The following is a 138991-nucleotide window of genomic DNA, read 5'->3' as shown; positions in this document are numbered from 1 at the left end:
TAGAGGACCCTACCCGAAGTTCAATTGATCGACCACTCTTCCCTCCTCTCCGGTGCTTCCATCGCCGGTATTTTGAACTTCAACTCCACTCGGTTCTTCACAGAACCCACAGAAACCCCGACAGATGGAACGCTGCCAAGGCGCACTAGCAAGTAAGAAGCAGTAACGCTCCGAAGCTTGGCGTCGACATCCAGCGATCAAGCAAACCCCTCCCCAAAAGCCCAAGGGGGCCGGTCACGCCGGAGATCTTTTGAGAGCGTACTTCGACCAGGGCACTTATGAAGCCTCGATGTCACTGTCTTTGCGGAAGGGGAGTCACGGAAGCCGAAAAGGCAGCTCACTGCCGGTTGGTACTTCTGTCAATTGAACCCTTTGGTCTCATCATTTGACGCCCAAGATCTAAGACGCGGATGACGAGACAATCAAGACGTATTCAATGATCATGTTGTATGTGCCAGCTTAAGCTTTCAACAGCGAAGGGTCTCCTCGCGACGCCGTCCAGGTACTGTAGTCCTGTCCCCTCGTCCCTGGAGAAAGAGACCAAGGGATGCGACCCTCGAAACAAGGACCGCCCTCGTCGTGGAAAGCAAACAGATCATTTCAGAATGGCTGGACCTCGCCCTTTGCCGTGATTGCAAAACGACGGGGCCCGGGACTTGCTTCCTGGGCTCTGGCAGGCAAAGACAACGGGGAATACCACCCACAGGCCCGACCAGCTGTAGCCCCGAGTAGCATTCCGAGGAGCCAAAACATCATGACTGGCGACAATTGAGTCCCGGTCGTTCTTTGGAAACTATCTGATGCTGCTGCTATGCCCCTCTTCCATGTCTCGCGACCTTCACTGTCTGCCAAGAAGCTGCGGATGGGTTCAACGACTCCCAAGCCTTGTTGCCAGCCAGGCAGAGATCCCAATATGATACTCCACCATCCGACGCACATTGCGAGCACAGCCCGACATTCGGGATTTCCCTTCGAGAATGGACTCGGGTGGTGGCTCAACTTAGATTATGGAGCGTGTCTCACCTCAAAAACCTCCCCAAATTCATCCACAGTACTCCATCTAACATACTCAGTGCCCAGCGCGACAAGCCGCACCAGCCTCACGTAACTACAGGCAATCATGCTCGCAAACACCCCCCAAGTTCAGCTTGAGCACTGTGCCAGGATTGCCTATCAAGACTCGGGTCCCTCCAAGATTACAAAGGCACACTAACGTCACGCGAGCGTCGCCAGCTAGCCATTTGGTCAGGGCCACCGCGTGAGCCCGCGCCCCTCTTAGGTCCAGCAAACGCCCGAGGCGATCTTCGGCTCCGGGGCCGCGAATATGAGCAAGATCGTTGGGTCTTTTCCATCTCAAGTGTTGCGCGGGAACCCTACATGAACCAGCCCCTGCATACAAGTTCGCAACCATCCCTGACCCAGTCGGCACCCGACACGAGCTCAGACAGTGACTCCAGCCAGAAGGAAGTCGCGTATCGTTTGAAGACTGCTACGCTGGCTGGATATGACCTTGCTGATGGATAGATCCGTTTCCAATCATGCGTCAGCGCTAGAGATAAGCTGGGTGCGCTACAGGAGATTGTGTTATTGGCACTTTGTTCCGTGCGAGTATGAGGATCAACCGCGTACGGAGATTGGCAGGGTAGAGCGAGCAAACCAAACAGTCCCTCTGCCCCTGTCTGATGTTAGCAGTTGGACGAGGCCGCGTCGGGCACCGCAGCCAGCCGCATGGGATCGCATCACCAGGGTCTCACTTTTGATCCAAGAGGTATCAGCGGTGATTGGGGATCTCAAGAGAGTTCGAATGCCGCACACATGGCTGTATCCAACCAGCCAGAAGCCAAGAGGCCAAGCGCCACTATCCATCGACACATCGAGCTATTGATACTTTTGGACGGACGTAAGTTGCTCTCCAACCCGCAAGCCCGATTCACGAGCGAGCTTGTCTGACCTTCAGTTGCAGTTGCCCCCTCACTGACCATGGCAGACTCTGATCTCGGACAATGATCCTCGTTATCATCCTTGTTCGCGACTCGGGCTTTCGACATCCGACTTGACTTCTCTTCAAACAGCTGAGACGTTTTCCACTTCCCTCTGCCACCAAAATATCCCTACCCCAAACCCAAATACAGAGGAGACATGACGGACACTGCGAACAACACTCCACATAGCATCCTGCTGGTTTAGTCCGCCTTCTGCTCAACCTTCGACCAACACGCCCAAGCACTAGAGAGGATGGAGGCGATGGGTATGTGACAGCCCAACAAGGATCCTGCCAGCTGGCTCGGCAGCTACGCCCAGCACACAACATCCCAGGGATCAGGGAGCAAGCCCATCCAGATCGAAACGGCACTCCATTCTCCGCAAAACCTACGGAAAAAGAGAAGAACTCCGCGTTGGCAAGACGTGCGAGCTGTTTCTGATGATACTTTGACTTCCGGCATCATCAGCCAGCGGCTCATCATGCCCAACGCACCCAGCATCTCTCCTCAGACAGAACACCGCACAAAACATCACACAAGACTTCAATATCAAGACAGCGCTGTTGGAGTTACAAGTAGCAGTCCCCAGAACTCCCAAATCGCCTCCGCAAGCGCAAAAGGCCTTAGCAACCGGACGTAGGTCGACTTGGAGCCTATCAACCCGGTATTCATGAAGCCTTCGGAGACAAGGAGTTCGCCCTCAGCCATTCCCGCCAGCCTGCGCTGCAGGCAAGCGTTTCCACGTATCGTATTTCTTCGTCTCTCGTCCCCCAAATCAAGGGTATGTAGACCACCCGAATACCTATAGTTGTACAGCACCTGCAGGCAGTTCAAAGATGGGTTTTCAAGGAAACCGATGTCAGATAATTGGACTGAGTAGTAGCCTGTATAGTTACGCGTTTGAGCCTACAGCAGGATTGCATCTAATAAGACTTCTTATGATGCCACCAAAGAAGACACATATCGTCATTAGACAAGCTCTTTCTAAACCTCTTCTTATTTGTATTAGATGTACCGTAACCGCCATGCCATTCGGTAAGTCAAATGGACTGACGCCATTCGCAAGCGCATCATCCTTAACTCATCAGACCATTACCTCCTCACTCCAACTATCGCCACCACTGCTAAGCATTTTTATAAGAAACCTGTCTGCAGCATCGATCAATAAACCATGCCCTGCAGACTGTATTCTCCTTCAACCTCCATTGCCGAGCCTTCTGTCTCCAGTCCAACACTCATTCTGAGTCGCCAGACTCGCCGAACTCAATCTGACGTCAATACAGCAAGACGAGATCTTGGCTGTTTAGTTGGAATGATGATCCTATCCTCGCACAATTACAATTCGTGTCTGACTACTTAGTGCTTGTTAATTGAGTAACTGCTTCTCTCACAGCCTTAAAAGATAAGTTCCCATCATTGTCCTCCGAACGGTCGTTGTAGTTATATCTTTTCTTAGTGACGCTGCTCTCCTTTTGAAACTAGATGCTGATATGAAGGGCTCTAGAAGCTGCATGCTTGATGCAAACATGGTTGTGGACTCTGAATAGAGCTATTATACCTAGAGAAGTGTCTAGAGTCAAATGAGCCATCTGGTCGGCATACTTGTGTGCATCTTTCAGCTTATTAAGCTCCTGAGTTCGTTCCGACAATGTCTTATGTTACGACCATAAGGGAGGCAAGCGAGCCTAGTGGGTGAAACGGCTCTGCTTCGTAGATTCCATGCTTGTCTGAGAACAAACATTGCCAACAGCTGAACCTACTGTCGGCTGAGTCTGCTATTGATGCAACGTCAGTCTGCGCGATGCTTGGATGGTTTATTAGCCATATGGGTGCTTACTCCTTGTGTATTTGTTTTGCAAAGATGAATATGGCATAAGACAAAAGTTTCCCTCTAGTGTGCAGGCGGCGAATCAGGAATCCAAGATAATGCCTGCAAAATATTTTATATGCACACTGAAGTAGCGCATCTCTTTTGACATCTTAGAGACTGACTGACTTCCGCAGAATAACGCGTTTTAGGCTGTGAACCGAGAAGCGCTGTTTCTAACGGCATGAAATTGCCTCAGTCTAGAAAAGGAGGCGGCTGCCCGGCTCCTGATACTCCGTCACTGTGAAGAATGCAAGGTTGCTCTGACAGCTTGAGGAAAACGAGAGATGAGTTTGGTCATTTTCTAATTGGATAAATGGTCAAGAAATAGAAAGATTCACGAGAATAGCGGGGAACATCTGGTATGTTTACATGAGTGACATTGAGAAAGATAAGCCTTCCCCTGCTCTCGGCACCAGTGTCGCATACCCCTGCCCATGCCCCAAGTTCTCAACATGAATGCAGTTTGCCTCACACCTGCCATGATGATATAATTTGCTGGGCCTCGTCATCAAGGCATTGGCCTCAGTGGCCCAGTTCTGAATCTTCGGGGCGGTCTCCGAGGTCCGTCCAAGATGCCCGGCCGATATGGGGCCGGTGCGGGGCCGAGGGCCTGATCGGCTTTGCGTCTGTGCGTAGTCAGCAGAAATCGCCAGATGTCACGTACCACCCCCTGGCAAGGGCCAGCCAAGGGAGCAACCTCGCAAAAAGGCCACATTTGCGTCTATTCAAGTGTCTGAATAGCTTCAATTAAATAATGAAGACGACGGGATGCCGCTAAAAAGGCCGCCTAATACCTCTGCGGCTGCGGCTAGCGACGGAGAGGGACTGTAGGCTTTTTTCAGCGTTAATTCTTATCAGCAAAGATCCCTCTAGGATAAAGTCAACATTAAACTAACTTAGCTATATACCTTATATAAAATCGACGTTCTGCTAAGTTAGATACAGCTAAAATCCCTCTTTTCATTTATAAATACTTAATGGTACTTGCGAGTAGTATTGAAGATATCTAAGCTAGATATTACAACAGCATAACAGCGCAATAGCAGCAACAGTAGGAACAGTGTAATATTATCCTATTAACTGCAGTAGGGCTCCACGTGCAGAGTAGCAGCTAATTAGAAACTAACCTGCAATAAACTCTATATAATACCTTAGGCTTTAGCAGATTTGTCTGCGCTAAAGGTAGAAGTAGTGTTGCTCTACATGCAAAGATGGACCGGCCCGGCGATGAGGTGCATGAATGGTGGGCCACAGTGTGGCAGACCGCCAATGCCGTTGTTTCGGCCGCTGACTTCGCTAATGACTCAGCCCATCCCGGAGTCTCTGGGTGCGTCTTAGTAATCACAAGTACCACAAGTAATCAACCACCTTTAATTTAACAGCCGACGTCGACAGCCACCCAACTTGCCGATAGTGTGCGCGTCCTAGATCATGGTTCTCACTTTCAGCACCCTCGGCCATGGTCAATTGTGGTCTCTTCACGCGGGACACGTCTCTTAGACCCTGAGCACGCGCGAAAAGACGTCTTCGCCGCCCTGACGGCTCTCGAGATATTCGACGACCTCCGGATCGCCTGAGAATCTGGTTGCTGAAAGGACTCGAAGTATTACAAGGCGGGACTGGGCATGTTCCGCAGTCAGACCCAAGGAGACGTTCTGACATCGAAGCTGGGCGACCTGGGTGTCACTGGTGTCTCGCACTACGGTTCGTTGTCGTCAGCAACAACACAAGTCTTTGACCATAACACAGCATGTGCACCCCACTGCCGGCATCTACCTCTTCATATCGATACCTCACGGAGTTTCTTTACAACTTCAGTCGCAAGACTGGCTCGCCGACCGCAGCCGGCTGATAATCAGCCACGCAAAGAATACTGCAGGCCAATGCCAACGAAAGAGACAACAATGCCGAGATGGACGAAAACTTCGAGGTACATCAGCGACAGATGTCGATTGTGATCCAACAACGCCTCCTTCGTTGCCCTCTGGCCCGACGATGCAAAAAGGGTGCTGGAGCGAATCTGACAATGCCCATTGCGGTCGGGCGTCCATCAAGTCTTCATTGCAGTGCCTGTATCCCATCGTCGTTGGCAGCCCTCAATGTCCTTTGGGGACCCGAATCATGTCTATTCTTCTGCTTGGTGATGTCCCTGATACGTTTTAAACCGTCTCGGCATCTAGTTCCTAGATTGCTTAAAGAACATGCCAACCCGTTCGACCCGAGCGTTGGTTCGTTGGTTGGCTAGGCTGCACATTGAAACGTTGATATTTAACACCTCCAGGGCGGCAGGTTAAGCCTGTAGATGCCCCTATTTCCTGGGTCCAATGGTGTAGAGGTACGTCACTTCCAGGTCCTTCGTGCATGCCCAGAAGTACCTCCCAGATAGCTGGTTTGCCTACTTCGGGATGCATGGATGAGTGCGGATGGACAGGATTGCTGACGGCCTCATGGGTGTGCGAGGCGGATTCGGTCATTTCGCCAATTCAACAGTGCATCGCGAGGCGAGGTCGCCGCCGCTCGACTTGGGCTGCCATGCGTATTCTGTGCCTTGACTCTCTGTCGCCGCACATCTATCAGCCCGCAACTGCGTTGGACATGTCAGTTGATCTCGTACAGTTAGTTCCTCGATGCCGCTCCAGAATTTCTGCTCTTCTCTTCTGCCGGAATCCCAACCACGCTCTTTCTGCACATGCATGTGCTTCGTCCGAGTCTCGCTCGCATCGTCTTCGAACCCTTGAGATCTCCTCTTCGGCGGATTCGATGTGCACCGTCCCCACCTCCCTCCGCCATTCCATCCTGCGCTTCCAACCCTGACGTCCTCTACAAGGCGCCTGGCTTCCTCCACCATCAATTGATATAGTGGCCAACTCAGCACGCTTCTCATCTCGTCACCGGAAGCCTCTCCCTCTGAGTCCCCGTGCTATCAACGTGGCTTCGCTATAGACACGATCGTTGCGACAAAAACCACGCGCACGGCCCTGCTCCCGCGTCGGAGACATACGGGGGGAAGCTGCACATCCTACGGAAGTGCTTTGAGAAAATAGCCCCGTTGAGTGCTCTCGCAGGGAGATGTTGTCATTAATAGGGTATAGGAGTTGGTGTTTTGATATTATTACTGTGTGGTACATAATTTGCTTATGGAATGTGGCTTGAAGTGGTGTGTTGAACTGGTACACAATGCGAATGCGCCACCAACTGAAAAATCAACGTCTGTCTGACGTAGATGACATCGTGAAGCGCTGAAATCTGCATCATGTGACCGGGATTCGAGCACTTGTCAAGAAAGGGTTGGATGTAGCATTTCGGGGAGTTTTAGGGTTAGACATCCTGGGCCACCACTGAAAGCTTCAGTGGCATCTGCCCTGTACATCGTAAATCAGTACCAAGCCACTGTACAGAACAAGGACACCGGCCCAGCACAACCACCACCACCACTTCACATGTCCTTTTGTCTTTCCTTCTTCCTCCTGCCAGAATCTCCTACCGCTTGAAGAAAACAGTGAAATCTATCAAACTTCGTCCATCCATCCTAACTATAACCAAACGACATCCTCCCAGTCCCCTCGACCACTACGCACCGTCGATCTCGTCAATATCTAGAGAGAACCAACGGCATGGCGGGTATTGTGCAATGATGCCTGATACGGTCCAACAAAGGGAGGTGAGACGAGAATGCTGCTTTTCAGCCCTACCGAAGCCACCCCGGTGCATAAGCTGCAGGTGCATCGTGCGAGTCAACTTCCCCCGACAACGAGCTTCGGCAAGGTCACAGGGAGAAAGTAGGTAGGTAGCTTACATAAGACGCACCCAGAGATTCTGGGTGCGTCTTACTAAGTAGGGTTTTTTGACACCATCAGGGGAAGTAAGTGTTGCAAAACGAAATACTTTCGCCCCGAACGATCATTTTCAACGCCCCACCCCATGCATGGCCTGATCCCCTCTTCTCTCCACCCAAGCACCAATTTCAACTCCAGTGCATCATTTTGCCTCTAAGCTGGTCATTCAACGCTGCCCCTTGCATTGAGTCTACTCCTTACCGAATTCTCCATCCTTCTGAATACCGCTGTCGAAGAGTTGGAACGAACCCTGTCTGACTTCTGTCTTGCTATGCCTCAAAACACAGAAGGATGACAGCGACAAACTGCTACGTAGGCCAGCGCCATCAAGATAACGCAGCATGAAAGGTCTCTGAGACAGCAAATGTGGTTGCTGCCGCCATCATTGCGACGCTAATGCAATCTATTCGCATACAAAACTACACCTCACAAGTTACCTACTGTCAATCCCATCCAGGCCACCATCCACAGACGGCGCTCATTAGGCACGCAGTCGAGATCACTTTGCAACAACACCCAATAATCACATGGAACAGAGCGACATCGAAGTCTCAACCGATATCTCCAAGACTGGTGTTTTCTAACCTTTCTAGAAGTTGATTTCGCCCTACCCAAGATCAGTCCTCTCCGCCTACACGTCGTGCTGTATCTAAGTGCGTCCGCTCCCTTCACTTATTGGAAACTTGCTGACCTCAATGTACGGAGGACAGCCTTGTTTTCACGCTGCGAGCTGGTGCTGAGTTTTGTCCTAGCCCTTTAACATCGATCTGGAAATTTGGGATTCAACCATCGCATCCCTAAAATGCGTGGATCATCATGGAGTAACACTTTTACACTTGAGTATTGAGTTCTTAGGTAATAGGCGATCTACGATGCACGCACCGCTCTGGAGAATCGGCTGAGGATGTACGTGTCGAACGAACCACGAACGTTCTTCAAGGCTATCAGACTAACGATATTCGAGATCATCCGTGACTGCATCACATTTGTCAAAGGATTTTGATGGCCAGGCAGTGTCAGTTGGCTAGCACAACTCATCTCAAATACCGCGGTGCGAAGAACATTACCATTCAGGACATGAGTTTCTCCCACCTTTGGCCTTTGCCTGGGTTTGAAGCCAGATGGTCATCTACTCTCTTCGCAGCCTTGGAGCGCCCATCTACGGTTTTGATCCTGAGACCTATACCCCTGCCAAGAAGCCTCTGTTGAACTCTCTAGCCCACTGCGTCTCTCAGCACGCCGGCGCAGTTTGTCGAGCTCCTGGCATACGGATGAGGGCTGCACACCGCAAGGTGCACTGTAGAATAAGAGTAAGAGGGCATCGCTAATATATCAAGATGGGTTAGTATCAGGAAGTTTGTAGCCAAGCAACATACACATGGATCACCAATGCTTTATTCACTAGTGACTTCTGTGCCTAACGCCTTGCAGCCGCCGCTCTGGCAAGTCCTCAGATGCCGGCTCATAGAGTTGAAGCCATCGATAAGCAGCAGCACCTCGTTGGTGTCAGTTGCGTGGTATCGGCGCACGTCTCTGTTAGGGTGTGAGAGACAGGGCGGTGCGTGCATGGTCAGCCGCAAACCCATCGGCCCCGCGATGCGACGTGAAGCCGACTGTCCCTTGATCTGTTCCGTCCATGCTGTCTGCACGCGGAGTGTTTCCGCTGACACCGACCTAAAATACCACCGAAATGAATGGAAGCATGTCTGCGAGGAACGATCACAGAAGTGACTGAATATTTAGCGTGCTGCATCTTTATCAATGACGATCTGCACGCTCTAGGCCTTGGCAACACAGCGTGAAGTCTGTCTTGGCTCAATCGGCCCGTCCGCCCAGCCGAAGGAATCGGAGATCACACAGCATTAGCAAGTAAGTAAATAATAGTACTTAGTGTTTAATATTATACAGGATACATACTTACCCACTGACCTATCCATACTCTCGCAGCTTTATGCGCGGGTTACTCTCGCAATCCATCTTCCTGCGTGGGGCTATTCGCGCCTGTAGGGGTTTTCGACCACGGGTTAGTCTAGCTTTTGGTGGATTCGAGCAGAAGCATCACCATTGATGATGCCGTTATCTGTATCGGGAAAGCCCTCTCGCGGGGCCTGTGCTAAGCTTGGTTTAAAAGTACTTTTGCCACTGAGCTTTAGTCTGAGTACAAGAGACGGACGCCTATCTTAGCATAGAACAGCGCATGCTAGTATTTACCTTGGTCTCGTTTGATGCAGGGATATAGGCAAGCGATTAGATGCAAGGAAGGTGCAGCATAGTCTTCTTCAACTGGGATATGTTGCTGTGAACTGGCGGGGTCCTGGCGTCTCTGTGCCTGTGGATGGACCTCCAGCACCGAGGCGCATTGGAGAGAAGCTTGAAGATCGCGAGGTGAGGAAGCTGGGAAAGAGATTTTGGAATAGTGCAGGGAAAGATGATAGTAGTGAGCTGTAGGCAGCTGATGCTGTCCCTTATTTATGACAGTAAGCTTTAACTAAGAGTTTGTTAATGACGACTGAGAATAAACAGCTTGGAATTTTTTTAATCTAAACTAGGGGTAATGTTAAGGCTGATTTTGACCTGTCTTCGCACAACTTTACTAACCTTGTCGTTAAGATTGAGAATGAAGACTAAGCGCTTAAGACAATGATGTCGACTAGGCATGAGGCTTAGAGATACAGAAGCTTCAGCTGTAGCTTTTGCTCTTGTGCTTAGTGCATACATAAACTGTCTGCCCTTTGTCATTCTGTTTCTAAATAGTTGCAAATAAGGGAGGCTATTTTGCTTCTTAGAGACAAGCAAGCTGCAGTGATGCAGTACGGTGCGCAGTATTGCGCATAAAGCGAATTAACTCAGCCAAGCTTTGCCTGCAATGTATCTAGTATTACTAGCAATTGACTTCTTTGCTCCCTGTAGTGTATTGGTGCTATGAAGTGCATGCTACGCGACAAAACTGCGGATTGACGCAGTGCGGCGCATGAAGTTGCTGAAACAAATGTCATGACTGTCCGTTCATCCATCCGCAAATCTCTATAGCTAGTATTACAATTAATACAGGGGCTGAGTACAGACGGCTTATAGACTACTTTTAGAGTATTCAAGAAAATGCCATCAATAATAGCAAACTAATTATCCGTTAATATGCAAATGCATATGGCTAGTATTGCAACTTACACAGTAGCTAAGGTTAGGCTGTTTGCAAACCCCTTTTCAGAATATTTAAGGAGAATTCTTTTAATAAGAACTGCAGTCTAAGCAACTAGGATGCTGAAAGTAATATGCTAAAAGGAGAAGACTCTTTTGTATTAGAGCCTTGTTAACTCATTATATTATCCAGGCCATCTTAAAAGAAGTTAAAAAAAAGGCATCCGTTATAAGAGCTCGTTTCTTATCCATTGTTAAATCAATAGGGACTGCTGCGCCAGTTGATCGATTAGACTAACGAAGCAGAGAAAGACATTAGCAGTACAGCGGTCACTGCCTTCCAAGATGAAGTGGCGAGTTTCCTACTGGCCCACGCGTAGCCTGCTTGTGACGGTGATTATACTCAAGTAGCTCGAACGCATGGTCCAAATTATTTCGCCGGCCTCTACAGGTTCTGCTTCTGCTAGCAATTAACGGGTTTGACGCGCATCTTCTCGTTTTTCGTCATGGGAATAATTCCGCGATCCCGCCGAACGTCGAATTCCTGCAGGAGCATTTTGATCACATTGAACTTTGCGTGAGCTTCTGCGGCAAGATTGACGATTTTGGTGATTTAGACCTAATGTGGCAACAGGAAGATGAGATGAACAGCGAGACTACATTTCCAACGTCCGCAACGACGTACCGTGGAATGAAATTTTACAAGTTCAGCGAGTAGCCATTCCAGTCGCGTCTTCTCAAGCAGTGTCTTATCCCCCTTGGTCGTAGGAGCGCTGTGACTATTGAACAGACTGGCTGAAACAATACGATCTGATTGCTCGCCGGACGGCTGAAGTTGTAAGTTGCTTTAGCGCAGATGGATTTGACTGCATATAAGACTGGCCAGTCTCTGGTAATCCTTTTGGAAGGACTCTGTCTATTACGCTGGGATGAGGCGGACCGTTGGTCTCGGTCTTGTCCGCATTCCCATAAAGTCGCTCACGCTGCTCTGCATCAAGAATCGACACGAGTCTGATACATCTGATTGTGCATGGCGTGTTGCGCTTGAGCTTCACAGCGGAGCCAGTCTCATTTGACAGAGAACAATGAATGCCGCCGCTCGAGTCATCTTTTCAATAGTGGAATAGACGTGTGAGTTCTGAAATTCCGACGGTGATGCGAGATGTGTAAATAATGAAGTTCTAAGCTGAGGGTAGTTTAAGGTGGCGGAGCTGCTCTTTGCTGATGTTAGGAGGTGCAAGAAGCCCTAGATCTTCAGATTGTTCCTATAAAGTGAATTTCATTAGGACTATAGGTATAGTGCTGGCAGACGCAGGGTTTATTTTAAGACTATATAAGATTGCACTTCTACACTTGCTACCACTTGTAGCCTTCTAATGCAAACATCGTCCTCTGCTCCCTCGTCTGCATTACTAATGCCTTTTGGGCGGAGTAATAGTTCTAATGCTAGCTATTTTTGTATGGTTCAAGCGCGGAAAATACTGAACTAGTAGGTTTCTTAGATAGATACCCTCCCAATCAAGATATATCACCATAGACTCCAGCCTCTCAGGTTATTTGCCATCTAGATACCCATCTACTTCTTCATTATCATCTAGCCCATTCATTCAGAACTGCAAAGGGGTTCCTTACTTCTTCACCCTCTTAACACGCTATTAGGCAGCTTTACTATTCCTTACAGATTAATTCAACAGTCTTAAATAGACTCCCTCTCTCCTCATTATCAACTACTCCTTAGGTCAAATGTTTCAAACATGGCTATTAGCATCGCCAAGTCTCGACCTTGTAGCCTAATGGCACAGCGCCGCCCTGCTTCTGACCGTGAATCTGCGTGGCATTACAACCTGCCTTAGTAATGACAAATCAGTTGTCCTCCAACTGCAAAGGGCTTCCGAGAGATTCAAACATGCACCTCTGAGCTCTCATATACTTTGATACGTTGGCTTGGATCCAAACTATCGCACCAAATGTGATTCACATCCCCCCTTCTGCATCTAGACGACATTTAAAATGAAAACCTTGAAAGTTAAACTATTGAAGACTCGGGATTATTAGTTCAGCATTGCCTGGATTACAAAACACAAAGGCAGCATTAACGCTTGGGACAGTCTATGCATAACTTATGGCGTGTACGTCTCTCCTAGTCTTTAAGTACAGCGCCAACCTGATTCCATTGCCAACTTGCGCAAACCTACTCGTGGGCATCGAAAACACCGGTTGTAAGAATCACTGTCCGCAGATGTGGCAGAGATCGTCGATAAACCAGGTCCTCGAGTACCTAAACCTCGGCTATTGCCCAATCACACCACCAGTCATACAGGAGATCAACGCGGCTGTCTTATGGAGTTTTCTGCTACTCTAAAGGACTAGATAGAAAGAAATTAGTTTTGAAACCATGCGGGGTTCACTGAAAATCATCCTTGCAAGCTTAATCTTTTCAAACTGTTTCTGGCCGCGCCACTAGCTGCGGCTCTGTCGGCATCGGCGCCCTCCTTCTCCCCGGAATCCTCGTCCGTTTTAAGAACCGGGGGCCCGGCGCAGCGGCAAGCGGCTCACCAGCCCAACCTCCTGTGCAAGTCCGAGATCCCTGGTATTGACTAATCAAGCCATCGCCATGTTGGTTCAGGGCCGGGAGGGTAGTTGGGACCAGGGCCGCGAGAAGGGCCGTAAAGGCTGGGATGATGGGAAAGTGGCCGATTACCTATATACTCTGAGGAGGTGACAGGTCCCCTTCCCCCCATTCACGAACAATAGATAGCAAAGCGCCCAAGAGGACCGGGATGTCTAGTGGCGCAACACCTGCGGGCGATCAGCCACGAGAAGGAACTCAAGCTGGGACCGTCGGCCTCAAACGGCATTGGTATGGTAATGTTGAAGATTTACGAGCAGCCTGCAGGCAAGAGGGAAAGAAGAAAAGAAAACTGATTGAACAACTGAAACTGAGGGTGTTGGGCTTTTCTTGGCTTGCTGTCTTCTAGGCTTGGTTGGGAGAACACGAACTTCTTGCTGCCGATGCGCCTGCCCTAGGCCAGGAATTCACGCCGTGCTGACTCGAATCTGTGGGTACACACCCTTCGAAAGAACGTAGAGAATACGCATTTTACGAAGCAGTAGGCTTCTGAGGTAAGCTAGCTTATGAAATAGGTTCCGAGCAGTTTGTTTGCAAAGGAGAAGCGGCGCATTCTATTACGGTATAATAAGAGTCCTAGACTAGAGTACTTCTTTTCTAAAGTGCAGAGAATACAAGGCGGCGAACATCACAACGATTTCTATATTTGTACCTTGGACATCTTATTGTGTAGTACTTAGTCTCTTAATTAATGTTTGCTAGTATTCTTATTATATGTATACTACCCCTGTATATTGTGTGCTGAGATTCCTACTCCTTCCCCTCTTATTGCTCGCTACGCAATGCAACAAGTTACGTTCCATACCTTACTAGAGATGAACGAACTGTCCGACATGTCTGAAAATTTCAGTAGTGATGCTGCTTTCTATATGAAAGCTGGTTGCAAAGATTTAATGTTTGGCTTGAGAGGGTGGAGCCTGGATCTCTGAGGAATAAGTTAAAACATTAAGATAGTAATATTCGTTTTAGTAGGGATAAGATGTCTAGGTTAATAGAGATAGATGACTGTCACTATTTGCTGAGGATTTTGATGCTTCTGCGGCGATGATACCTCATTCGGCGTTTATTTGGATCTCAGCGCTACTCACTCGCAATGCTTCTATGCATGGTCAGACAGCAGCGCAATGGAAATGGGACCAAGGCAGACTTTTATCCACAATTACCTGGTCTTAATGATCACCGCAAACCGTTGTAATGCAATAGCTTACTCCGCACTGAACTTTGACATGCTACTGCTCCAAGACTGAAGTTGCCTGTTGGGTGTGATATGCATCTACGTAGCCCAAGAAGAGCTTATTTGATTGCATTGTGGGCTGAGTGTGGTAATGACCGCCGTCGTTGCGATTCTCCTGAAAAGCTTTTTTTCGCCTCAACCAGCGATATCTCCAGTGTTACGTCAATCTTGCATCTGAACGCTTCATTACTGTGATGTTGATTATCTTATTTGATGCTGGCGTGTGCGAGAGACGGTGAGCCCGGGGGCGTACTTGATCTCAGTCGGGTTCGCGAACAAAAGCGATGCGACGTACTCGGACGCTGACACGATCGTGAGGGGGGGGATGAGCCCAGAAGAGCTCGCGTCCTACTGCCACTTAGGAATCGCGACTAAGAACGGAATCCTCCGCCTGAAACACAATTAGGACCAGGCTGACGAACAGCTTCAGGCTCGTGGCGTCTCCGTCGCTGGGGGTAACGTTCGGCAAGAAGTCGAAGTACGAGACGGTGGAGCTCTGCTAGTTTGAGATCCCAAGGAAGAATTACAGGAGGGCGAGATTCGTGCAACTATTCAAAGACGGCTACTGCTCCATGAAGAACAGGAAATTCGGGACATGATCGTCGTTGGGATGTTTCTGTTGTAAAGGGACCGGCTGCATGATTCCGCTCAAGCGTTAAGCTGGCACTAAAGGGCGTGGACTCGATCGCCCATACCTTTTGGTTGTGCTCGTTGACCAACGTGGACTTCGACGGCGATGAGATTTAGGTGCTTGCTTACATGCGAAGCGAGAGGTCTAGTGAGGTGTCCGAGAGGAAGAAGACGTTCTAGACAACAGAGAGGCCCACGTCCGTCTTCAGGGTGGTTTACAGATGCGCAGTGGAGACCTCTATTGACTTGGACATCAAACCCGCGATCCTGACTATGATAAAGTTCGAGGAAATATCAACGCAAAACGTCGGAAAGATGTGCGGCGGCATGTTCCCTAAGTCGAGCTCGTAGTCGCACATGTACAGCGACATGGACTCCTATGAGTACTGGATCTCGCCTATCTACAGGGGCGGGGAGTGTTTCGTCAACGCTTACATGAGCAGAACAGTCTGGCAAAGCCTTACCGGTACATAAGGTCGGGCACGTCCATCACCACTTCCAAGGGCAGGATGGTGATCGATTGAACGTACACGTCAAGGACCCCCGCTGCGCCTACGTATGGATGAAGTTAACCAAGGCCGCCTACCGGATGAGGATTGACAGGCAAAAGTACTGGGTGAGGTCGGCCACCATTCCCTCAATCTGCTTAATTAAGAGCTTGATGGACTAGTTTCGTAGCATCGAGGAGAGGGTGGGTGGAAGGATCCGCATCGTCACAGTCAAGATGCTCACGGACAAAAGCTTTGTGCTTGGCAACATGTTCCTCGGCGATATAAACTTCTCGCATGTCATGAATGACAAGTAGGTCAACCACTTCAACGCAGATGTACTCGGCCATGGCGATGCAATTGATAGCGAGACGAAAGCTCTCGGTCCTGAGCATCAACAACAAAATGACGAATATGAACGACTCGACGACCCCGGCGACTACGACATCAGGATGGAGGCCATGTCCTGCGACTACCGCTGCGAGATATACCTTAGTACAGCTCGATCATTTGGAATGGAAATAAGAAGGAGGCCATTTTCATGATAGACAGCTTGTCCAAGCTGGTCTCAACCCATTAAAGGTCCATTACGAACTAATACACCGAGAGGTGCTGCATCGTTATAACGACGGGCTATTTCCCCTCGCCACGCATCTATCAAAGTTTCAGCCAATCACACAGACATGAAGTCCCTGCTTTGATGGTCCGGAGATGAAGAGAACCGGGACAGGAAGCAACATTCTTCCCTCAACTTCAATAGACACCTCACAGTCAGCACTGCGAAGGTTTCCCCAGGGCTCAGCAATACCAAAAATGTCTCTAGAAAGTGGACGCCCGACTAGAACACTCTTGCTTTAGTGAACTAGCTCGATAGTTTGACAAGATTTAGTCAATTGACCTTAGTTAATTACAACAGCCTGTAGTTGTTGTTGTCGACAGCCAAAAGAAAAAGTAGGAAAAAGAAAAAGCACACACGCCTTCCTCTAAAACGACAAATTAGATTCAACCTCGCGCTTTACAACGGCGTAACTTACCAAGGAGCTCGAGGGGCTCGTTGGCGCGTATGCCGCCTATCAATCGCCGTCTAAAAGCGATGTGGATGTCCGGGAGTAAGTCAGACTACCCACTTTTCGGCACCCCCCCCATTTCGGCACCCCAAAAATGAAGCTATTCCCATCATACTCGTCGACTTCAATTAATCATTGACTTCTTCTAGATGCAACAACAATACAGCTTTCAGCTTCACTAGGGTATTCAGAGTCGCTGGATTCGGCTGCATCATCCTCTTTTTCCCCAGCCTTAAGTTGCGCCTGCTGGATGTCTTTGATGTTGGCGAACTTAGTGTTAGGATCCAGCTGGACTGCCCTTCTTTTCCTTACTGCAGTATTGGTGACTTGGGCCTGCAGAAGCTCCAGTTTCTGCTGGGTATTTGCCAGCTCATATGCCTGCTCGCTGAAGCCTTTTTTTACCTTCCTGAATAGAAGGCGTTGAGTAAAGGCATCATTCTCCAGCTCTGTGAATAGCTTCAACTGCCCAGCTAGATCCTTCATCTTCCTTGGCGTCGACCATGCCACTGCAGATGACGCAGATACCCATCCTTCAGCTTCCTTGCCTCCAGACTGCCCTTTGCTGACCTGATCAGATGATCCTGATGCTGCTGGTGTTGATGGGAGCAGTAGGGAGCTCATCAGAGGCTTCGCCATAGAGACAGGCCATAACCCTGTCCATTTCCAACCACTTCTAATGTTCTGCATCGTCATACCTGCAGTACGAGCCTTCTGATAACAGCCTATAAAGTTCCTCTTGCCTACAACAGTTGAATCATTCCACTGACCAAGGTATCCAAGCTCCTTCCTATAGGCTGCCTTGACAGGGCTGAAGACTGACTGATCAAGTGGCTGGAGGACATGGGAGGTATGTGGCGGTAAGAACAATAGATGGATGTTGTTTATATAGCATAACCACATAAAGTCAGTCGTTGTATGACTCCCATGTCCATCCATGATCAGCAGCCTGACCTCCTTGCCCTGAGGAAGAGTCTGAGGGATGAAGACCTTCTGCAGCCATTCAACTGCAGTGGCATCTGAAGTCCATCCATTCTCCGTTGCAGTGAATTGCCATCCTTCATAAGGGCCAAGGTCTAGAGGAAACCACTGCTGCTGGACTGCCTTGCCCTTATAGATAACGAGGGGATTCAGAACATGGCCCAGGGCAGAGATGCATTCGATGATGGATACCCATGCCCTTGATCCAGGCTGTTTCTTACGTACAGACTTCGTCTCAGACATGCCCAGCACCAGCCCATTAGATCCCTGGCCCTCAAGGATACCAGTCTCATCCATGTTGTATCTATTAGCTGGTTTGATGCTGGTGATCTCTGGTATGGCGAGTAGTTTGAACCAGTCCCTGATGACCTCAGTAGATGCCCCATTAACACGCCTAGAATCGATAGGGCGACTTCTCTGGACCTTGACTGATGGATTCCTCTTCAAGAAGGCTTGGATCCAGCCTTTTCCTATAGGCTCTGTATCCCCCATGGCATGGAGGATCCTTTCTGCGAATAGCCTCACTTGCAGATGGGTTGGGGCAACACCAAGGGCATGCTGAATGCGAACCCATTCAGCCAGTTTAGCCTCCTGACTAACAGAAAGTCTCTGCAGGTCAGAAAAGGCAATTGACCTTGGTTGAGTGCCCTTAATCCGATACTGAAGTGTTGATCTTGGGATGCCATACACCTGACCAGCCCTCTTAATGGGCATGCCGTTGGTTATTGCGTCAAGGGCCTGATTGACTTCATCTTCGGTATACTGGCCCATAAGGTCGAAAAGAAGCTCTGAGGAAAAAATGAGGTTATTCGCATAAGTATAGAAAATGTTGTTGATGTTGAAAGTTGAGGGGTATGTTCTGGTGATGAGGCATTTGAGGCATTTTTGGGGTGCCGAAATGGGGGGGGTGCCGAAAAGTGGGTAGTCTGACTTACATATGGATGCAATGGGGACGCCGGACGGCCTAACCGAAACTAACGGAGCGGCTGTGGCAGTCAATTGGGACCCCGAATGGCTATGATTTCAGCGTCCTCCTTGGTGCAGAGGCCCTTGACGACTATTACATATTCACAAATGATGAACCAAGTCACAAGAAACTAACTTGTGGGCGTCGCTACCGCTTTAGTACACATCGCCGGCATCATCGCCGGCAAGTCTTCCGGGTTGACAGACTTCTCCGGTTGCTAGGTATTGTGCTGCGATACCGTATGCCCCAAAAACTGTAGGGCTTGAGGAAATACTTGCTACATCCTCCTCCAGTCCCTCAAGAGCGCCCTCCTACCTCGCCTCCAAGGGCTCCACGACAAAAGCGTGAAGCTGCGGAACCCCGCTTGAACCTCCTCGACCAGTTGCTAAGTCTACGCAACGCAGGACTACGAGCTTGTACAGAGCTCCGCTTTTCTACCCCAGCGCCTGGAGTTCCGGAACAGAAAACTCTCTCCAGAAAAGCCTACTTGACACCAGGAGCCTTCGCATGCTTCTCGACTCAAGGCAAAGAAACGCTAGAGCAAGGAATTTTATTAGCCAGTACCAATTGTATCTTGTTAATTAATGCCTGGCTATTAGAAATCTAAGAAAACTATAACAAACAGCAGTAGGTCACAACAGTGTCGGTCTGAATAGAGTGTAAGACTAGAGGGTTTGAGCACAAGCTAAGGAAGGAGGAGTCATGCAACAAGATATTGAAACAGATAGTGTAGAAGTGTACGAAGAGAAAAAATAAGGCAAACTGCTTGAAAGGTAAGTATAACTATGTATTCGTTAACGTAATACAAAATTAAACGGAAAATTAGACTTAACACCAGGCTAGATGTAGAACAAACCTAGGATAATGTTTAAGGGCACTACATTACTACTACAAGGGGAGCACTGAGAACTTACTGTTGTCGACATTACGGCTTTCTCTCTGTGCGGGATCTTGGATAGCTGGGTTGCGTCGCTTTTCAAGAATGAGAAGTAAACGTTCTTAAAGCTGATGGCGCCTATCTAAAACGAGGCGTTCTCTATCCGTCTCTTAGTTTTGATGAAGGATAGCATCTCGCTCTCTATTTCCATCTTAATGATTTCCAATACTACTAGATAGAGTACAGAAAACTCCTTTAGCAACCTGTTAAACTGCTTGCAGCTGTTGCTGTACAGCGTGAGGTAGATAGACCTTGCCCTCTCTGAGCCGTAGTGAATCTTTAACTTGGTGGATAACAATATGATGACATGCGACGCTATGGCAGATTCGGCTTTCGACCTCTTGCTGTAGGTTCTGAGGATGTGGATGCTCGCAGGCGTTATGACGAACTGCATCACCTTGAGCCCGGGCGAGTTGATTGCGAACATGATGGAGGTGTTGCAGAGCGGCAATAAAAGGGCCTTGTCTAGTAGAAGCAAGGCTAGGAAAGTCCGGTAGGGAGACTAATGTACTTGTATTTGCCAACGCCGTAAGCCACTAGGGATCGCTACAAGCTCATCTATTAGAAGCTAATGTGCAGCTACGAAACTTAAGGAGAAGATATAACCTTAATAGAGAGAGACTTATTTAGCTTGAGGATCAAGGCATAGTAGCAGTTCGGAATCTCACCCACTAGCCTACTACCAATTCCTGTCTTTCAGTATCTAAGCCGCTAGTATGCACTAGCAAAGACATAGATGCAGTTACCAGCCCCCTGCATGTTTGGATGACGATCAAGACCAGCAGGTCTTGGTTGGCGGAAGCAAACACGACGGTCTCAACCACCGGGCAGGAAAGCTTCTAAAAAGGATAAAACCCAAGGATCGTTCCAACTAGCACTCCTTATCCACACCTCTATGTTCCTTCTACTCAACTGCTGGCGACCTATCTAAAGCAACCTTAGAGACTAAAGTAAGAAAAGCTGGGAGGCAAAAGCCCGGGTCCACTAGCTCGACCATCTTGGCAGCCTCTTAGGCGTTCTTATCGTCCTTCTACTCCTTGAGATAGTTGTAGAAGTATTTCAGCTGCTGCGCCTAGTGTTGTATATTAAAACAGCCGTCGGGGGGCGCCGTCGCTGTTTTTCTCTTGACGGATTCAGCGTGGCGTGTCGCCATTGTTGTGACCGAGCCTAGCATTCTTCATCAGTCGCGCATTTCCATCAGGGTAAGGGGGGCACATAGGACCAAGGGGGACCTACTGAATTCGCCTTCAACTAGGCTCATATTCAGTTGAATGTCATTGTTTTGGGACGCATACCAAGCCTTTAGTTGTACTTATCTTCTTCAAGGTAGACAGTGTGTAGTTTTTAGGGGCAGAGATAGGAGAGCTTGCGCCTGCCCTAATATGCCTGTCCTACTCTCTTAAATGTTCAGCTCTGAAGAACAGAAGATAGGAGCAATCCCTCTTAAGGCAGTTAGACTAGTTAGTTACAACTCTAAGGTCTTTAGGCTGAGTAAGCTTTAAGGGGATTATGCAGTATACAAACAAATAAAGACACTAAACTGTCTTCTAGCAGGGCAAAGAGCAGCACCAGAGGATCTTGGCCGAGGAGCTCAGAGAGGGACGGGGCAGCATCCAGGACTACAGGGCTGATTTGTCTCAGGGAGAAACACGCAGTAATGGCAGCGTCAAGCTATTCCTTTTTTAATTGCAGAAGTGAATGCTACTGCAAAAGGGTCTTGTATAGTCTGGATGCAAGAGGGAGAGGCGCGCGGGGCTGTGTATGAGGGTGATGACTGCTATTGTCAGGTGTGCAGGTGCTAAGAGACCCTGAGATCAAGAGCTGGAGTGTGTAGTTGGCGTCGTTTGTTATTTCGAGGCAAATCAGCTTGTTTCTAAGATGCGTGAAGATAGTGGTTGGTGTATTGTCTGCGGATGCTTCAGGAGTAGGCAGAGCCGTGCCGGATGTCTTACACTACAATACGCGGATCCACAAGGCCAACTCGACGAATCTTTGGCTTTATAGGGAATAATCATAGCGAAGTCACCGTAGAATACTCCAAGACAGGTGATCCTATTAGATAGTTACACCAGCGTGTGGAATATAACACGGCAGGCACTTTTTGACGGACGAGATGCGGTATGTGCTGTGTTGTATGCGATACTAGATGGGAATATAGGCATGTAACAGGCATGATTTCAGGAAACGACTCAATGGATTTGGAAATGCATGGAAAGGAAAGGATACACGGACAGGTATCATCTAATATTGCTCGATCTCTTCTTGTTCTATTTCATGCCTCGCTAGGACACAGTTAAACCTATAGCCACATACACACACACACACACACACACACTCCCAGGTCATTATTTAAGAATACTTAGTCTCTAGCTTTTAGCCTTCAAAAAGTTGAAAACTAAGTAGAAGGCTACTAAAAAGAAGGCTAACTAAAACATTGCATTACCCTTTCTAGAAACTATCATATTCCAACTTAAATCTAGTTATTTAATTTCTAATTCCTACCTAAGGGCATCGCACTATCTTCCGCAATGGCTTACAATAGCAACCAAAAGGAGATCATCGACCTCAAGGCTGCTAGCACAGCAGCACGCATTCACAAGAGTCGACAGTTCAGACAAAGGGAGGCGCAGTAGAGGAGTCACAAGATTAGAGGGCAGCAACAGCAGCAGCAGAAGGAGCGACATCCACGCCATCTTCTTCAAGCAAGACCAAACGTCGCACAGAGTGATAACACAGAGTCCCATCAGCCACCAGAAGTCAACCATGCTGCGCCTTGCTCCGACCGACCAGGCGAGTCCAAGGTTAGACCAGTGCAATTGGCCTTTGTCTAGGCCGTGACCAAGGTTTATCAGCTGTTGGGGCTAGTCTAATTGATCGGCAGACGCGTGCTTTCGTTCTCGGAAGCAACGATTGCCCTATTGTAATGGCCCAACTGGTTCTTATGGGCATCAGTCGTCTGGTCCGTATTTGTAGTTGCAGGCGTCATCTTGACGGATGTAGGGCGTTCTCTGCCGTCTGCGGTGCCTCCGGTTCTTGCTCAGCGGCCTGTTCAGCTACGTTGTACCGTCGACCAGGACCACGACGGCCGGAAATCTGGAAACTACTGTCGAAACGGCAGCATCGACGGCAATAGCCACTGCCGGAGGGACGCAAGTCGTGGTCCTCTAGCTGTTGCTTTGGGCACGGGACTTCCACAGCGAAGTGAGCTCCATTGCCGCCGTGGTAAGGGGGCCAGAGGCCGAGGGCGGGGAAGGGGCGCGTTTGGTAGATGAGGTGTTCCGTAGGTGGCAAATGTCCCAGCCAGGGTCGGCCAACGAAACTTGGAGCGGATTCTTGTCCAAGATGATTGACGATGCATCCGAGATGGCCAACAACCGCACGCAGCATCTCGAAGAAGCCTTGGACCGGCTGCTTCGGGACTTTGGCAAGGGTGAGCAGCTGCTGAAGGTCATCGTCCGGGACGCCGAGGCGCGTTGAACGGCGCTGGCGTTGCAATCTTAGCCTAAGAATTGGTAGGCGAGAAGGCTGGAGTCGTTACTTGCCACGGTATTCGCGGGAGAGTGGGATTTCTTTCGCAGGCGTCGGATGTTGAAGAGGACGAGAAAGAGCTCGAGCGGACGGAGAGTTTGTTTATCGACAGGTTAGTTGAGAAATATTGGCCAAGCCCTGATGGCAGTGTGGCCAAATGTTGCCTCTTGATGGTTTGGTACTTGTTTTACGACAGATGCGGTTATCAATGTACGTTACACTCAATCCATTGCGTGCTGAATGATGAGCCTGGCTGACTTGGAACGAAGAAGACGTTGGCAATAGGGAAGAACGACAAACGAGGAATTCTTGTGGACATTGACTGGGCGTTGTATGCCCTCGGCCGGACAACGTTGATTGGCCAAGGCTCTGTACAGGAGTCGTCGTGGCCTGTCTTTGCGACTGATACTGGACTGCATCTGTCGTGTATGATGCGATTGGAAGATTGGAGGCAGCAAGCGCGGCGCGGGGGTGTGGCGGGCCTGGGGTGGGAAGGAAGCCGGTTATTTGTTTGTAATGATAGGAGAGGAAAGCAAGAGAGCAGTAGAAGAAGAGCCTTTAAGAAGTAAGTTGTTGGCGGGATTACATATGTACGCTGCTAAAGCGAAAGGGCAGAGTTGAACGAGATGGGCCAGATGTGCGACATAGCCCAGATGGGAGAGACACATGGTGATATGGATAAGATGATTAAATTGATTGAAGTGGTTGAGAGAGTTGAGATGGGTAGCATGGGCGAAATGGATCAGATGTGGATTAGATAAACGAGGCAGGGGTAAGATGGGCGAGGTGAATGAGATAGACGAGCTAGACACAAAGCTGGACTGGACGAACTAGATAAGCTAAACGAACTGGCTGGATGAGATGGATAAGCTGAAGGGAAGTGTTCACCGTCGTGCAACAGAGCAGGTCAGTCATGTCTGAAGTAGGTCCTTTGTTACTACTGTTTAGTTCCGTTTTGTTTCCCAACGGTCATCCTCAGTTACGGGCTCGGCGCCTACACACACAGGCACAAAGTCCGTTTCCCAGACGACGGCATCGAGGTCCTCGGCCGTGAAGGATACAGTCACTGCTGCATCCGTTACTATTTCCACTGCCTGTTGGCCTGCTGATTTCGCCAACTCTACTTCTGCCAGCAACACGTAAGCAAAACGTGTCTTTCTCAAGACCACTTACTTGCTCGGCGTGCCATGTGCAGTGCGTCGGTAATATCTACTCGGATCGCAAGGTTAAGTACGTCGTAGACGCAGGTAGACGAAGGTTGTCATCAGTGTAAACTCGAGCGCTCAAATTTCCTGCTGCAATTAGCACTGCGAGACTGTACCCTACTACGGTTATGAGGTCATTCGTACATGGTCTCTTCTGTTGTATCTAAAAGCAGCAAGTGTGCTCGTTCCCTCCCTCCCTTGGATATAGCTTACGCGACGTCTTCGCTTGTAAGTTTCAAGAGGATCTGCAATAGAATGCCCTTGTTGGAATCCACAAGTATGTGCTCTTTGAGTTGCCCTGGAACAGCATAATGACCAAGAGCCATTGCATTCTTTGCTAGACTGACGTTAGTTAGTGTACTGTCCTGTCCTAAAACACCATTGTAATACCGTGACGCTAGTAGCAACATTAGCACTAAACTTATGACTGTCTATTGTTGTTGACTACAGCTTGCTGCTGTCCTTGAAGGTTGCTGCTACTCCCTGTGCAGAAGGTGCCGACTAAGCTGTAACCTGTGTTAGTCTATAGACTGAAGGACTGAAGGGCGAAAGACACAAGAAGAAAACTACCTGTTCGTGCGATGCTTTCTGAGGGCTGCAATAGGACAGAAGAAGACTAGTAGTCTAGCTAGTACAGAGGGGGGGGATTGTTGTTATTTTAAGGTTAGGCGCAGCCCCCGGCCTGCGATGCGCGGGGTGGGGCTGATCCGGCCATCGCTCAACAGCCCCACCAGACCGTCCGAGTTAGAAAGTGGGGCCGCTTCTGCCTGCCTGTAAATAGCTTCCTTCCTTCAAGCCATCATCACTGAGATACACACCAAGCAATTAGATCACCAGATCCGTAAGTATTGCACCGTACTTGTACTACAACTCTACCGCTTGTGATAATTCATACCCACACTAATCCGTAGTGACTTTTACTAGTTATTGCAGCCGGCGAGGCTTGCTGCTTTCTCTAATTATTAACAGAAGAGGCAATTAATACGGATTTATTCCCTTAACATCTGATGCATTTCTTACATTGTTCTTGGCAGCTGCAGAGACTTAAGTAGTTGGGCATAATGCAACTGCTGTGGAGAAGACGCCTTTCTGCTGACGACATCTCTTTCTTTTAACCCTTCTCCTTTGCGAAACCTGTGCGCTGATGGATTAAATACGTTAACTTCCTACCTATTGCGTGGAATAACCTCCTCTATTATTCGAATCGACTAACTGTGCATGTATTGGCCCGCGGCCTCTATTAATTACACGGCCTGGGGTAACCTCAGCGGTGACCTAATTGCCTTGTCCATTGAAACTAAGCGCGATGGTGAGGGATTGGAATAGACCCTCTCCTAGATTGGGACCTGGCACGCCTGCTAGTGGTGCAGCCTTTTGCATGAGAAGCAGTACGCCCCTTCTAGCATTGAATTCTTGCTAGCTCTCATTGCATAGGGCTACACGTAGTACTTTATTGCTACAATACATTAGGATTCTAGTTAGGCACAGCTCTATACTGAGATGGAGCTGGGGACTACTGAGACTCTTTTCGGGATGTACTAGATCCTTGCAGCGTTGCAGTATTTGAAATGCTGGATTAAGGATGTTTATTAGCCTGCAGTTTGAGCATTTATGCTGGCCCTGCTATGAATACGTGAACCTTGCAGTGGGCTTGCAGCTGGTGAACGTAGCTATGATGCAGTGCGTATATTACAGGGGACCTACACTGTACACGCATAATTGACCTATTATACCTTACAAAATATCTTTCCCCTTAAGCGTATGGCAGTTGGGCCTGTCTCTAAGCTTGCAGATGGTTGTTCTATAGCAGCGCCACAAGCTATTGGTTTGGCCCTGGTTCTCTTGCCAAAAGCTGCTGCAAGAACGCGGAACGTGCCAGGTTCTGACGTCGCTGCTGTAAGGTGTTAGTTTTTTGCTGCCGCGATCTCCTGCTAAGCCAGCCCCTGATTCTGGCACTTTCACCTGTCATTTGATCATATAGCAATTGTGCTTGGATGGAGACAGTCAAGATCCTAGATGGTGATAAATTGGGGATACAAATAAAACGATTAAGCGGCTGGTTGCATGGGATAGGCCTTATGAAGGCAAATAGAGCCAAGCATTAATATGTTAATTAAACATAGGGCTAGAATTGAACCCGGGCTAGCTTGATTAAGTTATACGCATCTATTACGGAGCGTTTCTCAAATGCAACTGTAAACTGGCGAACTCATTACTTAAAAAGGGACATTAAGTAATGCACTAATATCTACTCGTACGGGTGTTTTCTGACTGTATTCTGCACAAATACGACGGATGAGTCTTATTCCAATAGAATTAGTAGAATGCGCGGTACTCATCTGGGCTCTATAGCGGCTGCATGCTCCCACTTAGCGCTCTCCTAAACTAATGGGCTCCTTTTTTTGCTGCGCAAGCGAGTTCTTGACATTGTTTTGTTAATTGTTTGCTTATATTATCTGTTTAAAGCTTAGGCTAGTATGGGAAAATGACAAAAGTATTGCGAAGCCCTGCTAGTCAGCTGAAAGGCATGTATATTTGTTAGCACTTTTTGACGGCTCAATGCAGCCTATTAAGTCACTAATGTACTAACCCCCTAGATACTAATAATTCTAACGCTGGTATACTTTAGGCCCTTGTATACACGTTTGGTGCAATAAGCTATGCAGGATAGTAAGATTTGTAAATCCTTTATGTACTACGCAGTTCTAAAACTGCTCGGCCTACTTGTTAGAGGCTGGGTTCGCAAAGAGGAAAAGAGTCGACGGTGATGCCCTCAACGGACTGAAAGGTAGGTATGGGCAAGGATGACCATTCGAATCTAACCTCCTGCAGCCCCTGGCTTGCTGGAGGCCCTTAAATGCCTCGCTGGACTATGGGTATGCCGGCCGATTCCCCCCCGTGTGCCCCTTGGTCATCGGTCCCTGAGACTACTGCTGTTAAGCTGTAACATTACAAAAACTGCCGCTAAAGACCTCCGGCTCCAAGTGTTATTGCTACATCCAGACAGCTCATAAGCCCAGAATAAAAGTAAGACTTATATTTACAGTCAGTTATAATTGTTGTAAACTGCTGTTTACCTAACCCCTAGAAGTTCTTCCTAGTGTAGTGTGTAGATAAATGTTGCTGTAAGGTGACAGCCTGTAGAGTGCAGTTGATGGATGGATGTTTAGTACTGTGCATAGCATCTGAACTTAGTTGGACTAAATATGCAGTGTGCTGGGAGCAATCCATTTAGTTAGAATGCAGAAGATGCAATTCAGTGTAATCTACTACTTAGTAGTGCAAATCAATTAGGTAGAGGGATCTATTAGACTCAACTAGACTATTTTCTGCATACTCTAGGTCTTAGATAACAAGAATTTCAGTTGTAATATGACTTAACTGAGTTACTGCAGAGACTGCAGACTAAGCAAATAATATAAGATTTCGTCTCACTTAATAACTAGCTAATAGGTCTGCAAGATATGTGCATATGCGTATGTAACTGCTTATTCCCCCTAGTCCTATTATGCAGTTTGCTGCATTATGACGAGACAGTTAACTGCCTAATTCAAAATAGTAGGGCTACAAACATAGATTTTTAATCTTCTATAATTAACTTTTATATTACTAAGTAGGTATTACTGTACTTAAAGAGATATTTTCAGCTGCTGTTTACAGCAATTATTTAGGGAAGATTATCTACTACTGTTTCTCTCTCTCTCTATCCCTCTATCTCTCTCTCTCTCTCTTCCTATTTTTCTCTAAGCTCAGCTATAGATGCTCTGCGCAATAATAATGCTTTTTCCTAGAACTAGTACAACTAAGCTACCGTCAAGGTTGTTAGTTGGCTGCGCACTGCAGCACGCTCCCTAGTGACCCCCTGCAATATTAATTAGATACACACCTCAGTTGAAGATGTACTCTGCGTTTTGCGCTATTGTTCGCTGGTGGGTACATCAGTGCCCTGTGACATCCAGCTTGCGCTCACGGATGCGATCCGCATACCTGAACGGTTCTCCAACTGGGTGTGCTCCTAACGTTGTAACTACAGGCCCCCCTGATCGAAAGTGCTCTTTGCCTGCGCCAGACGTTGGATGCAGAAGACTTGAAGCAAATAAGGCGCTATTTCAAACTAACTGTTAGTACTACCTAGCAGTAGCTCCAATTATTATTACCTCCTAATTAATACACTTAAGCCTCCAATAGGAATAAAGCCTTCCCTACTGAGTTTAGTAATATAGCTAATAAGTACACTGTTGTTTTTAATGTCCTCTTTAGCACCTTTTGCTTAATGGTGGATACTAATATACTTAGATAATAGTTGCGCTGCGTGTGGGATAAATACTAATGCTGAGAGATCCCCTTGGAGGCTGCTGCTAGGGTTTCTTACACAGCATTTAAGATTATTAACATTCAGGAGTCGGATTTCGTCAGCTAAGCTGAAATGTATTCCCTACTATTACTGACCTTAATATTTAGTTCTCAACTTAGTCTACTCTTAACCTACCTTATAAGTAATACCTATACTGCTAGCCCTTAATCTTAAGACTGCCTTAAAATAATTAACAACTGCATCTTTAATTACCCTTACAGGGCTAGAATCTTAAAATAGGCTATGAGAGATATTAGTAGGATGCTGCTGGATGCTGCACAAGTGCCGACTTAGGAAGAGAACCTAGACTGCTATCTCCACTATAAGCTCTAGGACTGCAGTCATTAAGGCGACTTCTGCATTCTTTTTTACCTTATTAAGAAGGCTAAGCTTAGCTAGTTAAGTATAAATGCAGATTAATATATGCATAAGGTAACAAAAAGTCTTAGCCTCCTAATAGGAATACAAGTAGTACTAACAAGTACTATTACTATATGTACTATTGTACCTAACATTTACAATATTACAGGTAGTTACACAGATGCTCTAAGTATATAGGCTAGGTAGTTATATAGGGAATATATAGTGTGAAAAGAGGGATCTAGACAGTTTGAAAAAAGGGCATATTATAGGAGGAGTAAGGGAAGGGGGATTGTAGTTGACCTTTTAGAGGTATCTCTTTACCTAGCCCCTTATACATAATGTAATTAGATAGGCTTCTTAGCCTCTTTATAATTATAATTTCTCTTTTGTTTCTTTACTTAATGGAATGCAATACATCCTGTTTTTAATGTAAGCTGCCTTTCTCTACTCTAGATAGGCTAAGGTGTTCTTCCTATTTGCAGTCTCTATAATAGTACATGCGCTTGTCTGTAAGGCGACAGGGGTAGTACTTATAAGAGAGCTCTTAGTAGAGGCAGCAAGGGCAGACTGGCTTACAATAGACGGAATTACAATTTGAGATGCTGGCGTACTAATCTACCCTCCTCCTCCTCATTCTTCCCCTCTGCTGTCTTTTCAGCACAATCCCTCCCTTAATGAGCGGCAGCGCAGCAGGGGAAAATACTAGCATTTTCTTCATTGTCATTATTGTCAACAATACTGCCACCGCCCGCAACAATGTTTTAAAGGAGGTTCGGGCCGGGCCGTCCTTAAGGAGCAAAGAAACGTTATTACAACCCCCTAAGTCCTCTGCAGCCTTTGTAGGTATATAAATTAAGTACATAGCATAGTATCTAAGGAAATATTAGGTACAAAAAAGTTTACTAGCTGCAAGTATAATATTTATTCTCTAGCTGTAAAGTAAGACATAAGGAATACAATTATAGCTAGCTACTTAATTATTAGTATCTAAGGTAGTTTGCACTTATACTACTAAAAGGTCTTAGTCCTTCTCTATCTATAAATCCTCTTCCACTATAAAAGAAGATTAGTAATAAATAAGTATAAAGTCTAGTCTTAGCTCTAGATCCTAAGGATGCTTATTCTAATTACAATCTACTATTATCCCTCTCTATTTATCTATAACTATAAAGTCTAAGATTTTATACTACATTACATTAAGAGGGAAATCTTAGCTTATCTATTGTATTAGTAAATATAACATTTATATATAGCTAAATGAATAAGAAGCTTACTTTATCTAAATATTAATTCTACTATACTTACTACTAAGCTAATTAGTATAGTTGCTTCTAAGTCTTTCTAAGTAAATCTTATTGTAAAATCTTTTCTCTTTACTTCTAGTATATACATATAAGTCAGACTACCCACTTTTCGGCACCCCCCCCATTTCGGCACCCCAAAAATGCCTCAAATGCCTCATCACCAGAACATACCCCTCAACTTTCAACATCAACAACATTTTCTATACTTATGCGAATAACCTCATTTTTTCCTCAGAGCTTCTTTTCGACCTTATGGGCCAGTATACCGAAGATGAAGTCAATCAGGCCCTTGACGCAATAACCAACGGCATGCCCATTAAGAGGGCTGGTCAGGTGTATGGCATCCCAAGATCAACACTTCAGTATCGGATTAAGGGCACTCAACCAAGGTCAATTGCCTTTTCTGACCTGCAGAGACTTTCTGTTAGTCAGGAGGCTAAACTGGCTGAATGGGTTCGCATTCAGCATGCCCTTGGTGTTGCCCCAACCCATCTGCAAGTGAGGCTATTCGCAGAAAGGATCCTCCATGCCATGGGGGATACAGAGCCTATAGGAAAAGGCTGGATCCAAGCCTTCTTGAAGAGGAATCCATCAGTCAAGGTCCAGAGAAGTCGCCCTATCGATTCTAGGCGTGTTAATGGGGCATCTACTGAGGTCATCAGGGACTGGTTCAAACTACTCGCCATACCAGAGATCACCAGCATCAAACCAGCTAATAGATACAACATGGATGAGACTGGTATCCTTGAGGGCCAGGGATCTAATGGGCTGGTGCTGGGCATGTCTGAGACGAAGTCTGTACGTAAGAAACAGCCTGGATCAAGGGCATGGGTATCCATCATCGAATGCATCTCTGCCCTGGGCCATGTTCTGAATCCCCTCGTTATCTATAAGGGCAAGGCAGTCCAGCAGCAGTGGTTTCCTCTAGACCTTGGCCCTTATGAAGGATGGCAATTCACTGCAACGGAGAATGGATGGACTTCAGATGCCACTGCAGTTGAATGGCTGCAGAAGGTCTTCATCCCTCAGACTCTTCCTCAGGGCAAGGAGGTCAGGCTGCTGATCATGGATGGACATGGGAGTCATACAACGACTGACTTTATGTGGTTATGCTATATAAACAACATCCATCTATTGTTCTTACCGCCACATACCTCCCATGTCCTCCAGCCACTTGATCAGTCAGTCTTCAGCCCTGTCAAGGCAGCCTATAGGAAGGAGCTTGGATACCTTGGTCAGTGGAATGATTCAACTGTTGTAGGCAAGAGGAACTTTATAGGCTGTTATCAGAAGGCTCGTACTGCAGGTATGACGATGCAGAACATTAGAAGTGGTTGGAAATGGACAGGGTTATGGCCTGTCTCTATGGCGAAGCCTCTGATGAGCTCCCTACTGCTCCCATCAACACCAGCAGCATCAGGATCATCTGATCAGGTCAGCAAAGGGCAGTCTGGAGGCAAGGAAGCTGAAGGATGGGTATCTGCGTCATCTGCAGTGGCATGGTCGACGCCAAGGAAGATGAAGGATCTAGCTGGGCAGTTGAAGCTATTCACAGAGCTGGAGAATGATGCCTTTACTCAACGCCTTCTATTCAGGAAGGTAAAAAAAGGCTTCAGCGAGCAGGCATATGAGCTGGCAAATACCCAGCAGAAACTGGAGCTTCTGCAGGCCCAAGTCACCAATACTGCAGTAAGGAAAAGAAGGGCAGTCCAGCTGGATCCTAACACTAAGTTCGCCAACATCAAAGACATCCAGCAGGCGCAACTTAAGGCTGGGGAAAAAGAGGATGATGCAGCCGAATCCAGCGACTCTGAATACCCTAGTGAAGCTGAAAGCTGTATTGTTGTTGCATCTAGAAGAAGTCAATGATTAATTGAAGTCGACGAGTATGATGGGAATAGCTTCATTTTTGGGGTGCCGAAATGGGGGGGGTGCCGAAAAGTGGGTAGTCTGACTTAAAGTATAACTTAACTTAATTGCATCTATATAGTTTTTACCTATAAGAAGAATATAAAAAGGAGTAACGAACTATATAAATAAGGAAAGTAAAGCTAAGAGTAAGGTAGTAAAAATACTTAATATAAGTAAAGTAAGAAAAGATAGCTAAAGAATTTCTAGATAGGTGTAGTAGTACTCTTTAAGTAGTTAATAGAATTACCTTTCTAGTGCATTGCTAGGGCAAAAAGTCTCTAGGTATAAAATAGTTTAATAGTTAGGATATCTTGTATCAAGGTTTAGGTTAGGGGTGAACTCTTTATAGCACCAGATGCATCTTGTCTTTATCATTATCGTTAATCATCAGCATTTTATGCCATTATAGTGCTCTAGGAAGTGGTAGAAGCACTAGAAACTCCCCTTCCCATGACTCACAGGCCATAAAACAAAGTCTGCCGTTGCCAGAGTCTCCTCCTTTCTCCCAAACAAAGTAAGAACACACCCCTAGAAACACCAATTTAAACCATAATAGCCCAAGCTCTCAACAACAAAACACAGAAGAAAAAAAACCACAACCCAAACACATCGCCCGCTCACTGCTCGCCCATGGCGTCTTCATCCAGCACCAGCTCACACCAGGCAGCCACAGACTCGGCGGCCTGACGGAGGGTGTAGATGGCGCAGCGCCAGAGGATGCTGCCCCGGGGCTCCGGCATGTCGCGGATCTGTCGCACGATGTCCAGGTAGCGGTGGGCGACACCGACGGGGTCCTCCTCCAAGTCGAAGGGACTGGCGGCAGGGGCGGCGCCGGCCGGAGCAGCGCGGGCAGGAGGGGGCGTGTCAGCAAGGGGGAGGATATCGCGGGGGCTTGGAGGGCGGGATTGGCTGACGGCGAGCGGGGTGTGGAATACGTCTCCGTTAGGAGAGGAGGCCGGAGGCGGGGGAGGCGTCCGGGGGCGGTGGTCCGGGCTGCGGATGCCGAGGACGGGGCTCCGAAGTGGGGCCGGAGAGCTCAGGCGCGGGGAGGGGTCGCGGTGGCGGGGGCCCTCACGGCCAGGGGTCTCGGGGCGCAGCAGAGGGAGAGAAAGCAAGAGTGGGTGTGGGAGCGGGAAAAGGCCACCGGCTCCGTCATCCCCGCGCTGGTCCTTGGACTCGCCCTCGGGCTCTTCCTCATTCTCGGCCTCATGCTTCTCGGCCTCGTTCTCCTCTTCGTCCTCGTTCTCCTCTTCGTCCTCGTTCGCCTCTTCGTCCTCGTTCTCCTCTTCCTCATCAAGGAGATGAAGACAGGGGCGTCGGGCGGGGGGGCCGGCCAAAGGCGAGGCGGGTCTCTTGGAGGCGGTGGGGCCGGAGGCGTCTTGCTGGGCGGGAGCGGGTGTCGGCCGGGCGGAGCTGAGGGCGCTGGTGGCGCGGCGGACGCGGAGAACTGTGTGAAGCGTATGTCAGCATGTGCTGGGACTGTGTTTGGGATGAATGAACAGATAGATGTGTAAAGAAGAGTGAGGGTGTTATGCTTTGTGTAGGGATTCTGTGTATTTATACTAGACTGAGGTGAAAAGCAAGACAAGAGGCTAATGAAGCATAGTGTAGGCTCTACTGTGAAAGCCAGAGAGAACATGAGGGTAGCAAGAGAGCAAGATGGAAAGATATACATACCACTGGCGGCGGTGGCGACATCGGCGGGGGTCGGTTCGGGCATCTCGTCGACGTCTTGGTTGCGCAACAGCATCTGTCTGCGGACCTCGAGGAAGACATCGGCGGGGGAGAAGGAGGCGCCGGCGCGGGGGTTCAGGAGCGAGTTGAGGGTCTTGAGGGCGGTGACAGAGCGGAGGACGGTGGTGCCCAACTTAAAGGCGCAGTCGTCCTCGGACTTGGCGGCGGCGGCGGCGTTGCCCTTGAAGGCGTTGTAGCGGCGCCTGAGCTCGGCGCCGACGGCGTTGCTGCGCATGTGCGAGCGGTGGTCGCGGAAGACGACGAAGAGGGAGAACTCTATCTCCGGGAGGGAGAGCTGGTGGCGCAGGAAGGGGGCGAAGTCGCGGACGTCGTCCTGGAGGGGCACGAGGCCGGCAGCAAGGTGGCGGCGGACGGCGTGGCGCCAGAACTGGCGGCGGAGGGCGGACCAGATGGCAGGGACGGCGTCGGGTCCGAGCTGCTGCTGGGCGTGGAGGGCCTGGGCCTGGCGGAGCTGGGCGAGGGAGCTGGCCACGTCATTCTCGGCCTCGACACGGACGCGGTTGTTGGCAGACATGGTGACGGTAGTAAGGTAGGTAGGTAGTAGGTAGGTAGGTAGTTGGAGACGTTCTTGATTAGAGCAAGACAAAAACAACAGCAAACAGACAACAACAAGAACACACAAAGAAGAAAACCAGGGGAGGGAGCGAGAGACTATTGGTGTGTTGGTGCTGGTGCTGGTGCTGGTGCTGGTGCTGGTGTTGATCTTGATGATGGGAATGTCGTCAGGCAGAACGTGGATGGATGTTTGAGCTGGGGCGGCGTCATGTTTGCAAAGTTGCAGGCAGGTGCAATTCATTCAGTCTATATCAGATTCTGCCCTGACGCAGGTGGCATGCACGAATGAAGCCTTAGTCCTTTGGGTCGTGATACTGGGCAGGTCGACCCAGAGATGTGTGTTTTGGGGCGGGCGCGGCCTGTGCTCGGCACCGCCGCGGCAGGAACGGAGGTGTGTGTGGAACAGCCGTCCGGCCGATTTGTGGGTCATATGCGGCTCCGGGACGGGCCGGGCTTTCTGCAGGCGGGATAGGATGTGGATATCATGTATCTGTCTGTACCAAGGTACACAGCAAGCTCCCACCTGCTCCTTCTTCTTTCTAGTGTACAACCACAACCACGGCCACTCCAGCATCATCACCTCCTGGTCTTTCCACTCCAACAGCCAAGGTCAACCGACGTAGCAGCAGTCACAATCACACTCACCTCCAGGCAGTCATTTTCTCTTCTGCAACAATAAAGGTCCCTCACTCACTAATTTCCATACCTACCCGGCGTCACCACCGACCCTCTTCCTTCTTCACCACTGAAACCGGGGCTGCCACACACGCAGACACACACTCTCTCTTCCTCCCCCCCTTTCTCTCACAACCAACAATCCGTTTCATATCGACAACCTGCTCGACTAATTCATCTCCTTGCCGCACTTTGCAGCTAGCTGGTCGCCACAGCCCTACCACACGACACCCATCGCCACACAGCACCGCCAACTTCCTCCACCCATCCACCCATCCACCCATCCATCCACTCTCTTTCCCATCGAACGAGAAGCAGCAGAAGCTGCCACAGCCATGGACAACGGTACCAATCTAACCTGACCCCTCTCCTATTTGTGTTGTGTCCCCCGGACTGACGCCAGACTCAAGCAGCCGCGACTCCGCCGACGCCACCGTCGGTGCATGACCTGAGCAACCTGCCTCGACCGCTCAAAGACCTTGTTAATGCTGCCGTCAACGCCGGCGACGACGACGCGCTTCTCGACATCTGGGTGCACCTCTGCCGCGCCACTGCCTTCCTGGGCCCGTCGGCCCAGCGCTTCGACTTCCCCGTGGCGCATACCCTGGCCACTGCAGCCCGCGCCGCCGAGGCGGTCGTGTGTATCTCCGACTTCCCCCACGAACCCCAGGATACTGCAAAGAAGCCACAGTAGTTTTTGGTAACGACGCGCGCCACAAGCAGTACGTAGGGCACACGCACACGTTACAAGGGGGGTGAGGATGATGAATGCATAGCAGAAGAACTGTTGTGCATTGTGGTCTTCATCGGACAGCTACCTCGTCAGGATCAAAAGTGCAAGGCTTAGCAACTCCGTCCATCATTCTCTAGGGAAGAATAGGAGTTTCATTGTGGAGGTGCAGGCATCGTGGCAGGACACAATTCGTTTGCAACAAGGGTCAGGGAGGTCGCAACTTAACACTGCGGACTTGCATAGTTGCATCATGCATGTCACGAGGTGCCCTATTCATGGTCTCGATGAATCGGGAAACACAGAGTACAGTGCAGTACAGATGTAAACAACCATTAGATTCAGCAAAACATTTCTGCCAACTGAAAACGACTTCTCTTCAGTTATGACTTATGTGTAGTGGTGTGCTATTTACAGTGCTGTCTCCTCTGTAGGCCGGCAGCCGGCTAGTTGGGTTGTGGGCCAGATCGTGGGCCGGATCGTGGGTTGCCTGCTTAGTCACGGGCAACCGGCATCTGGGTCTGGGCCAATGACTAAGCGACCCGGCCAGCCACCCATGGTCGACATAAAATGGGGGCATAATTATGTCAGCAAATCCATTCCCTCGTCTGCAATTCGTTTCCCTTGTCAGCAATTCGATTCCCGTACTAGCAATTCGATTCATTTACAAGCAATGCAATGCCTCTTCTCAACAATTTAATTTAACATACGTAAGTTATCATTGTACCAAAGGTCCTCTACAATCAAGAGGTAAGATGCAAATATATACATCAATCTAGAAATAGCTCCGAATGCGGCCAATGCAACGGACTCTAAGTGGCGAAGTCCTGTAGCAATTTTGTTCCCGATCGATCCCGGGAATTTCCATTTATACTTCAGCGCCAAATAGTCCATTCCAGCAGGGTCAACTTCATGTCGTTTTAAAGGCTGCGTCCGCTATGCAGGAGTCGTAACAAAGTCGCTGAAGCTGAAAAGTGTGACGCAAATCTCGCCGGCGTAGTGGTCTGCGTCCTGCGAATCAAAGCTGAAGTCGCCAAAAGCTGAAAAGCGTGATTCCAACAGTTTCTTAACAATAAATTGAATTGCTCGGTGGGAAAACTCTACAGTATTCAGTTCTTCGTCGATACTCACGAGGTTTTTGCACCGTGAAGATTGTTATTTGATGCCGTTCATTATCCGTCCAGGTCTTGAGCACGACTGGCCAATCTCTGTAGACATGACTTCACGGAGCTCATCTAATCCCACATGGCATTTTGAGACGGCGATCCATTGAAAGGTTCTTTTTGCAACTAAAGAACGTCCTCGATCAATGGTGCGCTGAAGGGCTCGGGCGAATGCCTCACTTAAATCCTTTGGCCCTGCGGATGTTGTTGTTACAGCATTAGGCACGTATTTCGTCTATTAAGAAGGTTACCTAGAGGAACCTTAATTATATTGTTTGCAGATAAATTATACCACTAAGTTTAAACTTGAACTTACATTATCAACAGTCAATTGCTCTCCAACCATGAAATCCTCGTTCTGTTGTCTTTCTTCAAATGTCTCTTCCACAAAGGTGGCAATGTCGGCTTAGCCTTAGCAGATACCATTGATACCATTCTTATTGCTGGAAACCTGTATCCAAGTTCGTCTAACAAGCTTTTGCGATATGGGAAGAAAACTCGCAAGCGCAATCCAGAAATAAGGGACATTAAAGAGCCAAGAGGGGCCTTTCGTTCTGCGCATTCGAATTCATCCAGACCATCAACGAAGATATAGAAGACTCCAGACTAGTCGATTCTCTCACGGAGAAGGGCAGTCAGCTGGTCTAGTTCAGTTGATAGGTTCCACTCCAGCTTTTCTAGGTTGGTTTCCTACTGGCTGGAAAGTATTATTGGGTCTCGTAATTGTCGGATTATTGACTGCAGTGCAGTTTCTACAGACAAGGACGTCGGATTCTTGAACTGAGAAAGTAAGAAGGTGTAGGTTTTGTCTGCCCCACGCTTGGCGTTCGATTGCGTTGGCTCTTAGGGCGAAGTCAGGACATGTAGGTATGATGTGTTAAAGGCTATCTGCTACAGGCGGCTTACTTGCGTGAGCATTGTCTTGATAGACATAACTGTAGATAGTTGTCAACTTAGTATAGCTTGAGTAATAGTTCTCTTTAAGCAAAATAAGATAAAGTCTTACCTGAATAGAAGTAAGTGCTTAAACTTAGTTTTTTAGATAGTGTTACTGCTAGACTTCCTTATGGTTTTTATAAATAAGAGGGTCTTAGCTCAACTAGCAGTCCTACTAATCTATACAGAAGTACAATATAGCATCTGTATCTCTATTAGGAAGCTATTAAACTATATTCTTCTATTGCTATAAAGGACCCCTACTTTTTATTTGCTTAACATTAGGGTACATCTCTTGAATAAAGGATTCAAGACTAAGATAGGCGGTAGGGAGCTCTTTTCTACTAGTTAAATAAACGCCTATATATATTTCCTAGTTCTTGACAAGAGATAATCCCTGTCTTTTAAAAGTAGGTGAACGCCTAGAATATTTAATGTTGCTGGCTGGTATAAACTGTTATAGGAAGTTATATTATAAAAGCTCGTACTAAGCAGACAAGTGTATACAAAAACATGATTGAAAGTTTCCTAATTGCTTGACGGTCTGTAGGAATACATACTTAGCCTGGTGTTGCGTTTTATCAAGTGCACATTATTGTTTTACCTGCACTTCAAACAACGTAAACAATGGGCAAATGTTGTACCTACCTGCTCCACCATTTAACATACAATATAGATTACAATCTTCTCAAACGACATCAGCCAAGGGCTTGACCTATTCCTCATCTCAAAACTCGTCTAGTGCCTCAACTCATGCATCAAAGCTCTAGCATCGAGGGACAGATACATCCTAGGTCTGCCTCTTGGTCTTTCTTCCATCGAAAGATCGAGGAGGACGAAGACTTAGGCGTTAGCAAGGGAAACACATACTCGACGTCTTCTGCGCGGAAACGTCTGTTCAGAAGAACTTCAGTCACCGAATGCACCAGTACAATCTCGTCCTTCCGCCTGGCTTCATCAGGCCAGGCATTGCCATCGTTGTTGTCATCGTCGCGGCCGGACTGGGTGGCAGATTAGCAAGGCGCGTCGAAAAAGCGCCCAGAACGGCCCTGTCACAGGCCTCGTGAGTGGGCGATCCAAAGAACCCAGACTTTGGAGATGACTCAAGGTCGAGGCGAAGGAAGGCAAATAGCTCCAAATGTGTCTAAGTTGTTGTAGTCCTTGTCGCTTTCGTTGATGCGGCCGGAGGATAGAGGAGGTCCTATTGCCGTTTCCAAGATGCAAGCCTGTTGGTTGAAAGACAGATGTGGCGGCGCGTCATGTCGTCCTCCAAGCCTGAGTAGGCGTCACGCCCGCCAGGCATTGCAGTAGCCGGCGGTGCAGCCAGGTAACGAGAGAGCACGAGGGAAAAGATCAAGGCCAGTGTAAAAGCAGAGAAGACGCTACAGATGCTGTGTTGGCGAGTTTGGCGAGCTTGGCGAGGTTGATGAGGCTGTTGAGGTTGATGGGGACGTTGAGTTGGCGAGGTTGATAATGTGCCTGGTACATTGTGGGGTGGGTTCTGGCGATATAGGCTTGATTAAGTGATGCAATGTTGAGGAGATTGTGACGTGAGAGTAAGTGAAGATTGAAAAAGTGAGGGGTCAGCGTGATTGAAAAGAAGGGTGACTAAGAGAACTGTGAATGAGAGAAGGCGGTGTGAAAGTTGCGTTACGGCGTGATGACTGAGTAAAGAAACTGTGAGAGGAGTGTGACCGAAAGAGGCGTTACTGAGAGGAACGTGACTGAGAAAAGCGCGATTGAGGTCAGTGCGAGTGCAAGTGAGAGCAGTGTGCGTATGTTGCAGCGTCACAGGAAAGTAAAGAGACTGTGAGAGAAGCGTGTGACTGAGGGAAGCGTTGCTGAGAGCGTTGTGTGTATAGCGCAGTGGTGATTACGTGAAAGCGTGTCCGAGAAAAGCGTAGTCAAGGGAAGCATGCCCGAAGAAGCGTGACTAACTGAGTTGTGGCGAGAGCGGTATGTATGTTGCGGCTCCAGTCTGCAGTAGGTAAGTGCCTGCAGCCTACTGTGTATATCAAGACAGCAGAGTAAGAGCGGCAAGTGTAAAACTAAAGCAGTTGTTGTAAGTGAAGACACTGTAGAAGCGTGTAAGTGTGTAGAGATATAAGAGTAAAAGTAAGAAGAACAAGACAACTCAGAAGCAAGATGGGATAGGGCAATGTATATCAGAATGCTTTGTAGCATTCATCGTCCAGAATTCCAAAAACCAAGCAGTAACTAAAGAAACACGCTGTCTTTCTCGCAAATGGCGCTTGAAATGAATAATCAAACCGCAAACGCGGCTTTGGGGTTCAAAGTGTCCGCAATATAGCTTGAAATTGTCCGTCATAAATTTCCCGCTAAAGAGAACACCAAGGGGGCACGTCCAGGCTCCTGGAACAGGAGACAATGTTGCGAGATGTGGCGTGGTCGGGGCCGAATTGCGCAGGCATGGCTGAGACGGGCCGCCTGAAGCGCCTGAGATGGCGGCGGAGTTGGCAGAAGAAGGTGGATGAAGGAAGTAGCCGAGACGGAAAAGGCCACACGCATGATGGCTGTTCGAGTGGAACCGGAATAGTCAATTCAAAGTGACGGCAAGCCTCAGTGCAGCTAGGGGCTGGTCAAGTATTAGAGTGTGAAGGTGGGACACGACGTAAGGCCGGAAACGAGGCCGAAATCAATAAACCGAGTGGCCGAAACAGGGAATATCACAGCATGTGGCTGTTTAAGCGGGAGCCGAGCGGGACACGGAGTTGGTACAGATCCGAATAGAAGGTAGCCGGTGGACGGAGGCAGCAAGGGCGACCAGGCCGAGGTCGGGGCCGGGGCCGGGGGGGCCGAGGCCAGGATGAAGGAATCGAAACTGAATGAAAACAGATTCCGAGCGCTCTCCAGGCCTTAGCCACCTGAGTAGCTCCAAGTACGAGTCTATTTCGCATCAGTCACAAGTCGTTATCAAAGGAAGACGACCAACAGATGACCCATGAATGTGAAAGCAACTCAGGTTCACTACCACTAGCAGCACATCAAGTCCAACATAGAAATCTATCCCACCACCGCCGGAGTCCTCCATCTAAGGCGCCGTCACTCCATCTTTCAACTAATTCAAAAGTCGAAAAACTAGACTGAACCGAGACGTGCGCAAAGTCTTAACTAGAACATGTCTATTATTCATTAAACCAACCCATCGCCTCACCTTCCCACTATCTCATTGTACCTCTTTATTACACCAAACTCTTGCGACCATGGACTCAGGAAACAGTCGTGAACCGAAGAGGAGGGAGAGAGAATACCAGAAAAAGCTCGAAGAGATGCTCCAGAAACAGCAGGAAGAAGAAGCAGAGGAGGAGAGACAGAGACAGCAGCAAGGTTCCATCACTTTCTCCAGTAGCTCTTCCAGTGGGTTATCCGGTCGTTACCTGGTCGTCCTTCTGGCGGCGCTTCAAGTGACTCCTCCGACGGTCCTCCCGGCAGCCCTCCCAACAACCCCTCCGGCACCGTTTCTGACAAGGCGGCAACCAGTCAGGCAAAGGGTATTGAGGGCGATTATCAATCTGGCTCCTCGGACAACAGCCTCCCCCCCAAGAAGAAGGAGAAGAAGGAGAAGAAGAAATTGGTCCGGTTCACAGATGGCCACGACGTAATGAACGCTTCGAATGCCGACGACAGAGACAACAAGGGCGGCAAGGACGGCAAGGACGGCAAGGACAGTAAATATTAAGGCTAAGACATCAAGATCAGGGACAAATTCTGGTTTAGCAGCAGTAACAACTACAGTAGAAACTCCGAGGGCAAACAAACGCCCACGCTAACAACCCCAGTCTTGTTGATGGCATATTCATCGTAACCGAAGCCTTTGTCAAATCCCTCTACTAGTCCAAGAAGGAGACGCATGACTACTACTACTACTGCAACGACAGTCAACAATAGCATAAGCTAAGTGCAAAAGAAGGCTGTTGGTACTCAAAGGTTGGCAACGGAAGAGTGGATAGGGTGCTCCGGCTGGTGTTCCGTCTCCCAATACTCAGGCGACCCTTTGTGCATACATGCATTATCCTCTTTGGAATCTGGCTTGTTGGCGCTGTGGTCACATTCATTGCAACCAAAAGCCTGTCAACCACGGCCTCACTCGCAAGTTATGTGTTTGTCGTCCCGACAAGTTGGGCCAGTTCCTCTTCCAAGCGTCTCCCAATGGCGACGACGATGTGTTGACAGGGTTGTAGACCAGGCCCAACGGCGTCAACCGGGACAGTTCAACGGCTGCTGCCGCCGCTGCCAATTTGACCGCCGCTCTCGTCATCTCGCCCCTCATGCCCCGTCTTCCGGACATGGCAGGTGTCATCAAGCAAGCAGACCAGATTGTCCAGGACATTACGGAATTTCTCCTGGGCGGCGGCAGCAGCAGCAGTTCTCTTTTGGTGCCGCAGATCCCGTCAGCCCTTGTGACCTTGCAGACTATCCGCAAGAATACAGAGACGGCATAGGAGAAGCAGCTGCAGGAGCACTTTAGAGCTACGCGCCGCCTTATCAGTCAGTTTCAAGACCTCAAGGTGGAAGCCAGGGAGACTAGTAAGAAGGGATGGGGGCGCCGGATGCTCTGCAAGGTTGATTTTGGCGCCTGGTGTAAGTCAAGCTTTTTACAGCTTAAGGCGCGTCTTCAAGACTCGGTCGAGCTGGTGGAGGGAATCAGGAGGGTAGCACTCGAGGTGAAGGAGATGGTGTTCCGGTTGCAATAGGACAACGTCCTGAGCAGTCTACCTGAAGAGGTTCGTCTGCAGGTTTCCCAGCAAGGAGAGGTGGAGCATGCTGGCAACAAGAACGTCAAGGGCAGGGACAAGGACTGAAACAGAAGCGGCGCAAAGAAGGCATTAGCAGCCGAAAAGAACAAGAAAAGCAGGGGCCTTCTTCGTGCGCAGGCAAGTATCGAGGACCAGAAGAGCGGGTTCCGTATTAACTGCGCAGCAGCAAAACTGACCGAGGCAGAGGTGGCGCAGGTTCACAGCACCATCTTTGAGGACATGGACAGCCTGGGGAGTCTTGTTGACTTGCTGAAGGCTGTGAGACAGAACATCGGGGATGCTGGTCTCGGTGTAGAGGGTACTGCAACAAGGGCTTTCAGGCTGCCTAAGGATGCTAAGGCAATGGTTGTCAAGTTGGGAAGAGTGGCAGCAAGCTTGTAAGCGTCGGTAGGAGGATGGAGACAATTGGGAGAAGATTGGATTGAGACTAGGGTACAGGTCTTGCTGGATGATGGCAAAATTGAATAAGGGGCGGTTGAGATGGATGTTGGGGTGGTGATGAATGTCGCTTAGGTGCTTCAGTACAGTAGAGGCTGGATGATTGGTTGTGTTGTTTGGTTGCTTGGTTGCAAGAGACAGGCATTCCCTCCATTAGCCGTGAAGTGTATTCCCAAGGGCGTTAATTAGTTCTAACTTATCGTGAAAGAATATTGAACCGTCATAAGAGAGAGAGAGGTCAGCCATCATCCTAGCAATGAGCCAATCTACAACACAAGTCCCAAGGGGAGCAACCCAGCAGCGCAGACCAGACCAGTCTTGCCTGAAGCAGATTGTTTTCGTGCGAGTAGGGTGCTGAGAAAGAGAAAGAATGCCGCCGACGCTGCAGCAAGGAAAAGTCCCTGGGCGAGCATGGTCGATCGTTGTGTTTCGTGAGTGGCGGCGCACAGTTGGTCATACGGTGAACGTTCTTATACAGCATGTCCCATGGCCTTGAAGGTTAGCACAGGCAAGTGCCCACTGCCTATTCCTTACCCCGTCTTCTATATTGATACTAGAAACGCTAGGTTGTTGTTCGCACAAACCTTCAATCCCGTTGGTTACCATTAGGTGCCGAGACTCTCTGGGGTAGCATATTAATGCTTGCCAAAGATCAAATTTTACCGCTTTTTCTGCGCTGAACCGTATTGTGAGACTGATTCACCGTGAAATACGCTGTATCTTCGAGTCTGCTCATAATCCGCTTTCGCATATTGCCGCTTGAGCTCAGCTATTGCAGTGCATGTTAACGGGGCCCTACACCATTATACGCAATGTAGCGATAAAATGGCTTTTAGTGTTAGGCTAATGTAATATAAGCCGTACTTACGCATCACTTAAAATATATAAAAATACAATTTTGGATAGTTAGGGATTTTATTTAAAGTCTTATAGTTATACTAAAACTGGGGTTGACTATAAAAGCCTGTCTTATTACTATTAACTTAGATTGAAGTAGACTGTAACTTTCCTTTGCATTGTCCGCTGTTTAAGTAACGCGGCAGATTCCTGACTATAAAATGTTTCTGTAGATTTCTTGTCTCATTCCTCTCCTAACATAATGGATCCAGTGTACGTTGTTTTCATCACTACTGGTCTCAATTACTTACCTTCTGCCTCTATAGACTTCCACACTAAATAACTCCGTCTCACGACCTTGATCCAAGCCATCAACGCAACTCGAAATGCAGAACGCCTATGCTTGGGCCATTTTGGTGGTCTTTGCCTCAAACTTCATCCCAGTTACAGCTGATCCAGTGCCTATCGACATTGGGAAGTGCAGGAACATCAAAGTTAGCGGATGCTGTGCGCGTTTTACTGACAGCCAAAGATGCTGCAATAATCCTTGGCCTTTCGGTTGTAATTAGCCAAAGGATCTTAATCGAAAATTAGATTGCTACTCAGGTCCTAGTTGCCCAGGGGAGTAGTAATGTAACCTGTTAGGACTACCACTGGAAGAAATCATGGCAACTATGAGGGCAAGGTACCTCCTTATTCTAGCTATAGTTTTAATTTATTCATTTATTTATTCATCGAAGCGCTATTGCAGGTGGAATTCTGTCCGATTAAAATACTACGGTTGGCTTTCCGTGGTAGTGTCTATTAGCAGAAGCTGAGGCTGCGAAGCTGGTAACAGTACTGTAAGTTGTTCTGAAGGGATCAGGTCTTCAGAGGATACGGTGATCAGTCGTATACTCAACAAGGGGATTGTAACGTTGGTCACTAGTGAAGGGTGCCGATAGTATCCGAGGGGATAATTACAAAGTTGATTGCTGAAGAGCTATGGAAGGTAATCTGTCTATGCTTAGGACGGGCCAAACGTCTGTGTAAATTCTACTTCTTTTCGTCGACGACTTCGGAGAAGGGCAGCGTGCAGACAATGGCGCAATCCCCATCGAAGCCGTGTTGATGCATCCCAAATCAAAAACAAACCCCGGCGGTTTTCCTCATCGCACAGTCATGATCAGCCCCCCCCCCCTTGTTCTCGCCGCTTCGCGCCGTGGGATTTGTTCACATACCATCCAACCTATTGGACGGGGCCCGTGTATGACCGCTAGTCTCCAGCTCATTGTCTTCCTCCAGGGTGTCGTTCTCGGGGATGTCTCGGTCTCGAATGGCGTTCTGGACGGCGACTCGAAGAAACTCTCGAAGGTCGCTGAAAGGAATACGGGTGTTGGCAAGTTCGTCGAGGCCGGAATTATCTTTGGAATTGTGGAGATGGGAAGTCAGCGAGCTTCATCCTACTTAGTACAGTAATATTCCGTAGCAGAGCAGAGGGCAGCGAGGAGAAGAATGGGTTAGGTGGGGGCTTGGACCTCATTTGTGAAGTCTAGCGAACCTAATCATAAGGAAGATTTGCCACGTCCAGGACCATGTCCGAGGCCACCCTGCTCACCAAACAAAAACCCCTTTGTGATGACAACGCTAAAGTGGACCCACAACTGCCGTGCAGCAGTTGTAGCTTATACAGGCATCATGGCACCTCTCAGTTTCAGAAAGTCTAATACAAGAATCTAAATAGACAAACAAGGTTTAATTAACCCAATATGAACCATAAAGAAGAACATTGCCTTAGCTTCCTAAGCCGATCTGGGGACCAAAGACGCCTGCGCAATCGCAGAAGACGGCGTCTTAACAACTGACTCCATCACAGTTCGACCAAAACATCATTAGAGTTTTCACTCGAGACAGTGCAATAACCCAAAAGGAACTACGCAAGTAAACCTCCCCCACCCCTTAAGAAAAAGATTGAACCTAAGCACTAGCTCGTAACACTATTACTAAGTTTTCTCCTTCCTCAGCGTTTGTATTTTCTTGGGATAGTTTACCATGATATGCGATAAGTTTTGCTTCTAGGTCCGGTGTTGCGCAGGGTTAGACTGAGTAGTTTCGCTCTTGTCAAATCGTTGACTGCTGCCGGGACAAGTGTAGCTGCACCTTTACATTCTACCTGGCATGAGGGTTAAATCTGTGCCCCTTGCTACAGTAAGACATGTAACATTAGCACAGCATGGCCGCTATGGAGTATGTCAAGGATGAGGAACCTCGCTGGCTGTCGTTGTCATCGTTGGCGTCGCAAGATTCTTTGGCGGGCGGAGCACGAGATGCATAATCTGCTCGAGCACAAGGCGGGATCAGACATAAGCAGATGGTCTCTGAGATCGTCCATCGAACTTTTCTTGTCCGTCTTGATAAACGCCGTGCTCATCGTCGCTCTCACAACCCTTCTGCGGGGACGCCATGAACTGAGCCGGCCGCAGTGGGTGCCGTCAGAGAGGGGGGTTAGAGACTTAAGCCTGCCGTTATTGGCTACTACCCCGCGCTATAACCTTCTCGCAGTCGATGGAGTAGTCCTGTGCAGTGGGTTCTACTATTCCACCTATAGAATCAAAAAAGTAAGTAATGCTGACATATTAATTATGCTAAGGTTTTACAAGACTACAAAGGTATTACACCTGCAGGTTCCATTCGCTTTGAGTCATTTTAAACTTCTCAGTTATGCAGCTAAGTAACTCTATTAGAATAAACTCCGCCAGTTTTCTGCTGTAGCGCTCCTTGCCCCATTCTGTACTAACTAAGAAAAGTTAAGTACTAAATACTAAGGTTTTTTTTCACTTTCAACAGCTGCAATATCGAAGTAGGACGCAAAGCAGTAGTTTACATAGACAAGACTACAGACCTCTTAATACAACTGAGTGTAAAAATAAGTATAAGAATAGACAGCTACACCCTTCGCTTTCTATCTTAAATTCGTTCTAAATCATCTTCTACAGACATTTTTATTACTTTACTAAAGCAGCTATGTACTACAAATTACTTAGTCTACAAATACTCCTTATTGCACTTATAAGTTGCAATTTTGTCCTTAAAGCATTTGCTGAAGACCCTCAGTTTTGTAATAATGCAGCTGTGTGTACACCTTGTGAGTGTAATGGTTTTGGTAATTGTGTATGTTATCAATTCAAAATACGAGTGTTTTGCTACTAACACTTGTCTAGAAAGGATTTTGCCACCATAACAGCGGGGGTATAGGCCCCAAACACTGCGATATGAACGCAATGGGATGCACTTGTCCCCCTGGTAACAAGGCCCTAGTGGGAGTCTCATTTGTAGAGCGCCGAGGTGGATGTATGAGTGTAGGCGGAAGAGGGGGAGGAAAAGGAAAAATAGGGCCTGAGCCTCATGGGGCATGCGCTCAAGTAAGTTGCTTATACCTATATTGACTTAACAATACGGAACCTTCGGACTAAAAGCTTTAGTACAATAATTACACACAATGCACCGTCTACGCACCAGCCTATTGCGATTGGGACGCCGATCTTGGGATATGCTGGGATACTCGCGGTACTAGAGCAAAGGATACTAACAAGGCTCCAGCTAAAAAGGCTCCAACTAAAAAGGCTCCAACTAAAAAGGCTCCAACTAAAAAGGATCCGGTTAAAAACATTCCGACCTGACTTCATCGGACGCTGGAGGGCTATCACAGGATACTACCTGACAAAGTCGTATAGCTCGTCTGTCAGGATCAACTAGAACATTAGTTATATCCGATCTACAAAACTAGAATGTACACTTTTATTACGTTTGACTAGAGTTATGTTAAGTTAATGTCGTAACATAGGTTATCCGGCCGCGGGCCGGATGACTCGTGTGCCCAGGAGGTTGTATAACGATCTTCAATGGCCGTGGCGACAACCTCCCTTTCGCTTCCCTGAAGCAAGCGATATCATAAGTAGACCAATATAACGAGTCTTCATTACTTCACCTCGCCGTATATACGGATACCTACATATTTACCAACACTATGCAAGTTCCATTCTTCAGCAAGCCAGCATAGCAGCGAATCCAATCCACATACAAGAAAGTCACACTCAATGCCTTCTCAACTGACGTCCTTCAGAAGATTGACTCTCTTATTGACGGTACTGCTTAATTCCTTGGGCTTCAATTGATTCCTTCAACGTCAATTCTTTCATCCTCAACTCCTTCGACCTCACCTCATTCGTCCTCGAATCATTTCATGCTCAGCATCAGCAATCAACAATGATTGGCACACGAGCTATCGTCGCCTTCGGTTTTGTCGCAGCCTTAATCGGCTTCTTCAGAACATTTCTCACCACCATGCTCCCAAGCCAGAATAATCCGTCTGCAAGATTCACCGTCATCAAGACCTTAAAGCAACAAGGTCTACTCTCTCCCTTAGGCTGCTCTCCGCCTCTGCTTTTCTTTCCCCACACGCGCGCGATAGATGCAGTTTCTTTGCCATCCCATCAATGTGCTCGCTCAATTTCACCAATGCTGACACAGAAACATGGAAGCAGATGTCGCAGCTCAGATCTGCTCTCTCCAATATTAAATCCAGGCATAAACCATGTCCCCTGAGGTCCTTACCCTATATGAATTCCTTGACGTGGTAAATACAGGATCCTCTACATCTCAGAAAGTGACAGACCTAAGGCTGTGGGCATCCTGGCAAGCACACATGGATGAAAAGATGGGTGGCAAGCGCCCTGGCCTGGTCAACGCAGATGAGACATTCTTCCTGCACTGGAATAGCGAGGCAGATGAGAACAGCGTCCTGTTCCTTACCGTTATGGAACTGCTTCTTTACAGGCCACAAGTGCAAGCCAATTACGATACAATGTTTCTTCTGCCTCTTACTCAGACATCTAACAGGGCTGTCATAATCAAGTCTCTGTGCGGTCGTCATTAGGACAAGATGAGGGCTAATGACGATAGAAAACACTAAGTGATGAGGACAATGATCCAGCACTGACCCCAAACTAGGGGAAAGACGAGGGTGTGCAAAGAAAGCCCAGCATCAGCTAAGCTGCAGCACTAAGTAGAATAGAAGGGGACTAACGGAAATTCTACTTATTGAGAGCTAGATAACAGAGAGCAGGAGGTTACTTACTAATCAGTTACATCTGTTCTGGTCTATGTACTACAATAGAAAAGGTGAAGGGATCTATAAGAGAAACAAATGACATGCTAGAGTGGTGCCGCTATGTCGCACTGACGAGAAGGAGGAGGAAGAAGAGCTCAAGAGACAGAATAGAAAGAAGACCAGCTACACACGCAGACGGGACATCTCCACTAAACCCCCACGTCATCTATCACAAGGGCGAATTAGTAAATAATGATGGCTTCAGTTTCAGGTTACCCACCACAAGGCTAAGACATTGCAGGCTAAAGGGGAATCAAACGCAGAACCCAGTCCACAGCAACCCCTACGTCCAAGTCTCAGATGTCAGGTGCGTTCCCTCTCTCTCACTCTCTTACTTGCTTACTCTCTCACTGTTGCTCTTTCTCCCTTCATCTCTCTAAATGTCTCTGGATGTCTCTCTCCGAGTGCTGCTCTGGCCACGCATATTGAGCACTACATGATCTTGCGCACTTGTGCTTGACCAACATCATCACTATCATCAACGGCGACGATGACGACAACAACAAAAACACGTTGGCCCTGACGGCGTCACACACCGATCGTCATAATGGCTCCGAATAAAGACATGTGGCGGCTCCGCGCCCGGCAGTTGCGCCGCTTCTATGACCAAAAGCCTGAACACGAATTCAGGCGTCTTATTACTGGAAGCCACTTGCGCCGTGCCAAGTTGCTCTCACCCTGCTCGGAAAAGGTGACAGACGACTAAGAGGGCTGTCCGCCAAAGTAGGCACCGACGGAGAGGTCGCTGAGATCGCTGCTGAGCAAAACAAAGTGGCTTAAATTCCCCGGCCTGACCCTATAAGTTTGTTTGGATTGATCTTTATTGCCGCCCTCGCCCTCATCGTAATGCCCATCTCTTTCTCAGCCCCCAAGTTCCCCGTCAATGTACCCTCTTGCTCTTTGGATGTGCCGGCGTAAAACAATTTCATCATCATCATCATCATCATGTACCCCCCGCTTGAACAATTTTCTGCTCAAGTTTAGCTGATGACGCGTGTATGTTGCTTCTTAGGCTAAGATTCCCTCCCGGCTGACGAGGAAGTTGACGAATCCGCTGCTGCTAACAATACTGCCCCTGCTGTTGCTACTGGTAATACTGACGCCCTAGATGAGCATTCCAAGCGAAACGAGAAGCGGTATGGAACGACCGATGGCCAGCGGCACATGTGCGGCGTGGAAACGGGCAAAAAGAAGAATGAACTAAACAGTGGTGGCATCAGCACTGTTGAGAGAGCAAATGTTGCTTCTGCTACTGCCAAAGCCTTCAACACAACCGTTCCTGGACGTAGTCGGGATTTTCATGATGGGAACCGAGGCAACGACAATGTTTTCGATGAGCGGGCTAGAGCCACTACTCAGGCTGGGTTCACTTATCCCGGCTTCACCTTTCCCGGCTTCACTCGTCCCAGATTCACTCAGCCTGGCCTTACTTATCCCAGACCCTTCACTGATACAACCAGAACCACCACCTAGCCTGGAATCTTCTCTGGGATGACGACGAACGCTGGGCCCTACATCCATGCTGACCACACCACTGGCTTTAATCAACGCCACGCCCCTCAACAGACTGATGCTTTCACCAGCGCAGGACAGTCGCAGCAGCATGGGTCTCGCCCGCAGGTACAAGGAACTTGGCATCGGCGTGGCGACGCTTGGTTCGCAAGAACCAGAACGAACAACGTCCAGTATCCAGCACTAGACTGGCTTTCAGGTCACACCCAATCACAGCCCTGGTTGGATGGATCGGGATATGAAAAGCAATTCACACAGGAAGGACGGCCAGGACATGGGGAGCTGGTTCCAAACGCCGAGAACCATCTGGATGGAAAGCGGAACGTCAGGTCGACATCCATTGCATCGCTACTTTCTCAAGGCAATAACACTGATGTTGCCCAGTTAGGAAAGACGAAGACCGCATGTAATGCAGGGGATCAGGACGCATTCACTATAGGGGAGATGAAGCAATGCTTGGAGTACATAAAGAAAGAGAAGCAGAAGAAGCAGAGCAAGAAAAAGAGGCAGCAGGCCTGAGCCGTCCGTCGTCCATAGGAATGAAGGGTGTTATTTCGTTCACAAGACATGTTTATCTTGCGGTGTTGTGTGTATGAAGTTGACGGACGTCCAAGCCCCCTGTTTGACTCGAAGATGACGCCAGGCCTGATTCTTGATACCTGCAACATGCTGTGATGTGATCTTGTTCTGATTTTCTTTGCTTGCTACTCAGAACATCGATAGGCGGTAAGATTGAAAGTTTCAAGGCAGATAGGCACGATCCAGAGAGTATTGGTCTTTGCTGTTAGCCCATTCTCACTCTACGTTCACTTCCACTCCTAGATACAGCACCTTCAACAAACCCAGCGCGCATCACCAAAGCCTCTTGGCGTCATCAACGAATCCCGTCCATGTCGCCGATGCGCGTCACCATGATCTCCACGTCCAGCTCTCCGGCATCCATGGCCTGATCAACAACGAAACGCTCCTCGTTACCCACGAGGAAATGCAGCCAGAGCCCGCCAACGAGCGCTCGGGGAACCTCGTCATGGTACACCCCCACAGCAGCAGCAGGACCGTCTCCGGCCGAACCTAGGAGAGCATGGCGCCGGGCCGCGTTGAGATTCTTTTCGAGGCCGACGAGCTCGCGCACCAGCCGCCAGCGGCGACGTCGCGCCCCATTTAGCTCCATCTCTATGCGGCCGCTATCCTCCTGCCCACGCTGCCTGTAGCGCAAGCCGTCCATGTAGGCGGTTGACCTGAAAAGGAAATGGGCCCCAACGATCAGGTCGTTCTCGATCTGCTGGATCACTCGGTGCCGCCGTGGATGCTGAGACCGGGACCGAGACTGATCCGTAGAACGATGACGACGACGGCCGCCTGCTGCTACGGAGACGGAGTCGTCAGGGCCGACAATGACGGAGGGTTCGACGATGGCAGACTGCGGCGGAGTCTTTGTACGCCGGACGGCATTGCCGTCATAATCATTGTCGCCGCCGTTTTCTTGATGAACCCCTCCTCCTTCCTGTCCGTTCTTCTCTTGCTGTGGCTGTCGAACACCATCTCCTTGCCGGTCCTTCTCCTGATCCTGCTCCAGGTCGTTGAGCAAGGCCTGACCGACGACTTTGCTGATCTTTGACGCGTTACCCGACCAGTCTTCATGTAGGAAACCGTTGACCCAGGCAACCCATTCGAGGGAATCGACGTCAAAGGCGCCCGCTTGGACGACGGCTCTGAAGGGCGTTTGTAAGTCGCGATAGGGCAACCTGGTCAAATTCGGCGCCCCAGGATGAACCGTCGGGACGCACAAGCCTCATATTCTTCTTGATGCCGTCAATATGCTTCCACCAGCACTCGCTTGCTGTAAGCCGGTAATGGATGACGTGCTGATACATGGCCTTGTTGCACGATGCGCCAAAGACCATCCGTGAGTCTGGTGACTTGAGGAGATATGACACAGCCTGGTCGCAGATGCGACCCTCGTTGTTGGAGGGACACAGGGGGGCGGGCGAGCAAGGTCGAGCAGAGCGAACCGAAATGCAAATGAGCAAACAAGAAGATTAGAGCGTACTAAAATGATCTGCAAGAATTAGACAGTGAGATATAGGGAGCAAGATTGCCGCGGAAAGATGGCCCAGACAAGACGGATGAGACGGACAAGATGAAATTAAATGGCCACAGCAAGATGGCCGTCCGTGATGTCTTACGTATTAGGAGTGTTATTATGTGGGAGCAGCACTGGGGTGTCCTCCTCCCCTTGTCTGGAGTCTGGAATCTGAAATCCGACCTATCCGTTTTGTCAGGCAACCCGACAGGATGAGATTCTGGGTGATGGGAAGCTTGTCTTACCCAGACAGACTGGCGGCGGGTGTCCCTGTCATTGGAGTCTCGACAAGTTCAAACAAACACGCAAAGAACACATGCATACACCACTGCCTTCTTGCTTTCCTTCCTCTATCTTTTTCTCTCACTCTTTCTCTCATTCTCCCACTCACTCTCCCACTCACTCTCCCACTCTCCCACTCACATCTCTCTCCATATGTATTTATGTGCCTTCCATTCTACTTTTCCATCTCTATCTCTCTTCCTCTTTCCAATTGCCATCTGTTTGTCGTACTCACTCACTTCACACTCCTATTTTCACTCTCACTTCCATCCATCCATCTTCACTTCCATCCTTTCAACCTTTTACCCCTACACCCGCTATTAGGACGTTAGTTAGGCTTCCATCACATGGAAAACATTCAGGGCGTGCCTGGCGGCTTTCCGCCCTCAAGGCCTTCCAGGTTCACAATCAGGGACAGCGAAGCTGCGTATATCCGTGGCCCGCTCGACAAGGCGTCCCATGCCCCAAGCGCGGAGAACACCGAGATCTGTGAGGAGTGGCGGGGTCTCTAACGCCACTGGGAATACTATCGACAGAGCTCCCGGAGCGGTGTTGGCGTTAATGACGCCAACAACAACAACAAGACCGATGGGCAAGGTGGATACAGTAAGTAGTAGAGTAGTCAATCCATTTTTCTTTCCCCCCTCATGAAATAAACGCATTCTGATGAAATCGCCTTGATAAGGAGCTGCAGACATCGCCTCGGTTCTCTCTGCCCGCCGATTCGACTGCTCCATCCTCTATGAAGGCGGCCTCCCGTGTCGACCTCGCCACGATCAGCCCCTCCATGTGCCAACGGATCTCTGCTACTGTCAACGGCAACCCTGAGCACTTTTGCGCCGAGCTCGAGCGCCGCAGGCAACAGTCCCAGCGTGACCAAGAGAAAAACAATGCTTTGGCTATGAACGGCACAGCCCGCAGCCGCCAGCAAGAGAGGGAATCCGACAGACTCGGTGGCAACGGCGGCGGTGGTGGCGGTGATGTCATTGGTGGTGGCATCAAGGGTGGCGGCGGTGGCGGCGGCGGTGGCAATGCTGTGTCCGAGTTTGCTTCGGTGCAGGAAATCGACCGCAAGATGGACATTCTTCTGGGAGCCCAGGAAGACGCTCTGCAAACAGTCCTTCACCACGAGCTGGAGATCAAACGTCTCTACTGGCTTAAGCAGAGGACGACAAGTTAAGGGTCAAGGACCACGGGACGCAAGAATACATACCTACTATATAGAGAGTGGTGAGTTTAGTTGTAGTTCGTTGTTCTTTATCTGTTTGCACATACTGAGAGGGAAATAGATAGAGACAGAGAGAGATAGAAAGGTTCAACGCCAGGATATCCAGAGAGAAAAACACACGTTGTCATGAAGATCGACCATGTATTGTTAATTTGCAGGCATTAGAATGTGTGAGCCACCACAATCACCACCACAAACCTTGGAAACAACCTATCTTGAGACGTCTCTGTCTCTTTGTTGTCCAATATGGCTGTTTGCAATACAAACCTCTTTTAGAATTTCACTTTGCAGACTTGGTGTCTTTATTTACAAACTCTGTATTGGCAACTTGTCTACAGCTAGCTGATTAATATTTGCCCTACTTAAATTATCTAACTACTTAAGTCTAATGTTTATGCAAGGGTACACGTTTCATAAGAACGCTGGAGTAATTGACTTTATATTGTATTGCTAACTACAGTATTATTGGTTTACACCGGCGAGCCCTCAATTTGTCGGCTGCCTGTAAGTCTGTGGTTGTCATCTTGGCCAGCAAGGCCGTGGACGAGTCGGCAGATATTCTCGAGCCATTGAAGAATTTCGTCCTCTAATTCCTCAGGCTTGCTCTACAATGATGAGGGAAAACACCGACAAGAGAAGTCTCTCCCAAAGAAAATACGGTGCTAAAGATGTTAATGGTGATGTTGGGGCAAAGACAACGTCCGTATCATCACCCGAAGAGAAGGCGCTGCTGCACACCAGATCGACGCCAAGCTTGTCCCGCAGGATCGTAAGATTCTTTACAATCTCAGGAAGATCTTCCACATCTTCTACAAGACCTGCAAAGAAGTCTGCGGCGGTGAAGAGCTGTTCGCCACATGTCCGCCTGCTGGGAACTAAACACAATACAGGGCCAGCAGGGGGGTAGCTGTTCATAAGGACAAGACATTTACAGTAAGTAAGTGCATGTATGCAGCGTAAGGAGGTGAGAGGCTGGTTTTTGAGGGCAACATGATGTGTTTAGGACAGCAGTTCTAGATGCACTAAAGATACAGCAGCACCCACTCAAACTTACACTTACGTTTACATTCACACTCACACTTGCATAGGAAAGTAAGAACTGTCATGCAGTGTCAAGAAACCTAACATTCTATTACTATAACAAGCTTAGCAATGCAACTAACTTAATGTAACTTCTCTGTAGATAGAACTCAGCTCACTTTCCTCGTCGCAGTTGCATTAACATTAGATTACATTACATTACATCTATCATCAACTCTTACTTATCCGAACCATCCTCATCTTATAGCAATGCACTACATATTAACACTGTAGCTACGTACGTCTAGCTATATCTAATGCGTCCCCCTCCCTCCCTAAACTCACTAGTGTTAACAACTACTTAAACTTAATCCTAAACCCCTTAAAACTTAGCCTCAACCCTGAACTCCTGGATTTTAAGCTCCTCAACCTTAAGCCTTAACCTTAAACTACTTAACATTAAACTCCTTAACTGCAATCTTAACCCTGACATCAATACTAATCTGCTCCTAGTCACGAGTATGGTTGCAAACTTGATATTGATTCTGATAATTGGAGCTGCTAGTATCTCCACCAAACTATCTGCATGTAGACTCTTCTGCTGCCCTCTTGTTCTCGACAACAACAATAATTAGTTTTTTGTAATTCTGATCAATCTCTTCGCTTTAAGTACAACTGCCTGCTTATAAGCGAAGACGATACTGGACGGCATATAGGCGGTAGCAGGAGACTTATGATCTCCTACTTGCACTAAATGCTCCTACTACAAGTAGCAGTAAGTCTAGAAAACAGCTTCCTAAGCGCATAGTGCGCCCCTTACTGCGAATCTTCGAGCCCTTTACTGCTGTGGACCGTGAGGAGGCGCAGTATACACTATAGAAACGAGGCTTTCACGCATGACGTGGAGTGGTTGCTCTGCGGATGTGAAAGGGTCTGCAAGAAGCCCTTACCTGAGAGGGCGTGTTGGCTTAGGGGGAATAATGGACACGGAGGGCACTTTGGAGGCTCTTGGAAATAGAAACCATCGGACGGCTCGGCCGGACGCTTGATGGCAATGAGTATTCTGCTGCGAACTTCGCTCGTCCGAGTCTGGCGGTAGAGATCAACCAACGCACTTCTTATCTTCAACACAACACACACTTAATACACGCACAATGGAGTGGTTAAAAGTACCATAGTCAATACAATAAGAATGGACTTCCTGAGACCTCTTTTACAGCCGCGGTGCAATTGATACATTAACGCCTTTTGTTGCAGGGAAGACACCGCCCTTAGAATACGTACAAGCGTCATGGCGGCCTTGCTGCTAGTGCTTAGCCTAGACCGTCGATGTTTATTGCTTTATTATCATTGGTAATTCACAGGTTGGTAATGTATATTTGCGTACTGTAGCTTGGAGTGGCTTGAACAGCAATGACTACTCTTGTAACTCCTGTAGACTTAGCTAATAAGAAGCAAGCAAAATAGAAGATGTGGTACCTAAAGAAAGCCTCTGAAGAGCGCAAAAAAACTTGTGTTGAAAAGCTACAAACCTTCCAGCCGTGAGTAGGCGACTCTAGAGCCCTGGCTCCTGAACGACAGGTTAGGCCCTTGCAAGTTGGACTCCCTAAGACAGGTGTTCTTAAAGGCATGTTTTCAAATGGACTTTGGTGTATTTGTATAATATCACCGAGACGTTGTCTTCTGTAGAGCTTGCGGTGAACCAAAAGGAGTCGTCAAGCTTGCTTGGGGCGATTGGTCGCGCGTGCTCCCCCGGCCACCATGATTGCATGTCATGGCTTTGTTTCTGAGCAGAACATACGCCGTCATGTGCACTAACCAGTTCATCTTCATCTCTCTGGGAAGAAGATGTCAGCGAGGTTCCCACAACGTGAAGGAAGTTGAAGGTAGATTGCCTCTTGTAAGATAGACAATCTAGCTTTTGAAAACATAAGCGGTATAGCGCACGTTGTGAGTGCGCGCCAGGTAATAGAAAAAACCTTTGCTGGTCACGTTCATTCCTCTCGCCTATTTGCTTTTGAAGCCCGTCGTCATCGCCCTGTCCCAGAAACATGCATCGCTCCTACATGCGCCGCCATCTCATCTGGCCTGTAGACTTACGATTGTATACGTAGCCTTTGAAGACAGCCTTGTCGTCCAGATTTGTCTGCGTCACGGCCAATTCAACGCTCACTGACAGCTGTCTTGCTGTCCTGCAGTGTGGGGTCGATCCAATTGTCCGCGTAGTGGAAAAGACTTGACGATTAGCTTCCCATTTGATAGTAGTATACTTTTGTGTCCAGGCCCAGCAGTTCCGCGAAATAAGGGACGCCGTTAATGCCCGTCTCCAAGCTTAAGAAAAATCAGCGGACGAACGAACAACTGTGCACAGTGGACATGAATGGCCTTGCTTGATATGCGTTGTATCGAGGCCACAGCCTATTTACACATCGATGAGAAATGTTTAAAGAGATCTTTCTCGGTTAAAGATTCGTAATTGCGGAGGGTTTATATAACTACAAACAGCAATTTAAGTGAGTATCTCCTCCTTAAACCCTGTCTTTTTTGGCAGCTGACTTGCTGTTTAATGCAATCTAGTGTTATGTAAAGCTGAATTAACTAAGCTTAGGCGAAGTATGTTGTTACTTAGGGAATTTGTATTGCACACTAATATCTGCTGTCGACTGTGTAAGTTACTTAGTATATAGTGAATTGTCTCTATTTTGAATTCCTGTAACTGTATGTGGTTGCTGTAACTAGACAAAACCCTAAGTTAGAGCCGCTCTACTACATTATCTAGAGACGCCTCTTCCTAACAGAGTCCAGGACTTCTGTAATCCACCTGGATACATATTACGACCCGAATTCGGATTTCTGACCGTAATTATACGCAACAACAACCACCGCCAGACGTGGGCTTTGAATGGCGCCACTATCGTGGAGCAGCAACGCCTGTCGCCAAGGCCAAGGCGCGCCATGTACGCTAGATATTTGGAAATGGCGTGGGCGGGTTATGTCTTCCTTGTGGGCCGCAATCTCCAAGGGACGTTGTCGAAGCGGATCTCGAGAAGGGCAGCCAAGTCGCGTGATGAAGACATCTGCTGCCGGAGACGAAGATCAGGACATTGAGAGGGGCTCTATTTCGTGGAACGGAGGCTAAATCCTCGCCGGCGCCATTTTGGTCTCGCCACAGCTGTGTCAGTTGTCCTTACTTCTGTGTTGTACACCCGGGTTGAAGCTACAGCTTGAATAGTATCAAGTGTTAGGGTTGAGATTTGGCGGATGTGTTATATGTACCGATGTCATCGCCCCTTTGCTCACGTACGGGCTTCTCTGACTGCGAGTGTACCACGCATATGAAGATTGGCTCTGGTAAGGTCGAATTACGCTTCATTTGTGCTATTATCTCTTCTTACTTTTATTCTACTTCTTTCTTTTTATCTGACTTAGTATCTGTCGAAAGGACGAGGCTGGCTATTATTGTATATTCTCTGCGCTTGGTGAGGTCCTGAGCACGAGGATAAAGCCAGGCCAAATTCAAGTGAGCCTGTACCTGATCGCGGAGACTATGGACCCGGTAGCGGTTGATCCGGGCTACGCCGCCATGGACAGGCTGGATAATAGCCTTCTTAAAGAGGAATCTATTAGTTAAGGTTTAGAGAATTCACCCTATTATTTCTAGGCGTATTTGATAGGGCATCTACTAAGATCAGGGGCGCGTCTTTGCCAGAGGAGATGGGCAGTGTTGGCGTCTTGCTAGCAATGCCGCAACAAAGATCCAGGGGCCGCCATTGGATGTCTAGTGACGATGAAGGCAGCTGGGGCCGCTTCCAAGGGCAACGGCGCCTCATGTACCCTTCGATAGTCCTTGTTGGGAGCATCGTCTTCGCTCTATTATGGGCCGTTTTTGGCCAAACGAGACTGATGAGAAATTGCGCTTCCGGGCGTGCAGGTAGAACCAGGGGTTCCCGGGCCGGCGGAACGTCCACGGGCGGCACTTTTCCGGGAGGTCGTCCGTCAGGCGACCGGTGACGACAGCGGCGCTGGTGCGGGAGAAGACGAGGCCCTCGACGGAGTCAACCGAGTAAACGCTCGCCCCCAGGGATTGTAAACCGTTTGAATCACGCCCGCGACAGTTCGAGGAGACCCCGCAGTGGTTTATTGATCGGTACAAAGCCATGGAGGACCCAACGGAGAAAGAGGTAGAAGCGTACGCGCAAGAAGTCGCCAAAGCTAGGTTGCTATTGAGGGAGCTTGAGTAGAGACGAAGAGCGCTCAAGTGGAAGGAGAGAGAGAGAGAGAGATATAGAATAAACAATATCATCTGCATTGTTCACGGCTAACAACTTTTCGCTGAACTGAACCAAGCCATATACATACAACATTCCTTTAGTAGTGTGCGCGAGTAGTTGCTTTAGCTAGTAGACGAAGCAGCTGCCGAGGTCACATTTAATCAACAATAGAAAACTTGGCTTTACTGAACACGAAAGAGAATCATTAGACTTTCTCATCCCACCACTTGGGAATGAAGTAGCAAAGTCAGGAAGCATTTACACAGATCTTAATGTGCATAACTGTAACAGGCTTAAAACCTATCGTCTTTTAGTTCATAGGCATTTATATTGTGTAGCTCGCGTAATGTCGGATTTAGTTACCTCATCGACCAGCGACGGCAGGTGTAGGGTGAAGTAGTGCAAGGCTGGATGCATCTTAAAGCCAAGGAGGCAAGGGGCGAGCCAGCCAGGCTCTAGGAGTAGGAATAATAAACTCCCTCTAACGCGGGGCAGTTCAACATATTCCGCATTCTACTTCACATTAATACAGAGCTCGGTACATATCGAGGAGGACGCCCGGGCCTCAGAGCGGCCGTGTCCAGTTTACCAAGGTGCGTAGAAATGAACACCCAGACATCACAAGGGTGTTGCTGCCTCTTGGCGGGGATCGCGATCATGCCAAGAAGCACCCTCGAAACAAATAACCGCCGTCGTATGAAGAGACCTTCTTGGACGCCTCCTTGGCCAGTGTCGACATACGTCGCGCTGCTCTGTTCGTCGGTCCTGATGGTCTGGTATTTGCGAATGCTAAGGTGCTAAGTACATAAGTACATCTCTTACTAAAACAAAGAAAAATGCACTCCGAAAGTAAAACAAAAAAGAAGAAGAAAAGAGGACAGATGGTGCTTGGAAGCTTTCGCCCGGGCCTCCAAAGCGGAAACTATGCCAGGTCAATACCTCTTCAGGCCAAGATAAGTACGCTGGCGCTGTCGCTCATCCTCCTGGCCTGCCGAGATCTGCTGGTGGGCGACTACGACATGGTGGTCGCGGCCAATTCCAGGAGACGCAGCAGACTTTGAAGACGGCAAATCTTCTAATGGACTGCACTTCCTAGCTTATATGGGGACTATGTTCCTGTGCCTTTGCAAACTGGCACTAATTGCGGCGCTGGTAACATTGCTGACGGTCTTGGTGATGCTCCTGACGGTGTTTCTGAGGGCCGAGGTGACGAAATTGGACGCCCGATCCTCCTTTTACAACGGCGCCGTCCAGGCCGGGTACAACAGCGACAGCGTCCTCGCCGACGCCTACTTCAAGGGCATCCGCGGCGCCATCAACTGTGACGACGGTCTCTTGGCCATGCTAAAAAACGGAGCACTCAACTGAACAGAAACAGCTACGAATGTGCTAGAAACTGCTTACAAACTCTTAGAGCTTGGTTAAGATCGTGTTCTTGCTCAGCAACCTATTTTAGGGCCAATCACGAATTCGGAACATGAGGCACTTGATGTACCTAATGGACGAATTCATACAATCACTAAGGGCTCTCCTGTAATTAGAATGTTAATTCCTTACTTAAGCAACCTACCTATAACTAAAAATATAGCCCTAGTAATCTGCAGGTGTATTGTATAAGAAGAGAGGTTGCATATAAGTAGCTATAAGGCTAGCTTTTAGTAATATTACTACTATTGCCTTACCTACATTTTGCAATATATCAGCCTATTAAGTCAGACTACCCACTTTTCGGCACCCCCCCCATTTCGGCACCCCAAAAATGCCTCAAATGCCTCATCACCAGAACATACCCCTCAACTTTCAACATCAACAACATTTTCTATACTTATGCGAATAACCTCATTTTTTCCTCAGAGCTTCTTTTCGACCTTATGGGCCAGTATACCGAAGATGAAGTCAATCAGGCCCTTGACGCAATAACCAACGGCATGCCCATTAAGAGGGCTGGTCAGGTGTATGGCATCCCAAGATCAACACTTCAGTATCGGATTAAGGGCACTCAACCAAGGTCAATTGCCTTTTCTGACCTGCAGAGACTTTCTGTTAGTCAGGAGGCTAAACTGGCTGAATGGGTTCGCATTCAGCATGCCCTTGGTGTTGCCCCAACCCATCTGCAAGTGAGGCTATTCGCAGAAAGGATCCTCCATGCCATGGGGGATACAGAGCCTATAGGAAAAGGCTGGATCCAAGCCTTCTTGAAGAGGAATCCATCAGTCAAGGTCCAGAGAAGTCGCCCTATCGATTCTAGGCGTGTTAATGGGGCATCTACTGAGGTCATCAGGGACTGGTTCAAACTACTCGCCATACCAGAGATCACCAGCATCAAACCAGCTAATAGATACAACATGGATGAGACTGGTATCCTTGAGGGCCAGGGATCTAATGGGCTGGTGCTGGGCATGTCTGAGACGAAGTCTGTACGTAAGAAACAGCCTGGATCAAGGGCATGGGTATCCATCATCGAATGCATCTCTGCCCTGGGCCATGTTCTGAATCCCCTCGTTATCTATAAGGGCAAGGCAGTCCAGCAGCAGTGGTTTCCTCTAGACCTTGGCCCTTATGAAGGATGGCAATTCACTGCAACGGAGAATGGATGGACTTCAGATGCCACTGCAGTTGAATGGCTGCAGAAGGTCTTCATCCCTCAGACTCTTCCTCAGGGCAAGGAGGTCAGGCTGCTGATCATGGATGGACATGGGAGTCATACAACGACTGACTTTATGTGGTTATGCTATATAAACAACATCCATCTATTGTTCTTACCGCCACATACCTCCCATGTCCTCCAGCCACTTGATCAGTCAGTCTTCAGCCCTGTCAAGGCAGCCTATAGGAAGGAGCTTGGATACCTTGGTCAGTGGAATGATTCAACTGTTGTAGGCAAGAGGAACTTTATAGGCTGTTATCAGAAGGCTCGTACTGCAGGTATGACGATGCAGAACATTAGAAGTGGTTGGAAATGGACAGGGTTGTGGCCTGTCTCTATGGCGAAGCCTCTGATGAGCTCCCTACTGCTCCCATCAACACCAGCAGCATCAGGATCATCTGATCAGGTCAGCAAAGGGCAGTCTGGAGGCAAGGAAGCTGAAGGATGGGTATCTGCGTCATCTGCAGTGGCATGGTCGACGCCAAGGAAGATGAAGGATCTAGCTGGGCAGTTGAAGCTATTCACAGAGCTGGAGAATGATGCCTTTACTCAACGCCTTCTATTCAGGAAGGTAAAAAAAGGCTTCAGCGAGCAGGCATATGAGCTGGCAAATACCCAGCAGAAACTGGAGCTTCTGCAGGCCCAAGTCACCAATACTGCAGTAAGGAAAAGAAGGGCAGTCCAGCTGGATCCTAACACTAAGTTCGCCAACATCAAAGACATCCAGCAGGCGCAACTTAAGGCTGGGGAAAAAGAGGATGATGCAGCCGAATCCAGCGACTCTGAATACCCTAGTGAAGCTGAAAGCTGTATTGTTGTTGCATCTAGAAGAAGTCAATGATTAATTGAAGTCGACGAGTATGATGGGAATAGCTTCATTTTTGGGGTGCCGAAATGGGGGGGGTGCCGAAAAGTGGGTAGTCTGACTTACTCTAGTGCACTTAACCTCTAATGTTATTACCCTCTAGCTATAAATCCTATATTTATTATCTCCTACACATTATATATTATCTACCTATCTTACATCTATTATGTCTTATTTTCCAGCTTAGAATATCTAAAAAGGCTTAAATATCCTATTAGGCACTAACCCTCTTACAGCTATCTAATTTACAATGCACTCGTCCCTCTCTTTGCGTCATTTAACTCGCCATCTTTCAGGTTTACTATCTACATCCATCTCTATTATACTAGTAATCACTCAAACATCACACACCTGCTAATAATAATGCTAAGTCACTGTCCACGGTCTTTTACAGAGTTGCAGACGCTAATCCGGCACATGCTCCGTGCTCCATATAGACAAGACAGTTCCACTCCCTCCTTTTTTTCTCTCCCCCTTACCTGACTCTGTCAACCCATCAGAGCTCTCTTTTCTCTTCCTTCTATTTGTTTCTGTTGCCAGAATACACACAAACACACAAACACACACGCATTCTCTCTATATCCCTTGCTATGTCATCGTCTATCCTAGTATACAGTTCAAACCATTAGAGCAGGACAGATAGCACCATTTTCTCCGCGGTGAAGCCCCTCAATCAAACCGAAATCTATGCCCTGATCAAAGCAGGTCACCTCCTCGGCCAGTAGCGTCGGGGCATCCTGCTCAAGATCGAGGAGCAGGCCTGACTCAACAGCTTCAGCCAGCAGAGCCCCAAGTACTTCTCCATCCCTCAATACTTCGTCACTTTAGATCCTCTCTTCTTTAGCCCCTCGTCGTGCCTCGATACCAAAGAAGACTGGCTCAAGTTTGCCTACCTAAGTGTCTTTGTCTGCAAAACCGTTTAGCAAGAGCACCCTACTGTCCAAGGCTGAGAAGAACTAGTCCACTGTCATCCAGTACGGGCTCCCCGACCTCATAACTGCTCTGGGTACCCCGTCGTCGTCCGTCGTCTTCTCTAGGACCGGCACAGTTCTGCCATCGTCTCTCTTCCCCAGCGTCAGCGGCCCCAGCTTGTCTGAAGGCGACAGCCAGGGTCCGCTGGAGGGAGGGGTATTCCTGTATGACTAGAAGTTTGTTGGACAACACTTTGAGCAGCCAGCAGCAGCAGCAACAGAAGCACCTCCGCTCATCCTCGCTAGCCCAACAGTTGCCTGTCATCCCCGCTCCAACAAGAACCGCTCTCGCGCCCGCCGTCCTCGACTTCCCGGTCCTACAGCCGGCCGCAATGCCACGTCTACAGCAGAAGTCGCCTACAACAGAGGTCCTTGTCCCGAGAAAGATACGTCGCGGCGGGGCCCGGCACAGAAACCATACCGCCACCCAACGCCAACATGGCGTCGACAACAAGAGCCACGGTGAGCAGGTGGCAGGCCTCATGTCGTTGTACGAGGAGGCCCACGTCGAGCTACAGGCCCTAGCGCAATCCCTTTCACGTAGCACTCCGCTAAGTGAACCTTGGACTCGCCACCATCGTAGTCTCGGATGGCCTCGCTTTCGGACCATTATTTGAGAACAACACCATTCAAGTTTTGTAAGCTAGGATTAATACAAAGGAGGAAAATAGAGGCAGAATATGTGTGGAGCCAGACTTATTAGTGAAGCGATACCCAAGAGTGAACGCAATTGCAGCCATAAAGAACGGAATCAGATGTTGCAAACCAGCAGCGCGGAAATAAAATTTTCCAATAACCTACTCTCCAATTTTTTAAGCATCTCCCTACGTATTTTAGCTTCCTCTTCCGCTTCTAATTCTTAGGAAGTCGTCTCCTGTTCGATGCGGATGGGCTGGTGCATTATAGTCTCGCCCGGCCAGGACAAGTGCGCAGTTGGAGGCGCCGTTTCGCCCCGATGCAGTTGAACCTCATATATGTTACCGAGATGAATGATACGGTCCGCACGCTGCGAAAATTTATGCAGAGCATATTTAAGAAGCGGCACCAGCGCATCGAGATATAGCAAGAGTTTTTCTTACTAGTAGCGCAAGTGATAATAACAATGCAGCCTCGCTTGCAGAGTAACCCGTCCCATCGCAGCAACGCAGAGATAACCAGAACTCGGGACTATTGATCTAGCCCTGCAAGGGGGTCTTCCAGTAGTAGTATAGCCTTTTGCGAGTAGACAGCTCGCGCTAAAGCAATTACCTGTTTCTAACTTAAACTTAGGTGAACTCCAGCCGCATTTGCTGCAGTCATGTCCTTTGATGGCAAGGTATTCAATACATCCTCGAGCCCACAGGTATTCAGAACAGTTGTATACTACTTAGCATTAAAGCTGTGAGCTCCAATAATGATCTTACGGATTATTTGGTTGGGGAGCTAGGGTTTCTGCGAGCAGAACGCAAGGCTACCCCCTTTCCACTACTATCTCCTCTGCCTCACATACAGCAGTTTCACCAAGAAGGCCAAGAAGAAACGTCAATTTCCAAGACCTAGCTGGCCCAATAATAGTAAGAAATTAGTTAGGATGGAGTATTAAATTGTTAATACGGACAGTAAACGTCCTATTACCTAGTACTTACTTAAATTTCCTATTCCGCCTGTAAAGTTGTTGATAGTGAGGCGCTTTAGTAGTGGAAAAAGGGCTACGTAGATCCTTTTTTTGCGCGAGAACCTAGGTCTGAGAGGAAGTCTTCAATCCAACTAAGACAAATAAAGGAGAAGGCAAGATACAGAGTAAGCTAATAGAGATAAATAATAGGCTCTAATAAGAGGGAGAGAAGCCTAAGAGTTTTAAAAATGCGCGAAAGATTAGCTAAGAAAGCCTTGTCGGATACATGCATTACTGTGAAAGTAATAGCTGGGGTCAATATTGTAGGTACGAATGATATAGTAGAGGGTTAGCTATAATATAAGGTAGTGTACAGGTAAAGGAGTATTGCTCACAAACAATAACTGCGGCAATCGTCGTAATGTTTCAATACGACTAGCTCATTGTCACCCCATTCTTGTACGCGCGCCGCAAAAACCTCCAAGCAGCCGGTCATGCATAGCGCCCCGAGGTTCTGTAGTACGCCTGCAATTGCATCAAGTTGAGACTCTAGGGCTGCCATGTACAGCGCCTGCCGCGTTCGTGACAACGTTGAGATGCTAAAGAAGCTGTACTGGCTACTGCGGCTACCACTGATGGGACTACAAATAAAACTCCTAGGTTGCAATACAGCAGCTATAGAGCAATAGCAGCCTGCAAAGCGTTAGCCCAAAGCTTGTAGTACGATTCTAGTCCAGCAATAGCCTTCTTGACGTTACTACTTACGAGTGTAATTATCCGCCCCTTGATGGTGGCGTCTCACTATGCTACTTAAGTGGAATCTTCTCACCTACTTGCTCACCTTATCACTGCTGCTTTTAGCGAGGTTGAAATATGAGGAAGGGTGAGCTGGGGGTGAGGAGAACTTAGTATTAGTAGCTTATATTGAGGAAGTTTCGAGCCCACTCAGTAGGGGTTTTCACAGGAGGGAAAAAGCAGTAAAAGTACCTCAGTAGTCTAGTAGCTTTACAGTACACATACCTAAGGGTCTAGAGTAACTACCTATGCTAACCTCAACTTACTATACTATTATAACTATTAGCCTTATTAACTATTACAACCTATTATGTATAGATAATAGTTAACTAACCTACTTAAGTATTAGGTAGCTAGAATAGAATATATATACTATAGGATTATAAGAATAATAGGGATTTACTTATATTAGACGAACTATAGTATAAGTTATATAGTAATAAGATAAAGATTTAATATTATAGTCGGCTTTTTATAGTAGTATCTATTAGTAGAAGCTAAAGTAATAAAGCTAGGGAATAGTACTATAAGCTCTACTAAAAGAATTAAGTTCTTAGAGAATATAGTAATTAATTATATACTTAATAAAGAGCTTATAATATATATTACTAGTAAAAGGTACTAAGAGTATATATAGGGATAATTATAAAGTTAATTACTAAAGCGCTATGTAGTTAGAGCCTACTTGCAGCTACAACTAGGTCCTCTAGATGCAGGATTAATGCTGAGAATAATAATATGCCTAAAGTGACCTCTGCGAATGCGAGCGGGCGTGATTTGATCATTTTGGTGCTATTCTTAAAAATTCCGTTCTAAAATTTCGTTCTCGCTTTTGTTGATGTTTTTTTTCCGGCTTCCGAGGTGAGTGTTATAGTCGAGGACTGCTCGGGCAACGTCATGTGAACAGAGATCCACTGTCAACGTGACTAGAATATTTGGGTGCTGAAATAAACAGGGCCCCTTGCGGATCGAACAAATGAAAGCCTGGAGGAGGTGTGTAACGCCGCGTGTAAATGAAACTGTCGCGGCCACCGTCGGGCGCGCGCAATTAACCCTCGTCCGGCCCGGGTTTAATTCAAATGGCCGATCTGATTAGTCGGAAAAGTGATTACTGCCCAGATAGACTTCTTACACTGCCCCCATCGCAAAAACTCAAAATGAGTTGCATGACTAGGAGGTCTGTTCCGGGGCGTTAGGAGGTTGAATGCACTCAATCAGGCACCCGCGAGTTTTATCTACTTAAATCGTTGTTACCAACTCTAGTGTCAATACTTTCACTTCGTCCCATCTCCATCTCAACTCCCTCTTAAGAGCTTAAAGCAATTATCAGCTGTCGCCCTAAAGTCAGTGAGTTCTACTGCTAACTGTTCACTTCGTCATACTTCAAAAAGATTAACTTCGTCTGTTCTCTAGGCAGCATCCTGCACGCTCCTTTTACGACTTCATCGCGCGGGATCTTTATCATAGCCACAATGAAGATTGCAACGTTTGTTGTTGCTATACTGGCCCCCTTGGTCACAGCCCAATGCTTCAACTGCGACTATAAGGACTATAACACAGAGCGTTGCCCGAAGTCGCTCTGCGCCGGCTTTTCAGCTCTCGACACTGGAGGACAGAGATGCTTCTTCTGTAAGAGCTGTCCAGCTGGGGCGACATCTCAATTTGATTGTTCTTAAGGGGGTTACATCATGTTATTAGTAACAGAGGAAGAGATATGTTACAACCCGTATGCAAGGGTAACAATTGACCGACCCACTCGGGCATCAGGCGGCTGTAACAGGACATTTGTACTATAGGATCACGGGGATGACAGCGACTCACTCGGGAACGGAAGAACTATAGTACAAGTCACATAACCATTAGATAAGAATTTGGTTGATTAAACCGTGGCCTCGCAACGTTGTTTTTGAAAAGCAGCTGATTGTCAGCAGGGGCGTTGAGGCATTCGTCTTCATCAGGCTTTCATATCCATCAGGCTGCACCAGGACCCTTTCATGCCCAAGATAGGCCATCTTGGCCCGAAAATCACAACCCAATTAGACGACCACTCTGTAAGCTATCACTAAATAGGATCCAACTGTTACACTGCATCGATAAAGGTTCCATACGTGACTGAGACCATGTGAGGGTGGATAATATATTTAACGTGTCCGTAAACACGCGCCCCCGCTCGCAGCCCAGCTCGAACCCTCCCCTCTTTCATCCTGATATCCCATCAATACAGATGTCAAAGCAAATCAAGTAAGCTTTTGATATTTCATCTCCAGTGACACCGCTCTGGGCTAATCATTCAATTTTCTACGGACGGAAGCATATCACATCCATCTCAACAGCTCACCTGCTGTTCATAGAATGGCTCCCGAGCAACCCGTCCGAAACAATTGATAAGCCCCTCGACGACACGAGACAACAAACAACAATGCCGCACCATTACGAAGCCTTAAAGGAGTCTTGATATCAGTGCACATACTGCAACACAGGAAGCACAAGACCACAGCATCCACCACTAATCATGCATTGCAGTTGCGAACTATGGCCAGGAGTTGAGGGAATCTTCAGAAAAAGCCTGCACGGCTTGGAAATGCTGGACGGACCCAAACGAAAAAGAAGACCTGAGGGCCCGTCCAAACTGGTAAAAGTCCGGGACGGATTGATTCATAGGATGAGAAACGTGCGCTATAGAATTGTGTCATATGTTTGGCGCGAGTGGGGGTTCCCCTAGGATGTTATGGACGAAGTTGCTGGCATTCTCTAAGAAGCTGGAATACACTGGGTATGGATCGACTAGTTGTGTATTGACTAGAACAGAGCTGAGGAAAAGGCTGAAGAGATTCCCTGGATGGGACGCTATTACATAGATACAGAGTTTGTGATATGCTTGGTCAAAGGCGTTAGGTTGCCGCGATATCAGTCCGAATCGCATATGGATTTTATTACGAGGAGGAGGTTAAGCGCCTAGTCTAGGCCGGGAGGGATATCGATCATTCCAAGTGGAATAGTTGAGTTTGGATATACCAGGAGGCTGTTCTTAATACGAACACCATCTTGAAGTGCGATAATGGGTGCATTTCAACGGCGGAATGCTCCCTACTCTTCCTGCTGGGCAGAAATTGGGTGGAGAGAGCTATGACTTAAAATGTCAGCCTCAGCCGGGGGATATTCACCTTCAGATAGATCAGGGTGGGCCTGTGAGGTGGGCCAGCTCCAAGAAAATGCGCATAGCTTAGTGGGGAGCAGAGACCTGGGTTGGCTTCTACTACATGTTTTGAACATTAATAGGTATAGGGAGTATTGCCATAAGGAGAACTATGTTTATACCTACCTAGGTCTGTTGTGGACAGACAACTAACTTAGAATTAAGTATGGATTAGGCCTTGCAGAGGCCGCCAGAAGAGCTAACATAATTAGCAACCCCATGGTGTTACTGCCGGACTCTCGCGTGGCATGAGGTGACGGTAACAGCTGGCTGCCTAGAACAAGGTCTAACACAGAAAATTAGCTACTAGTGGGCTTGAATCTTATCAAACCAGCTATAGAAACTGCACAGATCGACCAGATAGACAAGTGCACTGTAGGGGGCTAGTTTAGGCAGGTGAAGTGGGAGAAAGAAGAGGGGTTTATTGTCTAATGCTAGTTGAGTTTTGAAAATGAACCTATGGAGGAATTACCTGTAATAAAGTTAATAGGAAGCATCTAAGTGTCCTCTCACTATAAAGATATTAAAGACATATAAGATAACTGTGTAGTTATGCTTTACACGTCTGAGGATAGTTATAAGTCCCTCCTGATTGTTGGGGAGAGAACTGGAAGAAGCTCTTTTTATAGAAAGGGCGCTCTTCTAATCAGGGGATAATTCAGAAGAAGACGCATCATGTTAAAATGGGCTAAGCAGTAATATCTGAGGGTAAGGTGGATGGATGGATGGATGGAGGGAGGGAGCGGCCTAAAACATACTGATGCAAGCCACCAATCTAACACTGCCCAACTGTTATCTATAAACATCTTCCTAGTGACAGACACTAATACGCTGTAGCCTGTTAGTTGAGATCTTGTACTAACTCACCCTGCTCACCTTGCTCCCGCTCCTCATACCACGTTAAGGCGGCGGGTAATCTGGTCACACCTGAGCGACATAGTGGCACTGTCTGCATCGAGGAACAGGGCCTTTTAGGAAATCGCTCCTATAAGCACACCGCACGTCTGGAATATGTGCTTCAATCAACCTAATGCCAGTACCATCCCGTGAAGATAGCGATGCCAGCATAGACGGTAACGTAAGCCGCAATAATAGGACCACTAAGCTCGTCGGGTGCAGCCGGATCCGACAAGTCTTTAGAAAGAAGAGTGGTTAAACTACAACATTAAGAAGCTGAGGTTGGCAAACGACGAAGAAAATTTCTAAGGTACGAGGCAAGACGTGTTCAGCGAAGGAACAGGTAAGTAATGACAAAAGAAGCTTGGGTAGGGAGAATGTCTTGCTGTTGTCGGGACGACGACTTTCAACATGGGCCGACGCAAGAGCATTATTAACTTTGGCCATTACATGTGTCTAGGTCATCCGACTATTTAGATAAAATAAGTTGTTTATTGAAAGGGTATGGCGGTAGTCTTGCCTAAGTAGCGGGGTTAACTACGTGAAGAAATGTTGACTGAAGACGCTGTTGAGGTCCTGCGGCGATTTGTAGTCCTTGTAGTATCCGCCACCCCTTAGAAGGCGTTGCGCTTCAACAAATAGGAGAAATAGTTCGGTCATTAATGTCGCTATTAGGATAGCGGGAAGGGCGACTTGATAATAAGACTGCACTGTTACTCTGACTAAAGAACTCAAGCAGCTGGGATCCCTTAATAGTATACGTTGTTCCACTGATATTACCTATGAGGATGATTTATGCCTAGAGCGCAGCCCATCAACAAGCTTTGATGGCAACTAGAACAAGTGGAGTTTGATATGCGACGTTTTACCTGCTTCTGGCCTTGGTCTCTTTTACGATGCGTCTACACATCTTTTGGGGGGGGAGGGGGGGCACAGTTCGATAAGCAACAAGCGTTACACTTGACACTCTCCCTACATCTATATAACCTTCTCTCCAGCCTTTGTACCTTTTGACTGCCTTCACATTCTAGGCCAAACGAGGAACTTGCCCTAATCCATTGCCGGACTGCTTCTTTTTATTTTCCTTGACATGGTTTGTCCCTGACATCTTGCCCAAGGCACAAACCTATCGCCATCCTTATGCTTCCCCTCCCCTGGACTACGTTGTTGCCTTGTGACGGCGTGGTGATGTGTTAATGATAAACATTGAGCCAATCGTCTACAACCAACCCAAGTCAATGAAGGAGGGGGAGAGGAACGACGCAATCAGGCATGGAAGAACTCCGGGTTCAGAGGCAAGGCACCAAGGTGAGGGAAGAAGGAACAGCGGCAAGGAACAATGGCATATGGTTCCTAAACAAACCATTAGTGTGCGCCCTAATCCCGACTTGTTCGCCCATTTCGACATTCCCTTGCCGACAAGAGAGCCTGCCCCGAAACGCTCTTAGGGTCCCCTGGCACCTAGTAACAGAAGCCATAGCAAGCTGCCAAGTCTCATACCTTTTCTACCTGTTCCGACCTCTCATCGTCCGTCTCGGCCGCCTTGTTTCCCAGAGCCACCAAGGTTTAGAGCCACCTATTATGTACCGCCAAGCGGACATGGTGTACGACCTGGCTTGGAATGACTTGGCAGTCTTCTGGTACGGCTTCTGGTGCTGCCTCGAACTATACTAACAAAAGGGTCTGGTTATGATGGAGACCTGTGGTTACTGATTTTGACTCGCGATGCGACAACAACGCATACCCTTGGATAAGAGCCTTGACGCCGAGGCGCAGATGCGTCCAATCTAGCCTTTGATGTGTGCTTGCCAGGTCGTTTGTGGTGGCCATGAGAGGCGGGCGAACGGGAGGAGATGCAGCCGTCCCGTCTTCAGGGTTCGGGAGGCAAGCGAGGGGAAACTGAGACTAGTTAAGGAGCAGACACACACGGCGCAGGAGGAAAACAGTGAATGGAATAGAGTCGGGTGGCCGGCCCGCAGCGCAGAATTTGTCCGCGTTGGTTGTGCCTGATCTCAGGCACACCGCCTTGGTTACCCGGAACCCTAGGACCTGAAGGATGTTCAAACCATCCATGATATCAGCCGGTCACATGCGTCGGCAGAGTGGAGGTGACTTTCTCAACAGCTTACCAATGGAGCATGGAAAGACGTGGGCACCTGGTATCGATTATTACAGGATAGGCCTTATTGTGCAGGAGGAAGACGCATGTATCTTTCGCAATAACCTCAACAAGCTGCGCTTTCTTATCTGTATTCCTAGGGTGATTGTTCACAGTGTAGTTAGTAGTAGTCTTATTGTCATTATCGACCTCATTGGTTTGTCATTGTGTCGTTATGCACAGCAGGCTTAGTGCGCAAGTAGACATGAACAGGGCGATAGACGAAATGGTAGATATTCAGTATTTCCAAGAGTTCTATGCGTCAAGAAGGCAGAAAAAAGTGGTTAAAGATCCTGCGACTGGACTCGTGCGACTTAGTGCCGTATACTGAGCCCCCTTGCCCCGTGATGCTGGGGGTCATGGGACATAGGCGTGGCTGCCCACAGATCTGTGTTGGCTGTACTCTGCCCTTCAAAGTTCCTGGGAAAAACACTGGCTCTTCTTCATCATGACCAGGCCTGTGCCAGCAGGTGACCCTTTTGGCGTTTGGTATGGATGTGTCATGGTGCTGAGGTGAAGGGGGACATGGAGCGGGGGAAGCAGACGACAACATGCCGCCGGGCTGTCCGATATCGTATCCGTGTCTGGCCAGGGGCTTTTTAAAAACGTTGCCCACTTCAACAGAGGCGGAGTTGATCAACAGAAAGGGCGGCGATGACCAGCTGCGACCACGACCCAAGGTAGATCTCGATATTGGGTTGGTTGGCTGCACCCCCCTCCCGTTTAACGTGACATTTGCACTCCGTGAAGATGCAGCCCTTGAATGTTGCCACCACCATTAATAGGAGATACCCTGCATTTGATACGTAGCGGGTGTTCTTCTTAAAAGCGCCCAGTCGAACGAATAGTGCCACTGCACCACTATCGAGGTTGGACTTGGGTTCTAGAAAAAGGTGTGGCTGGCGCATGGGCAACCCGGATTTTAGCCACAACGGAACGGAGTCATTGGAACCGCTCTCACCGGTGTTGAATTCTCCGGGGGCTTGATATATTGTGGTTCTTGGCAGAAGCCAGGTTAAGCTTCTCCTGTGAGGCAAATACATCTATGCTGAAATGATGTAGCTCACAATACTTCTGCGTGGTGCTTAATACAACATTGTAACGCCTGAACATCTTTAGTCCTATTAGCCTAATGCTGATTTATGTCTTTTGTAGCTACCTTGGCTGAGGGCTCAATCCTGTCTTTCTACTTCAAACGATAATCAACTATGCGTCTTGCTTTTGCTGTGCTCTAACAACCTGACTGTTTGCTTAGCTCCCCGTAACGGCAGGGCGACTAGAAGGACTATGTCTCTCTCTTTTTCCTAAGCTAACGAACGACCTTGCTTGTTTTACCTACCCCTACAACATCTGAATCGTTTTTGAGCACCCTAGACAATGCCGCATGACTGTGAAGACTTGCCTCCAGGCTCCTCGCCGTTCTGTTGCTGGGTGGCGCGCTGGATTGAGTGGCGCCAAGGTCGCAGGTCCGTCCTTCTTATCCTTATCGGCGTAGATCCGGTTGATTAAATCAGATACAACGAGTGAGCTCCTGGAGCGGTTTCCAATCATGTTCGGCTCTAAGATTCCTTTTCTCTCACTTTTCTAGGCAAAATGTAAGCAATTGCCACGTGTTCTAGCACTGCAAACGGGGAGATTGGACGTGACTGGACGTGACGACAAGCGAGAATGCAGCCGACTGAAGTGCAGCAAACGGAGGTTTGGCAAACAAAGGATTGAAAACCTTTTCACCATGGTATGGTGGCCAGATTAGAAAGTGAACACACCACAGCGTCAATGTTCAACCAAGCGAAATATAATGGCTGTCAGAAACAAGCGTGGAAGTCCGCGAACCAGACTTCCACGATCCGCCTATACACGAGCCAGCCAAATTACCGCTACACTTAAGATTCTCCATCGGCAGGACGGACCGTATGTCCACGAAAGACAGATCTCCTTCAAGACAGGGAGAACGAAGGATTTCTGGGACACGATGCTGCTCGAGCCAGAACACCGCGACCATCTCAGCGCGTTCCTGAAAGCGCCCAAGTCCGGCAAGAAGTGCTGGGTTGGCTTCTTCAGCTGCCCGCAGAGCAACTGGGTTGGGACTGGAAACGCATACAAGAGTGCCGACTGGCACTGCTTCGCGGTGCTGATCATCTCGGACGAGCGCTGCGGCAAACACCTGCTGCTGTACGACAACGATGCCAAGGCGGGCGTGACGACGAGCTCCCGCATCTCGGATGTGATCTGGGGCCTGCAGAAGAATCTCTGGACGTCTGTGCAGAAGATGGGACGCTTCACGCTTTGGTACTCGACGGACCAGAGTAAAGCCGGGACCAACAAGTGTCTACGATATTCCCTTGAACAGGTTCATCGGTGGTCTGAGCTGAAGGACGAAACCCTCCAGACTGAGAGAGACCTCCGCTTAACGGGATTCATAAAACTCACGAAGCCATGACGAATTTGGTGTTTGTTTGGAAACCCGAGAGGGATGATGAGGAGGAGATGAATATGTTCATGCCTTCAGTTTTAGGTACATGTCAGACACGGCGGGAGGCGGGGTTAAAACGTCGGGTGTGGGTGGATTGGGAGTGAGTTGGTGCCATGACGTACTGCATTCTTCGACCTTGGGCAGTGTTTTGTGTATCCCGGTTGGACAGTTAACTGACGTCTGTTAAATTAAGAGCTTCCGAGATCTAAGGCTTATCCTTTAAGTAATGTAATTCTGCAGGCCGAGCCTTATCACCCGGCTCGGCTTAGCGAGGTTGACTTGCTGAATCGAGGGCTGCTATAATCTAAACGTTGACTATTACATTTATCTTGACACAACAGATGCAATAAGAGTAACTTAGTAATAGACCTCGCGCCTCTCTAGTTAAATCAATTACACTTAGGTCTTAATCTATCCTACAGTTAAATACACTATGTTTTGTGAGGAGAGTGACTTGGGCAAAGGCTAGCTTGCACACTAACCCCATATTCAGCACGCAGAACGATTGGACCCTTCACAGTGCGAATCCCTAAATCAGTATTCGGTTCGGGTTAAAACCTTTTTTAAATAATTTGAATTGTAGAATTGTTAAGTATCTACAGAACCAGCCTAGAAAATCTATTGCTTAATGTTTTGCGGCTCAGCTATATGCCGGCGTGCGGATGGAGTTCTTTCCGGATGCCGTGTCCGGACCCACATTTGGTTTCCTACCCGTGTGGCCTTTGCAGCGGAGTAGTTCCGTTGCCGACCGTTCATCCTGTCTAGTGCAAGGCGCCTTTACTGGCTTTTCTCTATTTGAGCAAGTACCTCCTCTCATGCCGGCATAGAATCATGTTGCCGACTTGTGTACCTGTATAGTTGGTTCTACCAAATGGTGCCAATGTTTTATACAATTTGGTTGGCTGTAAGACCTACGCTGATGCACGTAGTAATGTGGTGATATGATATGGTGAATCTCTTAATAGTCATTTGGCTAAGTTACTCTGTTAGATTGTTACGACGTCGCTCAGCCTTTACCTGCTGCGCTAGATAGCTTAGGTATTTGCCTTTATGCTTCTGTCTCACCTAATGGGTGCAGACAGAAGTAAAATTAAGAATGAGGTACATATTCCTACCTTTCACCCCTCTATAATGTATGCTTTTTTAATAGAGACGTAAAATAGGTGTGTTTTATTACTACTACATCTAATTATTCTCCCCTCTCTAGCTATTAATCTCACGTCCTAGACGTTATAGTGACGGCCAAAAAGATTGTGCAAGTTCCGCAAAACAGGGAGTAAAAGCTCAGTTCAATCTACGTTGTACTAGGTACCCAGGTTAGTAGTGAACAAGAATAATTATACACACAATACACTTAATATACGCATAATTAACCTATTACAACTACTCTTGCTATCTAATAAAACTAATCCAGTTAGCTCCAATAGAGTACACTATACTATTATCCTAGGACTCCCTGTACTATGTGAATCCATCCGAGCTAATCTTATTTGCAAAGATCTTGGCTCTTATGTTCTTAGCGCTGTCCATGTCCAGCGCACTCATGCTAATGAAGACCTTGGGCGACTTGTCAAACGCCCCCTCGTCCGCGATCATGACCTTGCCTTTGGTCTTTGTTATCGGGGGGATACCACTCCCGCACGTCAAGGGAACTGACCTTGCCGCTCTGTACCCCTTCCAGCCCGCAGGGTGGGCCACCCGCGAGGCACTAGCGCTGTGGCAGAAGGTGTTTCCCCACGTCTCGATGACTAGGTCGAAGCCCTTGTGGGTGATTGCTTTGGCATAACACATGATTCGCCAGTTTGCGTCTTTCCCCAGATCGAGGCCCGTTAGCCAGGTCAGGACCTGGGGAGGCTGGCCCGCTGCGTATGTGTTTCGCGGTAAAGCAGTCTGCGTCGTGTCCCGGCGCACAATCTTGCCGCTGGTCTCGTCGTGCACCGGCTGCGCCGGGTCTTGGACACCGCGATCTTCGAGCGTGCTCCAAGAGCCTACTTTGCAGACGAAAGTTAGCGTATTGAGCTGAACATTGCATAATTCTCGGCTCGATAGTGTGGCTCATACCTTGAAGTGTTGCTCGCTTGTCGGGAAGTCAAGCCATGTTGCCCCGGCATTGCGCATCACCGAATCAGCCCAGGTGGGTGTCCATGCTGAGCACGAACCCCTGCTTGGATATGGCCTCGGCTCCAAGTCGCACGCGGATGTTTGCGTTGTGTGCCTCGTCGAGCTGCGCGCGGCCGAGAGCCACGCGTGGCGGGGTAAGGTATGGCGGATCCAAGTCAATGCCTCTCGAATTCAGAGGGACGAGGTTATCCACCGCCTTTCGGATGCCCGGGACGATTTCAAGCTTGCCATCGTTGTGTGTGCGAAAGGGGTGAATCTTGCTTAGGGTTTAGGGGTTGTCGTTGTCTGAAAAACGAGGTTTTCCGGGGCAGATTGCCTGTCCAAGGTCCACTCGGGAAGAAACCAGTAGCACATGATCGAGTTGTGATCGAAGTCTGACTTGGTCAGTACATTCAAGTCCTACAGATTCAGGATCTGCTGGCGTGTCGTCGCCTCATTCCACTTGTAGCGCGCTTTGCAATCGGCAATGACTTGTGCCCTGTCCCATTTGATCGGGTTGGCTTGGTGCTCGTGTACGCAACCAATGGCGTGGCCGAACTCGTGCAGGACGCTGTGACTAACCTCGCTTTCAGGAGAGTTGCCGTTAAGTTCGCCGAAATCCATGGTGGGATGTTTCTGCTCGATGACACCCACCTCTGCGTCCCTGCCGATGTACGACCAGGTGCCTAGATCTCGCACGAACTGGAAATCGACCCGAATATCGGCATGGCCTTGCTCGTCGTCGGCCATAAACTTGAAGTCGATATTGGCAAACTCTTCCCAGGACTGCGTCCAGTGCCTCACTCTCTGCTGGATCTCCAAACTACCGTCAAGGAAACGCACATGAATCTTCTTGCCAGCAGGCCAACACTTGCTCCTGTTGACAGCCAGGTGAGACGGAGCGCCCTCGTTTTCAATACGGCTGCCGCTGGGAGCATCGTAGCTGCCTGCCTGGAGGCCATCGGTGCCACAAAAGAGAAAAGGTCGTTTGCTTGTGCTAGACATTGTAGGCGAGTTGATTCTTGCAGATTTAGATTGCGTGTTTGAATAATGGGACCAAAAGTAGTATGAGCAAATGGATGGGAACTGTTTCTCAAACATTGTGCTGTTGCCAGTCTTGAGAAATTACCTACGAGTCGCACCTTGTGATTGTGCGTGTGAAACATGTTGGCAACCCTCCCGAAGCTCGAAAACGACCGCTCTAGGTGTTTCGCTTCATACAGGGCTCTCCGTCTCGTAGAAGAGATGTGGTCCGCAGGCGGAGCAAAGGCACATCACCCCGGAACGTCTGGAGCCGGAAACTTCAATCAGTCACTGACCGCTTCCTTGCCGCTCCTACGAGAGCATTGATGATTCTGAGGCGCATCGAAAGCCATTTCTAGGCCTAGACGTCAAGTTTTATTTGACTATTGACTTTTCCTGATCCAGAGACGATGGCTACGTGCATAGATGGTCTCCTTTGGGGGGGTGGGGGGGTAAGGAGATTAACCACGCGGCACCCACACTTTCAGCCACTCCGGCTCCTCAGCTTCCAGCCAGCAACTGCCCATCTCTCTGTGCATAAACCTTTTTCCCAAGCTGCCAGCTCTCAACAGCAAATAGCAAGGTAACGACATACGTAATATGCATGTGTATCGATCTAGAGATCCATGATTGCCCTGCCAACAAGTACAACTTACATTATGACATCTGGTCTTAGACACGCGCGAAGAGCTTTTCGCGGGTGTGACCGGCACAGAAATCTACACAATAACACTGTGTTGCCATCATGTCTGAGACAATACTCGCATCTACGATGGCATACCTAACAGATTTATCATGAAAGCAGGGCCGCGATGGTGCCATAGTCGCCCAGCAGGTGATCACCGGTGTAACGACCTGTCACAGAAAAGCACCGACAACCAACCACAGCGCCCACATACCAGTCACACTCGCAACTTGGAGCTTTTTACTGCAGCAGTGAGGGGTTCTTTGTGGACCTTCAGCTCCCTCGATGTGCAGAAGTGAGACTGTGAGCATGATAGAAGCTGGAAGTGGTAAATGCTTGATGTTGCGCAAGGAATGGCTTCAACTGTTTCTTGCGTGGCTGCTTCATATTTGGGACAGGACTTGTGTGTAGCTGGCTGGAAGCGGCCGGCTGGTTCGTCTTGTAACATATCACGGGGCAAAGGGAGGTTCGGGACTTCTGTGATGTAACTAAGAGATACGAGGAACCATCCAGAAAGGGGTTGAGCGCAGCACAAAACAGAGACTAAGCGTAATTTGCACTCGTTAATGGAGAGGAAGAGAAGGGGATGCATCCCATAACCAACCGATGCTTGCTGCTGGACTTAACAGGACAACGGTCACAGACGACGACGGATATAATTATATAAAGCAGACAATTCCTGAATCTCCAAGACAAAGCACATCACACATCTTCAGGTTCTTTCACTATTCTACAACTAGAGAACCACTTTACCCTCGTCGAGTCTCCCGATACAACACTTCACCATGGCTGAGCAAAACGTTGGTGAGTCTATTTTGCCTCTAGCCGGAAACCCTTGAAAAGCATGGATTGGTTAGGCATGTTGCTGATCAAAGATTGCCTGTACAGGTGCCGTCGTTGCCTTATCGCCCCCTGCTGAGGGCGACAACATCTGGGAGGCCAAGCAGGTTGAACTTGTCCGCAACCTGCCCCCCGGCGATGGCGAGGGACGCATCCCGATCGACTGGAGCTTCGGTCCAGTCAAGGTACGTCGTTCCAAGTCTTCCACTGCAGGTAGTTTGCAGCACCACAGCAACAGAAATATCAACCTTATTCAACAATAATCCGTCCTCAAACACATCTTAACTAACCTATTCTTCCTGCTCCGCAGATTACCGGCTACGTTGATACCAACACGTTTGAAGTCGGTCTCACTATCTCCATCGTCGGCATCAACGTCGGCAACATCTTTGGCAACCTCAAGGACGGCGTCGGTCTCAAGATCAACCTCCTGGCGGCCACAGGCGAGATCCGATTGTACCTCAAGAACGGCAATGAGGTCTGGGTCCATCTCGACGTCAAGATCGTGTTTGATGGCCACTACGAGGGCGATTACAAGATCATTACCATCTGAGTGATGATGTTTTTGTCCACAGGGTCACAAAGCTTACGGAACGTGAAGCGGGCTTTACTACCCCCCTGAAATAGACCGACAAATTGGATCGTTCTTATGTGTCATGAAGGATATCCTCCAAAGTCATTCCCTTGCACTTCAACAATTTGATTTAAAAGGCCCCTCCTTAAGTGCAACGCGGATTAGCTAGCTATACTTAAATCATATCCATAATGGAAAAATAGTTACAAGGATTCCCTTTTTGTGACAAAAAAAAAAGGGCATTTTCAGACTGGTCTAGAAAGATGTTTCTAGTTTTCTCTTTATACCCCCTTGGTAATGATGTTTACATTGCTTTCTTGAATGACGATGTGTGAAGATGTGCCAGCCAGTCATTTCCCGGATAAGTCAGGCCAGCCAAGGCCGATTTCCGGTGGGTCTTTGCCGGGCCGCATACCCAAACGGAGCGGGTGGGGCCGGTCACTAAATGTCATCATTTCCCTACACACACGGTTAGGGTTACCCGAACTCTGTTACTTCAACTTACACCATGTCTTCTCCCACGTATCCCATCACCGGTATCACGGCTGGTGGCATTCAGCCGCGACAGGAGGTCAATGCCTGGGCCGCTCAGAATACGATCCAGCTATCGATCGCTCTTCGTCCAGGCCCTTCGCGTCTTCGAGAGCATGGACACCAACGACCAGCTGTCTTGCTTTCGTGTGGCTGGACTCCATGGCCTCCCTGCCACGTCGTGGGACAGCGACCCGCTTCTTCTCGACGTGATCAAGAATTACCTGCCACAGTACGCCAACAGCGAGACTGGCGATGTCACTCCTGAGTTTTACTGTCCGCACCAAACCCTCATCTTTCCGACCTAGCACCGTGCCTACATGCTCCTCTTTGAGCAGCGTTTGTGGGAGATCATGACAAACCAGATTGTGGCCCCGATCACGGACCCTTACACCAAGGCGCAATGGTTGCAGGAGGCCAATGCCTGGCGCATGCCGTACTAGGACTGGGCCGCGACTCCCTCTGTACCGGCGGTCATGCTCCCTCCAATGATCTCTGTCATCCAGCCCGACGGCACCATGGACACGACCAAGTGGAATCCGCTTTACTAATTCTCTACCGGGCATATCTCAACATTCTAGAAGCCTGCTCCCTAATTCCACTACAAGAGATTTGGAGACTTTGTCATCACTGGAGCTGATGAACCCGTATGTGATTTTCAATTCCCTATGCCGCAAGCATGACTTGCTAATGAAGGAAGCTTCGGGGCCTCTTGTCCTCACAGTTGAGAAAGACCTCAGGAACGAGCAGATGGGGTGTCGGCAACCCGATAGACGGCAAGCTCACGCCCCAGGAGGTCTCGGGGGTTCAGCACAACGACTTGGTTGGGGAGGCCTTGAAGAACCCCCAGTTTGGGATCATTGGCTGGACCGTTGCCAAGGGCGATATCGCTGATCAAGTCAGCCGACTGTTTCCTCCAAGACACATTTGACAATTTTGCTCAGTTCGCCACCACCGCCGATGCCAACCAGGGACCCGCTGTGTTCTTGTCACTCGAGATGATCCACAACGACATCCACGTCTTTGTCGGTGGCTTGGGCTATACTCGCAACCCTACAGTACCCGACAAGACCCAGTCGGGAACCACATACGAGTATGGCCACATGACCGACCTCGGCTTTGCAGATTTCGACCCCATCTTCTGGCTCCATCACAGCAACGTCGACCGTCAGCTGGCAATCTACCAGAAGCTGGGTTTCACGCCATGGTGGTCTGGCAGGAACCCAAACCAGGACCCGACCGCAGATGCACCAATCTTCCCGTTCCACACGGACGCGAAGGCCAGCCACTTCAACTCAAGTATACTTGAAAACTGGGAGAACTATGGCTACACCTACGGCGACTTCGCTCCGGCGCCCGGGTCGAACACGCCCATATCACCCGCCGACTTGAAGAGGGCCATGACCAAGAAATACAGCGCCCTCCGGACCATGCACAGGAACGTCTCCGGCCAAAAGATCGCCGGCCTGGACAACGAATTCATCATCAACGTCCTCTACAACCGTTTCGCCCTCGGCGGCTGCAGCTACGACATACACTTCTTCGTCGGCGCGGCCGCCAACATCCCTTCGTCGCCGACAGACTACCTCTCGAGCCCCCACCATGTGGGAAGCATCCACACGTTCTCTAAGAACTGGAGCGAGAGCAGCGTCACGTGTGAGAACTGCAAGACACAGGAGAGTGGCAATCGGCTGTTAAAGGGCCAGGTGCCCGTCACTCTGCAGCTGCTGCAGCGTGCCGTGAACCAAGACGCGAGATGGAACGGTATCCAGCACTTCGGAGAAGACCATGTTGTCGAATATCTAAAAGACAATCTGCACCAGCGAGTTGTGTCTGTGAGTAGAATCCCCCACCCCACCTCCTCATTTTCTGTAGATAAGCAGAGGACCTGTGTCGGGGGGAAGTCATGTGGCTGACAATGGGGTTAAATGTATAGGTGTCTGGGGAGTCGATTCCCGTCGAAAACCTGGCCGATCTCAAGGTGTTCTTCTTGAAGGGCAAGGCTATACATCCGGAGAACCCCGACGACCCGTCGATTTACTCCGACTACGAGGAGAAGTGGGAAGTAACCCAGCACAAAGTTGGCAGAGCAAGACCAGCCTTTCCTTTATGCCCGCCATATAGACGAGTTCTGACTGCGTGCACTGATTGTGTACTAATGATTACTGGCGGCGTGTCTATAGTAACTATGCCGGGTTCCGAAAAGACAGTCAAGGGGATGTGAGTTACGTGATGCTTCAACACTCAAACAACAACGATAGACTCCCGTAACGTCTGACTTGCTTCGGTCTGTGCCCAGATGTCCCAACCCAAATCTGAACCTGAACCTGACCTGAACCTGGTCCTGGTCCTGTTTCCGGCTCTTGACATTTCATTAAACCATGGGCGATGATGACCAAACACGCCTGAGCCTGACGCAATAACAGACAGCCACACTCACTGTCGAACTGTTGACGAGATGTGACAGGCTCCTGGAATACGAGCTCATCGGACGTACACGCGCGCACGCACTCCCGGATGCAACGCCCTCTCACAGGGGTCTCTCGCCTCGGCGCTCGATGGATAGCCGATCACCGCAAGGCCCTGTTGGTCTGCAAGGGGAGCCGCTTCATGCTGTCCCGCGTTGAGGATCTGGCCCGCAATGTCCAGTCAGACATTGCGTGGTTGAACGCCGCTGTGACCCAGCTGTACGAGGCGCTGCGGAAGTTGAACAGCAACAGGCTAGGAGAGGCCGACGTAATGGGTCTCGAGCTCGAGGTCGTCACCATAGCCGAGGAGTACTGGGCGCATCTAGTCGAGCGGTACTTCGAGAAGATTGCGGGCGTGGGGCCTTGACTGACGGGGCTCTCAGTTCAGCAGCGCCCTGGTCGGGAGTGAGTGGCCACGTATGGTATAGATTAGGGTGGTTATGTGTCTTCATTTTGCCTGCACCAAGAGATCCTACTTGTGGCTTGGCGCTCGAGCAAGTGTTCCAGGAGTTCTTCAAGACGATTTGGTTTTATGGATGGTTGTGATCGTTAATATAGATGTGTATCTTGTTTGTTGTATAGTGAAACGGCTGTGCTAGATAGACTTCGACATTTGCTAGAACACAACACCAGCTCTCATCCTAACAATACACCTATCTATCCTAGATACAAACTACATGCAAACTACAATTATAGTTTCCCTTCATCCTAGGCAACACACTATTACTTAGGCCATTATCCCTTGTTGTCGTCGGCTTGTTCGTTCGCGGCGCAGCGTTCCATGACACGCATTCGCCATTGGAGGTCAAGCTTGGACACTTGGATCAACAGGCCGCGCATGCTCGCGAGAATCCTCATGTCCTCCTCCTTCTGAATCTTCTTGTCTTCCGCGACAGCCTATTGATACGGGAAACGCTGTACGTCAAGAAGCAGCTGTTGCAGTTGTTGCTAATGCTGCTGCTTCTGTGTCGGCGGCTGACTCCAGATGTTGCGGAACTGCTCATGTTGGCTTGATTGGCCGGCTATGTCGATACGTGAGAGGACCGCGGGCAGCCTGTGGGGTGGGAGGATAGGCCGAGGCAGAGGTAGGAAGTGACTTCGCCAGGGAAAAGGGGGACTTGTACTCGGCGAGCGGACCCGTGACTACACAATAACAGGGTTTCATATCAGCCTTGGTTACATCTCTGTTCTACGACGGATTGATACAAGAGAGAGAAAAAGGGACAAGACGATAGACAGAGTAGGAAAAAACGGGTCGGATTCATCACACAAACAGAGAACCCTGTGAGTCAGAAAGTGGATAGGAGAGTAATAAAACCATACCAAACGACACAACGCGCTGCTGGCGGTGCTCCTGGATGCGAGTTGTACATAGCGGGACATGCCCAAGACGCCCTCCATGCGTGGGGCGACCAGTCTTGACACGTGAGAGCGGACGCCTGCAGTGGTCTTGACTGAGGAGAACCAGGGCGCTGGCGCAGACACAGACGGCACGGCTTGGGCTGGCAATTGGATAGGCACCAGCGGTGGATGGGCGACCAAGAAGTTCGGTATGTCAGTATCAGCCATCTACACAAGTCCGTTTCTCTGGAACTGGTGGTGGACACCTCCTGTCAAGCTGGAGTAGACGTCTTTGGTCAGCCGTGCTGTTGTTGTTGTTGTTGTTGTTGTTGTTGTTGCTGGCATCATCATCATCAGCAGCAGCAGCATCAGCAGCAGCAGCAACGGCATCGTCTGCGCCACTGGTTCTATTGCCGCCATCCAGCTTAGACGGTTGGCGCACAAAGAACTCAGCTGTGATGTCCTTCTCGCGCTCCATCATCTGCTAAGACGGCACCGAGTTCATAGTGTTGATGGCGAGGACTGACTCGCTGTCGGCGGCAGCCACATTGCTGCCACTGTCGGCTCGGTATGCCTGGAGCTTGTCCTGAGCGGCTCACAGGTCGCGGAGGATGGCTTGTTGCTCCTCGGGCAGGGCGACGATGTCAAGCCGAGAGGCCTGAGAGAGGCTATTGAGAGATTGGCTCGGCATGGGTATCAAAGGGCCGGGGCGGGTCGGGCATGCGGTGCCAGGTTGTTTGGATTCGTTGGGGGAGATGAACGAGGTGAGGACGGTAATGATGAAGATGACGAAGATGATAAAGATAAAGATTCTGGCGACGACGAATGTGTGTGTTGGTTGACGCGACGGAACGATTTGTGTGTGACGGAAAAGAGAGGCTGTAGATGTATCTATGACTCTTAGTAACTCCAATGGGCCAAAAGAGGTGGAGACAGTCCTAGGGAACGGGGAAATGGAGACAGATCCCAGGTCGACGGCAGGAGCAGCAAGACAGACAGGCCGGGAGTTCTTGATCCACAAAGGTCTGAGATAAAAAGCGTTATTGTTGACAAGTGACAAAGCTGCAGGTATGAAGCGCTGTTGTAGTGATGTGGATGGATGGATGGGAAAAGAGGAAAGAGATACAGTCCGAGCTGTGGTCATGTGGGTGGTTATGGGTGACTGTGAACTACACATTTGCCTAGATAGGCATCGCCCGCTGATGTTGCTGCGTTCCGTTTGCTGTCTCAGTTGTGTGTAGAGAGATGTAGGAGGCAGGACGAGACCATAATGAAGTGGAAGTTGATGAGGATTGAAGGATGGATGGGGGGGGACGGGGGAGACTGAATACTCCACAGCTCCCGCACGCACTGATGATAACCTCTATTGAAAATTGTTATTTGTACTCTATAAACTCTCTCTCTACCTTGTCCACGAGTGTGAAGGGAGCTCCAGGCGTGGATCAACGACGTCTGCGGAGCATTTTGCTTCCACATAGGCCAACAAGAATAGTCATGTGTATCTCCAACTCATCGACGGTAAGAGAGTTTTGATGAAAATGCGCGTTTTTTATTGAAAGACACTGGTTTTGTTTTTCAAGAGTCTTGAGCTAAGTCTTATGCTCAGTCAAATACTCAGTCTCAAGCCGAGTCTCATCATCACCCTCACCCTCGCCCTCATCATCATCATCATCATCATCATCATCATCATCACTCTCACTCTCACTCTCACCATCTTTTTCACCATCATTTAATTGTTGCTCTTACTTTACTCTCGTCCCTATGTATCATTATCATTATTGAATACCTTTACAACACTACCATCAACCCCCCCCCCCCCCTCTTCTGCACCCCTAAGCTAACACACCCTGTAGATGGCAAGCGGCAGACCTATTGCTAACCTCCAGCAGCGTAGAAAGCGCATTACCTTCTGTAGCTCCTGCAACTGCAATATGTGTACTAGAACATTGTGCGTGTCAAACCGCAGGAGGGCCAGGCAGCAAGCAAGGGCTGGAATATGCTGGCTGAGAGAATGCACTTGGATGGGGATGGCGGCCTCTTCAAGCGTGTAGTGTAGCCGCTCATCCCGAACGTCATGCGCACCCGCCTGAGCCTCATCAAGGCCAACGCTGCCGTCTACCAGCCGTGGTTTGAGGCCTGGCTTGACCCCTTGAGGAAGCCGCCGGATCTCTCGCAGGAGACGGCCGAGCGTATCCTTCAGATCCGACGGGACGAGGGGGGATGAGGATGCCGCTGAAGACGCCGTCAGAGATGCCAACAGAAGTAAGGACAAGCAAGAAGGCGACAACGACGTCCGCCCCGTGTCGCCGTTACATGGAGGACAATAGCAGCAGCAGCACTAAAGACAACCACCACAGCAGCAACTCGGTCGACCCCCTCGACGACGATGACGGCGTAGGCGTCCTGTTGTTGTCTGGTTGATGGAACGCTATCTCCCGGGACACTCAACTCGGAGCCCTGACGTGACAGGACTATTCCTCCCGCCCCCGCCGCGCATCTCGCGCAATGTCCGGCCCAGTCGACCACCACCGAGAGCCTCGTCGCCGCCCGGGTGGATGCGTGGGTGGCGGCGGCACTCAACCAGGCCGTCGTCGACTCCAATGCTCCCTCCCACCCGAAGACCGCGACGCCGACGTCGCCGCGCCCCCGTCGCCCCCTCTGTCTGCCGTCCGGCTGCCGCGTCGTCTCTCATACATCAACATCCTAGCCCATGAATCATTGCCCTGCAGTAGTCTTCTGGCTCCCACCATTCGGAAGCTCCCTTCCGGTCAACCTCACCATCAACCTCATCATCATCAACCTCATCATCGTCAACCTCATCATCATGGTGACGAGCCCGGTCCGTTGGACCAAGACGTCGCCCTCGGCATCGCAGCCCTCCCGCTTGCCGACTTCAAAGGCGAGTTGGACATGATCCTCAACCGCCTCGTCGACTTGACCATCCGCCTCCGGGAGCTCGATGTTCCGGCCGGGGACGGCCAAGACGGCGCGGTTGATCGCGTGGCACGCGGTATCGTTCGGAAAGAGGCCCTGGCGGAGCGCAAGAGATTCTTGCAGCTCATCAAGATGACACTGGACATCCGCTCTGGCTGCTCAGGGGGGGTCGGGACTTGACAACAGCTGTGCATTCTGGTGGTTCGAGCTGTGATTTGAGCCATGATTGAGCTGTGCGGGTTGCTGCAACGTGACAGCTTGATGAGCAAGGTTATATCATGGATGGAAAAGATGGATGAATGCATGGATAAATACATTAAAAAAGAACTCAGCCCCCCTCCTCAGACGAGGCTTACGCCCGCAAATCATAGACTCATTCATATTCCCCACTGCCTAGACCATTGACCGAAACCATGCCGCTCACCCCTCCTTGTTCGCCCCTTGGCCTCTCCGACGCCCTAAAGGCCCTTTCAACGCTCGGCTGCGCACGTCTGGTCCAGTCGCTGAGGCGCGCTGCTGCCCGCCGTTGCTCGATGCCGTATTCCTTTTGCGTGAATATGGAGGAGTCCGTAAGCCTGCCAAAGCCCAGGCGCATGTCAACCAGCGAAGGAAGCACGTGTCTCCGGGCTGAGCTGTCACCCCCGCCGCCGCCGCCGCCGCCGCCACACTAGAACAACAGACAGGAATAGCCGAGAGGCAGCGGCGGCGGCGGCCGTTCTCTGTCGACTGAAAGCGACGAGGACCTCTTCGACTTCGGCGGCGAGGCGTCGGAGACGGGCGTCGGACTGCTCAAGCCGGCTAGCGGCAGCGCGCACGAGGCCGAGCACAAAGTCGACTCCCGCCGCAGGCCAAGATACTCGTCCATGTAGATCACCGAGTCGTGACCATCCATAAGCCATGACGGCATCTCCGTCTTCGATTTGCGTCTGGCTTTGATCTCGGCATCATCCCTTGCAGCTGCTTCAGCGTGCTCATCACAGAGCCTGCGTACAGCAGGCTTGATTAACATATGTTCTACTTCCCAAGCAAGCGACACATTACACTCCAGCTCATGCAGGGCCAAAATCATTTCCTTATGCTGGACGGCCTAGTTGCCTAAGCGGAGCGAGAAGCGCTTATGAATGGCATTTGCAGTATGGTTCTGCATTGGTTGGACCTGCATAACAACAGACGTAGCACGACGCCAAAGACGGGAACCGTTTGCCATCCATCTGCTGCCTGCTGAGCCTTGAGAAGAAGAAACAACAGCCTTGGCTTTCTGGTGGGCCTGGAGTTGCTTGCAGTTAGAATGCAAAAAGTTGCTAAGCAGCTGGAGAGGTTCTCTAATTATGCTGCGCTCTCCTAGATGACGGTTTGGTATGGTTTATACCAGCTCCCGCTCCTCACTATGTTGCAGGTTTGCATTGTCTGCATTCTGGCAGACGAGTGCTGCTATACAGCTGAGGGTGAATTGGTATAGGGACAGACCTGAGACTGAGACTAAGACTGAGACTAAGACTAAGATTGAAACTTAAGAGAGCCTCCTCTACTGTTAGGTCTACCTCTGTTCCTGATAATAATAGAAATATTAAAGTCTTCGTTGTCTTTGTTGTTGTGGTTGTTGTGTTGTTGCCGGCGGCTGTGGCGGTGCTAAGGTTGAGGGTGGGCAAAAGGCACATGCTATCCATCTTGCTGTAGCTAAAGTACAGGACTTATCCGGCCGACTGCGTTATCCGACTAGCCATCCAACGGTCTTCTATGACCTGGGAAAAGGGCGTGTCTACGTCGGAAATAGGTCTGACGAGTGGGAAAAGCGACGTATAGGCCTCTGAGATGGTCTGGAGGCGGTCGTGGATTACCAACTCGGTGGTATTGTCGCCGGCGCCGGCGCCGTCGTCGTCGAAAGAGAGCTCCAGGATGACGGCCAGTAGAACCAGGCCAGAGGCCAACATCAATATGTATTAAAGTGCCAGAAGTGGTCTCTAGATAGAGCAGCAGCAGCAGCAGCAGAAGTGGCACAGCTAGTTCCAACAGGACGACAAGAACAACTACATCCATAGTCGGATCGTCTCCTAAGCTGCTCCGTCTTTTGCTACGCTGCGTCATTTTCATCGCCGCACCTTTGCCTAGCAGCATGCTAAATGTCCTCAGGTTCTCCTCTACCAGTAGTGACCTCTACTTCCTGACTGCAACATGTTACCTCTCCTCCGCTTGTATTATGGAGTCATCGTTGTTGACTTAGTCCTCTTCATCTAGGTTGTGCGCCAGCTGGTAGAGGTGGACTGCTTTAAGGTCATAGACGCGCCTACGACGACAACACTAACTGCTGCCGTCTCCGTCTCTGTCTCCGTTCCCGGCTTTCTTTTTATCTTCATCTTCGTCTTCGTCTTCGTCTTCGTCTTCGTCTCCGTCTGCAGACGCGTCATGTGGCCGAACTTTGGTTTCGTCAAAGTGTAGCTCCACCACCCTCAAGGCCTATTCCGCATGAAAGTGGTTTCCCTGTACCCTGTCCCCCAGCCCCCATTACATTACTACACCTGGCATACGCTTGCGCTTAATTTACTTTTCCTTTTCTATCTGCTAACTACATTCTTTGCGCTTGTCTTTGGGCCTTACTGTTCCCAGCGCCGAAGCCCAGGCGGCTCTCTAATCAGGGCAACGTACACCAAATGCAAGTTGGATTTGAAAAAGCCAGAAGACAGGCTGCAGTATTTCGAGACCCATGGCACCGGCACGCCGTCAGGCGACCCCGTCGAGGCTGAAGCCATCCAGCGAGTCTTCTTTCCTGGGGACGACACCTATCCTGCCGATGGCGCTGGTGCTGTGGCCGACCCTTCTACTCGGTCTTTCTTGCTGCATGTCCGTCAACAGCTTCAGGTTCGGCGGCACCAATACGGACACGCCATCATCGAGAGCTGTGGCCCGGACCTGTGATAGCGAGCAGCCCCAGCCCTTCCGGCGTCGCCAGCTCGCTTCCCCTAAGCCTTTGCTGGGACAGTTATAACAGACCTATTGATGGCGAACAAGGCTCAAGCCCCTTTGTGCTTTGCTTTCGGCCAACTTGGGCTAGGCCCTCGCCTCGGCAAGAATGAATGAACCTATATCTACTGCTCTTGATGCTGCTTAACAATGGTTTGGGGAGAGTACCGCTGCCTGTAATGACAAGTAGACAGAGCAGCAGCATGTTTTTATATAGCCCAACCGACCAGCTTGTAACGCCACTGAACGTGCTGAGAGTTTCGTTACTCCAAGGAATCACGGTTACGAGCACTTTCTTGACGGTGATGCAGAATGCCACCTAGCTAAACCTACAGTAAATATAAAAGCATACCTAAAACGCGGAGTACAACTGAAAGATATAATCCCTATTATCTAAAGTGCAGGCTATCATTTAAAATTTCATTATCTGCATAGATTTTGCAGCCGCCATCATAGGAATTTAGGACCTAAAACAAACAGCATTAATCTTTACTTTAGGTAAGATGTTTGTTACTAGAGCCAAGGCGCAGTGTAGTACTAAGACACTTTGTTAAAAGTCTAGTAGGATTCTGCAAAGACTAGGATTCCTAATAGAAACTGCAGGCGTCAAAACCTAGAATATTGTCTCTTTGTTTGACTGTAAGTTTCTAGTCTAATTAGTAGGTATTGTTGCTGTAGCCAAATTCGGATTAGTTTCAGATGAGCCCGAACTCTTTCTAGGACTTGTATACCGTCTGGAGGCACTCAAAGTCATTGTATTAATGTTTGCAAGCGTCAAGGTTGTATTTACAGGCGCTAAGTAAAAAGACGACATCTACAAAGCGTTCAATGTAATACAGCCGTAGATATAAAAGTACATTACCTATTATCTGCATGTTAATACGCAAGCTGGTGATGGAAGCTTACTAAGTGCAATGGGTTTCAGCATTTTTATAATGAGCCTATAGGCCAAACAATTAGAGACTGAAATGGATTACACTATAGGGCTGGAATCCGAAATCTCCTTTGATTGGCGTTGTACAACTTCTTCCTCTTCAGGATGCATATGTATTAGGTTTTTATGGTATTGTGTCCATCGTTCGACTGCACATTTGACGGCCCGATCTGACTGTTCAATATCATTGGGAAATGCCTATTATCGGCAGAAATGCTTGCAGTGCGACGAAGCCAATGCAAGCACGCTGCCGGGAATGATGCCAGCGATGCTAGGTGGAAGGCAATGGCAGATAGATAGTGTGATGCCATAAGATCCCAAATACCACAATGGCACCGGATCCTGGAAGACTTTAGTGAATAACCGCTGCAAAGCACAAGGGCGTTGGAAAGGACCTTCCTCGGTACCGGCCGCCTTCCGGCACGTATCGCAGGTCCAGGGTTGTCGTCGTAGTGACCTTGACTTTTCAAGGGGGGTGCAGTAAGGCTGCTAGGCAAAAGGTGTACAATAGGTAGTTTAGGGACTTGTCAAGTACACGCTGTCAACAGCCTCAATAAGTTCATACTGCCTGCATGGAAGACAGCGCCCTTAGCAGCTTGCTATAGGACGCCGACGTGACTACACTTGAGGGGCACGCCTTTAATTTGTAGTCAGCTGACTGTTGCTTTCGAAAGCGATAAGATGTCTTGAATCAATCGCCCTATAAGAATAGCGATTGTATTCTCATTATTAGAAGAGGTCGTTTGAAGGCATACGCCTACTTTGCCTTGCTAGTAAGTAGTGACCGCGCAGTTAGATCTCCTATCTTTATGCCTTAATACAACCACTAGCAATATTACTACTTTAATGTAATCGTTGCTATCGACTCGTACAAGTATCACTACCTAAGATACTAATACTTATTATTGTTAGATGTAGAGAAGGGAAGTCTGACAAAAGTACTCTGTAGTTGGCTAGTAATAAGGTAAAGTGGGCTTGTTGTAGCTAAGTAGGTAACCCCCTACTGTACTAAATGTAGTTGGTGCTAGCTTAAGCCTCTCCTCTCCTATTGCCTCGCGATTGCTCTAATCCTAAATTAATTGACGCTGCTTGTATTAATAAGAGAGTAAGTGTTATAAGTGGCAGTAGGAAACTTAGTAAGTTGGGGGGGAATAGATGCAATACAATCTCTTATTTACAGTTTACTATTTAGGAGAAATACAGTAACTACTTAGCGCGAATGGTAGAGTAGGAAGAAGCAAAGAGTTAATGCATAAGGAGACTTAGTAAATGCATTCTAAGAAAAGTAGGTTCTTAGAATCTTCCTTGGGTATAGTAAAACAAGATAGAAGCTAGAGACTACTGAATGTCTAAGTTCCTAAAGAAATTATACATTGCAGGTCCGCCATCTAGAAACACCTGCAGCTAGACTAAGGAAGAGTAAGACTCCAGCTCAGTATTACCTTCTGTATCTTGCAAGCAAGTCCTCCAACTACTAAAGAGCAGTATTATCAAGTTCGCTGTAACTAGCTGCTTAAGATATAGAGTTCTAGGGAATCCATGTCGTTAGAGAGCCTCCAAGGCGTAGGAGAGTTATAGAGGAGGTAGTAGTAGTATTAGTTTGTATATTACATGCATTATTGGATTTAGTCTTCAGCTCTGTATCGACTCGAGCATGCCTAACAATAGAGAGATAATAACAGTAATAATAGGTTGCTACCATTTCACAATAGCTTGAATTCACAGCATTGCTTCCCCTAATAGCCTTTATGCCTCCAATATTGTAACCCTTATACAGACTATTGCAGTAATTGCCGCATTAACGTCGCCGCAACACGCCGCACCATATGGCGCGCGTGTCCCAAAAAAAGACCAACACCTCAGCCTCCCCTATACTACCTAAGCAGCCTCCACTCGTTTCTTCCCTTGATCCCGGGTCCAATGACACGCCTCTTGAACCGGGCTGTCAACCGAACACTGAACCAAATCTCGAAACGAACCACGAAACGAACCACGAAACGAACCGCGAACCGTCCCGAGCCTCCATCACGTCCGAACAACCCATCATCGCCGCCGCCGGCCAGGCTTTCTCGAATGTCCCTGCCGGCCAAAGCCAAGCCGGCGCTGCTGCTAATGGCGCCCCAAATACGAAAAGTCCCATATGTCTCACGTCGCGTCTTCTCCTCATGGTTGATCTCGAACCAATGTCCCCTATACCTAACCTTTCAACCCCCTCTTGCTTACTGACATTGAATCTCAACAGTACCACCAGTTCATGGTTGAGCTGACGGAAACCAACCCGTCCCCCTGGTCCACGCACGGACAAGACAATTCGTCAGGAATACCCTTGGCAGGCTTGCAACACCCGCACGTGATATCGTCGTCAAAAACACTGTAGTCAACATCGGCTTGATCCGGCGCAGCACCCGCTTGGTCCGCGAGGTCCAGCAGGATCGCTCCATCAAGAACCGTCGCCGCAAAGCCATCTACAGATCCCACATAAATACACCTGTGCCTCATTCGCCCGCCGCAATACACATTGCACCAACAAGGACTCCCTCGCCATCAATCAGCTGGCCCAGCTCGCTCGCCTCACGGCGCTTTGCGTCCACGCAAATGTAAACACGTACTGCTCCACACTCTCTACCTTCCAGGTAGGCTAACGAGGGCTCCAGCGATAACGACAGCGACGATGGCTTGTATCTTGAGGAAGATGTCGACAGCGACAGGCACGAAACGTCGTCGCCTGTGGCCACTCGGCGGGACAAGAACATGCTCCATTCGTAGTCTTCTGCTCCTCTCGATGATACGGCTCTCAGTCCGGAACTGGGGCGCGGCCGGCGGAGGCCTGACAAAGATTGTCTGGCGTCGTTGAACGGGGGAGGATCCGATTCCCTTAACCATTCTCCCGACAACAGCATCCAAGTCAACCAAGACCCCGACTCGTCTCTACTCATGCCGAAGACCTCATCCCGCCCCCACCCGGTCCGCCCCAAGACTTACCAGACCCCCCTTGTCGAGGACGAGAATGACGAGGGAGTCTTGTATGACGAAGAAGACAAGGGCGAGGACAATGACGACGACCACGACAACCACAACGACAGCAATGGCAAAGACGAAAAGCACATGGCAAACGACGCTACAGCAAGACACGACCATGACGCATCACATACGCTCACCGTCACCCCCGATATCACAACAACTGGTGACCAGAAGCTGCTCCAGGCCATCAAACAGTTGCGCAGCGGCGCCATGCTCACGGACAACTCCGTTCGCGCGCTGCAGACGAAGATGGCGAAGAGCATAGGTTTGGATAGCAGCATTGCCATCGTTGGATCCTCTGTATTTCTTCCGAGCCCGCAATACAACCGCCGTCCAGGCTGCCGTCACCAGTGCGCCGGGGTGTCGTTACATCCTTGTACGCCTTCATCCATCATCAAGGCCCGCCAAAGCACTAATCCCATGCCCTCTGTCCCAAAGCTCCAGTCCAGTCTACTACCGCCTACCCTGCTCGAAACCAAGCCGTCGTGGACGCAAGCCATCACGCAAGGCACCAACGTTCCACTCAATACTGTCCCCTCACAATACCGACAACGAATTAGAAAGCGCCTCTCGGAGCAGCAACTTCACAGCGCCCCTTCGGTCCCAAGCGGCGGCCCATCATCAAGGGACACGGCATCCGGCACCACCGGCGTCCGCACTACCATCCACTACGGCGTCATGTACAGCACCGCCGCAGTCCCCGACCCTGTCTTCTGCACCACCGCCGCCTATTGCACTACTAGCCTTGTCATCATCACACGTCGTCGACATGCAACCCAAGACGGACCAAGGCACAACCAGGGCCGACAACTCCGGGGCCCTGCCCGGTGCGCGTGCCAGAATTGACGCCATCGCCAAGCATATTGCAGCCCTGGAATCAAGCTCCATGTCAGACACGCCATCATTGCTTAGGGATGTCTGGAATCGGCAAGAACGCCTATACAGGAAACAGAGCGACAACACAACAGGGCAGCGCAGCATGTTACTGCCCAGCTTGAAGCATTAGATAAGGTGCTCTGCAGACTAATCTAACAGACAATAGCAACTGGCCACTCACGGTATTAGAGTAGGCGAAGAGGGTCGCCGAATTCTTATTGCAGGGAGCAGCAACATTGTGCGCTCAAGGGGGAACGACTTATAACGTCAATGTCCGGAGAATCGTTGAGAGCCACACACACACACACACACACACACACACACACACACACACTGGCTGGAAATGGCCCGGAAGGCGACGGAAGCAGAAGCCATATGGGCGTTGCCGCTGCGACTGCGGCTGCAGCAGAGGTAGCCGAGCGTGCGTCAGGCTGTCCAGGCGAGGGAGCAGACAGCGATGGCGGTTAGCGATGCAAAGCAGGCCCTTGAGACGGCTGAAGCGGCGTATAAGGCATGCAGGGATCAGGATATCCTGCAAGGCGCCCTCGATGCAATAAGCAAGCAGATCTAAGGAGATTGCATAGATAGGGCGGCGCAACATGATGCTCCTTGGCTGCATCGTTGGCGGACTCATTAATGTAGACAATATATAGTGAGAGAGCCCACCACGTCGGGACCACGTGTGGTAGGCGTTTCTTAAGTCTGTCGAGCTGCACATTGTGTATTTTGCGTTCCAACGTTCCCAAGAATTAATCCAGGGCACACATTCTGCGCGTTGCGTTCTCAACTAAGTCCTAAGACGGAAGTCCTAAACCTTTTGGGTATCTTTGACGGCAGTACAAGCGCTAATCAAGCTGGAGCTATCTCGGCTACGGCGACGGCGGCGGCGGCGGCGGCTTTAGTCACTTACTGTTACTGACAGGCCGACCTGGGAGCGGGTTCGACGAGCTGGCACTATATACTATTACTGCTTGTCCTAACCAGGCATAATTAATGTCACGCGCGGACGCAGTAGAGCTCAAAGGGGGCTATACTGTTAACGCTACAAATGATCCTTTTGATATACACAAATCGTCCAACTGCCCCAGCAAATGCGTCATATTTACCAACAACCAAGAGCTGTGCCATCCAAGCGCTACAGAACCACAAGCGTCCATCAGGATAATACATCCTCATCAAAGCAGTACAAGTACTTAGCGAGTAAGCAAAAGTTACACCATACGTGCGTGAACCAAAAGAATAGTGCATGCGAGGCTCCAGCCAGGCCTAAACAGAAAAGCTTGGCGTTAACCAATAGGCCACAGTTCTATTCCAGTCTCTTACTTACCTCTTATAGTAAAGGATGCGTTTCTCTTGTAATGCGACGCCGTCGAGAACATTAGGGCACCCAGACAACAAGACAGTAGTGCCCTATATCTTCAATAGCATGCCTCCGTGAATCTTCTGATATAAAGTTATGTAATCAAAATTCGATCGAACATTTCGTGTATTTGATTAGGAACTGAATAGCAGTAATTATTCATAGTATAGCACAGAAGGGCAGTTACTATCCGTAGACTCAGAAACTATCCGATACCGCATCATAATCCTATCACTCTTCCAGGCTGTCAACTCACACACTCTCTCTTTCTTTTAGAACGTCAGCTCAAATCACCCTTTTAAAACCCCAATATTCCCATCTTTTAGGATAGTAACCGCACCATCCAGGGTTGACCTTTGCCAACCTAATAGACTAACTCAGGGTCAAATCAATCATGCGGCAGAGGTAGGTAGATGCTCTTGAACAGTTCCCTCGTCAGATAATGTACAAAGCCACCCATCCTGATCGAGAAATGCTAGACTATCGGAAGTTCCCCTTGGAACTGTTAACTGTGCCAAAGAACTGACCCAGACAATCGAGCAATGGTCCTTAGTAATGGTGTACCTACACTGGAAGGGCGTCTGATTTAGTCAAGGTACAGGAACTTACGTTGTCCATGGTAGTGCAAATCAACCTTAACCGGCCCAAGCCTTTACATTGCAAAACACAGATGAATAGATGTAAAAGATCAATTTGACAGGTGTACTTTATTAATACAGAAGCCAGTCTCAGTTCGAGGTTCAACATTGAGATCGGCAGATAAATTTACTATAGGTGTTTCTTTACAGCAGGAAGTTTAAAGCTGTAACATACAGCAGAACGCTCCATTTCAAGACCAGCAGTTGTGTTAGACAATATTCAAGCAGTTAACTTCCATCAAAGGGGCAATTTAATCCAGTAGCTGAACACTTACGTTTCAGACTGGACTTTAGGCTTATAGTCCTCTTTAAAAGCCCAAACGTGTAAGCAGCCTCTTTTCAATACCACCAAAAGTCAGCTATTATCAGGCTTAAATAACAACTAAGTCGTGCTAGTATCTTTAAGCTGTAAGGATGCAATCTTAACGAAGGTCCAGCACAGACTACAGGATTCTCAGGTCTCATGGAGAGAAGCTTAATAAAATCTCGTTGCTCCTAATGTCCAACCTCCTTCACGTATGACTCTTCATAGAGGGCTAGAGCAGTTCTCTCAGCTACATCAAGCGTCTGCAGATTAAACTCCATAGGGAGTCTAGACGTCGCATCAACAATAATAAAGCTTATAAAAACTACAACCTTCAGGACAAATAGCAAAGTCAATAGGCATACCAATACCGGAAGCCTTTAAAGGCCTGCAATATACCTGCAGCTCTTCTCATTTTTAGGTTTCCCTAACCATCCCTAGTTAACAAAGAATGGCCAGTTTGGACATCCTCTAATGTCCAGAATGCCGAACTCCGTAAGTTGACAGATGGTCTGGCAATTCGAATCGCAGGTTCAGACTGAGCCGTGGCACTATAGAAGTAAACTAGACTGCAACTGGACAACTATTGAATTTTGGTTACTGGGGACAGAGCAGCGCCGTGTGTAATTTCCAAGGGCTCAGATCGTTGCCGATACAGGCAACCATGACTTGTCGGAATTCGCCACGATGTGATTGGCAGGGTTTTATACGAGACGAGACGGCGATCATGGATCCATCGGAGTTGAGTGAGACGCATTCAGGCAGCTACAAGACTGCATCGATGAGGTTTGGTATCACCACTGAGTCCCATACTGCGATCGCCTTGTCTGTTGACGCTGCTAGAGCTGGTATCGAGAATTCCCACATGTCGTCATCTTCAGCGCAGACCAGGATTGCGAGATCATTGCCGCGAAAGGTCATACATACCGAGTGGACGAAGTGTCGCTAGGACTGAAAAGACCTACGGTGGGCGGTTACTGTCATCATGCCACACTGTGACATCTCGGTTTCCGCATGTTACTATCATTGTTCCTGGTGTGCTGAAGCGCATTATACGAAAACACTTTCCTCGTGCTTGACAGTTCTTTGGCGGGTGTATCTAAGAGTCGATATTAAGAAGACCTAATTAGTCGAACCTGACGAAACTGTGATATCTCGAGCACTGCATATGACAGTTTCAGGGTCTTGTGAAACCGTGAGGCGTGCAATAAAGTCGTCTACTGTATTTTTAAGGTTCCTTGCAACAAAATAGTGTATGAGCGGTGTTTTCGTCTTGTCGTACAGGGTATCCCTGTACGTATGTACGTGTAGGACTGAGGGCTCCAAATAGGTATATATAGGCCTATTAGTTACCCTATTCCCCTTTCTATAGATGGACCATTTTTGACCCTGTATATCTGACCCCTATACGCGACACATCTCATCTGAGCCTGCAGCAAAGAAGAGTAGGGGCAGAATGACGGGACAACGCTGAAAAGCATTCTAGGATGTCTCGTGAGCTGACCGCTAAATATTTCAAGTAGTTGTATAAGTTCTGTTGCCTAGGATTATAGCATGTCATTGAGTCTAGACTTCTTTGCTTGCCCAACTAGGCTTGTCTGAAGACGCGACAAAGCGTCTGCTGCGAATGCCACAAGATTCACTTTTCCTAATTCTAAAAGCATAAAGATCCATGATGAAATACCAGGTCCTGTCATAAACTCTTTGAGGAGTGACAGGAACTCATCATCAAATGCTTGATTGACTGGATCCACCAAGTGAAGATGATGGGTGCCACGACATAGTCGCACAAACACCCAGACGGCTGAGCTCGGAAAACTTGAAGAGGCCCTTTGCTTCCGTGTCTGTTTCAAGCATCTCCCGAACACAGGCCCCCAAGAGACATGTGTGAGGACGAAGAAAGGCGGAGCAGAGATTTGGATCGTCTAATATCAACAAAGCCTGCCGCAACGAACGATGACATAGCCTCATCTTGGAGCATTCGTCAATCGTAGCCAAAGAGCCCAAGATCTTCCTAATATCTCGTAGCTCAAAGCGTTTAGCCGTAGAGACTGCAATAGCCTGAACAAATTTTCTCGACATCCAGCGGATCTTTCGCATAGGTGATCCATGTCAGAGCCTGGCGCGCAACAAAACTCTGCTCCGAGGACCATACCGAGGTCTTGTAAGTGACAAGGGCCTTCCACTTAATTTCAAACTCTGCTTAAGCTGCATCTACTGCTACGGCTAGTGACGAGCTCTTATCTAACGAAAACACTAGTTGACAAGCAAGCAAGCCCCTAAGAAATTTCCGTCTGCCGTTTCGGTAATGTGAGGTGTATAGGGATTCAAACGGCTAGGATTGGCTTCAACAAACTCTTTAACTGCATTTCGTTTCTCCGCGAGTTTCTCTATGTCGAGTTGGGTAGTTTTGTCGTCGAGTGGTTGTACTAATACTCAAGTGCGACGGCTTAATATAACCACCTTGATTGGCGTTTTGGACAGAGCTTCGTCTGCGAGGCCACTGATTAATACATCTGGATCGTCACAGATACCCAATCCATATATAATCCAGTAAACTGGTCGCTCAAAGACGTCTTCAAGATTCTCACTTGCGGCCGCAAGCAGTCTTTCCTACACAAAGTGACTAGGGCAATTGACTAGCGTTTTCGCTGCGAGAGCAAGGCGCGCGACGTGATCCTGGAATTGCCGCGAGTACTTGACTAACTGAAAGGTAAGCGTTTCGAAGAGCGAGATGACTAATCTTGAATTCGGTTCATTGCCCCGAAAAGAGAAGTGAAGGCACGTTTTGCCAAACGATTTCACCCAGTGACTGATGAAGGAAGCCAAGACTGCTTTTCCCGAGCCCATAAGGGCATAAAATCACTGTATTCTTAGCTTAACTGACAATCCATTAATTAAGGTATAAGATGTAATGTTTAAGAGACCCTAATTACAAGTCCCAGGTCCAATAATGTTGTTAGGCGATACTGAAAACGCATCCGGGGCACTTTCGACCCCAAGGCACTTCCTGATAAGGTCGGAAATTTGCCCCAAACTTAGCTGCCAAGCGTCGTTTCTCCAGAACCCATGCTCACAGACACTTCTTTGGATTCTCCGGATTAGCTTCCTTGGCGCTAGGTTTGAAACTTTTGGAAATCAAGCGACATTATAACGGTTGACGAACATTAGTACTAGAACCTGGTTCGGCAGATCTAGTGTTATCAATGGCCATTTTTCTATTACTATCTTATTCCTCTTAGTAACTTCCTAAAGAGGTATAATTGATAAGACTGCAAACTTACCTTAGTACCTAACCTGAAAAGATCTATTTTCTCTTACTTGTAGAAGGTTGCAATCTTAAGTTCCTCTAAGAAAGATTTAAAGTTATTGTAAGTTTCTTTAAACTCTAGGGAGTCTTTTCTTAATAGGGCGACGTGCAGTCCAGCTATTACGCTAACTTTTTATTACAACCTAACAAGTTACAGGTAATGCAGCCCTACTAGGCAAGGCAGGGTGCAGGCAGTATAGCATTTATATAGATAAGAAATAAGGGTTATACAGATAACTCCTTAGAGACAGAAGAACTAGGGAAGGTTACATAAAGATAAGAAGGACTAATAGGCAATAAGTAGTCTATACTAGGGACTAACTTTTAGATTATAGTCCTAAATTAAGGACTAACTTTAAGATAGTAGTCCTAATAATAAGACTTAAGAATATAAGGATATTTATTCTATATAAATAAATTACCTTCTATAGCTCTTTAGTAATTAACTTTATAATTTACTCTACTATAAGTAACTCTTAAATTATCCTTCTATTATAATTATAATAAGTTATTTATAATTTAAATATATAACTAATTACTATATTCTTACTAATAAGATTACTAATAAGCTAATAAGACTCTAGTACTATTTATTAAGTACTAACCTTAGCTACTTATTAGTAGAAATACTACTATTAAATATTTAATTATAATACTTTAATTACTCCTATTTAGTAAGTTAACTTCTATACTTACTAAATAATTAAGGATATAGTACTTATTACTACTCTAACTTTATTCTCTATTAATTCTAAGGGTAAGACTCTAGCTACCCTTAAGAATTTTAATAAAGAAATAAAGAATACTAAGAACTCTAATAATAAGTTTAACTTTACTAAGAAAGTCTATAATACTTTATAGTAATATATTTAAAAAAATAACTCTAATATTACTTAAATGCAAGCTATAGTAAATAAGACTATTACTAAATTAGAAGCTAAGAATAAGGAAGCTAGTAAGTTAGGCTAAGAGGTCTATACCCTTTAGGCTGCAGCTAGTATTATCTTAATACCTATAGATAAATGCAAGAAGCTCAAACTTAACTTACTATCTGCCTACAATAGTACTAGTAGACAACTTAAGGGATTTCTTATTTAAATTTGCACCTACTAAACCTTCTATATAGCTAACTTTAGGAGTAAAACTAAGTAAGAAATTTATATAGCTACCTTCCTTAAAGGAAAAGTACTTACTTAATTCAAACTCTTTATAGAAGAATTCCTATAGAATAATAGAAATACTAATACATACTTAATAGAGACTTAAGATATTTTCTTAAGTATAATAGAATTTAAATACGCCCTCTAAACTCTATTCTAGGACCCTAATAAAAAGAGGTAGGCTAAGAGAGACTTAGTTAACCTTAAATAGAATAAGTTAGCCTCCTACTATACAGCTAAGTTCTAAAGGCTTATAGTTTAATTTAATATTACTAATAAATTAAGAATCTTTATATTCTACTAAGGACTAAAAGAAGAAGTTAAGGACAAAATAGTTAAGCTTAATACTCCTACTAACTTCCTACAATATATAGTACTTACTATTTGAATTAATACTTACTTATATAAATAATATAAAGAAAAGAATAAGAATTAATACCTCTAAGCTAATATAGGAAAATAATATATTCCCTAGGGGCCTTAATAACTAAATAACTATAATAGTAATTAAAGAACTAACTAATAGTATAGTAGTAGACTAAGTACTACTTATAAATACTATATAGAATTTATAAATATTAATATAACTTATAAGAATAAATAAGCCCTATAATGCAACTCTAAGAGTAGTATTTATTTTAACTGCAAAAAGCTAGACTATATTACTAGGGACTGCAGATAGCTTAAATAACTTTAGAACTAACTACTCCCTAAAAATACTAAGAAAGCTAATATTGTAAGAAAAGAAGTCCCCTATAAATAACTCTTATAAACTACCTACTATAGTAATAGCTGCCTTATATACTAAGGTAGTAAGGAATAAGTAAGTTAGTACTTAAGAGAGCCTAAAAATAAAACTATAATTATCTTTAGGAAATTTAAGTATAGAGATATTTAAATTATAGAAAAATGAAACTAGTAGCTTATTATAAAACTTATTTAAGTATAAGATACTGTATAAGTATAGTTAAGTAATCCTAATATACTAGAAACCCTCTAAACTATTAAAGTATAACTATAGTAAAGAATTTAGGCTTAAGAAGACTACTAAAGACAACTTATACTTAAAGAAGACTTAGTTAACTTAGTATAGGAAGAAATAAGTCTAACTAACTAACTTACTAAAATAGTAGCTATAGGAAGAAAATAAGTAAAAACCTTATTCCCCTAACTACAATTTAATATTAGAGAAAGAACCCCTTAAGAAACTATTAAAATTCTTAGAGAATAAATAAGCTCTAAATATACTTTTAACTTAGGAGAATTACTAAATGAATTTCTCCTACTAAGTAAGATAGAATAAAGAGTAGCTAAATAGCTCCTTAAGCTTAAATAAATTAAAAGCTTAACTTAATTTAAAAGTCCTAATTTTAAAATTAAGTAAGAGATAAAGTAGAGACTTAGAAATTTTAACCCCTATAATAGAATAAAGCTATAAGAGTATAAAATTAATAAAGGCAATAATATTAATTTAGATAAACCCTTAGTTTTATAAATGTATTTAAATACTAGCTGTACTTAAATTAACTAATAACTAAATATTAATAAAATATACAATAATTAAGAAATACACTTCTATAGTACAGAAGATATTAATATTAATAATAGACTTAAAGTCTAAATTTAGGAAAAACCCCTATTTAGAGATAATAAGCTACTTAAACCTACTTATAGATAATACTATAGAATTTTCTAAGTAGATTATATTTACAATAAATGCAAAATTTACTTTTACTTAAAAGAAGAATACATTTTCTACCTCTAGTAATAAGATTAGGAACTTATCCTAAGAGTCTACTAAGACTTAGAATTTAATATATAGAAAGTTAAGGAATACCTTACTAAGTAGCTCTACTTCTAGTTAAGCCTAAAGTATCCTATACTCTATATTAATTATATTACTAAATATTAATTAGACTATATATTTAATAAGTATAAGTACTATTATAAAGGAAAAGTATAAGCCTAGAGAATGCAAATTAAGGAAAAGAACTCTAGTAAGAAGTTAAAAAACTAGGAATACTAACTGTAAAGGGACTACAGATAGTAATACAATATAAGAAGTCCCTATATACTACAACTAGGGAAGACAATAAATACCTCTTCCTAGAAGCTATTATTAATAAGTAGCCTATATAGATTATAATTAATAGTAGAGCTTAAGTAAACTTTATATTACTACAATTAATAAATTAATAATAAATTGTATAGAGACTTAAGGATAAGCTATACGCCCTTTAGAATATAGAAGGAGAAATAGTTAAGTACAATAGAGGTACTATTAGTAAAGAGACTATACAACTCTCTATAGTAATCTATAATTATTAAGAATAATTAGTCTTTAATATTATAAAGATAGGACAATTAAATATTATTTAAGGAGTCCTATAGCTATAAAAATATAATTTAAATATTAGTTAGAAGGCTAATTAACTTTAATAGAGAGATTCAGCTATAGAAGTGCATTATATACTGCAACCCCTAAGTAAATATAGATAATAGAAATATATTACTTATATTAAATAAATTGAACCTATAAAAGATAAGTAATTTAAATTCTTTATTAATAATTAGTAGGAAGAAGAATAACTATCCCTAATCCCTGCAGAATACTGCAGTTATAAGAAGTTATTTACTAAAGAATTAAAAATAGGCTTACTAGAATATAGTCCTTAGGACTATAAGATTCCTATTAAGGAAGGGGAATACCTAAAGTTTTATAAACTTTATAGACTTAATAAAAACTAATAGGAAGAACTTAATAAGTATATTAATAAAAACCTTAGAAAAGGTTATATTTAATTATTAATATCCCCAGTAGAATACCCTATTCTATTTGTACTTAAGAAGAATAGTAAACTACAACTCTATATTAACTATTAATAACTTAATAATATTACAATTAAGAATAGCTACTTATTACCTCTTATTATAGAATTTTAAGACCTACTCTATAGAGCTAAATAGTTTATAGCCCTTAACCTTAAAGGAGCCTACAATCTAATTAGAATTAAAGAGGGAGAAGAATAGAAAATATACTTCTATATGCAAAGAGGCAATTATAAGTACCTTATTATACTTTTTAAACTTACTAATACTCTAGCCTCCTTTTAAACTATAATTAATTACATTCTATAAGAATATTTAAATGTATTTATTATTATTTACCTTAATAATATTCTTATTTTCTTACCTACTCTTAAGATTTACAAAAAATATATTTATAAAGTACTATAGAAGCTACAAAAAGCTAAACTTCTAGTAGAACTTAAGAAAAGTATATTCTACAGCTAATAAGTTAACTACCTTAAATTTACTATTACCCCTAGTAAGATTTATATAAATAATAAGAAAATTGCAGTAGTTAAGGACTAGCCTTAACTCTAGAATATTAAAGACATCTAATTATTCCTTAAATTTATTAATTTCTACTAATAATTCCTTAAGGGATATTCTAGTAAAATTAACTCCCTTATTAAGCTTATATGCAAAAATACTACTTTTAAATAGACTAATAAATAAAATAAGGCCTTTAAGGATATTAAGTAATAAGTTCTATTAAAATTTATTTTAATAATTCTAGACTCTAGAAAACCCTTTAAGCTTAAGACTAATACCTTAAATTATACTATTAGTAGATAACTTAAATAATATAATAAAGAAGGAAGACTGCATTCTTATAGCTTCTTCTCTAAGAAACTCAGTAGACTTAAATTTAACTACTAAATCTACAATAAAGAACTTATAGTAATTATTAAAGTATTTAGAGAATAGAAACTACAACTTTCTAGTACTAAGTATAAAGTTAAAGTCTATACTAACTATAAAAACCTAGCCTACTTTATAATATTAAAAGCCCTTAATAAGTAATAAATTAAATAACGTACACGCATAGCGAGTCGGCCAACATAGCGAGCCGGCCACTCCTTATCGCTAGAAAAAGCCCCTTTTCTAACTATTTATTAAAAAGTAGATTCTTAACTAATAAAGACCTAGTTTTTAGTATTAGATAACGATAAGAGTTAGATTTTAAGAAATAATATTGTAGAAATTATTGTCTCTTCCTAACCCTAGGTTCTTAGTAATCCTCTTATCTAGAGGCCTAGATAAGAGGTAAGCTTAGTAATATAGGCTAGAAAGAGATAATAATTTTAATACTATTATTTCTTAAAATCTAACTCTTATCGTTATCTAATGCTAAAAACTAGGTCTTTATTAGTTAAGAATCTACTTTTTAATAAATAGTTAGAAAAGGGGCTTTTTCTAGCGATAAGGAGTGGCCGGCTCGCTATGTTGGCCGACTCGCTATGCGTGTACGTTAGTCTAAATTCCTCTTAGAATTCAACTTCTAAATTATCTATATTAAAGGAATAGAAAATAGTAGAGCTAATACCTTAAGCTAAAGACTAAACTACAAAACCCTAGTACTAAATAAAACTCTTATTATTTTAAAGTAAGATAATAAAGGCAACTTAGTACTAGTATAGAAACTTATTATAATTAGTACTTATATTAATACTAGTACAACTAGTAGAATAATACTTAAATAAATTAGAGAAATTTATAGTACTTATATATATAAATACTAAGGAATTACAAAAATCTTTAAGTAAATTTAATAATACTACAATAAGAAAGTTACATAAGTAGAAGTAGCTTTTGCAATTAAGAATTGCAAAATGTATAAGAAAAGTAAGAATAGTCTGCACAAATCCTATAGATAGCTGCAACTACTACTAATTCTACTAGAAGTATAGTATTTAATCTCTTTAGACTTTATTATTAAACTCTTAAAGTTAAGAGAACTACTTATAAAAACCTAGTATAATAGTATACTAGTTATTATTAATTAACTTACAAAGTATACCTACTTTATTCTATACTTAGAATTAAGTATAGTAGAAGACCTTATATATACATTTTTAAAATACATTATTAGCAACTATAGATTACTAAAAGAAATTATATTAAATAGAGATAAGTTATTTACATTTAAATTTTAGAAATCCCTAATCTTACAATTAGGAGCTAATTACAAGCTATTAACTACCTTCTATTTGCAAACTAATAGACAAATTAAATAAATTAACTAAATTCTTAAATAATACCTATAGTATTATATTAATTACAATTAAGACAATTAAGTACTACTACTACCTATAGCCTAATTTACCTACAATAACGTAGTTCACAAGTGAATGAATCACACAAGTGAGTGAATCACTTTTCTAGACTTTGTACGACCTACCTTTCCCTTTAATTTTCTCCACCTACAACTATGGTACGACATTCAAACGAAAGCGATTTAGTCCTAGCGCTTAATGCGCTCAAATCAAACCCAAAATTAAGCGTGCGAAAGGCTGCATCTCACTATAATGTGTCATTCTCTACCCTCCAGCGACGAAAACACGGCCAACCTGCCAGACGCGACATCCGACCACCCTGCCAGAATTTAACCTCGTACGAAGAGGAGACTATTGTGCAATACATTATTGACCTGGATTCGCGAGCATTTTCGCCACGCCTTAGTGCTGTTCGAGAAATGGCCGATCGACTGCTTCGCGACCGCGGCGCGCGACGCGTCGGAACAAACTGGGCCTCAAACTTCGTACGACGACGACCTGAGCTCCAGACGCGTTTTAATCGAAGAATCGACTATCAGAGAGTCCTCTGCGAAGATCCGGACGCGTATCGCGCGTGGTTTTCCCTCGTACAAAACACAATTGCGAAGTACGGGATAGACGATACCGATATCTATAACTTCGATGAGACTGGGTTTGCGATGGGCAAGATGTCCTCTGAAATGGTTGTTACAGCCTCTGAACGACGTGGCAAGCCAAGAGGAGCACAACAAGGGAATCAGGAATGGGTTACAGTAATCCAGGGCATTGGGTCGTGCGGCTATTCTATCCCGCCGTACATCATCTTTGCAGGCAAGGTCCATCTTGACTCCTGGACGTGCGACAGCCCCCTCCCACCCGACTGGGTAATTACACTTACAGAAAATGGTTGGACGACAAATGAGAAAGGCCTAGAATGGGTAAAGCACTTTGATTTCCATACAAGGAGTCGTACGAAGGGTGCTTACCGCCTCCTCATCCTTGATGGCCACGAAAGCCACCATTCTGTCGATTTTGAGCTATACTGCAAGGAGCAGAACATTATTACGCTCTGTATGCCCCCTCATTCATCGCACAAGCTCCAGCCTCTTGATGTTGGGTGCTTTAGTCCCTTAAAACGGGCGTACAGCCAAGAAATCGAGGTCCTTATGCGGGTGCACATTACGCATATTGCAAAGGAAGACTTCCTCCCAGCCTTTTATAAGGCGTACGACAAGGCAATGACAACATCAAACATTCAAGCAGGCTTTAGAGCAACTGGCCTTGTCCCGTACGATCCGGAATATGTGATTTCACAGCTAGATGTGAAGCTTCGTACGCCATCACCTCCAGGTTCTTCTGCTGGCTTACCAGCAGCTTGGGTCCCAAAGACGCCAAACAACCCAATTGAGTTTGATTCACATTCTGATTTTATTACGAATCGCATCGTACGACATCAGAATAGCTCCCCAACGTCAATTATTGGGTATATGCAGCAGCTGAAGAAAGGAATTATGGTGGTAGCCCATAACCAGGTTTTGATGCAGGCACAAATGACTGAGTATCAAGAGGCAAATGAGCGTATGAGCCGCCGTCGCCGTACGAAAAAAAAACAGCTTCAGAAAGGTGGAACACTTACAATCAATCAGGCAAAAGATATAAAGTCTCAAATTGATGTAACAGAGCAGTTACAGGTAGAAACAGGTCAAAGTAGTGGTCGTGCGAGGAGGACAGAAACGCGCGCGCGACGATGTGGCATCTGCGGAGAGACTGGACATAATGCTCGCACATGTCAGAAAGTTGAATCTACCTCTGAAGAAGAGGATTCTAAATAGTTTGAATTAATTTAAGGTGTTATGGTTAATTTCTCTTACACTTTGTCGTACGGGTGCTAGAAAAGTGATTCACTCACTTGTGTGATTCATTCACTTGTGAACTACGTTAGTACTATTAGAGAAAGTATACTTTACTTACCCTTCTACCTTAACTACAAATTCTAACCTACTGCATATAAATAACTTTAATAAGAATTATAAGTACTAAAAGCTATAGTAAATTATAATAAACTATAAGAACTCTAGAAAAATATCTCTAATAACTTAGAATTTATTAGAATATAAATAAAGAAATATTTAGACTTATTAAGAATAATAGGACTATTCTTTAAAGAGGGAGATAGTGCGTACTTTATATACTAAAATATTAAAATAAAGTAACTAAATAATAAGCTTAACTACAAAAAACTAGGACCCTTTAAAATTATCTAAAAAATCTTAAATATTAACTTTAAACTAAAGCTCCTAAATATAATAAAAGTCTACTTAGTCTTCTATATTATACTACTAGAATTAGTACTATACAAATTACATACAGAAGACTGCATTATTATAGAAACCTACAAATTAGAGTATAAAGTTAAATAAATTATTAACTATAGGAATAAAAATAATTATAATAAGTATTTTATAAAATAGAAAGGCTACAAATATAAAGACAACTTATAGGAACTAGTTAGGAACCTCTAGTACTCTCTACAGCTACTCTAGGAGTACTATAATTCTTAAATATACCCTCTACTAATAGCCCTAAATTTAAGAAATTATTACTAATTCTAAATAAGAATTAGTCTATATTATTAGGAACTTATATAAATTGCAACTCCTTAACTATACTCTACTTATAGGCATCTAGTGCAGAATCTAGAGTATTAGACTTATTAACTTCCTATATACTCTAATAAAAAATTTTAGCTTAATAATTACAAATTAACTTTTAAGTCCTCTAAATCCTAGACAATTAACTAACTGCAGTTGCTATTAATACCTACAAGTAAGTAAGCTCCTTATAAAGCTTTAATAGCTTCTCACTAGCTTTCTCCTCCTTCTTATCCTACTCCTATTACTAAGTATTTAGCCTCTAAACTATAAACTAGTTAACTTATAAGGAAAAAATACACTAAATAAAAAGTACTTATAAATTAATACTACTAAAATACTATTGCAAGGCTTCTTTACTTTAATGTATATATAATAGTAAGAAGAACCCTTACTAAAATAATAGGCTACTTTTATATAAAAATAATAAGTATAAAGTATATTAGTAGTAATAGAATAAGTATTAAAAAACTTAAGAAGTACAAAATACTTATAATTCTTTATTTCTATTTTCTAAGACTTTAGTTTTAATTTTAATTTTTTAATACAACTTAATATAGTATTAGTATTATAGGAAAATTAAGAAGTAAATTTAATAACTCCCTAATTTAGGAGATACTACCTACTTATATAGTCTTAAGAATAAGACCTTTAGAGAGGAGACTTAATATTACAACTTAATAAGTTATAAGTAATACAGCCCTATTAGGTAAAGTAGAGTGCAAGTAGTACAGTATTTATATAAATAAGAAATAAGAATTATACAAATAACTCCTTAGAGATAGAAGAATTAGGGAAGATTACATAAAGATAAAAAGGACTAATAAGTAATAAGTAATTTACACTAGGGACTAACTTTTAAATTGCAGTCCTAAATTAAGAACTAACTTTAAAATATTAGTCCTAATAATAAGACTTAAAAATATAAGGATATTTATTCTATATAGACAAATTACTTTCTATAGCTCTTTAGTAATTAACTTTATAATTTACTCTACTATAAGTAACTCTTAAATTATCCTTCTATTATAACTATAATAAGTTATCTACAATTTAAGTATATAACTAATTACTGCATTCTTACTAATAAGATTACTAATAAACTAGTAAGACTCTAGTACTATTTATTAAGTACTAACCTTAGCTACCTATTAGTAGAAATACTACTATTAGATATCTAACTGTAATACTTTTTTGTATACTTTATTATCTTATTAGTAATTGTAGTACCTTTATAAGGAGTTCCTAAGAAGAATACTGTACAGGCTAAACTAATAATATTCTAATACTCTTAATTATTTACCCTAAGAATATAAGTCTACTAATTATTAATTTTAATTTAAGTAGGTTAAGAATAAACTTACCTTCTTTATATAGATAACTCTAAGTTTAAGGGAGTATACAATAAAGATAATAGGCAACTACTACAATAGTTAACTATAAGGTAAGCTCTTAGGTGAGGTATTAGAATTATACCTATAGCTATTCTAATTCATCCTTAAGATAATTTAGGAAATCTTTAGCGAAATCATTAATATCCGCTACAGACTTCGTCATAAGTGTCGCTTTAGGCCGTCGGCAGGATAACCGTGGGTCCAAACTCTGGCCGCCATCTGAAGTGGATCCAGATTGCATATGTCTCTAGGCTAGAAGCAATGCGGATCGTCTAGCCAAGTCTTTTTAGCTAGTACGTCCAAGCCCCATAGACAGATACAATTTCAACGCACTGTTAACCGATTTCAGGCTCGTATACTCAAAAGAAATATGCAGGTTTTCATTCTCCCTAGCTTTGCGTGAAATTCTAGCTCGCGCTGCCGGGCGCTTAGTATTAGTAGTAAACATTGCATTTATAAGTAAAGCACGTACAGTCTAGGAGGTCTAAAGTTGAAAACAAGTTGCTGATGCCGTCGTTATTCTACCCCCTTTTTTCTGCGCCGCAAATACAAACCGAATGTGACGACATAAACCCTAGCCACTTACATAGTTCACAATAGAGACAGGATAATAATAAAAACCTCGCACTTTCGACTCATGCAATAAAACGCTTGCTAACATAGCGATTGATTTTAGACAAGTATCGCTTAATGATGGGATTCTTTTAGGTATGCAGGAGTTCTAAATGTGGAAAATCGTATAGCTAACGATCGATGTTAAGTATTACCGCCAGACTCGAAAATCGTCCACACTTGCCTCCTACGAACGGGATGAATATCGACAATACGTGTCGGCGTGTCCGTCGCAGATAGGATACACGCTATTATATCATGAAGGTGCAACATCCAATTTCTCCCCCCACCTGTCTGGTCTAACCCTCTGTAGCAAGCCGCGTCAACCACAAGGAGTAAAGCTCTATCCAGGCAGCATGTGGCATTAGCCTTGTTGCATTAGCTAGACAGCGCCATGGTACAGCAACCAAGAGAGAGAACGACCAGGAGAGAGAAAGACTAATCGGTATGAAAGAGAGAAGGGAAGCGGACGATGCCCTTATACCCGATTTCCCTGGTTTAACTGTCATCGATGATGTTGATATAAGTAAGCGATTGCCGCACCTAGCAGAACTGGGTAGGCGGATTGCGGCGATCTACCGAAACAGTGTCTCAAGAGTCCCTAGCCAGTTTGGCTTCATGAGACCTACCTATCACGGCATGTCCCTATAGCCAGTCAGTCGCCAATTGGAGTTCCAGCTGATGTGACCCTTTTGAAGGCATGCTACGTCGCCTCGGCAAATTCGAGTCAGGTTTGCATGGGGGCATGGCTGACTGCTCAACCGGGCCTCCAACACCTTGTCGATCAGACGATGCAAAAGATTCTCATTCCACTTCAACCACATGGTCGATGCTTGAAGTCCTGTCTGGTGCGCGGAACTCTGTCTCATAGGAAAAGCATTGCAGCCAACACAAAGACGCGCAGTCCAACAATTTTCAACCCAGCAGCGCTATTTGCTCACGACGAGTTTGAGTTGGGTATGTGGCGCCTGAAATATGGAACACTCAATCAGGATTCTTTTAGACACTACTAGGTAAACTTCCTGCCTTTAGAACCTACCAAGCAATAGGATGATCGAATTCGCCTGTCCAGCATGTGCTGTAATCTTGTACAAGTCCTAGGAAACCCAGAATCAGTTGACATCTAATAACAGTGACGTTGGCTTGATCCTGCACAAAGCTGTCCGGTCGTTAAAATACGCTACATGATACTGAATGATGTCAAATATCCAAATCAAAAGTATGCAAGAGTGGCAGAATGTGTGCTGCAATAGGAAGGGGCTTGTTAGGTTAAATACGTTTGCAGATACAAACACACGCGCTGCTTCGTCGTAATACATTTATGTCTCAGCCGCCCTCTTCCTTATAGGAGACAAGAGCATGGGGTGTATTTTACTTGACGCTCTCGTTTCTGCTGTCAACCTTGGGCCAGAAAACACAGGTACATAACTATCAACTAGAAGAATATACCACTGAGACATGTGAAATGCGTATTAAATCTTATAAGGGGTTCATTAGCTTGCAACGTTCGCCTGTATTGATGCAGTTGGACCGCGTCAGGAACTCTCCATTCTCATAGGCCAAAGAACGAGGGCAGTTGAGAAAATAGGCGATTAGTCGCACTGGTACTCTGCGAGGTGTGTGTGCCAATCATATAGGAGAAGAGCTAGGTGACAACGGCGGCAGCAAACGCCTCTTCGATGCAAACGCGAAACTCTTACCGTCTTTGTTGATCACGTCGTGTTCCGGCTGGATATCGGACGCCGGGCCTGTGACGGCCCCGGCTCCGCACCGAGTCCGGCCCCATCCTCCAGATATAGTGCCCCACCTCTTAGCCGGGCTGCAGGCCGCATCCTTCCTCCCGCGCGAAGACCCGACCGTGCCAACATCACCAACCTCTGGAAAAACCTTCAACCTAATTGGCGGTTCTAAGTTTTCTCTGCGCCCCCGCCGACCACCTGCTGGCTGACTGGCCTTAGTTCATCCAAAATCTCCTCCCCTGCGCCGCCTTCAACCGGGTCCTCCGTGTCATATACTAAGACTAACCAACTGCTGCTGACACTAGCAGTAAGGAAAGGAACGCCACTTCAACCGCGTCACCCAGAGCCTTGCCTTCCCTGCCGACCAGTCTCTCCTCTTTCTAGTAAATGCCATCTACTGCTTAATCTAGAGCCTTAAGACCACTTCCTCTGCGAAACAGTCGTTGCAGAGGCCTCCGCTAAAGAGAGACAATTAACTCCATTCAGGACATTTCCCTCCACCGTCACCAGGCCAGCACCACCGTCCCTAAGCCCACCATTAGGGACGTGACGCTGGCCCGCCGCCGTAAGTCATCGCAGCTGTGTTCTACTTGGTGGCTCACGTTCCGGAAATAAAAGTGATAGGTCTTTCTCAGCAACATAAAAAAAGAAGGAGGTTGAGACCCTAGGCCCCCTGCGCCCTTTGGGTCTCGGATCTAGTCCTAGTCTTGATCCCAGTGACCCCTGCTTAAGAGAGGAGCCTGAGGCGCTCTACTCCAACACAGCCGCTGTGGTCTTTGATGGCAGAGGGCGAAAACGAGGAAGTAGAACTTAGCCTAGGTCTGGCTGCACAGAGATAAGAGTAAGAGATCCGGAAGCCCATCCAAGTTGGAAAGGTCGACGGATCGCTAGAGGCACCTAATAGTAGCTATTGTATGCTATTCTAATTGATTATTGTACTTGTCTGGATGTGGGAGGCTGTTAGGTTGATGCCTATAGCGGTTGATAGAATGAAAAACCTGTATTGTCTTGAACTGGACCAGTCTTTATGTCTGCAGTGTCCTGAGCAGATTTGTGGAGACTGGCAGCGTGGTGGTGTTCCTGAGGGGACAACTGTCAAGGGTATGCTTACCACCAGTGGGCTGTCTTTCTATTTTGTTATCGTCCTTGTAGCCTGTTTCCACCCAACGTGCTGCCTTTCACGCAGGACTTGGACAAGTCATTAGGATTCAAATTCTTAGGTTAATTCGCCGATAATCATCTACCTTTCCTCACATTCTATTCTATATGTATTCCTGCTAGTCTAGAATATTGTCCTGTGTCTATTTTTCAATTTACTTACCTGCGTTCACATCACTTGGAATACAACTTGCTAGGCGGAGTTGCCTGGTCAAAGATCTGACTGAGCTGGGAGCTAGGGGCAGGCTGCTTGTTTAGTGAAGAAGCAACTGCGACTTCCTGTAAGGTTAACCCGGTGGGAGGCTGCTGAAGTACATAGGCACAATGCAATTAGTATTCTAAAGACTTGATTTCATCTGTAGTAGTGTGTTTGGTGGCTCCGCTGTGAAATTATTAGTCTCGGCCATCGAGTTAAGAAGGCCCCCTCGTGTGTGCAAGATCGCCTAAAGTACTATTGTCGTATAGATTAGCTGTCTCAAAGGCCTTAATAGAATTGAGACCCAAATTGTCAATATTAGGAAAAGTATTAGGAGGACTATTTACTTATTGCAAGTCAATATCTTGAACAACATATTGCAAGTGTATCTAATATATAGCTTAAAGTACAATTAGAGCTCCAACATCTTCCCTAAGTAATATTACTAGAGCTATTAATATAAGTAGTTGTTGAATAGGCTTTATACGTGCACGTAGGTACTTAAAATGTAGGGTGAACTAAAGAATAATATCTATAACTGTCCTTCCTAACTACAAGATTAGGGTCGTACGAGACAGATATACTGTCTCGTCCGGCCTTAAGTCATTCGGGCTGAGCCAAGTAATAATTCCCCTATGTATAAGTGAGTGCTGCACAATCCAGTCTGTGCACTATACTCTGGATTTGTAGGTGTCGTACGGTTATGTGATTGTATTATTCTAATAGTAGTAATATTTGCTGTTGCTTACGCTGCTTCTTACACTTGCATTAATATTTCTTTTCTTTGCACTCTATCTATCTAAGCTTATCTTCTTAGTAGAACTTTGCATAAGACTTTATATTATATATTCTTCTAGAGTAAAGTCGAACTATATTAGCAAAATAGGAATTAACTTAGTTAAATATAAGTAGAGTTTGGAATTAGTGGGCTGCTGTAATTATAGGGGGAAGAGTAATTTATGTAGGTTGTCTTCCAAGCAAAAGGCCTAGTCATTAAATACAAAACAGTTAGAACAAACTATGGCTTCACTAAAATATGGAGGAGCTTGGAGCTTCTACATCCGCAGCAGAAACCAAACCTATCACTAGTAGTCTCACTACTCCATGGCAACGCCTCTGACATGCACAGACCCTTGATGGCGCGTCCTCTTCACTCTGTATCTCAGAGATGCCCCTGATGCGCTGGCGGCGTTCTTCCCCTTTCGAAATAGTTATTACAGCGCGATTGCCGGGCTGTTCATGGCTATTAATACAGTTACCTTCAGCTCCAAGCCCGCAAGCCACGTCACAACTTTGAAGAAGGCTAGAGTCATCAATCTCACCCGCTAGAACCGCTCCTGGCGCCGTGAATCATAGTTGTCGGACTGAGATAGGAATCCAGCCGTCGACGCGAACTCTCAGATTTGTAGTTGCACTGAGTGAGGCCTGTCCAGCTGAGAATGACCCTCCATCAAGCCTGGCCAACCTTTCAGCTAGCGTAAAGCCTGGGCTCCTAGGTAGGTAGGAGAGGTCATCTGCTCTCTTTCCTGAAGGTGGCCCCTTGATTTTGCAGGATCAACTGCACGATCCGTCAGGGACACTACCTGGGACGCATGATATGTTCAAGCTGTTAGGATGGGGCAGGACTAATGGCGGGAGGTGCCGATTATCTTGGAATGTTCTACCTGCACGCCGAGCTGTGCTCGGACTTCCTGGTACCTTTCGTCTCGTATATGCAACGTACTTAACATTAGCACCACTTTGTATAAGGCAAACTAGGCACACTAGAATGTTCAGTATAGCTGAGACGAAAGTTTTCCACTTTCAGCGATTTTGTTGACTTAGGAAGCTACTCAGTGGTTACTAGGTACGCCTGGGCGAAGTCTAGCCGTTCGTCTTTCTAGACTCCAACGTACGAACATCTAGGTTCGAAGGTCGGAATCCTGCCTATAGCATGAAAGAATCCCAATAGGACAATCTTGTTGGCGACCTTTCTTCTCATCTTTAGAGAGCTCAGAGCGGAATACTGATCCCGTCCGTTGGTAGATAGCAGTGTCATGACAAGCTCCGCGATTGTTTACAGCGGTTCCCGAATTGCTATACTCTGGCAGAGATTTCGAGCTGCCGGCAGAAGCCGGCCCTCAGGGTCTCAATGAAAAGCATTCCTGCAAGCCATATCCTAGGTCTGGTGCGATGTTGCATCAGCTAAGCCCCTAAGAAGGAGGCTGCCTTAAGGGTGTGATGGTCAGGTCATTTCTACTAGCGAAGCTGCAGAGTGTACATGTACTAGATAGTGTACTTCACTTATACATACAAGACTTTCATCGTTAGTAGCACACTATGCTAGGGGTAGGTAGGCCGAACATCCAGGCTATCGTTAAGACGTGAATTGCCTTTACAGGTAAATTCTATTGGCTTAAGCTATAGTGTCTCCTGTCAGAGACTCTTAGTAAGACAGGGCCGTTCGTTTCTTAACTAGCAGTCCAACTGGATGCCAATCTCCGTAGCATGCAGTGTCTCTCGCCCTTTTGGCAATTCTCAACTGCTAACCAAGGTTGAATCCTTTAAAATCATTAAAGACAGCAATTTCTTAGTAACGCCCCTGCCTCCTCTCGCTCGAGGATAGAACGCCAGGGATACTCCTATAGGCGCTTATTGTAATGCCTAGTATAGTACATTAAACTACTGCAGTATAGTTGCATAACCTAGTAATGCATCTTATAGACTGCACTAAGCTATTAAATAACTAGAAGAGGCAATCTTAGGTCTTAAGAATAGTAAGTCACCTGTAGCTTTACTACTGGGCAGTTGCAATGGATCAGTTGCAGGAGCTTACGTAGTACTTCGGACCTGCATTAACTAGTGACATGATCCTGTACCTTACCTGTCCCATGACCCTCCCGAGTCTGTCCGGGCTTGTTGCACTACTTACGTATTTGTGTGTGTTGGACATCCGAGTGATAACTGAAGCAAGTGACCAGAAACCCCAATTTCACCTGCTCACCCTCGTTTAGAACAGGTCACTCTGGTACAAGCCGAGCCGTCCGAGCCCCGTGAACCTCGAAGGTCCGAGACACCCGGCCCGGCGCGGGACCCACAGAATTTACTCCGACACCGGCCGCTCCCAGTCCCGAGGCAACTCATGCGCCCGCACACATGCCGGTATCTCTTCTCCTATCACTGCAGCAGACTCTCTTGTTTCGCAATCCAGTGAATGTGCCTTTTTTCATCACCTATCCTGACGGGGGTGAAAAAGGGCGAAGGTACCCTGCCTCCAACTCCTGCTAATCAATCTGCCTCCAAATGTGGCGTGGATCCATCCTCCACAGACTCCGGTCCCGGGCTTTCGCTGGCGAGCCCACCCATTATTCAGATTTCGCGTCCACTGCTGACCCTTGCGTACGTACACACAGGCCCATTAGTCTCATCGTCACCGTCGCGTCGCTGCCGTCAATTGAGGCTATCGTCAACGCATGGAACAGCAGTATTCGACCACACCAAATTCTCACGGGCCTTCACTCCGAAGGCAGCAACTATGAGGGCATCATCGTTCGCGATAGCCTCAATCTCCTCGCTGTTCATCGAAGTGAGCAACTTGGAGGCAAAACCCCTATTGAGTGGCTCTTTGCCTAACTGGAGGATGACTTGAAGTATTAGTATCGTCACGAGCAAGATGCCAAAGGTCACATTACGTCCCTTTTTATCGCACCACTTTCAGCAATTGCGATGCTTCGTCAGCACCCAGACGTGGTGTGTTGATGGATTCGACCTCCATCTTCAATGTCTGCTTAGTAAGACGCACCCAGAGATCCTGGGTCGTCTTATGTAAGCCATATCCTAGGTGCCAGGTACCTCGACAGTGCAGCGCAGGACCCAGCACAGCACGAGTCCTTTCGTTGAGGCGCTAGTGGGCCTCAGGTGCCCCCTCTAGTGAGCCCCCCGCCCCCTTCCCCCCCTAACGCCTCGATCGTTCCCTCCAAATCAGCCACCATCCGGTCCATGGCCGGAAGTCTCCACAGTACAGCATGCCCGCCCGGCCATGTGACCCACTCGGCGCCGGCCAACGCCGAGAGTTGCGCCTCAAGCAAAGTTTGCTCCGCCCCAGCTAATTCCATCGCCTCCTGCCACAGCACGATTCTCCCCAGCAGCCTGTCAAACTTAGGGTCCGTCTCATTTCTTATAGCAGATACCAGGGCTGACATCTTTTGGGGGTTAATCCTCGCCACAGCGCTTGAAGAAGAAGCAGCAGATCGGAGGAACTCATCAAACGGGTGCACAATCCAGTCCTGCCGCGCCCTCATGTCGCGCAGTTGGATCTCGATACTGCGCGCTTGTTCCACAGCTGGGGACAGTAATCCGGCGCTGTCCGTATCGCCCCACCGTCGGAGCAGCTCTGCAACGCAGGAATACACGGCGACCGTATCATATTCATCTCCGTCGTGGTCATCATCATGGTCTTCGTCGTCATGGTCTTCCCGGTCGATTGCTTGTCAGCAGGAGAGCAGCCCCTTCACTCGCATCCCATCTATGGCGCCGGCCACGATCCATGAAGACGCCTGGATCTGCAGGGCGGCAAGGGACCCAACGGCGTCGGTCAGAATGGCGTTGTACTCGCCGCATACAGCCTCAATGATGTGCTTGAGAGCAGCAGCGTGACGGCATAGCGGCAGTATGTTCTCCCTTATATCAGAGAGCAACAATGGGGCAGCAGATTCAGCCAGGTCGACAAGCGATGGTGCTGCATTGCCGTATAGGAGCGCAACGCGGCCCAGCTCCGTTAAGAGCGGCATGTTCCTCCATCTCGGCTCCATCGACCGCGACCGCAACGCCGACCGGTTGTAGTATATGTACGTCTCGACGGCGACGTTGATCAAGGTAATGGCGGCAAAGTAGAGGCCCACGCTAATGAAGACCTATGTGTGTAGTCGGGAGGAGGATGAATCGGCAGTCGGGAACGTGACTCGGTTGCACTCGAGCGTCAGCACTCGAGCGTCTTCCTCGTGTACTGGCGGGTCCTGGCCTGCGAGAGACGTCTGGATGCCCTCGGAGTCGAAGTGCAGTTCGAGGGTGCCTCTCGTGGGGACCCAGTCGCCGTGGAAGCAAAGGTTCAGGCTTTGGCTGTTGTTTCGTCGTTGTTGTCGTTGTCGTCGTCGTTGTTGTTGTTGTTGTTGTCGCCCTCTCCTTTCTTCTCTGTCTTGGTCCCGTTGTTCGGATGACTTGTCTGCGCTGTTCTTGATGCTGCTACAAGGCAATGATATCGTGAATCGGATGGCGTGGTAGTCAGGAGGGGGTCCCTCGCGCCCGCTCGAAGCCGAAGCCGAAGCCGAGGACGAGGACGACCTGGATCTGCCAAACATGAGAGGGTGGTGTCGGTCAACTGGGACGCGTTGTAGCTTGTGATGATTTTGATCTCCACAGGAATATACGGGAGGAGGGGGGAGGTCTAAAAACCCTGTTTTCTGGCAAAGCAAATTCAATTGATGGGTACGTGTTCAAATCCTAGTCTTTTTCCCTACGTATCCCAGGCCAAACATCCAAGATTTCAGCAAACAAACAAAACAGAAGGACAGATGTAGACAAACACAACCAATGCAAAACCCGTATGACACATGCCTAATTTGCCCTCTACACTCCATCCTTGTTACCACTAGCCTGCTGCTTCAGCCAGATTTCGCGCAGTTGGTGGTCAATCTCTACTGCAGCTAGGAGATGCTCCCGTTGAGCAGCCAGCAACTCCTTAACCCTTGCGTTGATAGGAGTAGATGCAGCGCTGTTTGCTTGATTGCCGCCGCCTTGACGGGTCAACAATGTCGCCGATGTTTGCTGCTGTCCTTGAGGGTTGGAGGGCGGGAAAAGCGAGGGATATCCAACCTGAGGGGCCTTTGCAGTATTCTGTTCCTGTCTATGGCGATCAGACTGATGGAAGTTGAAAGCCTGACGGAACTCCTGCTCTTGCTGTTGCTGAGCAGGGAACCCTTGCCACTGGGATTTGGTATCCTGCATCGCCTTCATCAACCTCTCATTTACTGCAGGGTCCAAAGTCGACCAGCGGGCATTGCTGCCCAATTCGGAGAAGCCGGAGGTCGTGAGCCGAGATACGGCGTCGCCGTCGCCGGCGCCGGGGTGGAATCCTCCGGTATCGGAGCGGGATCCCACGGCGCCGGCCCTTCCCGGTCCAGCGGCGGCGGCGGCTCTGCCTTTGTCACCCATTTTCGACTGCCAAAAATCGTTTAATACCTCGAATTCGGAGGGCGTCGGTTGAGGCTTTCGGGCGATGAAGCTGGCTACTTCTTTGTGCACTTTCACTGTGCCAGTGGGAGTTGGTTTGGTTGTTGTTGTTGTTTTTATTGTTGTTATTGGAAGCCATGACGATGACGATGACGATGATGTAGTGTAATTCAACAAAGTTGTCACAGCATCTCAACACAGCGATGAAATCCATCGATTAGAGATGTTGTGGTTCGAAAGTGTAGATACATATATACTCCATCTACATTGCCTGCCTGCCCCTGCACCAAGCGACGAGAAGATTCCAATCACACGAAGCCGAAACAGCCATGGGAGGGGGGTTAGGGAAGAAATATGACATGACACTGGGCAACCGGGGAAGAGGCCCCCTCCTCTCTCTCTCTCTCTCTCCTCCCCCCTCTACCCGCCGCCTCATGGTTGATGAATGTGTTTCCTCTTAGCAAGTCACTCATTCGTCCGACCCCCTCCCACCCCCTCATCTCACTCGCCATCAACGCCCTTGTCGTGCGTGTAGCCAACCCGCACAGAGAGTCAGTCAGTCAGTCAGTCCATCCGCAGGGAAGGACATGATGCCATCAAGAAAGAAGGCGACGACAGACAGCATGAGAAACCTCATCATGACGGCTCTGGCGTGCGGTGTTGCGGCCGCTGCGTTCTGGCTTGCGCGACTGCGCAGCCCACACTTGCCGGTGCCCATCATCAGCAATCCCGATCACCAGAGTAAGTCTGAATCACCTCCCATCCCCATACCACACAGAGCCGAGAGCGCACGGACAAGTCGCCGCGGGAAGTCCGACAGCCTGTTTAACCCCTAACCCCCTGGGTCTCCCACAGACACCATTGCCCACATCTGTGACGTATACCGGGACTACCTGTCCTTCAGCACGGCGACGCAGGTCCTAAAGCTATACGAGATCTTGGGCCTGGACGCAGCTTGGAACCCAGGGGTTGCAGATGTCTGGTTGGCGCTGCGGGACCGGGTGGAGGGAAATTACTACGTAAACGGCGGCCCCCTGGACGACATTAGTACCTCAGCCGGCTTGCTGCATGGAGAGAGAGACGAGAACCAAAACCAGGACCAGACGAAGGAGAAGAAGAAGAGAGATGCCAAGGGGTGGTTAGGCAGCCATGATGACGGCGAGGCCTCTTGGGCATCGTCATGGTCGCCCCAGCTTCCGCCCCTGCCCCCCATGCCACCCCAAGCCAGCGAGGTTTGGGCGCAGATCGCCAACGTTCTGATTGACAGCAAGCTGCGCACTACGTACGACCAGGTCTTCATGTCTGTGTTGACGGGACTGGGGGTCGATCGGACGGCAGTACTGAGCCGGATGTGTCGGTGGAATGAAGAGTAATGAGGGACGGAAGCAGGTGGAAGGAGAGAGAGGCTTGATTCATTATGTTTGAGATGGCAAGACGACTGCTGGGACTATTTCTTTGTGTTTATTGTTTATTGTTTCTTTGCTATTGTTGTTTCTTTTCTTTCCTTTTGTATTCTTTTGTTTTTAACGTGTTGGAAAAGGGGAGACAGAGAGAGACAGAGAGATAGAGAGAGATAGAAAGAAAGGCCACAGAGAAGATGTGTCGTTGACTGACATGACACTCTGTGCCGTTGTGGCCGCCAAAGCACAAGACATCTTGATGCTCACAGCCCCTACCTTGGCGAGCAAGTGAGAAGAGGGGGGGGGGGGGTGTACGTTGAAGTGTGTGTGTGTGTGTGGATGGACCTTCGGCATCTCACATATGCCTTCATAATCCAGGTTTCTTGTCACTTTCACTTGGCACGCCCCGACGCACACACAACCATGGTCTACCATGCTGTTGCCCGCGGTAAGTTGACCGTCGAACGCGCCATCTTCCAAGGGCGTAAGTAACTTACTTTTTTCTCCGCGCGTCCGTCTCTCCGTCCCTCTTCCAGTCCCTCTCCCCGTCCATCCACATTCCCCTCGCTGCATCTCCCAAAAGCGTAGCAACTAACCTACTCTTCATCTGCTTCCACCCCTAATCCAGCAACCATAAGCAAAAAGGTCAAAAAACTCAGTAGCATCGCCCTCTGGGAGCAGCATACCCGCTTAATCCAGAGGCTCAACTATGCGGACAACCCTCCGCATCCTCACAGAAACCTCATCACTCCCAATAATCTCGCCCATGCCAAGTTGCTGCAGCCAGATTACAAGATTCCAGATGCTATTGAGGGCGAAGACCAAGAAGTTGCATAGCCCGAAAAATAAGACAATCGTCATTCCCTAGCAGTAGTGATATACCGTCCAGAATGGAAGGCCCTTCCCTTCTGCAAAAAGTCAGTTCGTATTCTCTCTCTCTCTCTTCATTTCGCCATCTTTCCCTCGTCTCTAATGTTTTCTTTCTTAGCTGACTAGACCCATCTATACAAGAAGCGGAAGAAGGCCGTGGAAGCCGGATCATCTGCCCCGAAATCACCTCCGAAGCCACCCTCGCAATCCGGGTCTACACCGAAAGAGCATGGCATTGAGGACAAGAGCGAGCATAACATCGAGGACGAGATCGAGCATGAGAGCAACTCCAAGGCAACATCGACGACCTTGCTGCCCACGGCAACATCGACGACCGTCCTGCCCGAAAACCGCCTCGATTCTGAATACTTGTGGCAAGCCGGTGGTGACCGGGCTGACCCGAACGGCCTTCTCTCACAGGGACACGTCTCGTACCCTGTGCCAGTCGATTACCAGGCCCAGGCCGAGGCCCAGAGGACGTTGGAGAGAGGAATTCAGGGGCTTCACGTCAACTGTCCTCGTCCGCAGTACGCGCCTACCACCGGGGCCCTTCATCGACCGAGCCGAGAGCTTACGTTCACGATGGGTGACGACGGTTTGGGAGACGAGCAGCAGAAGCGGGACCAAGATGGATATGTATCACCCGCCGAGGGTCATCGAGACGGCCCGGCCAGACTCAGACCCCAGGGGCCCCGTGATGAGGCGCAGCCTGTTGGCGGCGGCGGCGAGCGTTCCTCTGGGCCGAACGCCTTCTCGCAGGACGACCTGACAACGTTCTTGGCTTGGCGCAGTGAAAGACGGAGGGGGCCCAGGCCCGGCGACAAAATGTAGCTGTGGAAATCTTGAAGGCCTGTCTCGGTGACTTGCTTGGCCGCGGGTCGGGTAGTGAGATGGTTGGGGGATGAAATGGTCGAGTTAGATAAAGATGGAGGAGGACCTGCATGATTATCAGGGAAGAAAAAGAAGAAAAAAGAAAAAAGGCTCTTTTGACGGACGGGATGTGTGGGATATGCTAGAAACTCGATTCGTGGGGTGGTGACACAATATTAAGATGTCCATCTCGCTCGGTCCAGATTCATTGTTGATTAGTTGTTTTTGCTTAGTTTCTACATGTATCCTAATCATCATTTCTCATCATTCATCGTTAACATCTTGATTCATCGTGTCCATCATTAAGAGCAATCATTCCAAGACCAACACCTCCCTCTCAGCCCGCCCACACGTCAACACGCCCATGCTTTCGGGAAGACATGTCCCAAGTGACACAAGTCAAAGATGAAGTCTGTGTGCCCCCAAAACCCTCGCCTCCGTCGCCGGAGACAGACCATTACCGCCGAGAAAATACTTGCACAGCATTCCTTGGCCGGGGTACGGCACAGGAACGGCGCCAGGGGGCCGCCGACGATCGTCGATCATGTCTTCAAGGACGAAGATCTCCTCCAGCAGCTTCTCACGAGCCTCTCTGATGGCCATGACGCGATGTCGGTCGGGCCGTCTGCTGCGCCCTCTGCCAAACACCAGCGGGAAGAGCGCCTCGAGCATGTGAAGGCGGAATTCGAAAAACCGATCCCATCCCTCCCAGAGCAAGCCCTCGAGCTCGGCGAGAGACTTGTCGGCCCAGAACCGGGCGATGACGGCGTCCCGGACAGCCGGAGCAACGTCTGCGGGGAGGCCGTCGTTGTTTCGGCGGCCGTCGAAAGCCAGACAAAAACCCGCCGCCACGTTTCCAGCCGCAGCACGGGCCGCGGCTGGGGCCGAAGCTGCCCCCGGAACGAAGGGTAGACCACGGGGTACAGACGGCAAGGCCAGTCCACCGTTGTTGCCTACCAGTCTCGAGGCGGAATCGCCGGGCACAATCTCGTCTTGCCCCTGCTGGTTCTCGTTCTGGGCCATGTCATGGCCGCGCCCAGCAGGACCGTTGGCGGGTTGGGCGATGGCGATGGCAGGGACGGGTCGATGGCGGCCCCTGGCTCCATGATCGATCATGTCCTCCTCCTCCCCGGGCCGACGCGGCGGGACAACGGGAACATGGCCCAGCTCTCGCAACTGGGCGCCCAGTGCGGCGATCTCACCTTTGTAGCGGCGACGCTGTCTGCCCTCTGCGTCCTCGGCGTCTGCCGCCTGTTCCAGCAAGGAGCGGGCGTGGCCTGGGTCGAAGCAGCTGCCGTCCCACTCGACGCACAAGAAGCCCTGTGTCCATTCCTCCTACACTCGCTCCCCGTCCGTCTCGCGCACGAGGCCTAGGTGCGTCGCGTTCGAGGTACAGTGCACTAAGGCGGTCTGGATCTTGCGGTGGACGACGATGTCCCAGCTGGCGCCCCAGGACGAGCCATCCGGGCGGATGAGGTATAGTTCGCGGGCGATCCGGTCCTATTGCTTGAAGACGGCGTTTGTGGGAGAGAGTTGGAAGCGGATGATGTGCTGCCACATGCGGCGTTTGCAGCCGGGTGCGAAGGAGATGTGCGTGCCGGCGATGCGGAGGTGTTCGACGTCGGAGTGGCAGACGCGCTGTTGTCATGTGTCACGCGTTGCAACGGTCAGCATTCTGGAGACAAGGATGAGTTTGTAAGCGTGATGAAACTTGTTTTTGCGTTCTTCTAATCTTCTCGTTGTTGGTTGGGCACATGTGGACGACGCCGCGAGAAGCAGGGCGGCGACGGCGATGGCGATGGTGATGGTGATGACGACAGACGGTGGGAGTGGGAGTGGGAGTGGGGGAGAGGGGAGCTCTAACCGACAGGGAGCTTCGGCGGGGTCGCAGGGGGGGGGGGAGGTAGATGAGTGGGTTACATAAGACGCACCCAGTGATTCTGGGTGAGTCTTACTAAGTAGGCAAGTGGGTGGCTTCTATGAGACCTAGTAGGTACAAGTCGGTGGCTTACATGAGATGCACCTAGTGATTCTAGGTGTGTCTTCTGTAGCAGGTAAGTGGGTGGCTTCTATGAGACCTGGTAGGTACAAGCGGGTGGCTTACAAGAGACGCACCCAGAGATTCTGGATGCGTCTTACTAAGCGGGGCTCCATTTTTCGTCGCAGAATCAATAATCCGCCGCCACCCCGTGTGCGACGAGTGGGTTTTGACATTTTGCGCCACAGGACAAGACGGACGCCATTCAATCAGCATGCATGGCGCAACATAACACAAGTCACAGCCAATTACAAAGTTGGGCATGCACGAGACTCGCAAGTAAAATAAAAACGTAATTGCAGCAACAGCAGCAGCAGCAGCAGTCCCAGTTCCAGCCCCATGCCCCAGGCCGGCCTACGGATATCGAAATCTAGCCTAACACTTTGGATAATACATGTGGAAACTGTGCAAATAGTTGACGGCCAGGTCTCTCGCCGTCTTGCTCCAGCGCCGCAACACGTCGTCGGTCGCCTGACCTGCCTTCCTCTGGCTCGAGACCTCAGCCACAAGGTCGGCAGCGCCCTGTGCTATCTCGGCGAGATGGACTTCCTCATCCTGGATGGCCTTCAGAAGCTTGGCCGCCTTGCTAGCCCCCTCGGTCAGCATCTTTGCACACCAGGTTGGCCTTGGCCTTGCGCCGCCTCCACTTGATGATCTCGTTGCGGATGACCCTGGCCTGGTCCTTCCATGACTGCATCTCGCTAGCAGTACTTGTACCTGTGCCCCTCGTTCCCTGACTGGCTCCCGCCCCCTTGCGCTGCCACCAAGGTGTGGTGGGTCTGCTTCTGTGACGGGCCTCTCTGAGTCTGTGGGTCTTGTCTGAGATGCTCTCACTTCCCCCATGTCTTTGCTCAGAGCCTTGACGTCCTTGACGAACTGTTTTTGACTCGTTACCTCCCTTTCTAGGATGCGAAAAATCTCCTAGATGGGCCCCTCGAGACTGAGAGACACTGGCGGTGGTGTTGGTGGTGGTGGCGGCGGTGGTAAAGTAGGGTCCGTCTCAGCAAACAGACTCCAAAGCCAACTAGGGCTGAACCAGGCCAGTAGCGGAGGGGGCGTAGGAGGAGAAGGAGGATGAGGAGGAGGATGAGGAAGATAATGCGTAGGCAATAGGGCAGCAGCGTCATCCACTACAGCTACTAGACCTATTATCTTATCCTGGGCGCGCTCTACAATGCGCGCCTGTCTGCGTCCAGTCTCCTGCAGCTGCCCTACAATAGAACTGGCCTTGCGCATGGCGGCAAATGCCTCCCGCTGTCGGTCCATCATGTACGTCTGCTGCTCGTCGGCCATGCCTCCAAGCAGGTCGCCAAAGTCGAAAACACAGAAATGGCGGTCTGGCTTCTGGAGTAGGGACGACTCTGCGGGTGTCAGTTGGTTCCAGGCAGAGGAGGACGGGATTCGCGTCATTGTGCCTGCTGGAAGAGGACGACCACGACCGCGAGGAGGAGGAGGAGGAGGAGGAGGAGGAGGAGGAGGAGGAGGAGGAGGAGGAGGATGGGGAGCTGGGTTGATGTTGTTGGTGGCGGTGCTAGAGCACCAGTCGCTGAAGAAGAGTCCGCTGCTGGGAAGGATGTTGTCGCAGGCCCAGACGTGGAGGGCGTGTAGGCCACCAAGGGACATGTTGATGGCCCACGCTGCGATGAGGGCGCAGAGGCCCAAGACGGCCAAGAAGGGGAAGGCGAATTTCGTTACCTTGCACATGGGCTTCACCAGGGCGCGGCATGCGACTGTCCAGACGACGGCTAACACTGCCCGGGCGGCGGAAAGAAGGAGAAGGAAGCAAGCCCAGCAGCCCGCCTCTTCCTCCTGTCTCGGGCCCTCATTGCTGTGTGTATGGTGGTGGCTGGGGTTCTGCTTTCTGCTCCGCTGCCATGGATTCTGGATGAAAACCCACGGACGGACATACATGCCTGTGCCCCTGGCGATTGAGATCTGCCAGCGAGGCTCTTACGGATGATGAAGAAGGTCTAATGAGTGAGCTGAGCTGGGTACTGATTTACTCTGGTAATAGAGAAAGCCAGCTACACACACGTTTCAGACACTGTAATAGTTGGAAAATGACCAGCCAATAATGGACAGTAAGAAAGTACATATTAGATAAATGATGATGATGATAGGGAATGAATTGTTAAATCTGAGAGATGTTAGGCAGGACAAGAGGTTTTGTTTCAATGCTAAGCTCGTCTTTTGTCTGGTATTAGTCTGACTGCTGCTCCTGCGTCAATGGATCGATTGAGAGGTGGGGGGAGGATGAAGGATGGAGCTCAGTTCGACCGTTCGCTTATCTTAATACATCTCTGGAGCCTCGTGTGGATGGAAGAAGTGGAGGCCTAGAGCTGAGCATATCGTCGTCATTTGAAGCTTCTTTTATGTGGAGGCTCTCCAACATGCATGCCGCGCGGTCTCAAACGAGCTCACCAGTTCGCAGGCCCTATGAACTGTACCGGGCTGTTAAGACACCTAACCCACCCCCGACCTCACTCACACCTCCCTACTGGAGACAGCGCCCACCTGAGGTGGGTATGTCTGGGGTGAATGGGAAGGCTGTGGGGCGAACATGATGCCACAGGAGCAGCAGTAGGAGCGGCGGCGGCGGCGGCAGTAGGTTCATGCGTGATTCCAGTGGCTATCCGTCCGCTTGGGCCTCGCGTTCATGTCTCGATTATCTTGGGCGGTGGGAATGCGTGCGTGAGTGAGCGAGCCTCTGGGCTGGGCTGGGCTGGGCTGATGTGTCTCCATCCAGCTGATGGTGTTGATACTGCAGACTCTCCCATAGTCAGAGACGTCAAACACGAGCGGTCAACGGTGAACATGTTCGAGATCGAATATGGCGCCTACCTGCCTGCCTGCCTGCCTAGGTGGCGCGTCATCTTCAACATCCCTTGCTTCGTCCGTTCGTCTCTGCATCCCAACTGGCTCCCTCTTCTCCACAGGTTCGTTTGTGACATGAGTTGAGTGAAGGAGTGAGTGAGTGAGTGAGTGAGTGAGAGAGAAGAGAAGGAAAGAGCACATCATATCCAACACTTGTTCCTGCCACAATCGTATATCCAGTCAATCAATCCTGCAGTGTACTTCCTTCCTTCTTCCATTATCGCACTCTTTCTGTCGTCAGGGTTTTCCAATACTGCATCTCTCTTCGTTCATAACCGGCTTGAGCGCATTCCGAATCTCTGCTTCAGTTGTGTTCAAGGCTCCCGAGGCACACAGAAACGATATGTGTCCCAACAACTCATACCAGGTTTGACCCATTCCCATTCCCCCCAATTCTCCATTCCCCATTCCCCATTCCCCAAGCCCAAACCCAAACCCCAACCCCCCACAGACTGTGAATAGCCTCTTGCTAATGTTTGTGTCCTACAGACCGTATGCGGCGTCAGCATCGATTACTACCGACAAGCCGGCCCGCGCTCCGGCGTGTCCTGGTGCGTCCGCGTTCGCGCCGAGATCCTCCGTGCCATCGTGGCAAACCAGTGCCTCCCGCCGCACGTCAACCACCCAAACTTTGAAGCGCGCTTCATGCCTTGCGTCCAAATCGCCTGCAACATGGTCCATGGAGACGACTTCGCCAGTGTCGTCAGACCGCACTTCGACCGGCTGGTGAAGCACTATGCCAGGCGCTGGGTCGTCGCAAACGGCATCGTGCTCGAGGACAAGAGCGTCGCCGACAGGTTCCGTTTCAACCAGGAGCTCGTCGCAAGATGCTTCGGCCATGTCGACACAATCGAGCGCTGGCTTCGCCAGGACATGGGCAAGCTTGACTGGTGGGAGAAGGTGGCCCGCGGTGAGTTCATGGCCGCCATATCCATTTGTTTTTGATTGCTTCGTTCGCTTCCTTCACCCCGCGCGTCTCCCGTCTCCCGCGGAATCGGCATCAACGCGCGCCATCGCTAACCTTGAGTCTTCTCACCTCCACAGACCCGGGTCTTATCGCCCCCTCTCCAACTCCGTATCACCCATCCACGGCGGTGGCTACTCCCAACCGTCCCACGCCAGCGACGCCAACAACACCAACGATGCCGACGACTCCAGTCGCGCAGAGCCGGCCTCGTAGGGGCACCTCCACCTCGTCCATGTCCATGTCCATGTCCACCTCCACGGCCACGGCCACGGCCAAATGGAGACGGCCGCCGCAAACGCCGACGCACCACAAGAGAGGTCCGGATGCGGCGGAATTGGATCGTCTGGTATCCAGTCTTGAAGCCCTCCGTTCTCCTTCCGACCCAGGCGTGAGTCAACCCTCCTCGACACCGACACGGTACGTAAAGTCCAAGTCTCAATGTTCAAAAGCGGTGCACTAATGTTGATGTCTCTTGCTTTTTTTCGTCCATGTAGCTCACGCTCGTCCCAGATGCCCTCCAGGACCGCCCTCGGGCCTGCTCAGCGACCCCGCAAGCGGCTCGGTCGGAGAGAATCGGGGTCAGATGCCGGCCGCGGTGGTCTCGCACTCGTCCGTCCCAGTGGAAGACGCCATTCCCGTTCTGGGTCCGGAGCTGTGGGCCCCCATGCCCAAGGCCGCAGTCCCGGACCTCGAGCCTTCCTGGGTCATGTTCCCTCCCAGCCCCGCGCCTAGCCACGCTTCGGCCAAGGCTCCTTCGTCCGTCCTGCCGTCTGCTGAACGATCCGTCTTTCCGTCGTCGTCGTCGTTGTGGCCTCCGTCACCGTCTAGCATTGCCTCATCATCCTGAGTCCCCAGCACCGTGGGCGCTGCTCCGTCCACCTTGGTCTCGGTGGCAGCACCGCCATTACCTCGCCCGTCGTCGCTGCGGAGACGGTTCCAGGGGAGTCACAGACCGCCGCCACCGCCAACTACTATCCTCACAGAGGGGGCGATAGCAGAGGCTCCTTCGGTGGTTGAGGCGCCGGCTCAAGATCTCACTCATGACGACTACGCTGGCAACGGCGATGGGTGTGACGGCGGCAATGGGGTTGACGGCGGCGATGACACAACCGGCATTGATAACGCCATGGCTTTGGAGGATCATGTCAGAGAGTCACTCGAATCGATGCGACTCGCATGGCGATATGTGGTTGAGATTGAGGCGGCGGCACAGCTTGTCATGTTCGACTTGGATGAAACGGTGTGAGAAGAGTGTCGGTTAGTTAGTCAGGCAGCGCAATATGTAGACGACGGTTTCATGCAAGGGGCTGGAATGGATACAAATGACATGCTACTGTCATCTCGAATTGAATAAACTTGTCGTTGGAACGGACGACTGAGGCCAGAGCTGCGCTGTGAGTGTGTGGAAAGCGAACCATCGAGTCTCGATTTTTAGGAAGCATTGGCGCTTTGGGCGGAATTTGCCCGCCGATTGGGGACGGTTACAGTGCACTATTAGTGCCAAACCCGACTGACGCCCGCGGCCCAATGCTCACCCGAGTCATGATCATGGCTTGACCTCTGTGGGCCCGTCCCCAACTCGCTGACGGGCTGAGTCATCGGCGATCATCACATACAAAAAACCCACCGTTGGGTGTTTAGATCCATCCAATTGATGTTTCCGACATTTCCCGAGCGAGGCTGTGCCAAGGACCCACTCTCTTGGTGTCACGTGTGTGGCTTACAACCATCACGTGCGACAATATTGGAGCTGCAACAGCTGGCCTCCATGCAGGCCTGAAAGCCTGGGAAAATGGGCCTGAAAGCTGAAAGCTGCAGCTTTCGGCATTCAGCGCCCAAATCACACACTAGCAAAGTAGAGGGTATCCCCATAGATGCAGCTTGATCATACATATTGAAGGCTAGAATGCTATTTTGCTAATCTTTATTGTTGCGCTATCACTTGTTAAAGTAAAAAGAGGAGAAAGGTTAGTCTGCCTCCTCTAAGTCGTTGGACGCCGCGTCAATAGCTCTTCTCAACTCGGCAAGTTCCTCACGCTTTTTCCTACGCTCGGCTTCGATCTTCCTCAGCTCATCTACTAGACCCCGTACAACTGCGTGTGCATTCTTCTCAGCCTCTTCTAGTTCCTCGCGGAGCGCTGCAGTTCTCCCCGTGTGCTCTGGCGACAGATATGACAAAACTGCCATTTCGTTGGCTTGTTGTAGATGCCTGACGTGTTGCTCGAAACTGGCCCTCTCTGCGTCCTCTAGCTCCTTTGCCTCAGGTGATATAGAACCGGCTTGCTCTATGGCTGTGTCATCGGGCAGCCTTGGGGCCATGCTTCGCAGTAGTGCGGCCCTCTTGTCACGAAGAGCCTCGAGAGCCCGTGCCTCGTTGAGGCGTCGACAAACGTCGTCTCTTGTGACGCGTGCTACCTGCAAGTCATTTCGTGCCTTGATCATCCTCTGCCGGAGCTCCCCGGGGCCGTTGGATGTGACCCATGTGGAGATACAGCCCTCTGGTGCTGAAGACACACCGTTGATGGTATGCGTCGTGGTGCGGCTATGCATTTCGTTGCGCTTCGTTCCAGGCTCGTTGTCTGAACCTGTTTCGGGCTTTCGCTTGGACCCTGCGAGGGGGAGGGGAGAGCCCACGGCGGGACCTTGGGTTGTCGCTGCTTCAGGTGCAGGGCTATCGTTTTTCTTGATCGCTTGAATGATAAACCGCAGATAGACAGGCATGGTTGCGGATACTTGGGCATTGCGTAGGTCGTGTAGCAGTCGGCGACGTTCTTCCCCCCCATTCATCGACTGTGGGAGGTGTTCGCCGCGAAGGAAGCTCTGGATGAAGCATGTGACGAAAACGCCGCAGCTGACATTGTCGTCTTGTTGCGGGGCCACCTGTCACAGTGAAAGAGGGCGTTAGCGAGCCGTAACAACGTCGGAGGGGGGCTGCAAAAGGCACACTAACCTTGGACTCCACAAAGATGTTCCTGCCAGGACATAGCCGAGATAGCCACGGAGTAATGGTATCTTGTACGGCCTTGAACCTTGGTAAACTGAAAATGGAGTCGTAGTGGTGAAAGAAAACGCTCTTTGAGGTCACTTCGATGGTGGCCGCGGTCCAGTGATTGCCGTGGTGCAAGGGCACCAAGAGCACTGCGCCGGCTTCTGTGAGGGCGCTGGGGGGCATGACTTTGGGGAGTGCCTCGTTGTACAACCTCAGCCAGTAGGTGTCCATGACGAAGACATTCCGCTCCGTCAGCGCCGGCGGCTGGGATGAGATGTAGCGAAATGTCTGGGTGACGAACCAGATGACATCGTCCGGCACCCAGGATGAGGAGATGAGCGCGTTGATGACCCTCTCGGCGGTGTACTTGGCTCTGGAGAGGAGCGTTTCGATGTCATCCCCACCATTACTTCGATCAAGGGGGGCAGTATTCTTGATTGAATAGTCAACATCGATTATTGCGTTCTCGATCGAAAGGTCAGCATCAAAAACAGATATTGCCATGGAGCCATCGGCATCTTCCTCGTCGAATTCCTTGTCGTGTTCGTCGTCGTCGTGTTCGTCGTCGTGCTTGTCGTGATCCTCACCGTTGCTGCCGCTGCCGCTGGTGGGAAAGCGAAACAAACTGTTGTTGAACCGAGGCATTTCGGGACTGGCCATGGAACCCTCCGACAATGGAGAAGGTGAAGCGAAACGAGAGTGGATGCTTCCTGAGGGTTCAGATTGACGACGGATTTTGGTGGCTTGGTATCCCTGGCCTCGCGGTGTTTCGGCCGCAGGCAAAGATTGCGCTCCTGTTGACGGCTCTCGTTCTTCCTTTCTAGTGGTTTTGTTCAAGAGGACCTGCAAGTCTATTGACGCGCCGGGTTTGTTACCGTCTTGGGGCGGCGGGTGACCGGAGGGGGAAGGAGAAGGGGAGAGGGAGCGTGGCTCTGAGGGAGAAGGAGAGCGTGCGAGTTCTTGGTTCAGGGCGGCCTGGGCCAAAGCGAGGGCGTTTTCGGCAACGCTTCTGGTCAGCTTGGGAGGATCATGGTTGTTGACAGCCCGGCGTAGCGGGCCTTCGGGAGCCCATAACGAGGCAAGCGGCGTGTCTGTCCTCATGGCCAGGTCGGTGATTTTCTTGAGGCACTCGAGTACGTTTTGTGGAATTTTCGGACAGTTGAATTCTGCGGCGTAGTGACAGCCGGCATCCTGCCAGTGCTGATGCAAGTGTCCGAGGATGATGTTCCGTCGCTTCTCTGTCTTGATCTTGTTGCGGGCGGCGCGGAGCTCAATGGGGTTCATGTTTCGAACCAAGTCCTTGGAGATGGCATGTACCTGTCGAATCTTGGGCATCTCATGCACCATGCTAAGATATGCATAAGTGTCCTGGCCCTGCGGGTACTGGGCGGTAGTCTTGGTGACGAACTGTCGCAGCGTCGGGTCGGTCGCGCTGGGCTGGTGTTCGACAGTAGAGCAGAGGAGATCCTGTACCTATGCAGTGTTTGTCAGTGTCTCCCTCCGTTTGTCTAGGGTTTAGTGATGCCAAACGAGGGGAGGGAAGGAGAGGAGTAGAGAGGAGAAAGGTGGAGGGAGAGGAACAGAGGATGGAGTAGAGTGTCTTACAAACGCTGATTGAGTCAACCCGACATTGCTTCTCAGCGGTGGCCATGTGTGAACGATGCCTGTTGCCTCGTCCGCTGCGCCTGTGTCGGCTACGGCGTCTACAGTGGCGAGATGTGTCTGCACGCGGGGTGCCTGGCGCAAAGGGGTCCTAGGGGATGCAATTCTGTTGTTATTTGAGACTGGCGTGGTTGCCATTGGCATGAAATGGCGCGGTCCAGTTGGGAGTACGTCGAAACGATCGATGGGTTGTGTGTGTGTGTGCGGGTGGTGTGCTGTGCGCAGCTCTTGGACGACATCGGCAGTGTGTGTTGAAAAGATAGGAGACGCGACAGGATATTGAGGGGAGGGGATGTCTTGTGTGTGTGTACCTATTAAGAGGCAAGAAGACCTCATGTCTTCTTGCCTTGTTTGTTAAGTTGGCAGGAAAATGAAGGGTTGTTAAGATGGGCTGGTGGTGGTGAACCTGGTGGTGGTGCTTGTGATGGGATGAATTCCGAATGCGCTGCGACGCACTGTGAAGTGCAGTTGATTTAAAGCTTAGTACTCCACATAAACTGCTGTCCCCACCTGTTGTTCTCACACAGCGCTACAATGCGCTAAAGCGTTGGCGAAAAACGTCTGTGTGCAAAAATGCATACTTACTACTTAAGGCTGTATAGAGAAGCCTATTAAGAGTCTTACTCTTAAAATATTAAAGTAGATAAGGTTTTATTACCTAGCTAATAATACTATTATAAAGGAGAAGTACTTTAATTTATATAATAACTTTTACTAAGTAATATAGGCCTAATTATTAGAATAAAGTAGGTTCTATAGTAGAGTCTCTACTTCTTTATTAATAGTATAGTCTAATAGTAGAAGAATTTTTTAAGAATTACAATAATTAAGTAATACTTAGGCTAGCTGTAAGCTGTAATTTATACTATTTAATAAGTGCAATATAAATAATAAATAGAAATTTAAAAATTAGAAATAGAGATATTATTAGAAGCTTCTTAGTTAAAAACTTAATTTAACTATAATACTTAAAATACTTTACTAAGTTCTAGAAAAATAAAATACATTTATATAATATATAGTTTAGAGGAGTATTTAAGAGTTAATAAAGTAAATCTTCTTTTATAAAGAAAATAGAGAGATTTATATATAAAGATATTAAAATTAACTAGTAATTAAAGTATTTTATATATTAAATATATTTAATTTATATAAGTTAGAATAACTTTATTTATAAATATAAAATAAATTAAAATAAATAAAAGAAAATAAGAAGAAGTAGAAGCTAATTATTACAACTTATTAAATATAATAGGACTAGAGGACACCCCTATAAGGTACTTAGTAATTATAAATAAGTTATATACTATAGATATAGGAAACTAGAGTACACTCCTCTAGTGCAGAAGAACTATAGTGCAAGGTTATATAGAGATAAGGAAGTAAGCAACTAATTATATATAAGTACAATTAATTATAATATAAGTACTTATGCACTCTACTTTAAGTAATTACTCTATATAATATTTAGATTACTAGTAATTAAGTATAAGCTAGAATTTTAGTAATAAATATATAAAACTTATATATAGAATAGACTTAAATAGACTTAAGAATAAACTTCTATAGCTCTTTAGTAATTAACTTTATAATTATCTCTTAAATACTCTTAGTACTCTTATTAAGATTAGGGTAGGAATATAAGATAGAATATCTTAAATAAGGATAAGATAAAAAGTAGGCAGAAAGGTTGTTTATTACTTGCATGCATAAGGTCTAAAGTCTAAGGTAAATAGAGGGGGAAATTCCCTCTATTTATAATTCTGCCTAAGGGATAAAATCCTAGATTATTAATACATATTATTATATGTAAAAATATACTTATAGTATAGTGTATTTATCTAGTATATAGGGCTAAAGTTCTTAGTATGAAGGGCTAGTCTGGAATGCTTCTACTAGTCTGTATATAGACTAGTATGTCTGTAAATCCTTATATACAAAATATGCAGATAAATTATACACTATTCTATAGCTAAAACTATAAGGATTCTAAATATAAAACCTATTTACTTATATCTCTTTTAGTTATAGAGATATATGCAATTAAGCATATAAGTATTTTTATAGATAAGCTTCTTTATTCTTAGTTTATATTCCTTAGTTTATTTAAATAGAGTATCTTTTTATATAAGAGTTTAAATGTACTATATACTTTCTGCATAACCTTTAAGGAATTATTAATAGAAATTAATAAATTTTAAGAATAATTAAATGTCTTTAATATTCTAAAGTATAAGCTAGTCCTTAATTACTTAGTAGAAGTATTCCAGGCTAGCCCTTTATACTAAGGACTTTAGCCCTACATACTAGATAAATACACTATACTATAAGTGTATTTTTACATATAATAATATGTATTAATAATTTAGGATTTTATCCCTTAGGCAGAATTATAAATAGAGGGAATTTCCCCCTCTATTTACCTTAGACTTTAGACCTTATGCATACAAGTAATAAACAACCTTTCTACCTACTTTTTATCTTATTCTTATTTAAGATATTCTATCTTATATTCCTACCCTAATCTTAATAGTTATGAGCCCAGCTTTGCACCTATAAGAAAGGATACTTTTATAACTACTCTTTTATACTTTTTAAGTCTATTTAGACTTCTCTTTCTAACTAAGTTAAATAACTTAGTTATTTTATTTTAAAAAAAACCCCTCCTTTAATACTAAACGAACAATTTCTAATAATACCTTTATTTTAACTACTCTTAATATTACTAATACTTATTAAAATACACTATTTCTACCTCTATTCAAACCGCCTTTTTAAAGTCTATTCGAATATATAACCCTTTTTTCAATATCACCTTTTTTCAATTTACAATTAATTAATTTTGAACTAAACCTATACTATACCTTCTTATATCCCTTTTATCTATATATAAAAGAATATATCTATATAAAATGGATAAGGTTACAATTCCTAGACTATCTGGAAGCTTGAATTACTCTACTTAAGTAACTAGGTTTGAGGCTTTACTTATAAGTAAAAATATAAACTCCAGCCTAGAATTAGCCCCTTCTAATAATACCTAATAATTAGTAGATTAAAAGGTATTAGCTTATATAAAGCTTTTCTATAAGGATAACCCTCTAAGGGTTATAAAAGACTCTATAATAGGCTATAAAGCTTAGAAGAAACTAAAGGATCTATATGAACTTATAGGATTTACTAATAAATATCTTACCTATAAGGAGTTCTTTAATACCTCCCTAGAATCTTTTAATTCTATAGAAGCCTACCTTAATAAGGTTAAAGAGCTTATAGATAATTTAGCCTTAAAATCTATTACTTTACTTAATTAAATTATAATAGTATAAGTTTTAAATAGCTTAAATAATAGTTATAAAGGTTTTATTACTAATATAACTTAAGCTTTAAGGAAGGACCTAGAGGCCTATACTTTAGACTCTCTATTTGCAAATCTAATAAATAAAGCAAAAAGAAAGCCTATTAATATCCTCTATACCTCTAATAATATTAGAAATAATATTATTAAAAGAGGGATAAATAAAAAACCCTAGAAAAAGCAAAAGGGTCTCTTCTGTACCTATTGCAAGTTAAAAAGTCACTAGGTTGCAGATTGCAATTTTCTTTATCTAAATAAAGCCCCAAAAGGCTGGAAGAAACCCTCTATAACTACTGCAAATGCAGAAGAAATAGTTAAAATACAGAGGGAAAGAAATAACATTAAGAAAAGGCAACTGTATAGAAAATAGAAAGCCCTTATAGCAAAAAGGGCTATAATAGAGGAAATATCCTCTAAT

At 47.5% G+C, this 138991-nt stretch overlaps 31 protein-coding genes across 31 annotated transcripts; 18 read left to right on the top strand and 13 right to left on the bottom strand.

Annotated features, from left to right (window-relative positions):
• Positions 1–19838: 19838 nt before the first annotated feature.
• Positions 19839–20183, bottom strand: CH63R_14578 (uncharacterized protein; the record flags this gene model as incomplete). The annotated part of the gene is made up of 1 exon (XM_018309552.1): positions 19839–20183. The coding sequence occupies one exon, from the start codon at positions 20181–20183 to the stop codon at positions 19839–19841; it is 345 nt and encodes a 114-aa protein (XP_018150524.1).
• A 2555-nt stretch (positions 20184–22738) lies between these two features.
• On the bottom strand, positions 22739–23143 carry CH63R_14577 (uncharacterized protein; the record flags this gene model as incomplete). Its single annotated transcript, XM_018309551.1, has 1 exon — positions 22739–23143. The coding sequence occupies one exon, from the start codon at positions 23141–23143 to the stop codon at positions 22739–22741; it is 405 nt and encodes a 134-aa protein (XP_018150523.1).
• Positions 23144–33038: 9895 nt separating this feature from the next.
• CH63R_14576 (uncharacterized protein) lies at positions 33039–34690 on the bottom strand (the record flags this gene model as incomplete). Its single annotated transcript, XM_018309550.1, has 2 exons — positions 33039–33868; positions 34099–34690. The coding sequence occupies 2 exons, from the start codon at positions 34688–34690 to the stop codon at positions 33039–33041; spliced, it is 1422 nt and encodes a 473-aa protein (XP_018150522.1).
• A 1051-nt stretch (positions 34691–35741) lies between these two features.
• CH63R_14575 (uncharacterized protein) lies at positions 35742–36100 on the top strand (the record flags this gene model as incomplete). The annotated part of the gene is made up of 2 exons (XM_018309549.1): positions 35742–35751; positions 35820–36100. The coding sequence occupies 2 exons, from the start codon at positions 35742–35744 to the stop codon at positions 36098–36100; spliced, it is 291 nt and encodes a 96-aa protein (XP_018150521.1).
• A 5359-nt stretch (positions 36101–41459) lies between these two features.
• Positions 41460–41935, top strand: CH63R_14574 (uncharacterized protein; the record flags this gene model as incomplete). The annotated part of the gene is made up of 2 exons (XM_018309548.1): positions 41460–41617; positions 41662–41935. 2 exons carry the CDS (start codon positions 41460–41462, stop codon positions 41933–41935), a joined length of 432 nt encoding a protein of 143 aa, XP_018150520.1.
• Positions 41936–42524: 589 nt separating this feature from the next.
• On the top strand, positions 42525–43394 carry CH63R_14573 (uncharacterized protein; the record flags this gene model as incomplete). Its single annotated transcript, XM_018309547.1, has 2 exons — positions 42525–42646; positions 43064–43394. 2 exons carry the CDS (start codon positions 42525–42527, stop codon positions 43392–43394), a joined length of 453 nt encoding a protein of 150 aa, XP_018150519.1.
• Positions 43395–45500: 2106 nt separating this feature from the next.
• CH63R_14572 (uncharacterized protein) lies at positions 45501–45810 on the bottom strand (the record flags this gene model as incomplete). The annotated part of the gene is made up of 2 exons (XM_018309546.1): positions 45501–45691; positions 45735–45810. The coding sequence occupies 2 exons, from the start codon at positions 45808–45810 to the stop codon at positions 45501–45503; spliced, it is 267 nt and encodes an 88-aa protein (XP_018150518.1).
• A 3051-nt stretch (positions 45811–48861) lies between these two features.
• CH63R_14571 (uncharacterized protein) lies at positions 48862–50910 on the top strand (the record flags this gene model as incomplete). Its single annotated transcript, XM_018309545.1, has 2 exons — positions 48862–49195; positions 50456–50910. 2 exons carry the CDS (start codon positions 48862–48864, stop codon positions 50908–50910), a joined length of 789 nt encoding a protein of 262 aa, XP_018150517.1.
• A 46-nt stretch (positions 50911–50956) lies between these two features.
• On the top strand, positions 50957–51468 carry CH63R_14570 (uncharacterized protein; the record flags this gene model as incomplete). Its single annotated transcript, XM_018309544.1, has 2 exons — positions 50957–51092; positions 51149–51468. The coding sequence occupies 2 exons, from the start codon at positions 50957–50959 to the stop codon at positions 51466–51468; spliced, it is 456 nt and encodes a 151-aa protein (XP_018150516.1).
• Positions 51469–51823: 355 nt separating this feature from the next.
• Positions 51824–52853, bottom strand: CH63R_14569 (uncharacterized protein; the record flags this gene model as incomplete). The annotated part of the gene is made up of 2 exons (XM_018309543.1): positions 51824–52659; positions 52724–52853. 2 exons carry the CDS (start codon positions 52851–52853, stop codon positions 51824–51826), a joined length of 966 nt encoding a protein of 321 aa, XP_018150515.1.
• A 1203-nt stretch (positions 52854–54056) lies between these two features.
• On the top strand, positions 54057–54494 carry CH63R_14568 (uncharacterized protein; the record flags this gene model as incomplete). Its single annotated transcript, XM_018309542.1, has 1 exon — positions 54057–54494. The coding sequence occupies one exon, from the start codon at positions 54057–54059 to the stop codon at positions 54492–54494; it is 438 nt and encodes a 145-aa protein (XP_018150514.1).
• A 6175-nt stretch (positions 54495–60669) lies between these two features.
• Positions 60670–61201, top strand: CH63R_14567 (Glycosyl hydrolase family 92; the record flags this gene model as incomplete). Its single annotated transcript, XM_018309541.1, has 2 exons — positions 60670–60790; positions 60930–61201. 2 exons carry the CDS (start codon positions 60670–60672, stop codon positions 61199–61201), a joined length of 393 nt encoding a protein of 130 aa, XP_018150513.1.
• Positions 61202–74754: 13553 nt separating this feature from the next.
• CH63R_14566 (uncharacterized protein) lies at positions 74755–75396 on the top strand (the record flags this gene model as incomplete). The annotated part of the gene is made up of 1 exon (XM_018309540.1): positions 74755–75396. The coding sequence occupies one exon, from the start codon at positions 74755–74757 to the stop codon at positions 75394–75396; it is 642 nt and encodes a 213-aa protein (XP_018150512.1).
• Positions 75397–76890: 1494 nt separating this feature from the next.
• CH63R_14565 (Metalloprotease) lies at positions 76891–78534 on the bottom strand (the record flags this gene model as incomplete). The annotated part of the gene is made up of 3 exons (XM_018309539.1): positions 76891–77448; positions 77624–77806; positions 78112–78534. 3 exons carry the CDS (start codon positions 78532–78534, stop codon positions 76891–76893), a joined length of 1164 nt encoding a protein of 387 aa, XP_018150511.1.
• A 1488-nt stretch (positions 78535–80022) lies between these two features.
• On the top strand, positions 80023–80630 carry CH63R_14564 (uncharacterized protein; the record flags this gene model as incomplete). The annotated part of the gene is made up of 3 exons (XM_018309538.1): positions 80023–80041; positions 80126–80262; positions 80388–80630. 3 exons carry the CDS (start codon positions 80023–80025, stop codon positions 80628–80630), a joined length of 399 nt encoding a protein of 132 aa, XP_018150510.1.
• Positions 80631–81159: 529 nt separating this feature from the next.
• On the top strand, positions 81160–84664 carry CH63R_14563 (Tyrosinase; the record flags this gene model as incomplete). Its single annotated transcript, XM_018309537.1, has 9 exons — positions 81160–81414; positions 81491–81618; positions 81879–82080; positions 82127–83017; positions 83119–83247; positions 83609–83675; positions 83719–83983; positions 84034–84055; positions 84347–84664. The coding sequence occupies 9 exons, from the start codon at positions 81160–81162 to the stop codon at positions 84662–84664; spliced, it is 2277 nt and encodes a 758-aa protein (XP_018150509.1).
• Positions 84665–85211: 547 nt separating this feature from the next.
• Positions 85212–85469, bottom strand: CH63R_14562 (uncharacterized protein; the record flags this gene model as incomplete). Its single annotated transcript, XM_018309536.1, has 1 exon — positions 85212–85469. The coding sequence occupies one exon, from the start codon at positions 85467–85469 to the stop codon at positions 85212–85214; it is 258 nt and encodes an 85-aa protein (XP_018150508.1).
• Positions 85470–87002: 1533 nt separating this feature from the next.
• CH63R_14561 (uncharacterized protein) lies at positions 87003–87215 on the top strand (the record flags this gene model as incomplete). Its single annotated transcript, XM_018309535.1, is given in 2 exon segments — positions 87003–87038; positions 87048–87215. Coding segments are annotated over 2 exon segments (204 nt in total).
• A 281-nt stretch (positions 87216–87496) lies between these two features.
• On the top strand, positions 87497–88105 carry CH63R_14560 (uncharacterized protein; the record flags this gene model as incomplete). Its single annotated transcript, XM_018309534.1, has 1 exon — positions 87497–88105. The coding sequence occupies one exon, from the start codon at positions 87497–87499 to the stop codon at positions 88103–88105; it is 609 nt and encodes a 202-aa protein (XP_018150506.1).
• A 233-nt stretch (positions 88106–88338) lies between these two features.
• On the top strand, positions 88339–88794 carry CH63R_14559 (uncharacterized protein; the record flags this gene model as incomplete). The annotated part of the gene is made up of 2 exons (XM_018309533.1): positions 88339–88494; positions 88615–88794. The coding sequence occupies 2 exons, from the start codon at positions 88339–88341 to the stop codon at positions 88792–88794; spliced, it is 336 nt and encodes a 111-aa protein (XP_018150505.1).
• An 822-nt stretch (positions 88795–89616) lies between these two features.
• Positions 89617–89856, bottom strand: CH63R_14558 (uncharacterized protein; the record flags this gene model as incomplete). Its single annotated transcript, XM_018309532.1, has 1 exon — positions 89617–89856. One exon carries the CDS (start codon positions 89854–89856, stop codon positions 89617–89619), a length of 240 nt encoding a protein of 79 aa, XP_018150504.1.
• A 532-nt stretch (positions 89857–90388) lies between these two features.
• CH63R_14557 (PKS-NRPS hybrid) lies at positions 90389–90838 on the top strand (the record flags this gene model as incomplete). Its single annotated transcript, XM_018309531.1, has 1 exon — positions 90389–90838. The coding sequence occupies one exon, from the start codon at positions 90389–90391 to the stop codon at positions 90836–90838; it is 450 nt and encodes a 149-aa protein (XP_018150503.1).
• Positions 90839–93643: 2805 nt separating this feature from the next.
• CH63R_14556 (uncharacterized protein) lies at positions 93644–95684 on the top strand (the record flags this gene model as incomplete). Its single annotated transcript, XM_018309530.1, has 3 exons — positions 93644–93985; positions 94455–94534; positions 94616–95684. 3 exons carry the CDS (start codon positions 93644–93646, stop codon positions 95682–95684), a joined length of 1491 nt encoding a protein of 496 aa, XP_018150502.1.
• A 22936-nt stretch (positions 95685–118620) lies between these two features.
• On the top strand, positions 118621–118950 carry CH63R_14555 (uncharacterized protein; the record flags this gene model as incomplete). The annotated part of the gene is made up of 1 exon (XM_018309529.1): positions 118621–118950. One exon carries the CDS (start codon positions 118621–118623, stop codon positions 118948–118950), a length of 330 nt encoding a protein of 109 aa, XP_018150501.1.
• Positions 118951–119807: 857 nt separating this feature from the next.
• Positions 119808–120674, bottom strand: CH63R_14554 (uncharacterized protein; the record flags this gene model as incomplete). Its single annotated transcript, XM_018309528.1, has 2 exons — positions 119808–120230; positions 120279–120674. The coding sequence occupies 2 exons, from the start codon at positions 120672–120674 to the stop codon at positions 119808–119810; spliced, it is 819 nt and encodes a 272-aa protein (XP_018150500.1).
• Positions 120675–120942: 268 nt separating this feature from the next.
• CH63R_14553 (uncharacterized protein) lies at positions 120943–121527 on the bottom strand (the record flags this gene model as incomplete). The annotated part of the gene is made up of 1 exon (XM_018309527.1): positions 120943–121527. One exon carries the CDS (start codon positions 121525–121527, stop codon positions 120943–120945), a length of 585 nt encoding a protein of 194 aa, XP_018150499.1.
• A 641-nt stretch (positions 121528–122168) lies between these two features.
• CH63R_14552 (uncharacterized protein) lies at positions 122169–124646 on the top strand (the record flags this gene model as incomplete). Its single annotated transcript, XM_018309526.1, has 5 exons — positions 122169–122286; positions 122401–122882; positions 123324–123429; positions 123574–123773; positions 123942–124646. The coding sequence occupies 5 exons, from the start codon at positions 122169–122171 to the stop codon at positions 124644–124646; spliced, it is 1611 nt and encodes a 536-aa protein (XP_018150498.1).
• A 438-nt stretch (positions 124647–125084) lies between these two features.
• On the bottom strand, positions 125085–127329 carry CH63R_14551 (uncharacterized protein; the record flags this gene model as incomplete). Its single annotated transcript, XM_018309525.1, has 4 exons — positions 125085–125936; positions 125998–126323; positions 126698–126708; positions 127118–127329. The coding sequence occupies 4 exons, from the start codon at positions 127327–127329 to the stop codon at positions 125085–125087; spliced, it is 1401 nt and encodes a 466-aa protein (XP_018150497.1).
• Positions 127330–127644: 315 nt separating this feature from the next.
• On the bottom strand, positions 127645–128427 carry CH63R_14550 (uncharacterized protein; the record flags this gene model as incomplete). The annotated part of the gene is made up of 1 exon (XM_018309524.1): positions 127645–128427. The coding sequence occupies one exon, from the start codon at positions 128425–128427 to the stop codon at positions 127645–127647; it is 783 nt and encodes a 260-aa protein (XP_018150496.1).
• Positions 128428–129113: 686 nt separating this feature from the next.
• CH63R_14549 (uncharacterized protein) lies at positions 129114–131810 on the top strand (the record flags this gene model as incomplete). Its single annotated transcript, XM_018309523.1, has 6 exons — positions 129114–129246; positions 129296–129659; positions 130104–130507; positions 130642–130981; positions 131075–131356; positions 131420–131810. The coding sequence occupies 6 exons, from the start codon at positions 129114–129116 to the stop codon at positions 131808–131810; spliced, it is 1914 nt and encodes a 637-aa protein (XP_018150495.1).
• Positions 131811–132532: 722 nt separating this feature from the next.
• CH63R_14548 (Sentrin sumo-specific) lies at positions 132533–135551 on the bottom strand (the record flags this gene model as incomplete). The annotated part of the gene is made up of 3 exons (XM_018309522.1): positions 132533–133444; positions 133515–135026; positions 135159–135551. The coding sequence occupies 3 exons, from the start codon at positions 135549–135551 to the stop codon at positions 132533–132535; spliced, it is 2817 nt and encodes a 938-aa protein (XP_018150494.1).
• Positions 135552–138991: the final 3440 nt, after the last annotated feature.

Source organism: Colletotrichum higginsianum, chromosome 12 (genome assembly GCF_001672515.1).
Source record: "Colletotrichum higginsianum IMI 349063 chromosome 12, whole genome shotgun sequence".
NCBI lineage: Eukaryota > Fungi > Ascomycota > Sordariomycetes > Glomerellales > Glomerellaceae > Colletotrichum > Colletotrichum higginsianum.
Note: the sequence above shows the minus strand (reverse complement) of the source record. Positions and strands in the feature narration are given on the sequence as shown.